The sequence below is a fragment of the Hydractinia symbiolongicarpus genome, chromosome 4 (assembly GCF_029227915.1).
Source record: "Hydractinia symbiolongicarpus strain clone_291-10 chromosome 4, HSymV2.1, whole genome shotgun sequence".
Classification (NCBI taxonomy): Eukaryota; Metazoa; Cnidaria; class Hydrozoa; order Anthoathecata; family Hydractiniidae; genus Hydractinia; species Hydractinia symbiolongicarpus.
In genome coordinates this window covers 28,288,806-28,432,984 of record NC_079878.1, presented here as the reverse complement: position 1 = coordinate 28,432,984, position 144,179 = coordinate 28,288,806, and positions in this window count along the sequence as shown.

Genomic DNA, 144,179 nt, shown 5'->3' with positions numbered 1-144,179 from the left:
TGTAATCGCTGAATTCCAGCAATCATGTCAAATTAAGAAGAATGTTATTCCTTGGAGACCAATTGGCTCATTTATCACATTTATAAGGTCACATTCCAGAATCAGTTCAATTAAGTCCCACAGTCATTCGTTTCACTGTTAAAAGCGATACAAATTAGTTAGATCGAAAGAAAATCACTAAAAACATGTTGGTACGAATGTGTGACCCAACCGTTGTAACTCAAACGGACTGACACCAGTGGAAAGTCAGTGAAATGTAGTATTTGAAACTGTCTCTATTTCTTCAGCGCGAAATAACGGCTGGGATTGGCTCCACAGTAAAAAATGAATTATTTATCTAACTTTTTAATTAAAGCGCTACCACAGAGCCTAGTGTACTTGCTGAATTCCAGCAATCATGTCGAATTTAGAAGAATGTTATTCCTTGGAGTGCAATTCGCTCATTTATCACACTTATAAGGTCACAGTCCAGAAGCAGTTCAATTAAGTTCCACAGTCATTCGTTTCACTGTTAAAAGCGATACTACTTAGTAATATCGGAAAACAATCACTAAATACATGTTGGTACAAATATGTGACGCAACCGTTGTAACACAAACGGATTGACACCGTTAGAGAGTCAATGAAATGTAGTTTTTAAACTGTCTCTATTTCTTCAGCGCGCGCTAACGGCTAGGATTGGTCCCACAGTAAAACTGAATTTTTTATCTTAATTTTTAAATAAAGCGCTACCACAGAGCCTAGTGTACTCGCTGAATTCCAGCTATCATGTCGAATTAAGAAAAATGTTATTCCTTGGAGTCCAATTGGCTCATTTATAACATTTATAAGGTCAAAGTCCAAAATCAGTTCAATTAAGTCCGACAGTCAAACGTTTCACTATTAAAAGCGATGCAACCTAGTAATATCCAAATACTGTCGCTAAATACATGTTGGTACGTATATGTGACGCAACCGTTGTATCTCAAACGGATTTATACCGCTAGAAAGTCAATGAAATATAGTCATTGGAACTGTCTCTATTTCTTCAGCGCGCGCTAACGGCTAGGATTGGTCCCACAGTAAAAACTGAATTTTTTATCTTAATTTTTAAACAAAGCGCTACCACAGAGCCTAGTGTACTCGCTGAATTCCAGCTATCATGTTGAATTAAGAAGAATGTTATTTCTTGGAGTCCAATTGGCTCATTTATAACATATATAAGGTCAAAGTCCAGAATCAGTTCAATTAAGTCCCACAGTCAATCGTTTCACTGTTAAAAGCGATACAACTTAGTAATATCGGAAAACAATTACTAAATACATGCTGGTACGAATATGTGACGCAACCGTTGTAACACAAACGGATTGACACCGTTAGAGAGTCAATGAATTGTAGTTTTTAAACTGTCTCTATTTCTTCAGCGCGCGCTAACGGCTAGGATTGGTCCCACAGTAAAACTGAATTTTTTATCTTAATTTTTAAATAAAGCGCTACCACAGAGCCTAGTGTACTCGCTGAATTCCAGCTATCATGTCGAATTAAGAAAAATGTTATTCCTTGGAGTCCAATTGGCTCATTTATAACATTTATAAGGTCAAAGTCCAAAATCAGTTCAATTAAGTCCGACAGTCAAACGTTTCACTATTAAAAGCGATGCAACCTAGTAATATCCAAATACTGTCGCTAAATACATGTTGGTACGTATATGTGACGCAACCGTTGTATCTCAAACGGATTTATACCGCTAGAAAGTCAATGAAATATAGTCTTTGGAACTGTCTCTATTTCTTCAGCGCGCGCTAACGGCTAGGATTGGTCCCACAGTAAAAACTGAATTTTTTATCTTAATTTTTAAACAAAGCGCTACCACAGAGCCTAGTGTACTCGCTGAATTCCAGCTATCATGTCGAATTAAGAAGAATGTTATTTCTTGGAGTCCAATTGGCTCATTTATAACATATATAAGGTCAAAGTCCAGAATCAGTTCTATTAAGTCCCACAGTCAATCGTTTCACTGTTAAAAGCGATACAACTTAGTAATATCGGAAAACAATTACTAAATACATGCTGGCACGAATATGTGACGCAACCGTTGTAACACAAACGGATTGACACCGTTAGAGAGTCAATGAATTGTAGTTTTTAAACTGTCTCTATTTCTTCAGCGCGCGCTAACGGCTAGGATTGGTCCCACAGTAAAACTGAATTTTTTATCTTAATTTTTAAATAAAGCGCTACCACAGAGCCTAGTGTACTCGCTGAATTCCAGCTATCATGTCGAATTAAGAAAAATGTTATTCCTTGGAGTCCAATTGGCTCATTTATAACATTTGTAAGGTCAAAGTCCAAAATCAGTTCAATTAAGTCCGACAGTCAAACCTTTCACTATTAAAAGCGATGCAACCTAGTAATATCCAAATACTATCGCTAAATACATGTTGGTACGTATATGTGACGCAACCGTTGTATCTCAAACGGATTTATACCACTAGAAAGTCAATGAAATATAGTCTTTGGAACTGTCTCTATTTCTTTAGCGCGCGCTAACGGCTAGGATTGGTCCCACTGTAAAAACTGAATTTTTTATCTTAAATTTTAAATAAAACGCTACCACAGAGCCTAGTGTACTCGCTGAATTCCAGCTAATATGTCGAAATAAGAAGAATGTTATTCCTTGGAGTCCAATTGGCACATTTATAACATTTATAAGGTCAAAGTCCAGAATCAGTTCAATTAATTCCCACAGTCAATCGTTTCACTGTTAAAAGCGACACAACTTAGTAATATCGGAAGAAAATCACTAAATACATGTTGGTACGAATATGTGACCCAACCGTTGTAACTCATACGGACTGACAGCTTTAGAAAGTCAGTGAGATGTAGTATTTGAAACGGTCTCTATTTCTTCAGCGCGCGCTAACGGCTAGGATTGGTCCCACAGCAAAAACTGATTTTTTTATATTAATTTTTAAATAAAGCGCTACCACAGAGCCTAGTGTACTCGCTAAATTCCAGCAATCATGTCGAATTAAGAAGAATGTTATTCCTTGGAGTCCAATTGGCTCATTTATAACATTTATAAGGTCAAAGTCCAGAATCAGATCAATTAAGTCCCACAGTGAATCGTTTTACTGCTAAAAGTGATACAACTTAGTAATATCGGAAGAAAATCACTAAATACATGTTGGTACGATTATGTGACATAACCTTTGTAACTCAAACGGATTGACACCGTTAGAAAGCCAATGAAATGTAGATTTTGAAACTGTCTCTATTTCTTCAGCGCGAACTAACGGCTAGAATTGGTCCCACAGTAAAAAATGGTTATTTATTTAAATTTTTAATAAAGCGCTACCACTGCGCCCAGTGTAATCGCTGAGTTTCAGCAATCATATTAAATTCAGAAGAATGTTATTCCTTGTAGTCAAACTGGCTCATTTATCACATTTATAAGTTCAAAGTCCAAAATCAGTTCAATTTAGTCCGACAGTCAAACGTTTAACTGTTAAAAGCGATGCAACCTAGTAATATCCGAATACTATCGCAAAATACATGTTGGTACGAATATGTGACGCAACCGTTGCATCTCAAACGGATTTATACCGCTAGAAAGCCAAGGAAATGTAGTCTTTGGACCTGTTCCTATTTATACAGCGCGAAATAACGGCTAGAATTGGTTACACAGTAAAAAATGACTTATTTATCTAAATTTTTAATTAAAGCGCTACCACAGAGCCTAGTGTACTCGCTGAATTCCAGCAATCATGTCAAATTAAGAAGAATGTTATTCTTTGGAGTGCAATTCGCTCATTTATCACAATTATAAGGTCACAGTCCAGAATCAGTTCAATTAAGTCCCACAGTCATTCGTTTCACTGTTAAAAGCGATACAACTTAGTTAGATCGGAAGAAAATCACTAAATACATGTTGGTACGAATATGTGACCCAACCGTTGTAACTCAAACGGACTGACACCATTAGAATGTCAGTGAAATGTAGTATTTGAAACGGTCTCTATTTCTTCAGCGCGCGCTAACGGCTAGGATTTGTCCAACAGTAAAAACTGAATTTTTTATCTTAATTTTTAAATAAAGCGCTACCACAGAGCCTAGTGTACTTGCTGAATTCCAGCAATCATGTCGAATTAAGAAGAATGTTATTCCTTGGAGTCCAATTGGCCCATGTATAACATTTATAAGGTCAAAGTCCAGAATCAGTTCAATTAAGTCCCACAGTCATTCGTTTCACTGTTAAAAGCGATACAACTTAGTTAGATCGGAAGAAAATCACTAAATACATGTTGGTACGAATATGTGACCCAACCGTTGTAACTCAAACGGACTGACACCGGTAGAAAGTCAGTGAAATGTAGTATTTGAAACTGTCTCTATTTCTTCAGGGCGAAATAAAGGCTAGGATTGGCTCCACAGTAAAAAATGACTTATTTATCTAAATTTTTAATTAAAGCGCTACGACAGACACTAGTGTACTCGCTGAATTCCAGCACTCATGTCGAATTAAGAAAATGTTATTCCTTGGAGTGCAATTCGCTCATTTATCACACTTATAATGTCACAGTCCAGAATCAGTTCAATTAAGTCCCACAGTCATTCATTTCACTGTTAAAAGCGATACAACTTAGTAATATCGGAAAACAATCACTAAATACATGTTGGTACGAATATGTGACGCAACCGTTGTAACTCAAACGGATTGACACCGTTCGAGAGTCAATGAAATGTAGTTTTTGAAACTGTCTCTATTTCTTCAGCGTGCGCTAACGGCTAGGATTGGTCCTACAGTAAAAACTGAATTTTTTATCTTAATTTTTAAATAAAGCGCTACCACAGAGCCTAGTGTACTCGCTAAATTCCAGCAATCATGTCGAATTAAGAAGAATGTTTTTCCTTGGAGTCCAATTGGCTCATTTATAACATTTATAAGGTCAAAGTCCACAAGCAGATCAATTAAGTCCCACAGTGAATCGTTTTACTGCTAAAAGTGATACAACTTAGTAATATCGGAAGAAAATCACTAAATACATGTTGGTACGATTATGTGACGCAACCTTTGTAACTCAAACGGATTGACACCGTTAGAAAGCCAATGAAATGTAGTTTTTGAAACTGTCTCTATTTCTTCAGCGCGAACTAACGGCTAGAATTGGTCCCACAGTAAAAAATGGCTTATTTATCTTAATTTTTTAATAAAGCGCTACCACTGCGCCCAGTGTAATCGCTGAGTTTCAGCAATCATATTAAACTCAGAAGAATGTTATTCCTTGTAGTCAAACTGGCTCATTTATCACATTTATAAGGTCAAAGTCCAAAATCAGTTCAATTAAGTCCGACAGTCAAACGTTTCACTGTTAAAAGCGATGCAACCTAGTAATATCCGAATACTATCGCAAAATACATGTTGGTACGAATATGTGACGCAACCGTTGCATCTCAAACGGATTTATACCGCTAGAAAGCCAATGAAATGTAGTCTTTGGACCTGTTCCTATTTATACAGCGCGAAATAACGGCTAGAATTGGTCACACAGTAAAAAATGACTTATTTATCTAAATTTTTAATTAAAGCGCTACCACAGAGCCTAGTGTACTCGCTGAATTCCAGCAATCATGTCAAATTAAGAAGAATGTTATTCTTTGGAGTGCAATTCGCTCATTTATCACACTTATAAGGTCACAGTCCAGAATCAGTTCAATTAAGTCCCACAGTCATTCGTTTCACTGTTAAAAGCGATACAACTTAGTTAGATCGGAAGAAAATCACTAAATACATGTTGGTACGAATATGTGACCCAACCGTTGTAACTCAAACGGACTGACACCATTAGAATATCAGTGAAATGTAGTATTTGAAACGGTCTCTATTTCTTCAGCGGGCGCTAACGGCTAGGATTTGTCCAACAGTAAAAACTGAATTTTTTATCTTAATTTTTAAATAAAGCGCTACCACAAAGCCTAGTGTACTTGCTGAATTCCAGCAATCATGTCGAATTAAGAAGAATGTTATTCCTTGGAGTCCAATTGGCCCATGTATAACATTTATAAGGTCAAAGTCCAGAATCAGTTCAATTAAGTCCCACAGTCATTCGTTTCACTGTTAAAAGCGATACAACTTAGTTAGATCGGAAGAAAATCACTAAATACATGTTGGTACGAATATGTGACCCAACCGTTGTAACTCAAACGGACTGACACCGGTAGAAAGTCAGTGAAATGTAGTATTTGAAACTGTCTCTATTTCTTCAGGGCGAAATAAAGGCTAGGATTGGCTCCACAGTAAAAAATGACTTATTTATCTAAATTTTTAATTAAAGCGCTACCACAGAGACTAGTGTACTCGCTGAATTCCAGCACTCATGTCGAATTAAGAAGAATGTTATTCCTTGGAGTGCAATTCGCTCATTTATCACTCTTATAATGTCACAGTCCAGAATCAGTTCAATTAAGTCCCACAGTCATTCATTTCACTGTTAAAAGCGATACAACTTAGTAATATCGGAAGAAAATCACTAAATACATGTTGGTGCGATTATGTGACGCAACCTTTGTAACTCAAACGGATTGACACCGTTAGAAAGCCAATGAAATGTAGTTTTTGAAACTGTCTCTATTTCTTCAGCGCGAACTAACGGCTAGAATTGGTCCCACAGTAAAAAATTGCTTATTTATCTTAATTTTTTAATAAAGCGCTACCACTGCGCCCAGTGTAATCGCTGAGTTTCAGCAATCATATTAAATTCAGAAGAATGTTATTCCTTGTAGTCAAACTGGCTCATTTATCACATTTATAAGGTCAAAGTCCAAAATCAGTTCAATTAAGTCCGACAGTCAAACGTTTCACTGTTAAAAGCGATGCAACCTAGTAATATCCGAATACTATCGCAAAATACATGTTGGTACGAATATGTGACGCAACCGTTGCATCTCAAACGGATTTATACCGCTAGAAAGCCAAGGAAATGTAGTCTTTGGACCTGTTCCAATTTATACAGCGCGAAATAACGGCTAGAATAGGTTACACAGTAAAAAATGACTTATTTATCTAAATTTTTAATTAAAGCGCTACCACAGAGCCTAGTGTACTCGCTGAATTCCAGCAATCATGTCAAATTAAGAAGAATGTTATTCTTTGGAGTGCAATTCGCTCATTTATCACAATTATAAGGTCACAGTCCAGAATCAGTTCAATTAAGTCCCACAGTCATTCGTTTCACTGTTAAAAGCGATACAACTTAGTTAGATCGGAAGAAAATCACTAAATACATGTTGGTACGAATATGTGACCCAACCGTTGTAACTCAAACGGACTGACACCATTAGAATGTCAGTGAAATGTAGTATTTGAAACGGTCTCTATTTCTTCAGCGCGCGCTAACGGCTAGGATTTGTCCAACAGTAAAAACTGAATTTTTTATCTTAATTTTTAAATAAAGCGCTACCACAGAGCCTAGTGTACTTGCTGAATTCCAGCAATCATGTCGAATTAAGAAGAATGTTATTCCTTGGAGTCCAATTGGCCCATGTATAACATTTATAAGGTCAAAGTCCAGAATCAGTTCAATTAAGTCCCACCGTCATTCGTTTCACTGTTAAAAGCGATACAACTTAGTTAGATCGGAAGAAAATCACTAAATACATGTTGGTACGAATATGTGACGCAACCGTTGTAACTCAAACGGATTGACACCGTTCGAGAGTCAATGAAATGTAGTTTTTGAAACTGTCTCTATTTCTTCAGCGCGCGCTAACGGCTAGGATTGGTCCTACAGTAAAAACTGAATTTTTTATCTTAATTTTTAAATAAAGCGCTACCACAGAGCCTAGTGTACTCGCTAAATTCCAGCAATCATGTCAAATTAAGAAGAATGTTTTTCCTTGGAGTCCAATTGGCTCATTTATAACATTTATAAGGTCAAAGTCCACAAGCAGATCAATTAAGTCCCACAGTGAATCGTTTTACTGCTAAAAGTGATACAACTTAGTAATATCGGAAGAAAATCACTAAATACATGTTGGTACGATTATGTGACGCAACCTTTGTAACTCAAACGGATTGACACCGTTAGAAAGCCAATGAAATGTAGTTTTTGAAACTGTCTCTATTTCTTCAGCGCGAACTAACGGCTAGAATTGGTCCCACAGTAAAAAATGGCTTATTTATCTTAATTTTTTAATAAAGCGCTACCACTGCGCCCAGTGTAATCGCTGAGTTTCAGCAATCATATTAAACTCAGAAGAATGTTATTCCTTGTAGTCAAACTGGCTCATTTATCACATTTATAAGGTCAAAGTCCAAAATCAGTTCAATTAAGTCCGACAGTCAAACGTTTCACTGTTAAAAGCGATGCAACCTAGTAATATCCGAATACTATCGCAAAATACATGTTGGTACGAATATGTGACGCAACCGTTGCATCTCAAACGGATTTATACCGCTAGAAAGCCAATGAAATGTAGTCTTTGGACCTGTTCCCATTTATACAGCGCGAAATAACGGCTAGAATTGGTCACACAGTAAAAAATGACTTATTTATCTAAATTTTTAATTAAAGCGCTACCACAGAGCCTAGTGTACTCGCTGAATTCCAGCAATCATGTCAAATTAAGAAGAATGTTATTCTTTGGAGTGCAATTCGCTCATTTATCACACTTATAAGGTCACAGTCCAGAATCAGTTCAATTAAGTCCCACAGTCATTCGTTTCACTGTTAAAAGCGATACAACTTAGTTAGATCGGAAGAAAATCACTAAATACATGTTGGTACGAATATGTGACCCAACCGTTGTAACTCAAACGGACTGACACCATTAGAATGTCAGTGAAATGTAGTATTTGAAACGGTCTCTATTTCTTCAGCGCGCGCTAACGGCTAGGATTTGTCCAACAGTAAAAACTGAATTTTTTATCTTAATTTTTAAATAAAGCGCTACCACAGAGCCTAGTGTACTTGCTGAATTCCAGCAATCATGTCGAATTAAGAAGAATGTTATTCCTTGGAGTCCAATTGGCCCATGTATAACATTTATAAGGTCAAAGTCCAGAATCAGTTCAATTAAGTCCCACAGTCATTCGTTTCACTGTTAAAAGCGATACAACTTAGTTAGATCGGAAGAAAATCACTAAATACATGTTGGTACGAATATGTGACCCAACCGTTGTAACTCAAACGGACTGACACCGGTAGAAAGTCAGTGAAATGTAGTATTTGAAACTGTCTCTATTTCTTCAGGGCGAAATAAAGGCTAGGATTGGCTCCACAGTAAAAAATGACTTATTTATCTAAATTTTTAATTAAAGCGCTATCACAGAGACTAGTGTACTCGCTGAATTCCAGCACTCATGTCGAATTAAGAAGAATGTTATTCCTTGGAGTGCAATTCGCTCATTTATCACTCTTATAATGTCACAGTCCAGAATCAGTTCAATTAAGTCCCACAGTCATTCATTTCACTGTTAAAAGCGATACAACTTAGTAATATCGGAAGAAAATCACTAAATACATGTTGGTGCGATTATGTGACGCAACCTTTGTAACTCAAACGGATTGACACCGTTAGAAAGCCAATGAAATGTAGTTTTTGAAACTGTCTCTATTTCTTCAGCGCGAACTAACGGCTAGAATTGGTCCCACAGTAAAAAATGGCTTATTTATCTTAATTTTTTAATAAAGCGCTACCACTGCGCCCAGTGTAATCGCTGAGTTTCAGCAATCATATTAAATTCAGAAGAATGTTATTCCTTGTAGTCAAACTGGCTCATTTATCACATTTATAAGGTCAAAGTCCAAAATCAGTTCAATTAATTCCGACAGTCAAACGTTTCACTGTTAAAAGCGATGCAACCTAGTAATATCCGAATACTATCGCAAAATACATGTTGGTACGAATATGTGACGCAACCGTTGCATCTCAAACGGATTTATACCGCTAGAAAGCCAATGAAATGTAGTCTTTGGACCTGTTCCTATTTATACAGCGCGAAATAACGGCTAGAATTGGTCACACAGTAAAAAATGACTTATTTATCTAAATTTTTAATTAAAGCGCTACCACAGAGCCTAGTGTACTCGCTGAATTCCAGCAATCATGTCAAATTAAGAAGAATGTTATTCTTTGGAGTGCAATTCTCTCATTTATCACACTTATAAGGTCACAGTCCAGAATCAGTTCAATTAAGTCCCACAGTCATTCGTTTCACTGTTAAAAGCGATACAACTTAGTTAGATCGGAAGAAAATCACTAAATACATGTTGGTACGAATATGTGACGCAACCGTTGTAACTCAAACGGATTGACACCGTTAGAGAGTCAATGAAATGTAGTTTTTGAAACTGTCTCTATTTCTTCAGCGCGCGCTAACAGCTAGGATAGGTCCCACAGTAAAAACTGAATTTTTTATCTTAATTTTTAAATAAAGCGCTACCAAAGAGCCTAGTGTACTCGCTGAATTCCAGCTATCATGTCGAATTAAGAAGAATTTTATTCCTTGGAGTTCAATTGGCTCATTTATAACATTTATAAGGTCAAAGTCCAGAATCAGTTCAGTTAAGTCCCACAGTCAATCGTTTCACTGTTAAAAGCGATACAACTTAGTAATATCGGAAAAATATCACTAAATACATGTTGGTACGAATATGTGACGCAACCGTTGTATCTCAAACGGATTTATACCGCTAGAAAGTCAATGAAATGTAGTCTTTGGAGCTGTCTCTATTTCTTCAGCGCGCGATAACAGCTAGGATTAGTCCCACAGTAAAAACTGAATTTTTTATCTTAATTTTTAAATAAAGCGCTACCGCAGAGCCTAGTGTACTCGCTGAATTCCAGCTATCATGTCGAATTTAGAAGAATGTTATTCCTTGGAGTCCAATTGGCTCATTTATAACATTTATAAGGTCTAAGTCCAGAACCAGTTCAATTAAGTCCCACAGTCAATCGTTTCACTGTTAAAAGCGATGCAACCTAGCAATATCAGAAAAATATCGCTAAATACATGTTGGTACGAATATGTGACGCAACCGTTGTATCTCAAACGGATTTATACCGCTAGAAAGTCAATGAAATGTAGTCTTTGGAACTGTTCCTATTTATACAGCGCAGGCTAACGGCCAGGATTGGTCCCACAGTAAAAAAAGACTTAATAATCTAAATTTTTGTATAAAGCGCTACCATTGAGCTTAATGTAATCGCTGAATTCCAGCAATCATGTCAAATTAAGAAGAATGTTAATCCTTGGAGACCAATTGGCTCATTTATCACATTTATAAGGTCACATTCCAGAATCAGTTCAATTAATTCCCACAGTCAATCGTTTCACTGATAAAAGCAATACAACTTAGTAATATCGGAAGAAGATCACTAAATATATGTTGGTACGAATATGTGACGCAACCGTTGTAACTCAAACGGACTGACACTGTTAGAAAGTCAGTGAAATGTAGTATTTGAAACTGTCCCTATTTCTTCAGAGCGCGCTAACGGCTAGAATTGGTCCAGCAGTAAAAACTGAATTTTTTATCTTAATTTTTAAATAAAGCGCTACCACAGAGACTAGTGTACTCGCTGAATTCCCGCAATCATGTCGAATTAAAAAGAATGTTATTCCTTGAAGTCCAATTGGCTCATTTATCACATCTATAAGGTCAAAGTCCAGAATCAGTTCAATTAAGTCCCACAGTCAATCGTTTCACTGTTAAAAGCGATGCAACCTAGCAATATCAGAAAAATATCGCTAAATACATGTTGGTACGAATATGTGACGCAACCGTTGTATCTCAAACGGATTTATACCGCTAGAAAGTCAATGAAATGTAGTCTTTGGAACTGTTCCTATTTATACAGCGCGTGCTAACGGGCAGGATTGGTCCCACAGTAAAAAAAGACTTAATAATCTAAATTTTTATATAAAGCGCTACCACTGAGCCTAATGTAATCGCTGAATTCCAGCAATCATGTCGAATTAAGAAGAATGTTAATCCTTGGAGACCAATTGGCTCATTTATCACATTTATAAGGTCACATTCCAGAATCAGTTAAATTAATTCCCACAGTCAATCGTTTCACTGATAAAAGCATTACAACTTAGTAATATCGGAAGAAGATCACTAAATATATGTTGGTACGAATATGTGACGCAACCGTTGTAACTCAAACGAATTGACACCGTTAGAAAGTCAATGAAATGTAGTTTTTGAAACTGTCTCTATTTCTTCAGCGCGAAATAAAGGCTAGAATTGGTCCCACAGAAAAAAAATGACTTATTTATCTAAATTTTTAATTAAAGCGCTACCACAGAGCCTAGTGTACTTGCTGAATTCCAGCAAACATGTCGAATTAAGAAGAATGTTATTCCTTGGAGTGCAATTCGCTCATTTATCACACTTATAAGGTCACATTCCAGAATAAGTTCAATTAAGTCCCACAGTCATTCGTTTCACTGTTAAAAGCGATACAACTTAGTAATATCGGAAAAAATCACTAAATACATGTTGGTACGAATATGTGACCCAACCGTTGTAACTCAAACGGACTGACACTGTTAGAAAGTCAGTGAAATGTAGTATTTTAAACTGTCCCTATTTCTTCAGAGCGCGCTAACGGCTAGAATTGGTCCAACAGTAAAAACTGAATTTTTTATCTTAATTTTTAAATAAAGCGCTACCACAGAGACTAGTGTACTCGCTGAATTCCAGCAATCATGTCAAATTAAAAAGAATGTTATTCCTTGAAGTCCAATTGGCTCATTTATCACATTTATAAGGTCAAAGTCCAGAATCAGTTCAATTAAGTCCCACAGTCAATCGTTTCACTGTTAAAAGCGATGCAACCTAGCAATATCAGAAAAATATCGCTAAATACATGTTGGTAGGAATATGTGACGCAACCGTTGTATCTCAAACGGATTTATACCGCTAGAAAGTCAATGAAATGTAGTCTTTGGAACTGTTCCTATTTATACAGCGCAGGCTAACGGCCAGGATTGGTCCCACAGTAAAAAAAGACTTAATAATCTAAATTTTTGTATAAAGCGCTACCACTGAGCCTAATGTAATCGCTGAATTCCAGCAATCATGTCAAATTAAGAAGAATGTTAATCCTTGGAGACCAATTGGCTCATTTATCACATTTATAAGGTCACATTCCAGAATCAGTTCAATTAATTCCCACAGTCAATCGTTTCACTGATAAAAGCAATACAACTTAGTAATATCGGAAGAAGATCACTAAATATATGTTGGTACGAATATGTGACGCAACCGTTGTAACTCAAACGAATTGACACCGTTAGAAAGTCAATGAAATGTAGTTTTTGAAACTGTCTCTATTTCTTCAGCGCGAAATAAAGGCTAGGATTGGTCCCACAGTAAAAAATGACTTATTTATCTAAATTTTTAATTAAAGCGCTACCACAGAGCCTAGTGTACTTGCTGAATTCCAGCAATCATGTCGAATTAAGAAGAATGTTATTCCTTGGAGTGCAATTCGCTCATTTATCACACTTATAAGGTCACATTCCAGAATCAGTTCAATTAAGTCCCACAGTCATTCGTTTCACTGTTAAAAGCGATACAACTTAGTAATATCGGAAAAATATCACTAAATATATGTTGGTACGAATATGTGACACAACCGTTGTAACTCAAACGGACTGACACTGTTAGAAAGTCAGTGAAATGTAGTATTTGAAACTGTCCCTATTTCTTCAGAGCGCGCTAACGGCTAGAATTGGTCCAACAGTAAAAACTGAATTTTTTATCTTAATTTTTAAATAAAGCGCTACCACAGAGACTAGTGTACTCGCTGAATTCCCGCAATCATGTCGAATTAAAAAGAATGTTATTCCTTGAAGTCCAATTGGCTCATTTATCACATCTATAAGGTCAAAGTCCAGAATCAGTTCAATTAAGTCCCACAGTCAATCGTTTCACTGTTAAAAGCGATGCAACCTAGCAATATCAGAAAAATATCGCTAAATACATGTTGGTACGAATATGTGACGCAACCGTTGTATCTCAAACGGATTTATACCGCTAGAAAGTCAATGAAATGTAGTCTTTGGAACTGTTCTTATTTATACAGCGCGTGCTAACGGGCAGGATTGGTCCCACAGTAAAAAAAGACTTAATAATCTAAATTTTTATATAAAGCGCTACCACTGAGCCTAATGTAATCGCTGAATTCAAGCAATCATGTCAAATTAAGAAGAATGTTAATCCTTGGAGACCAATTGGCTCATTTATCACATTTATAAGGTCACATTCCAGAATCAGTTAAATTAATTCCCACAGTCAATCGTTTCACTGATAAAAGCATTACAACTTAGTAATATCGGAAGAAGATCACTAAATATATGTTGGTACGAATATGTGACGCAACCGTTGTAACTCAAACGAATTGACACCGTTAGAAAGTCAATGAAATGTAGTTTTTGAAACTGTCTCTATTTCTTCAGCGCGAAATAAAGGCTAGGATTGGTCCCACAGTAAAATATGACTTATTTATCTAAATTTTTAATTAAAGCGCTACCACAGAGCCTAGTGTACTTGCTGAATTCCAGCAAACATGTCGAATTAAGAAGAATGTTATTCCTTGGAGTGCAATTCGCTCATTTATCACACTTATAAGGTCACATTCCAGAATAAGTTCAATTAAGTCCCACAGTCATTCGTTTCACTGTTAAAAGCGATACAACTTAGTAATATCGGAAAAAATCACTAAATACATGTTGGTACAAATATGTGAACCAACCGTTGTAACTCATACGGACTGACACCGTTAGAAAGTCAGTGAAATGTAGTATTTGAAACGGTCTCTATTTCTTCAGCGCGCGCTAACGGCTAGGATAGGTCCCACAGTAAAAACTGAATTTTTATCCTAATTTTTAAATAAAGCGCTACCACAGAGCCTAGTGTCCTCGCTGAATTCCAGCAATCATGTCGCATTAAGAAGAATGTTATTCCTTGTTGTCCAATTGGCTCAGTTATAACATTTATAAGGTCTAAGTCCAGAATCAGTTCAATTAAGTCCCACAGTCATTCGTTTCACTGTTAAAAGCGATGCAACTTAGTTAGATCGGAAGAAAATCACTAAATACATGTTGGTACGAATATGTGACGCAACCGTTGTAACTCAAACGGATTGACATCGTTAGAAAGTCAATGAAATGTAGTTTTTGAAACTGTCTCTATTTCTTCAGCGCAAAATAACGGCTAGGATTGGTCCCACAGTAAAAAATGACTTATTTATCTTAACTTTTTAATAAAGCGCTACCACAGAGCCTAGTGTACTCGCTGAATTCCAGCAATCATGTCGAATTAAGAAGAATGTAATTTCTTGTAGTCAAACTGGCTCATTTATCACATTTATAAGGTCAAAGTCCAAAATCAGTTTAATTAAGTCCGACAGTCAAACGTTTCACTGTTAAAAGCGATGCAACCTAGTAATATCCGAAAACTATCGCTAAATACATGTTGGTACGAATATGTGACGCAACCGTTGCATCTCAAACGGATTTATACCGCTAGAAAGTCAATGAAATGTAGTCTTTGGACCTGTTCCTATTTATACAGCGCAAAATAACGGCTAGAATTGGTCCCACAGCAAAAAATGACTTATTTATCTAAATTTTTAATTAAAGCGCTACCACAGAGCCTAGTGTACTCGCTGAATTCCAGCAATCATGTCAAATTAAGAAGAATGTTATTCCTTGGAGTGCAATTCGCTCATTTATCACACTAATAAGGTCACAGTCCAGAATCAGTTCAATGAAGTCCCACAGTCATTCGTTTCACTGTTAAAAGCGATACAACTTGGTTAGATCGGAAGAAAATCACTAAATACATGTTGATACGAATATGTGACCCAACCGTTGTAACTCAAACGGACTGACACCGTTAGAATGTCAGTGAAATGTAGTATTTGAAACTGCCTCTATTTCTTCAGCGCGCGCTAACGGCTAGGATTGGTCCAACAGTAAAAACTGAATTTTTTATCTTAATTCTTAAAGAAAGCGCTACCACAGAGCCTAGTGTACTTGCTGAATTCCAGCAATCATGTCGAATTAAGAAGAATGTTATTCCTTGGAGTCCAATTGGCCCATGTATCACATTTATAAGGTCAAAGTCCAGAATCAGTTCAATTAAGTCCCACAGTTATTCGTTTCACTGTTAAAAGCGATACAACTTAGTTAGATCGGAAGAAAATCAGTAAATACATGTTGGTATGAATATGTGACGCAACCGTTGTAACTCAAACGGATTGACACCGTTAGAGAGTCAATGAAATGTAGTTTTTGAAACTGTCTCTATTTCTTCAGCGCGCGCTAACGGCTAGGATTGGTCCCACAGTAAAAAATGACTTATTTATCTAAATTTTTAATTAAAGCGCTACCACAGAGCCTAGTGTACTTGCTGAATCCCAGCAATCATGTCGAATTAAGAAGAATGTTATTCCTTGGAGTGCAATTCGCTCATTTATCACGCTTATAAGGTCACAGTCCAGAATCAGTTCAATTAAGTCCCACAGTCATTCGTTTCACTGTTAAAAGCGATACAACTTAGTAATATCGGAAAAAATCACCAAATACATGTTGGTACGAATATGTGACGCAAACGTTGTAACTCAAACGAATTGACACCGTTAGAAAGTCAATGAAATGTAGTTTTTGAAACTGTCTCTATTTCTTTAGCGCGCGCTAACGGCTAGGATTGGTCCCACAGTAAAAACTGAATTTTTTATCTTAAATTTTAAGTAAAGCGCTACCACAGAGCATAGTGTACTCGCTGAATTCCAGCTATCATGTCGAAATAAGAAGAATGTTATTCCTTGGAGTCCAATTGGCCCATTTATAACATTTATAAGGTCAAAGTCCAGAATCAGTTCAATTAAGTCCCACAGTCAATCGTTTCACTGTTAAAAGCGATACAACTTAGTAATATCGGAAGAAAATCACTAAATACATGTTGGTACGAATATGTGACGCAAACGTTGTAACTCAAACGGATTGACACCGTTAAAAAGTCAATGAAATGTAGTTTTTGAAACTGTCTGTATTTCTTTAGCGCGCGCTAACGGCTAGGATTGGTCCAACAGTAAAAACTGAATTTTTTGTCTTAATTCTTAAATAAAGCGCTACCACAGAGCCTAGTGTACTCGCTGAATTCCAACTATCATGTCGAATTAGGAAGAATGTTATTCCTTGGAGTCCAATTGGCCCATTTATAACATTTATAAGGTCAAAGTCCAGAATCAGTTCAATTAAGTCCCACAGTCAATCGTTTCACTGTTAAAAGCGATACAACTTAGTTAGATCGGAAGAAAATCACTAAATACATGTTGGTAGGAATATGTGACGCAACCGTTGTAACTAAAACGGATTGACACCGTTAGAGAGTCAATGAAATGTAGTTTTTGAAACTGTCTCTATTTCTTCAGCGCGCGCTAACGGCTAGGATTGGACCCACAGTAAAAACTGATATTTTTATCTTAATTTCTAAATAAAGCGCTACCACAGAGCCTAGTGTACTCGCTGAATTCCAGCCATCATGTCGAATTAAGAAGAACTTTATTCCTTGGAGACCAATTGGCTCATTGATAACATTTATAAGGTCAAAGTCCAGAATCAGTTCAATTAAGTCCCACAGTCAATCGTTTCGCTGTTAAAAGCGATACAACTTAGTAATATCGGAAAAATATCACTAAATACATGTTGGTACGAATATGTGACGCAACCGTTGTATCTCAAACAGATTTATACCGCTAGAAAGTCAATGAAATGTAGTCTTTGGAACTGTTCCTTTTTATTCAGCGCGTGCTAACGGCCAGGATTGGTCCCACAGTAAGAAAAGACTTATTTATCTAAATTTATAAATAAAGCGCTACCACAGAGCCTAATGTAATCGCTGAATTCCAGCAATCATGTCAAATTAAGAAGAATGTTATTCCTTGGAGACCAATTGGCTCATTTATCACATTTATAAGGTCACATTCCAGAATCAGTTCAATTAAGTCCCACAGTCATTCGTTTCACTGTTAAAAGCGATACAACTTAGTTAGATCGGAAGAAAACCACTAAATACATGTTGGTACGAATATGTGACCCAACCATTGTAACTCAAACGGACTGACACCGTTAGAATGTCAGTGAAATGTAGTATTTGAAACTGTCTCTATTTCTTCAGCGCGCGCTAACAGCTAGGATTGGTCCCACAGTAAAAACTGAATTTTTTATCTAAATTTTGAAATAAAGCGCTACCACAGAGCCTAGTATACTTGCTGAATTCCAGCAATCATGTCGAATTAAGAAGAATGTTATTCCTTGGAGTGCAATTCGCTCATTTATCACCTTTATAAGGTCACAGTCCAGAAGCAGTTCAATTAAGTTCCACAGTCATTCGTTTCACTGTTAAAAGCGATACTACTTAGTAATATCGGAAAACAATCACTAAATACATGTTGGTACAAATATGTGACGCAACCGTTGTATCTCAAACGGATTTATACCGCTAGAAAGTCAATGAAATATAGTCTTTGGAACTGTCTCTATTTCTTCAGCGCGCGCTAACGGCTAGGATTGGTCCCACAGTAAAAACTGAATTTTTTATCTTAATTTTTAAACAAAGCGCTACCACAGAGCCTAGTGTACTCGCTGAATTCCAGCTATCATGTCGAATTAAGAAGAATGTTATTTCTTGGAGTCCAATTGGCTCATTTATAACATATATAAGGTCAAAGTCCAGAATCAGTTCAATTAAGTCCCACAGTCAATCGTTTCACTGTTAAAAGCGATACAACTTAGTAATATCGGAAAACAATTACTAAATACATGCTGGTACGAATATGTGACGCAACCGTTGTAACACAAACGGATTGACACCGTTAGAGAGTCAATGAATTGTAGTTTTTAAACTGTCTCTATTTGTTCAGCGCGCGCTAACGGCTAGGATTGGTCCCACAGTAAAACTGAATTTTTTATCTTAATTTTTAAATAAAGCGCTACCACAGAGCCTAGTGTACTCGCTGAATTCCAGCTATCATGTCGAATTAAGAAAAATGTTATTCCTTGGAGTCCAATTGGCTCATTTATAACATTTATAAGGTCAAAGTCCAGAATCAGTTCAGTTAAGTACCACAGTCAATCGTTTCACTGTTAAAAGCGATACAACTTAGTAATATCGGAAAAATATCACTAAATACATGTTGGTACGAATATGTGACGCAACCGTTGTATCTCAAACGGATTTATACCGCTAGAAAGTCAATGAAATGTAGTCTTTGGAGCTGTCTCTATTTCTTCAGCGCGCGATAACAGCTAGGATTAGTCCCACAGTAAAAACTGAATTTTTTATCTTAATTTTTAAATAAAGCGCTACCGCAGAGCCTAGTGTACTCGCTGAATTCCAGCTATCATGTCGAATTTAGAAGAATGTAATTTCTTGTAGTCAAACTGGCTCATTTATCACATTTATAAGGTCAAAGTCCAAAATCAGTTTAATTAAGTCCGACAGTCAAACGTTTCACTGTTAAAAGCGATGCAACCTAGTAATATCCGAAAACTATCGCTAAATACATGTTGGTACGAATATGTGACGCAACCGTTGCATCTCAAACGGATTTATACCGCTAGAAAGTCAATGAAATGTAGTCTTTGGACCTGTTCCTATTTATACAGCGCAAAATAACGGCTAGAATTGGTCCCACAGCAAAAAATGACTTATTTATCTAAATTTTTAATTAAAGCGCTACCACAGAGCCTAGTGTACTCGCTGAATTCCAGCAATCATGTCAAATTAAGAAGAATGTTATTCCTTGGAGTGCAATTCGCTCATTTATCACACTAATAAGGTCACAGTCCAGAATCAGTTCAATGAAGTCCCACAGTCATTCGTTTCACTGTTAAAAGCGATACAACTTGGTTAGATCGGAAGAAAATCACTAAATACATGTTGATACGAATATGTGACCCAACCGTTGTAACTCAAACGGACTGACACCGTTAGAATGTCAGTGAAATGTAGTATTTGAAACTGCCTCTATTTCTTCAGCGCGCGCTAACGGCTAGGATTGGTCCAACAGTAAAAACTGAATTTTTTATCTTAATTCTTAAAGAAAGCGCTACCACAGAGCCTAGTGTACTTGCTGAATTCCAGCAATCATGTCGAATTAAGAAGAATGTTATTCCTTGGAGTCCAATTGGCCCATGTATCACATTTATAAGGTCAAAGTCCAGAATCAGTTCAATTAAGTCCCACAGTTATTCGTTTCACTGTTAAAAGCGATACAACTTAGTTAGATCGGAAGAAAATCAGTAAATACATGTTGGTATGAATATGTGACGCAACCGTTGTAACTCAAACGGATTGACACCGTTAGAGAGTCAATGAAATGTAGTTTTTGAAACTGTCTCTATTTCTTCAGCGCGCGCTAACGGCTAGGATTGGTCCCACAGTAAAAAATGACTTATTTATCTAAATTTTTAATTAAAGCGCTACCACAGAGCCTAGTGTACTTGCTGAATCCCAGCAATCATGTCGAATTAAGAAGAATGTTATTCCTTGGAGTGCAATTCGCTCATTTATCACGCTTATAAGGTCACAGTCCAGAATCAGTTCAATTAAGTCCCACAGTCATTCGTTTCACTGTTAAAAGCGATACAACTTAGTAATATCGGAAAAAATCACCAAATACATGTTGGTACGAATATGTGACGCAAACGTTGTAACTCAAACGAATTGACACCGTTAGAAAGTCAATGAAATGTAGTTTTTGAAACTGTCTCTATTTCTTTAGCGCGCGCTAACGGCTAGGATTGGTCCCACAGTAAAAACTGAATTTTTTATCTTAAATTTTAAGTAAAGCGCTACCACAGAGCATAGTGTACTCGCTGAATTCCAGCTATCATGTCGAAATAAGAAGAATGTTATTCCTTGGAGTCCAATTGGCCCATTTATAACATTTATAAGGTCAAAGTCCAGAATCAGTTCAATTAAGTCCCACAGTCAATCGTTTCACTGTTAAAAGCGATACAACTTAGTAATATCGGAAGAAAATCACTAAATACATGTTGGTACGAATATGTGACGCAAACGTTGTAACTCAAACGGATTGACACCGTTAAAAAGTCAATGAAATGTAGTTTTTGAAACTGTCTGTATTTCTTTAGCGCGCGCTAACGGCTAGGATTGGTCCAACAGTAAAAACTGAATTTTTTGTCTTAATTCTTAAATAAAGCGCTACCACAGAGCCTAGTGTACTCGCTGAATTCCAACTATCATGTCGAATTAGGAAGAATGTTATTCCTTGGAGTCCAATTGGCCCATTTATAACATTTATAAGGTCAAAGTCCAGAATCAGTTCAATTAAGTCCCACAGTCAATCGTTTCACTGTTAAAAGCGATACAACTTAGTTAGATCGGAAGAAAATCACTAAATACATGTTGGTAGGAATATGTGACGCAACCGTTGTAACTAAAACGGATTGACACCGTTAGAGAGTCAATGAAATGTAGTTTTTGAAACTGTCTCTATTTCTTCAGCGCGCGCTAACGGCTAGGATTGGACCCACAGTAAAAACTGATATTTTTATCTTAATTTCTAAATAAAGCGCTACCACAGAGCCTAGTGTACTCGCTGAATTCCAGCCATCATGTCGAATTAAGAAGAACTTTATTCCTTGGAGACCAATTGGCTCATTGATAACATTTATAAGGTCAAAGTCCAGAATCAGTTCAATTAAGTCCCACAGTCAATCGTTTCGCTGTTAAAAGCGATACAACTTAGTAATATCGGAAAAATATCACTAAATACATGTTGGTACGAATATGTGACGCAACCGTTGTATCTCAAACAGATTTATACCGCTAGAAAGTCAATGAAATGTAGTCTTTGGAACTGTTCCTTTTTATTCAGCGCGTGCTAACGGCCAGGATTGGTCCCACAGTAAGAAAAGACTTATTTATCTAAATTTATAAATAAAGCGCTACCACAGAGCCTAATGTAATCGCTGAATTCCAGCAATCATGTCAAATTAAGAAGAATGTTATTCCTTGGAGACCAATTGGCTCATTTATCACATTTATAAGGTCACATTCCAGAATCAGTTCAATTAAGTCCCACAGTCATTCGTTTCACTGTTAAAAGCGATACAACTTAGTTAGATCGGAAGAAAACCACTAAATACATGTTGGTACGAATATGTGACCCAACCATTGTAACTCAAACGGACTGACACCGTTAGAATGTCAGTGAAATGTAGTATTTGAAACTGTCTCTATTTCTTCAGCGCGCGCTAACAGCTAGGATTGGTCCCACAGTAAAAACTGAATTTTTTATCTAAATTTTGAAATAAAGCGCTACCACAGAGCCTAGTATACTTGCTGAATTCCAGCAATCATGTCGAATTAAGAAGAATGTTATTCCTTGGAGTGCAATTCGCTCATTTATCACCTTTATAAGGTCACAGTCCAGAAGCAGTTCAATTAAGTTCCACAGTCATTCGTTTCACTGTTAAAAGCGATACTACTTAGTAATATCGGAAAACAATCACTAAATACATGTTGGTACAAATATGTGACGCAACCGTTGTATCTCAAACGGATTTATACCGCTAGAAAGTCAATGAAATATAGTCTTTGGAACTGTCTCTATTTCTTCAGCGCGCGCTAACGGCTAGGATTGGTCCCACAGTAAAAACTGAATTTTTTATCTTAATTTTTAAACAAAGCGCTACCACAGAGCCTAGTGTACTCGCTGAATTCCAGCTATCATGTCGAATTAAGAAGAATGTTATTTCTTGGAGTCCAATTGGCTCATTTATAACATATATAAGGTCAAAGTCCAGAATCAGTTCAATTAAGTCCCACAGTCAATCGTTTCACTGTTAAAAGCGATACAACTTAGTAATATCGGAAAACAATTACTAAATACATGCTGGTACGAATATGTGACGCAACCGTTGTAACACAAACGGATTGACACCGTTAGAGAGTCAATGAATTGTAGTTTTTAAACTGTCTCTATTTGTTCAGCGCGCGCTAACGGCTAGGATTGGTCCCACAGTAAAACTGAATTTTTTATCTTAATTTTTAAATAAAGCGCTACCACAGAGCCTAGTGTACTCGCTGAATTCCAGCTATCATGTCGAATTAAGAAAAATGTTATTCCTTGGAGTCCAATTGGCTCATTTATAACATTTATAAGGTCAAAGTCCAAAATCAGTTCAATTAAGTCCGACAGTCAAACGTTTCACTATTAAAAGCGATGCAACCTAGTAATATCCAAATACTGTCGCTAAATACATGTTGGTACGTATATGTGACGCAACCGTTGTATCTCAAACGGATTTATACCGCTAGAAAGTCAATGAAATATAGTCTTTGGAACTGTCTCTATTTCTTCAGCGCGCGCTAACGGCTAGGATTGGTCCCACAGTAAAAACTGAATTTTTTATCTTAATTTTTAAACAAAGCGCTACCACAGAGCCTAGTGTACTCGCTGAATTCCAGCTATCATGTCGAATTAAGAAGAATGTTATTTCTTGGAGTCCAATTGGCTCATTTATAACATATATAAGGTCAAAGTCCAGAATCAGTTCAATTAAGTCCCACAGTCAATCGTTTCACTGTTAAAAGCGATACAACTTAGTAATATCGGAAAACAATTACTAAATACATGCTGGTACGAATATGTGACGCAACCGTTGTAACACAAACGGATTGACACCGTTCGAGAGTCAATGAATTGTAGTTTTTAAACTGTCTCTATTTGTTCAGCGCGCGCTAACGGCTAGGATTGGTCCCACAGTAAAACTGAATTTTTTATCTTAATTTTTAAATAAAGCGCTACCACAGAGCCTAGTGTACTCGCTGAATTCCAGCTATCATGTCGAATTAAGAAAAATGTTATTCCTTGGAGTCCAATTGGCTCATTTATAACATTTATAAGGTCAAAGTCCAAAATCAGTTCAATTAAGTCCGACAGTCAAACGTTTCACTATTAAAAGCGATGCAACCTAGTAATATCCAAATACTATCGCTAAATACATGTTGGTACGTATATGTGACGCAACCGTTGTATCTCAAACGGATTTATACCACTAGAAAGTCAATGAAATATAGTCTTTGGAACTGTCTCTATTTCTTTAGCGCGCGCTAACGGCTAGGATTGGTCCCACAGTAAAAACTGAATTTTTTATCTTAAATTTTAAATAAAGCGCTACCACAGAGCCTAGTGTACTCGCTGAATTCCAGCTAATATGTCGAAATAAGAAGAATGTTATTCCTTGGAGTCCAATTGGCACACTTATAACATTTATAAGGTCAAAGTCCAGAATCAGTTCAATTAATTCCCACAGTCAATCGTTTCACTGTTAAAAGCGACACAACTTAGTAATATCGGAAGAAAATCACTAAATACATGTTGGTACGAATATGTGACCCAACCGTTGTAACTCATACGGACTGACAGCTTTAGAAAGTCAGTGAGATGTAGTATTTGAAACGGTCTCTATTTCTTCAGCGCGCGCTAACGGCTAGGATTGGTCCCACAGCAAAAACTGATTTTTTTATATTAATTTTTAAATAAAGCGCTACCACACAGCCTAGTGTACTCGCTAAATTCCAGCAATCATGTCGAATTAAGAAGAATGTTATTCCTTGGAGTCCAATTGGCTCATTTATAACATTTATAAGGTCAAAGTCCAGAATCAGATCAATTAAGTCCCACAGTGAATCGTTTTACTGCTAAAAGTGATACAACTTAGTAATATCGGAAGAAAATCACTAAATACATGTTGGTACGATTATGTGACGCAACCTTTGTAACTCAGACGGATTGACACCGTTAGAAAGCCAATGAAATGTAGTTTTTGAAACTGTCTCTATTTCTTCAGCGCGAACTAACGGCTAGAATTGGTCCCACAGTAAGAAATGGTTATTTATCTAAATTTTTAATAAAGCGCTACCACTGCGCCCAGTGTAATCGCTGAGTTTCAGCAATCATATTAAATTCAGAAGAATGTTATTCCTTGTAGTCAAACTGGCTCATTTATCACATTTATAAGGTCAAAGTCCAAAATCAGTTCAATTAAGTCCGACAGTCAAACGTTTCACTGTTAAAAGCGATGCAACCTAGTAATATCCGAATACTATCGCAAAATACATGTTGGTACGAATATGTGACGCAACCGTTGCATCTCAAACGGATTTATACCGCTAGAAAGCCAAGGAAATGTAGTCTTTGGACCTGTTCCTATTTATACAGCGCGAAATAACGGCTAGAATTGGTTACACAGTAAAAAATGACTTATTGATCTAAATTTTTAATTAAAGCGCTACCACAGAGCCTAGTGTACTCGCTGAATTCCAGCAATCATGTCAAATTAAGAAGAATGTTATTCTTTGGAGTGCAATTCGCTCATTTATCACACTTATAAGGTCACAGTACAGAATCAGTTCAATTAAGTCCCACAGTCATTCGTTTCACTGTTGAAAGCGATACAACTTAGTTAGATCGGAAGAAAATCACTAAATACATGTTGGTACGAATATGTGACCCAACCGTTGTAACTCAAACGGACTGACACCATTAGAATGTCAGTGAAATGTAGTATTTGAAACGGTCTCTATTTCTTCAGCGCGCGCTAACGGCTAGGATTTGTCCAACAGTAAAAACTGAATTTTTTATCTTAATTTTTAAATAAAGCGCTACCACAGAGCCTAGTGTACTTGCTGAATTCCAGCAATCATGTCGAATTAAGAAGAATGTTATTCCTTGGAGTCCAATTGGCCCATGTATAACATTTATAAGGTCAAAGTCCAGAATCAGTTCAATTAAGTCCCACAGTCATTCGTTTCACTGTTAAAAGCGATACAACTTAGTTAGATCGGAAGAAAATCACTAAATACATGTTGGTACGAATATGTGACCCAACCGTTGTAACTCAAACGGACTGACACCGGTAGAAAGTCAGTGAAATGTAGTATTTGAAACTGTCTCTATTTCTTCAGGGCGAAATAAAGGCTAGGATTGGCTCCACAGTAAAAAATGACTTATCTAAATTTTTAATTAAAGCGCTACCACAGACACTAGTGTACTCGCTGAATTCCAGCACTCATGTCGAATTAAGAAGAATGTTATTCCTTGGAGTGCAATTCGCTCATTTATCACACTTATAATGTCACAGTCCAGAATCAGTTCAATTAAGTCCCACAGTCATTCATTTCACTGTTAAAAGCGATACAACTTAGTAATATCGGAAAACAATCACTAAATACATGTTGGTACGAATATGTGACGCAACCGTTGTAACTCAAACGGATTGACACCGTTCGAGAGTCAATGAAATGTAGTTTTTGAAACTGTCTCTATTTCTTCAGCGCGCGCTAACGGCTAGGATTGGTCCTACAGTAAAAACTGAATTTTTTATCTTAATTTTTAAATAAAGCGCTACCACAGAGCCTAGTGTACTCGCTAAATTCCAGCAATCATGTCGAATTAAGAAGAATGTTTTTCCTTGGAGTCCAATTGGCTCATTTATAACATTTATAAGGTCAAAGTCCAGAAGCAGATCAATTAAGTCCCACAGTGAATCGTTTTACTGCTAAAAGTGATACAACTTAGTAATATCGGAAGAAAATCACTAAATACATGTTGGTACGATTATGTGACGCAACCTTTGTAACTCAAACGGATTGACACCGTTAGAAAGCCAATGAAATGTAGTTTTTGAAACTGTCTCTATTTCTTCAGCGCGAACTAACGGCTAGAATTGGTCCCACAGTAAAACATGGCTTATTTATCTTAATTTTTTAATAAAGCGCTACCACTGCGCCCAGTGTAATCGCTGAGTTTCAGCAATCATATTAAACTCAGAAGAATGTTATTCCTTGTAGTCAAACTGGCTCATTTATCACATTTATAAGGTCAAAGTCCAAAATCAGTTCAATTAAGTCCGACAGTCAAACAATTCACTGTTAAAAGCGATGCAACCTAGTAATATCCGAATACTATCGCAAAATACATGTTGGTACGAATATGTGACGCAACCGTTGCATCTCAATTGGATTTATACCGCTAGAAAGCCAATGAAATGTAGTCTTTGGACCTGTTCCTATTTATACAGCGCGAAATAACGGCTAGAATTGGTCACACAGTAAAAAATGACTTATTTATCTAAATTTTTAATTAAAGCGCTACCACAGAGCCTAGTGTACTCGCTGAATTCCAGCAATCATGTCAAATTAAGAAGAATGTTATTCTTTGGAGTGCAATTCGCTCATTTATCACACTTATAAGGTCACAGTCCAGAATCAGTTCAATTAAGTCCCACAGTCATTCGTTTCACTGTTAAAAGCGATACAACTTAGTTAGATCGGAAGAAAATCACTAAATACATGTTGGTACGAATATGTGACCCAACCGTTGTAACTCAAACGGACTGACACCATTAGAATGTCAGTGAAATGTAGTATTTGAAACGGTCTCTATTTCTTCAGCGCGCGCTAACGGCTAGGATTTGTCCAACAGTAAAAACTGAATTTTTTATCTTAATTTTTAAATAAAGCGCTACCACAGAGCCTAGTGTACTTGCTGAATTCCAGCAATCATGTCGAATTAAGAAGAATGTTATTCCTTGGAGTCCAATTGGCCCATGTATAACATTTATAAGGTCAAAGTCCAGAATCAGTTCAATTAAGTCCCACAGTCATTCGTTTCACTGTTAAAAGCGATACAACTTAGTTAGATCGGAAGAAAATCACTAAATACATGTTGGTACGAATATGTGACCCAACCGTTGTAACTCAAACGGACTGACACCGGTAGAAAATCAGTGAAATGTAGTATTTGAAACTGTCTCTATTTCTTCAGGGCGAAATAAAGGCTAGGATTGGCTCCACAGTAAAAAATGAATTATTTATCTAAATTTTTAATTAAAGCGCTACCACAGAGACTAGTGTACTCGCTGAATTCCAGCACTCATGTCGAATTAAGAAGAATGTTATTCCTTGGAGTGCAATTCGCTCATTTATCACTCTTATAATGTCACAGTCCAGAATCAGTTCAATTAAGTCCCACAGTCATTCATTTCACTGTTAAAAGCGATACAACTTAGTAATATCGGAAGAAAATCACTAAATACATGTTGGTGCGATTATGTGACGCAACCTTTGTAACTCAAACGGATTGACACCGTTAGAAAGCCAATGAAATGTAGTTTTTGAAACTGTCTCTATTTCTTCAGCGCGCGCTAACGGCTAGGATTGGTCGTACAGTAAAAACTGAATTTTTTATCTTAATTTTTAAAAAAAGCGCTACCACAGAGCCTAGTGTACTCGCTGAATTCCAGCTATCATGTCAAATTAAGAAGAATGTTATTCCTTGGAGTCCAATTGGCTCATTTATAACATTTATAAGGTCAAAGTCCATAATCAGTTCAATTAAATCCCACAGTCAATCGTTTCACTGTTAAAAGCGATACAACTTAGTAATATCGGAAAAATATCACTAAATACATGTTGGTACGAACATGTGACGCAACCGTTGTATCTCAAACGGATTTATACCGCTAGAAAGTCAATGAAATGTAGTCTTTGAAACTGTTCTTATTTATTCAGCGCGTGCTAACGGCCAGGATTGGTCCCACAGTAAGAAAAGACTTATTTATCTAAATTTTTAAATAAAGCGCTACCACAGAGCCTAGTGTTCTCGCTGAATTCCAGCTATCATGTCAAATTAAGAAAAATGTTATTCCTTGGTGTCCAATTGGCTCATTTATAACATTTATAAGTTCAAAGTCCAGAATCAGTTCAATTAAATCCCACAGTCAACCGTTTCACTGTTAAAAGCGATACAACTTAGTAATATCGGAAAAATATCACTAAATACATGTTGGTACGAATATGTGACGCAACCGTTGTATCTCAAACGGATTTATACCGCTAGAAAGTCAATGAAATGTAGTCTTTGGATCTGTTCCTATTGATTCAGCGCGTGCTAACGGCCAGGATTGGTCCCACAGTAAGAAAAGACTTATTTATCTAAATTTTTAAATAAAGCGCTACCACAGAGCCTAATGTAATCGCTGAATTCCAGCAATCATGTCAAATTAAGAAGAATGTTATTCCTTGGAGACCAATTGGCTCATTTATCACATTTATAAGGTCACATTCCAGAATCAGTTCAATTAAGTCCCACAGTCATTCGTTTCACTGTTAAAAGCGATACAACTTAGTTAGATCGGAAGAAAATCACTAAATACATGTTGGTACGAATATGTGACCCAACCGTTGTAACTCAAACGGACTGACACCGTTAGAATGTCAGTGAAATGTAGTATTTGAAACTGTACCTATTTCTTCAGCACGCGCTAAATTCTAGGATTGGTCCAACAGTAAAAACTGAATTCCTTGGAGTCCAATTGGCCCATGTATAATATTTATAAGGTCAAAGTCCAGAATCAGATCAATTAAGTCCCACAGTGAATCGTTTTACTGCTAAAAGTGATACAACTTAGTAATATCGGAAGAAAATCACTAAATACATGTTGGTACGATTATGTGACGCAACCTTTGTAACTCAGACGGATTGACACCGTTAGAAAGCCAATGAAATGTAGTTTTTGAAACTGTCTCTATTTCTTCAGCGCGAACTAACGGCTAGAATTGGTCCCACAGTAAGAAATGGTTATTTATCTAAATTTTTAATAAAGCGCTACCACTGCGCCCAGTGTAATCGCTGAGTTTCAGCAATCATATTAAATTCAGAAGAATGTTATTCCTTGTAGTCAAACTGGCTCATTTATCACATTTATAAGGTCAAAGTCCAAAATCAGTTCAATTAAGTCCGACAGTCAAACGTTTCACTGTTAAAAGCGATGCAACCTAGTAATATCCGAATACTATCGCAAAATACATGTTGGTACGAATATGTGACGCAACCGTTGCATCTCAAACGGATTTATACCGCTAGAAAGCCAAGGAAATGTAGTCTTTGGACCTGTTCCTATTTATACAGCGCGAAATAACGGCTAGAATTGGTTACACAGTAAAAAATGACTTATTGATCTAAATTTTTAATTAAAGCGCTACCACAGAGCCTAGTGTACTCGCTGAATTCCAGCAATCATGTCAAATTAAGAAGAATGTTATTCTTTGGAGTGCAATTCGCTCATTTATCACACTTATAAGGTCACAGTACAGAATCAGTTCAATTAAGTCCCACAGTCATTCGTTTCACTGTTGAAAGCGATACAACTTAGTTAGATCGGAAGAAAATCACTAAATACATGTTGGTACGAATATGTGACCCAACCGTTGTAACTCAAACGGACTGACACCATTAGAATGTCAGTGAAATGTAGTATTTGAAACGGTCTCTATTTCTTCAGCGCGCGCTAACGGCTAGGATTTGTCCAACAGTAAAAACTGAATTTTTTATCTTAATTTTTAAATAAAGCGCTACCACAGAGCCTAGTGTACTTGCTGAATTCCAGCAATCATGTCGAATTAAGAAGAATGTTATTCCTTGGAGTCCAATTGGCCCATGTATAACATTTATAAGGTCAAAGTCCAGAATCAGTTCAATTAAGTCCCACAGTCATTCGTTTCACTGTTAAAAGCGATACAACTTAGTTAGATCGGAAGAAAATCACTAAATACATGTTGGTACGAATATGTGACCCAACCGTTGTAACTCAAACGGACTGACACCGGTAGAAAGTCAGTGAAATGTAGTATTTGAAACTGTCTCTATTTCTTCAGGGCGAAATAAAGGCTAGGATTGGCTCCACAGTAAAAAATGACTTATCTAAATTTTTAATTAAAGCGCTACCACAGACACTAGTGTACTCGCTGAATTCCAGCACTCATGTCGAATTAAGAAGAATGTTATTCCTTGGAGTGCAATTCGCTCATTTATCACACTTATAATGTCACAGTCCAGAATCAGTTCAATTAAGTCCCACAGTCATTCATTTCACTGTTAAAAGCGATACAACTTAGTAATATCGGAAAACAATCACTAAATACATGTTGGTACGAATATGTGACGCAACCGTTGTAACTCAAACGGATTGACACCGTTCGAGAGTCAATGAAATGTAGTTTTTGAAACTGTCTCTATTTCTTCAGCGCGCGCTAACGGCTAGGATTGGTCCTACAGTAAAAACTGAATTTTTTATCTTAATTTTTAAATAAAGCGCTACCACAGAGCCTAGTGTACTCGCTAAATTCCAGCAATCATGTCGAATTAAGAAGAATGTTTTTCCTTGGAGTCCAATTGGCTCATTTATAACATTTATAAGGTCAAAGTCCAGAAGCAGATCAATTAAGTCCCACAGTGAATCGTTTTACTGCTAAAAGTGATACAACTTAGTAATATCGGAAGAAAATCACTAAATACATGTTGGTACGATTATGTGACGCAACCTTTGTAACTCAAACGGATTGACACCGTTAGAAAGCCAATGAAATGTAGTTTTTGAAACTGTCTCTATTTCTTCAGCGCGAACTAACGGCTAGAATTGGTCCCACAGTAAAACATGGCTTATTTATCTTAATTTTTTAATAAAGCGCTACCACTGCGCCCAGTGTAATCGCTGAGTTTCAGCAATCATATTAAACTCAGAAGAATGTTATTCCTTGTAGTCAAACTGGCTCATTTATCACATTTATAAGGTCAAAGTCCAAAATCAGTTCAATTAAGTCCGACAGTCAAACAATTCACTGTTAAAAGCGATGCAACCTAGTAATATCCGAATACTATCGCAAAATACATGTTGGTACGAATATGTGACGCAACCGTTGCATCTCAATTGGATTTATACCACTAGAAAGCCAATGAAATGTAGTCTTTGGACCTGTTCCTATTTATACAGCGCGAAATAACGGCTAGAATTGGTCACACAGTAAAAAATGACTTATTTATCTAAATTTTTAATTAAAGCGCTACCACAGAGCCTAGTGTACTCGCTGAATTCCAGCAATCATGTCAAATTAAGAAGAATGTTATTCTTTGGAGTGCAATTCGCTCATTTATCACACTTATAAGGTCACAGTCCAGAATCAGTTCAATTAAGTCCCACAGTCATTCGTTTCACTGTTAAAAGCGATACAACTTAGTTAGATCGGAAGAAAATCACTAAATACATGTTGGTACGAATATGTGACCCAACCGTTGTAACTCAAACGGACTGACACCATTAGAATGTCAGTGAAATGTAGTATTTGAAACGGTCTCTATTTCTTCAGCGCGCGCTAACGGCTAGGATTTGTCCAACAGTAAAAACTGAATTTTTTATCTTAATTTTTAAATAAAGCGCTACCACAGAGCCTAGTGTACTTGCTGAATTCCAGCAATCATGTCGAATTAAGAAGAATGTTATTCCTTGGAGTCCAATTGGCCCATGTATAACATTTATAAGGTCAAAGTCCAGAATCAGTTCAATTAAGTCCCACAGTCATTCGTTTCACTGTTAAAAGCGATACAACTTAGTTAGATCGGAAGAAAATCACTAAATACATGTTGGTACGAATATGTGACCCAACCGTTGTAACTCAAACGGACTGACACCGGTAGAAAATCAGTGAAATGTAGTATTTGAAACTGTCTCTATTTCTTCAGGGCGAAATAAAGGCTAGGATTGGCTCCACAGTAAAAAATGAATTATTTATCTAAATTTTTAATTAAAGCGCTACCACAGAGACTAGTGTACTCGCTGAATTCCAGCACTCATGTCGAATTAAGAAGAATGTTATTCCTTGGAGTGCAATTCGCTCATTTATCACTCTTATAATGTCACAGTCCAGAATCAGTTCAATTAAGTCCCACAGTCATTCATTTCACTGTTAAAAGCGATACAACTTAGTAATATCGGAAGAAAATCACTAAATACATGTTGGTGCGATTATGTGACGCAACCTTTGTAACTCAAACGGATTGACACCGTTAGAAAGCCAATGAAATGTAGTTTTTGAAACTGTCTCTATTTCTTCAGCGCGCGCTAACGGCTAGGATTGGTCGTACAGTAAAAACTGAATTTTTTATCTTAATTTTTAAAAAAAGCGCTACCACAGAGCCTAGTGTACTCGCTGAATTCCAGCTATCATGTCAAATTAAGAAGAATGTTATTCCTTGGAGTCCAATTGGCTCATTTATAACATTTATAAGGTCAAAGTCCATAATCAGTTCAATTAAATCCCACAGTCAATCGTTTCACTGTTAAAAGCGATACAACTTAGTAATATCGGAAAAATATCACTAAATACATGTTGGTACGAACATGTGACGCAACCGTTGTATCTCAAACGGATTTATACCGCTAGAAAGTCAATGAAATGTAGTCTTTGAAACTGTTCTTATTTATTCAGCGCGTGCTAACGGCCAGGATTGGTCCCACAGTAAGAAAAGACTTATTTATCTAAATTTTTAAATAAAGCGCTACCACAGAGCCTAGTGTTCTCGCTGAATTCCAGCTATCATGTCAAATTAAGAAAAATGTTATTCCTTGGTGTCCAATTGGCTCATTTATAACATTTATAAGTTCAAAGTCCAGAATCAGTTCAATTAAATCCCACAGTCAACCGTTTCACTGTTAAAAGCGATACAACTTAGTAATATCGGAAAAATATCACTAAATACATGTTGGTACGAATATGTGACGCAACCGTTGTATCTCAAACGGATTTATACCGCTAGAAAGTCAATGAAATGTAGTCTTTGGATCTGTTCCTATTGATTCAGCGCGTGCTAACGGCCAGGATTGGTCCCACAGTAAGAAAAGACTTATTTATCTAAATTTTTAAATAAAGCGCTACCACAGAGCCTAATGTAATCGCTGAATTCCAGCAATCATGTCAAATTAAGAAGAATGTTATTCCTTGGAGACCAATTGGCTCATTTATCACATTTATAAGGTCACATTCCAGAATCAGTTCAATTAAGTCCCACAGTCATTCGTTTCACTGTTAAAAGCGATACAACTTAGTTAGATCGGAAGAAAATCACTAAATACATGTTGGTACGAATATGTGACCCAACCGTTGTAACTCAAACGGACTGACACCGTTAGAATGTCAGTGAAATGTAGTATTTGAAACTGTACCTATTTCTTCAGCACGCGCTAAATTCTAGGATTGGTCCAACAGTAAAAACTGAATTCCTTGGAGTCCAATTGGCCCATGTATAATATTTATAAGGTCAAAGTCCAGAATCAGTTCAATTTAGTCCCACAGTCATTCGTTTCACTGTTAAAACCGATACAACTTAGTTAGATCGGAAGAAAATCACTAAATACATGTTGGCACGAATATGTGACCCAACCGTTGTAACTCAAACAGACTAACACCGGTAGAAAGTCAGTGAAATGTAGTATTTGAAACTGTCTCTATTTCTTCAGGGCGAAATAAGGGCTAGGATTGGCTCCACAGTAAAAAATGACTTATTTATCTAAATTTTTAATTAAAGCGCTACCACAGAGACTAGTGTACTCGCTGAATTCCAGCACTCATGTCGAATTAAGAAGAATGTTATTCCTTGGAGTGCAATTCGCTCATTTATCACACTTATAATGCCACAGTCCAGAATCAGTTCAATTAAGTCCCACAGTCATTCATTTCACTGTTAAAAGCGATACAACTTAGTAATATCGGAAAACAATCACTAAATACATGTTGGTACGAATATGTGACGCAACCGTTGTAACTCAAACGGATTGACACCGTTCGAGAGTCAATGAAATGTAGTTTTTGAAACTGTCTCTATTTCTTCAGGGCGAAATAAAGGCTAGGATTGGCTCCACAGTAAAAAATGACTTATTTATCTAAATTTTTAATTAAAGCGCTACCACAGAGACTAGTGTACTCGCTGAATTCCAGCACTCATGTCGAATTAAGAAGAATGTTATTCCTTGGAGTGCAATTCGCTCATTTATCACACTTATAATGTCACAGTCCAGAATCAGTTCAATTAAGTCCCACAGTCATTCGTTTCACTGTTAAAAGCGATACAACTTAGTTAGATCGGAAGAAAATCACTAAATACATGTTGGTACGAATATGTGACCCAACCGTTGTAACTCAAACGGACTGACACCGTTAGAATGTCAGTGAAATGTAGTATTTGAAACTGTACCTATTTCTTCAGCGCGCGCTAAGTTCTAGGATTGGTCCAACAGTAAAAACTGAATTTTTTATCTTAATTTTTAAATAAAGCGCTACCACAGAGCTTAGTGTACTTGCTGAATTCCAGCAATCATGTCGAATTAAGAAGAATGTTATTCCTTGGAGTCCAATTGGCCCATGTATAATATTTATAAGGTCAAAGTCCAGAATCAGTTCAATTAAGTCCCACAGTCATTCGTTTCACTGTTAAAAGCGATACAACTTAGTTAGATCGGAAGAAAATCACTAAATACATGTTGGTACGAATATGTGACCCAACCGTTGAAACTCAAACGGACTGACACCGTTAGAATGTCAGTGAAATGTAGTATTTAAAACTGTCCCTATTTCTTCAGCGCGCGCTAACTTCTAGGATTGGTCCAACAGTAAAAACTGAATTTTTTATCTTAATTTTTAAATAAAGCGCTACCACAGAGCCTAGTGTACTCGCTGAATTCCAGCTATCATGTCAAATTAAGAAGAATGTTATTCCTTGGAGTCCAATTGACTCATTTATAACATTTATAAGTTCAAAGTCCAGAATCAGTTCAATTAAATCCCACAGTCAACCGTTTCACTGTTAAAAGCGATACAACTTAGTAATATGGGAAAAATATCACTAAATACATGTTGGTACGAATATGTGACGCAACCGTTGTATCTCAAACGGATTTATACCGCTAGAAAGTCAATGAAATGTAGTCTTTGGATCTGTTCTTATTTATTCAGCGCGTGCTAACGGCCAGGATTGGTCCCACATTAAGAAATGACTTATTTATCTAAATTTTTAAATAAAGCGCTACCACAGAGCCTAATGAAATCGCTGAATTCCAGCAATCATGTCAAATTAAGAAGAATGTTATTCATTGGAGACCAATTGGCTCATTTATCACATTTATAAGGTCACATTCCAGAATCAGTTCAATTAAGTCCCACAGTCATTCGTTTCACTGTTAAAAGCGATACAACTTAGTTAGATCGGAAGAAAATCACTAAATACATGTTGGTACGAATATGTGACCCAACCGTTGTAACTCAAACGGACTGACACCGTTAGAATGTCAGTGAAATGTAGTATTTGAAACTGTACCTATTTCTTCAGCCCGTGCTAAGTTCTAGGATTGGTCCAACAGTAAAAACTGAATTTTTTATCTTAATTTTTAAATAAAGCGCTACCACAGAGCTTAGTGTACTTGCTGAATTCCAGCAATCATGTCGAATTAAGAAGAATGTTATTCCTTGGAGTCCAATTGGCCCATGTATAATATTTATAAGGTCAAAGTCCAGAATCAGTTCAATTAAGTCCCACAGTCATTCGTTTCACTGTTAAAAGCGATACAACTTAGTTAGATCGGAAGAAAATCACTAAATACATGTTGGTACGAATATGTGACCCAACCGTTGTAACTCAAACGGACTGACACCGTTAGAATGTCAGTGAAATGTAGTATTTGAAACTGTACCTATTTCTTCAGCCCGTGCTAAGTTCTAGGATTGGTCCAACAGTAAAAACTGAATTTTTTATCTTAATTTTTAAATAAAGCGCTACCACAGAGCTTAGTGTACTTGCTGAATTCCAGCAATCATGTCGAATTAAGAAGAATGTTATTCCTTGGAGTCCAATTGGCCCATGTATAATATTTATAAGGTCAAAGTCCAGAATCAGTTCAATTAAGTCCCACAGTCATTCGTTTCACTGTTAAAAGCGATACAACTTAGTTAGATCGGAAGAAAATCACTAAATACATGTTGGTACGAATATGTGACCCAACCGTTGAAACTCAAACGGACTGACACCGTTAGAATGTCAGTGAAATGTAGTATTTAAAACTGTCCCTATTTCTTCAGCGCGCGCTAACTTCTAGGATTGGTCCAACAGTAAAAACTGAATTTTTTATCTTAATTTTTAAATAAAGCGCTACCACAGAGCCTAGTGTACTCGCTGAATTCCAGCTATCATGTCAAATTAAGAAGAATGTTATTCCTTGGAGTCCAATTGACTCATTTATAACATTTATAAGTTCAAAGTCCAGAATCAGTTCAATTAAATCCCACAGTCAACCGTTTCACTGTTAAAAGCGATAAAACTTAGTAATATGGGAAAAATATCACTAAATACATGTTGGTACGAATATGTGACGCAACCGTTGTATCTCAAACGGATTTATACCGCTAGAAAGTCAATGAAATGTAGTCTTTGGATCTGTTCCTATTTATTCAGCGCGTGCTAACGGCCAGGATTGGTCCCACATTAAGAAATGACTTATTTATCTAAATTTTTAAATAAAGCGCTACCACAGAGCCTAATGTAATCGCTGAATTCCAGCAATCATGTCAAATTAAGAAGAATGTTATTCATTGGAGACCAATTGGCTCATTTATCACATTTATAAGGTCACATTCCAGAATCAGTTCAATTAAGTCCCACAGTCATTCGTTTCACTGTTAAAAGCGATACAACTTAGTTAGATCGGAAGAAAATCACTAAATACATGTTGGTACGAATATGTGACCCAACCGTTGTAACTCAAACGGACTGACACCGTTAGAATGTCAGTGAAATGTAGTATTTGAAACTGTACCTATTTCTTCAGCGCGCGCTAACTTCTAGGATTGGTCCAACAGTAAAAACTGAATTTTTTATCTTAATTTTTAAATAAAGCGCTACCACAGAGCCTAGTGTACTTGCTGAATTCCAGCAATCATGTCGAATTAAGAAGAATGTTATTCCTTGGAGTCCAATTGGCCCATGTATAACATTTATAAGGTCAAAGTCCAGAAACATTTCAATTAAGTCCCACAGTCAATCGTTTCACTGTTAAAAGCGATACAACTTACTTAGATCGGAAGAAAATCACTAAATACATGTTGGCACGAATATGTGACCCAACCGTTGTAACTCAAACAGACTAACACCAGTAGAAAGTCAGTGAAATGTAGTATTTGAAACTGCCTCTATTTCTTCAGCGTGAAATAACGGCTAGGATTGGCTCCACAGTAAAAAATGACTTATTTATCTAAATTTTTAATTAAAGCGCTACCACAGAGACTAGTGTACTCGCTGAATTCCAGCACTCATGTCGAATTAAGAAGAATGTTATTCCTTGGAGTGCAATTCGCTCATTTATCACACTTATAATGTCACAGTCCAGAATCAGTTCAATTAAGTCCCACAGTCATTCGTTTCACTGTTAAAAGCGATACAACTTAGTTAGATCGGAAGAAAATCACTAAATACATGTTGGTACGAATATGTGACCCAACCGTTGTAACTCAAACGCACTGACACCGTTAGAATGTCAGTGAAATGTAGTATTTGAAACTGTACCTATTTCTTCAGCGCGCGCTAACTTCTAGGATTGGTCCAACAGTAAAAACTGAATTTTTTATCTTAATTTTTAAATAAAGCGCTACCACAGAGCTTAGTGTACTTGCTGAATTCCAGCAATCATGTCGAATTAAGAAGAATGTTATTCCTTGGAGTCCAATTGGCCCATGTATAATATTTATAAGGTCAAAGTCCAGAATCAGTTCAATTAAGTCCCACAGTCATTCGTTTCACTGTTAAAAGCGATACAACTTAGTTAGATCGGAAGAAAATCACTAAATACATGTTGGTACGAATATGTGACCCAACCGTTGAAACTCAAACGGACTGACACCGTTAGAATGTCAGTGAAATGTAGTATTTGAAACTGTCCCTATTTCTTCAGCGCGCGCTAACTTCTAGGATTGGTCCAACAGTAAAAACTGAATTTTTTATCTTAATTTTTAAATAAAGCGCTACCACAGAGCCTACTGTACTCGCTGAATTCCAGCTATCATGTCAATATAAGAAGAATGTTATTCCTTGGAGTCCAATTGACTCATTTATAACATTTATAAGTTCAAAGTCCAGAATCAGTTCAATTAAATCCCACAGTCAACCGTTTCACTGTTAAAAGCGATACAACTTAGTAATATGGGAAAAATATCACTAAATACATGTTGGTACGAATATGTGACGCAACCGTTGTATCTCAAACGGATTTATACCGCTAGAAAGTCAATGAAATGTAGTCTTTGGATCTGTTCCTATTTATTCAGCGCGTGCTAACGGCCAGGATTGGTCCCACAGTAAGAAAAGACTTATTTATCTAAATTTTTAAATAAAGCGCTACCACAGAGCCTAGCGTACTTGCTGAATTCCAGCAATCATGTCGAATTAAGAAGAATGTTATTCCTTGGAGTCCAATTGGCCCATGTATAACATTTATAAGGTCAAAGTCCAGAATCAGTTCAATTAAGTCCCACAGTCAATCGTTTCACTGTTAAAAGCGATACAACTTACTTAGATCGGAAGAAAATCACTAAATACATGTTGGCACGAATATGTGACCCAACCGTTGTAACTCAAACAGACTAACACCGGTAGAAAGTCAGTGAAATGTAGTATTGAAACTGTCTCTATTTCTTCAGCGTGAAATAACGGCTAGGATTGGCTCCACAGTAAAAAATGACTTATTTATCTAAATTTTTAATTAAAGCGCTACCACAGAGACTAGTGTACTCGCTGAATTCCAGCAATCATGTCGAATTAAGAAGAATGTTATACCTTGGAGTGCAATTCGCTCATTTATCACACTTATAATGTCACAGTCCAGAATCAGTTCAATTAAGTCCCACAGTCATTCATTTCACTGTTAAAAGCGATACAACTTAGTAATATCGGAAAACAATCACTAAATACATGTTGGTACGAATATGTGACGCAACCGTTGTAAATCAAACGGATTGACACCGTTCGAGAGTCAATGAAATTTAGTTTTTGAAACTGTCTCTATTTCTTCAGCGCGCGCTAACGGCTAGGATTGGTCCCACAGTAAAAACTGAATTTTTTATCTTAATTTTTAAATAAAGCGCTACCACAGAGCCTAGTGAACTCGCTGAATTCCAGCTATCATGTCGAATTAAAAAGAATGTTATTCCTTGGAGACCAATTGGCTCATTTATAGCATTTATAAGTTCAAAGTCCAAAATCAGTTCAATTAAGTCCCACAGTCAATCGTTTCACTGTTAAAAGCGATGCAACCTAGTAATATCAGAAAAATATCGCTAAATACATGTTGGTACGAATATGTGACGCAACCGTTGTATCTCAAACGGATTGATACCGCCAGAAAGTCAATGAAATGTAGTCTTTGGAACTGTTCCTATTTATACAGCGCGTGCTAACGGCCAGGATTGGCCCCACAGTAAGAAAAGACTTATTTATCTAAATTTTTAAATAAAACGCTACCACTGAGCCTAATGTAATCGCTGAATTCCAGCAATCATGTCAAATTAAGAAGAATGTTATTCCTTGGAGACCAATTGGCTCATTTATCACATTTATAAGGTCACATTCCAGAATCAGTTCAATTAATTCCCACAGTCAATCGTTTCACTGTTAAAAGCAATACAACTTAGTAATATCGGAAAAAGATCACTAAATACATGTTGGTACGAATATGTGACGCAACCGTTGTAACTCAAACGGATTGACACCGTTAGAAAGTCAATGAAATGTAGTTTTTGAAACTGTCTCTATTTCTTCAGCGCGAAATAACGGCTAGGATTGGTCCCACAGTAAAAACTGAATTTTTTATCTTAAATTTTAAATAAAGCGCTACCACAGAGCCTAGTGTACTCGCTGAATTCCAGCTATCATGTCGAATTAAGAAGAATGTTATTCCTTGGAGTCCAATTGGCTCATTTATCACATTTATAAGGTCACAGTCCAGAATCAGTTCAATTAAATGCCACAGTCAATCGTTTCACTGTTGAAAGCGATACAACTTTGTAATATCGGAAAAATATCAGTAAATACATGTTGGTACGAATATGTGACACAACCGTTGTATCTCAAACGGATTTATGCCGCTAGAAAGTCAATGAGATGTAGTCTTTGGAACTGTTCCTATTTATTCAGCGCGTGCTAACGGCCAGGATTGGGCCCACAGTAAGGAAAGACTTATTTATCTAAATTTTTAAATAAAGCGCTACCACAGAGACTAATGCAATCGCTGAATTCCAGCAATCATGTCAAATTAAGAAGAATGTTATTCCTTGGAGACCAATTGGCTCATTTATGACATAGATAAGTTCACATTCCAGAATCAGTTCAATTAAGTCCCACAGTCATTCGATTCACTGTTAAAAGCGATACAACTTAGTTAAATCGGAAGAAAGTCACTAAATACATGTTGGTACGAATATGTGACACAACCGTTGTAACTCAAACGGAATGACACCGTTAGAATGTCAGTGAAATGTAGTATTTGAAACTGTCTCTATTTCTTCAGCGCGCGATAACGGCTAGGATTGGTCCCACAGTAAAAACTGAGTTTTTTATCTTACTTTTTAAATAAAGCGCTACCCCAGAGCCTAGTGTACTCGCTGAATTCCAGCAATCATGTCGAATTAAGAAGAATGTTATTCCTTGGAGACCAATTGGCTCATTTATCACATTGATAAGTTCACATTCCAGAATCAGTTCAATTAAGTCCCACAGTCATTCGTTTCACTGTTAAAAGCGATACAACTTAGTTAGATCGGAAGAAAATCACTAAATAAATGTTGGTACGAATATGTGACACAACCGTTGTAATTCAAACGGAATGACACCGTTAGAATGTCAGTGAAATGTAGTATTTGAAACTGTCTCTATTTCTTCAGCGCGCGATAACGGCTAGGATTGGTCCCACAGTAAAAACTGAATTTTTTATCTTTCTTTTTTAAATAAAGCGCTACCCCAGAGCCTAGTGTACTCGCTGAATTCCAGCAATCATGTCGAATTAAGAAGAATGTAATTCCTTGCAGTCCAATTGTCTCATTTATAGCATTTATAATTTCAAAGTCCAGAATCAGTTCAATTAAGTCCCACAGTCAATCGTTTCACTGTTAAAAGCAATACAACTTAGTAATATCGGAAGAAGATCACTAAATACATGTTGGTACGAATATGTGACGCAACCTTTGTAACTCAAACGGATTGACACCGTTAGAAAGTCAATGAAATGTAGTTTTTGAAACTGTCTCTATTTCTTCAGCGCAAAATAACGGCTAGGATTGGTCCCACAGTAAAAACTGAATTTTTTATCTTAAATTTTAAATAAAGCGCTACCACAGAGCCTAATGTAATCGCTGAATTCCAGCAATCATGTCAAATTAAGAAGAATGTTATTCCTTGGAGAACAATTGGCTCATTTATTACATTTATAAGGTCACATTCCAGAATCATTTCAATTAAGTCCCACAGTCAATCGTTTCTCTGTTAAAAGCGATGCAACCTAGTAGTATCAGAAAAATATCGCTAAATACATGTTGGTACGAATACGTGACGCAACCGTTGTATCTCAAACGGATTTATACCGCTAGAAAGTCAATGAAATGTAGTCTTTGGAACTGTTTTTATTTATACAGCGCGTGCTAACGGCCAGGATTGGCCCCACAGTAAGAAAAGACTTATTTATCTAAATTTTTAAATAAAGCGCTACCACTGAGGCTAATATAATCGTTGAATTCCAGCAATCATGTCAAATTAAGAAGAATGTTATTCCTTGGAGACCATCTGGCTCATTTATCACATTTATAAAGTCACATTCCAGAATCAGTTCAATTAATTCCCACAGTCAATCGTTTCACTGTTAAAAACTTAGTAATATCGGAAGAAGATCACTAAATACATGTTGGTACGAATATGTGACGCAACCGTTGTAACTCAAACGGATTGACACCGTTATAAAGTCAATGAAATGTAGTTTTTGAAACTGTCTCTATTTCTTCAGCGCGAAATAACGGCTAGGATTGGTCCCACAGTAAAAACTGAATTTTTTAATCTTAAATTTTAATAAAAGCGCTACCACAGAGCCTAATGTAATCGCTGAATTCCAGCAATCATGTCAAATTAAGAAGAATGTTATTCCTTAGAGACCAATTGGCTCATTTCTCACATTTATAAGGTCACAATCCAGAATCAGTTCAAAAAACTCCCACAGTCAATCGTTTCACTGTTAAAAGCGATACAACTTAGTTAGATCGGAAGAAAATCACTAAATAAATGTTGGTACGAATATGTGACACAACCGTTGTAATTCAAACGGAATGACACCGTTAGAATGTCAGTGAAATGTAGTATTTGAAACTGTCTCTATTTCTTCAGCGCGCGATAACGGCTAGGATTGGTCCCACAGTAAAAACTGAATTTTTTATCTTTCTTTTCTAAATAAAGCGCTACCCCAGAGCCTAGTGTACTCGCTGAATTCCAGCAATCATGTCGAATTAAGAAGAATGTAATTCCTTGCAGTCCAATTGTCTCATTTATAGCATTTATAATTTCAAAGTCCAGAATCAGTTCAATTAAGTCCCACAGTCAATCGTTTCACTGTTAAAAGCAATACAACTTAGTAATATCGGAAGAAGATCACTAAATACATGTTGGTACGAATATGTGACGCAACCTTTGTAACTCAAACGGATTGACACCGTTAGAAAGTCAATGAAATGTAGTTTTTGAAACTGTCTCTATTTCTTCAGCGCAAAATAACGGCTAGGATTGGTCCCACAGTAAAAACTGAATTTTTTATCTTAAATTTTAAATAAAGCGCTACCACAGAGCCTAATGTAATCGCTGAATTCCAGCAATCATGTCAAATTAAGAAGAATGTTATTCCTTGGAGAACAATTGGCTCATTTATTACATTTATAAGGTCACATTCCAGAATCATTTCAATTAAGTCCCACAGTCAATCGTTTCTCTGTTAAAAGCGATGCAACCTAGTAGTATCAGAAAAATATCGCTAAATACATGTTGGTACGAATACGTGACGCAACCGTTGTATCTCAAACGGATTTATACCGCTAGAAAGTCAATGAAATGTAGTCTTTGGAACTGTTTTTATTTATACAGCGCGTGCTAACGGCCAGGATTGGCCCCACAGTAAGAAAAGACTTATTTATCTAAATTTTTAAATAAAGCGCTACCACTGAGCCTAATATAATCGTTGAATTCCAGCAATCATGTCAAATTAAGAAGAATGTTATTCCTTGGAGACCATCTGGCTCATTTATCACATTTATAAAGTCACATTCCAGAATCAGTTCAATTAATTCCCACAGTCAATCGTTTCACTGTTAAAAACTTAGTAATATCGGAAGAAGATCACTAAATACATGTTGGTACGAATATGTGACGCAACCGTTGTAACTCAAACGGATTGACACCGTTATAAAGTCAATGAAATGTAGTTTTTGAAACTGTCTCTATTTCTTCAGCGCGAAATAACGGCTAGGATTGGTCCCACAGTAAAAACTGAATTTTTTAATCTTAAATTTTAATAAAAGCGCTACCACAGAGCCTAATGTAATCGCTGAATTCCAGCAATCATGTCAAATTAAGAAGAATGTTATTCCTTAGAGACCAATTGGCTCATTTCTCACATTTATAAGGTCACAATCCAGAATCAGTTCAAAAAACTCCCACAGTCAATCGTTTCACTGTTAAAAGCGATACAACTTAGTTAGATCGGAAGAAAATCACTAAATAAATGTTGGTACGAATATGTGACACAACCGTTGTAATTCAAACGGAATGACACCGTTAGAATGTCAGTGAAATGTAGTATTTGAAACTGTCTCTATTTCTTCAGCGCGCGATAACGGCTAGGATTGGTCCCACAGTAAAAACTGAATTTTTTATCTTTCTTTTCTAAATAAAGCGCTACCCCAGAGCCTAGTGTACTCGCTGAATTCCAGCAATCATGTCGAATTAAGAAGAATGTAATTCCTTGCAGTCCAATTGTCTCATTTATAGCATTTATAATTTCAAAGTCCAGAATCAGTTCAATTAAGTCCCACAGTCAATCGTTTCACTGTTAAAAGCAATACAACTTAGTAATATCGGAAGAAGATCACTAAATACATGTTGGTACGAATATGTGACGCAACCTTTGTAACTCAAACGGATTGACACCGTTAGAAAGTCAATGAAATGTAGTTTTTGAAACTGTCTCTATTTCTTCAGCGCAAAATAACGGCTAGGATTGGTCCCACAGTAAAAACTGAATTTTTTATCTTAAATTTTAAATAAAGCGCTACCACAGAGCCTAATGTAATCGCTGAATTCCAGCAATCATGTCAAATTAAGAAGAATGTTATTCCTTGGAGAACAATTGGCTCATTTATTACATTTATAAGGTCACATTCCAGAATCATTTCAATTAAGTCATACAGTCAATCGTTTCTCTGTTAAAAGCGATGCAACCTAGTAGTATCAGAAAAATATCGCTAAATACATGTTGGTACGAATACGTGACGCAACCGTTGTATCTCAAACGGATTTATACCGCTAGAAAGTCAATGAAATGTAGTCTTTGGAACTGTTTTTATTTATACAGCGCGTGCTAACGGCCAGGATTGGCCCCACAGTAAGAAAAGACTTATTTATCTAAATTTTTAAATAAAGCGCTACCACTGAGCCTAATATAATCGTTGAATTCCAGCAATCATGTCAAATTAAGAAGAATGTTATTCCTTGGAGACCATCTGGCTCATTTATCACATTTATAAAGTCACATTCCAGAATCAGTTCAATTAATTCCCACAGTCAATCGTTTCACTGTTAAAAACTTAGTAATATCGGAAGAAGATCACTAAATACATGTTGGTACGAATATCTGACGCAACCGTTGTAACTCAAACGGATTGACACCGTTATAAAGTCAATGAAATGTAGTTTTTGAAACTGTCTCTATTTCTTCAGCGCGAAATAACGGCTAGGATTGGTCCCACAGTAAAAACTGAATTTTTTAATCTTAAATTTTAATAAAAGCGCTACCACAGAGCCTAATGTAATCGCTGAATTCCAGCAATCATGTCAAATTAAGAAGAATGTTATTCCTTAGAGACCAATTGGCTCATTTCTCACATTTATAAGGTCACAATCCAGAATCAGTTCAAAAAACTCCCACAGTCAATCGTTTCACTGTTAAAAGCGATACAACTTAGTTAGATCGGAAGAAAATCACTAAATAAATGTTGGTACGAATATGTGACACAACCGTTGTAATTCAAACGGAATGACACCGTTAGAATGTCAGTGAAATGTAGTATTTGAAACTGTCTCTATTTCTTCAGCGCGCGATAACGGCTAGGATTGGTCCCACAGTAAAAACTGAATTTTTTATCTTTCTTTTCTAAATAAAGCGCTACCCCAGAGCCTAGTGTACTCGCTGAATTCCAGCAATCATGTCGAATTAAGAAGAATGTAATTCCTTGCAGTCCAATTGTCTCATTTATAGCATTTATAATTTCAAAGTCCAGAATCAGTTCAATTAAGTCCCACAGTCAATCGTTTCACTGTTAAAAGCAATACAACTTAGTAATATCGGAAGAAGATCACTAAATACATGTTGGTACGAATATGTGACGCAACCTTTGTAACTCAAACGGATTGACACCGTTAGAAAGTCAATGAAATGTAGTTTTTGAAACTGTCTCTATTTCTTCAGCGCAAAATAACGGCTAGGATTGGTCCCACAGTAAAAACTGAATTTTTTATCTTAAATTTTAAATAAAGCGCTACCACAGAGCCTAATGTAATCGCTGAATTCCAGCAATCATGTCAAATTAAGAAGAATGTTATTCCTTGGAGAACAATTGGCTCATTTATTACATTTATAAGGTCACATTCCAGAATCATTTCAATTAAGTCCCACAGTCAATCGTTTCTCTGTTAAAAGCGATGCAACCTAGTAGTATCAGAAAAATATCGCTAAATACATGTTGGTACGAATACGTGACGCAACCGTTGTATCTCAAACGGATTTATACCGCTAGAAAGTCAATGAAATGTAGTCTTTGGAACTGTTTTTATTTATACAGCGCGTGCTAACGGCCAGGATTGGCCCCACAGTAAGAAAAGACTTATTTATCTAAATTTTTAAATAAAGCGCTACCACTGAGCCTAATATAATCGTTGAATTCCAGCAATCATGTCAAATTAAGAAGAATGTTATTCCTTGGAGACCATCTGGCTCATTTATCACATTTATAAAGTCACATTCCAGAATCAGTTCAATTAATTCCCACAGTCAATCGTTTCACTGTTAAAAACTTAGTAATATCGGAAGAAGATCACTAAATACATGTTGGTACGAATATGTGACGCAACCGTTGTAACTCAAACGGATTGACACCGTTATAAAGTCAATGAAATGTAGTTTTTGAAACTATCTCTATTTCTTCAGCGCGAAATAACGGCTAGGATTGGTCCCACAGTAAAAACTGAATTTTTTAATCTTAAATTTTAATAAAAGCGCTACCACAGAGCCTAATGTAATCGCTGAATTCCAGCAATCATGTCAAATTAAGAAGAATGTTATTCCTTGGAGACCAATTGGCTCATTTCTCACATTTATAAGGTCACAATCCAGAATCAGTTCAAAAAACTCCCACAGTCAATCGTTTCACTGTTAAAAGCGATACAACTTAGTTAGATCGGAAGAAAATCACTAAATACATGTTGGTACGAATATGTGACACAACCATTGTAACTCAAACGGACTGACACCGTTAGAATGTCACTGAAATGTAGTATTTAAAACTGTCTCTATTTCTTCAGCGCGCGCTAACGGCTAGGATTGGTCCCACAGTAAAAACTGAATTTTCTATCTTACTTTTCAAATAAAGCGCTACCCCAGAGCCTAGTGTACTCGTTGAATTCCAGCAATCATGTCGAATTAAGAAGAATGTTATTCCTTGGAGTCCAATTGGCTCATTTATAGCATTTATAAGTTCAAAGTCCAGAATCAGTTCAATTAAGTCCCACAGTCAATCGTTTCTCTGTTAAAAGCGATGCAACCTAGTAATATCAGAAAAATATCGCTAAATACATGTTGGTACGAATATGTGACGCAACCGTTGTATCTCAAACGGATTTATACCGATAGAAAGTCAATGAAATGTAGCCTTTGGAACTGTTTCTATTTATACAGCGCGTGCTAACGGCCAGGATTGGCCCCACAGTAAGAAAAGACTTATTTATCTAAATTTTTAAATAAAGCGCTACCACTGAGCCTAATGTAATCGCTGAATTCCAGCAATCATGTCAAATTAAGAAGAATGTTATTCCTTGGAGACCAATTGGCTCATTTATCACATTTATAAGGTCACATTCCAGAATCAGTTCAATTAATTCCCACAGTCAATCGTTTCACTGTTAAAAGCAATACAACTTAGTAATATCGGAAGAAGATCACTAAATACATGTTGGTACGAATATGTGACGCAACCGTTGTAACTCAAACGGTTTGACGCCGTTAGAAAGTCAATGAAATGTAGTTTTTGAAACTGTCTCTATTTCTTCAGCGCGAAATAACGGCTAGGATTGGTCCCACAGTAAAAACTGAATTTTTTATCTTAAATTTTAAATAAAGCGCTACTACAGAGACTAGTGTACTCGCTGAATTCCAGCTATCATATCGAATTAAGAAGAATGTTATTCCTTGGAGTCCAATTGGCTCATTTATCACATTTATAAGGTCAAATCCAAAATCAGTTCAATTAAGTCCGACAGTCAAAAGTTTCACTGTTAAAAGCGATGCAACCTAGTAATATCCGAATACTATCGCTAAATACATGTTGGTACGAATATGTGACGCAACCGTTGCATCTCAAACGGATTTATACCGCCAGAAAGTCAATGAAATGTAGTCTTTCGACCTGTTCCTATTTATACAGCGCGAAATAAATGCTAGGATTGGTCCCACAGTAAAGAATGACTTATTTATCTAAATTTTTAAATAAAGCGCTACCACAGAGCCTAATGTAATCGCTGAATTGCAGCAATCATGTCGAATTAAGAAGAATGTTCTTCCTTGGAGTCCAATTGGCTCATTTATAGCATTTATAAGTTCAAAGTCCAGAAGCAGTTCAATTAAGTCCCACAGTCAATTGTTTCTCTGTTAAAAGCGATGCAACCTAGTAATATCAGAAAAATATCGCTAAATACATGTTGGTACGAATATATGACGCAACCGTTGTATCTCAAACGGATTTATGCCGCTAGAAAGTCAATGAAATGCAGTCTTTGGAACTGTTCCTATTTATACAGCGCGTGCTAACGGCCAGGATTGGACCCACAGTAAGAAAAGACTTATTTATCTAAATTTTTAAATAAAGCGCTACCACTGAGCCTAATGTAATCGCTGAATTCGAGCAATCATGACAAATTAAGAAGAATGTTATTCCTTGGAGACCAATTGGCTCATTTATCACATTTATAAGGTCACATTCCAGAATCAGTTCAATTAATTCCCACAGTCAATCGTTTCACTGTTAAAAGCAATACAACTTAGTAATATCGGAAGAAGATCACTAAATACATGTTGGTACGAATATGTGACGCAACCGTTGTAACTCAAACGGATTGACACCGTTAGAAAGTCAATGAAATGTAGTTTTTGAAACTGTCTCTATTTCTTCAGCGCAAAATAATGTCTAGGATTGGTCCCACAGTAAAAAATGGCTTATTTATCTTAAATTTTTATTAAAGCGCTACCACAGAGCCTAGTGTACTCGCTGAATTCCAGCAATCATGTCGAATTAAGAAGAATGTTATTTCTTGTAATCAAACTGGCTCATTTATCACATTTTGAAGGTCACATTCCAGAATCAGTTCAATTAAGTCCCACAGTCAATCGTTTCACTGTTAAAAGCGAGGCAACCTAGTAATATCAGAAATATATCGCTAAATACATGTTGGTACGAATATGTGACCCAACCGTTGTAACTCAAACAGTTTGACACCGTTAGAAAATCAATGAATTGTAGTTTTTGAAACTGTCTCTATTTCTTCAGCGCGAACTAACGGCTAGGATTGGTCCCACAGTAAAAACTGAATTTTTTATCTTAATTTTTAATTAAAGCGCTACCACAGAGCCTAATGTCATCGCTGAATTCCAGCAATCATGTCGAATTAAGAAGAATGTTAATTCTTGTAGTCCAATTGGATCATTTATAGCATTTATAAGTTCAAAGTCCAGAATCAGTTCAATTAAGTCCCACAGTCAATCGTTTCACTGTTAAAGGCGATACAACTTAGTAATATCGGAAATATCACTAAGTATATGTTGGTACGAATATGTGACGCAACCGTTGTAACTCAAACGGATTGACACCGTTAGAAAGTCAATGAAATGTAGTTTTTGAAACTGTCTCTATTTCTTCAGCGCGAACTAACGGCTAGAATTGGTCCCACAGTAAAAAATGGCTTATTTATCTTAATTTTTTAATAAAGCGCTACCACAGCGCCCAGTGTAATCTCTGAGTTTCAAAAATCATATTAAATTCAGAAGAATGTTATTTTTTGTGGTCAAACTGGCTCATTTATCACATTTATAAGGTCAAAGTCCAAAATCAGTTCAATTAAGTCCGACAATCAAACGTTTTACTGTTAAAAGAGATGCAACCTAGTAATATCCAAATACTATCGCTAAATACATGTTGGTACGAATATGTGAGGCAACCGTTGCATCTCAAACTGATTTATACCGCTAGAAAGACAATGAAATGTAGGATTTGGAACTGTTCCTATTTATAAAGCGCAAAATAACGGCTAGGATTGGTCCCACAGTAAAAAATGGCTTATTAATCTTAATTTTTTATTAACGCGCTACGACAGAGCCTAGTGTACTCGCTGAATTCCAGCAATCATGTCGAATTAAGAAGAATGTTATTTTTTGTAGTCAAACTGGCTCATTTATCACATTTATAAGGTCAAAAGTCAGTTCAATTAAGTCCCACAGTCAATCGTTTCACTGTTAAAAGCGATGCAACCTAGTAATATCCGAATACTATCGCTAAATACATGTTGGTACGAATATGTGACGCAACCGTTGCATCTCAAACGGACTTATACCGCTAGAAAGTCAATGAAATGTAGTCTTTGGACCTGTTCCTATTTATACAGAGCGAAATAAATGCTAGGATTGGTCCCACAGTAAAAAATGACTTATTTATCTAAATTTTTAAATAAAGCGCTACCACAGAGCCTAATGTAATCGCTGAATTCCAGCAATCATGTCAAATTAAGAAGAATGTTATTCCTTGGAGACCAATTGGCTCATTTATCACATTTATAAGGTCACCTTCCGGAGTCATCAATTAATTCCCACAGTCAATCGTTTCACTGTTAAAAGCAATACAACTTAGTAATATCGGAAGAAGATCACTAAATACATGTTGGTACGAATATGTGACGCAACCGTTTTAACTCAAACGGATTGACACCGTTAGAAAGTCAATAAAATGTAGTTTTTGAAACTGTCTCTATTTCTTCAGCACGAAATAACGGCTAGGATTGGTCCCACAGTAAAAACTGAATTTTTTATCTCAAATTTTAAATAAAGCGCTACCACAGAGCCTAGTGTACTCGCTAAATTCCCGCTATCATGTCGAATTAAGAAGAATGTTATTCCTTGGAGTCCAATTGGCCCATTTATAACATTTATAAGGTCAAAGTCCAGAATCAGTTCAATTAAGTCCCACAGTCAATCGTTTCACTGTTAAAGGCGATACAACTTAGTAATATCGGAAAAATATCACTAAATATATGTTGGTACGAATATGTGACGCAACCGTTGTAACTCAAACGGATTGACACCGTTAGAAAGTCAATGAAATGTAGTTTTTGAAACTGTCTCTATTTCTTCAGCGCGAACTAACGGCTAGAATTGGTCCCACAGTAAAAAATGGCTTATTTATCTTAATTTTTTATTAACGCGCTACGACAGAGCCAAGTGTACTCGCTGAATTCCAGCAATCATGTCGAATTAAGAAGAATGTTATTTCTTGTAGTCAAACTGGCTCATTTATCACATTTATAAGGTCAAAAGTCAGTTCAATTAAGTCCGACAGTCAAACGTTTCACTGTTAAAAGCGATGCAACCTAGTAATATCCGAATACTATCGCTAAATACATGTTGGTACGAATATGTGACGCAACCGTTGCATCTCAAACGGATTTATACCGCTAGAAAGTCAATGAAATGTAGTCTTTGGACCTGTTCCTATTTATACAGAGCGAAATAAATGCTAGGATTGGTCCCACAGTAAAAATGACTTATTTATCTAAATTTTTAAATAAAGCGCTACCACAGAGCCTAATGTAATCGCTGAATTCCAGCAATCATGTCAAATTAAGAAGAATGTTATTCCTTGGAGACCAATTGGCTCATTTATCACATTTACAAGGTCACATTCCAGAGTCAGTTCAATTAATTCCCACAGTCAATCGTTTCACTGTTAAAAGCAATACAACTTAGTAATATCGGAAGAAGATCACTAAATACATGTTGGTACGAATATGTGACGCAAACGTTGTAACTCAAACGGATTGACACTGTTAGAAAGTCAATAAAATGTAGTTTTTGAAACTGTCTCTATTTCTTCAGCGCGAAATAACGGCTAGACTTGGTCCCACAGTAAAAAATGGCTTATTTATCTTAATTTTTTAATAAAGCGCTACCACAGCGCCCAGTGTAATCGCTGAGTTTCAAAAATCATATTAAATTCAGAAGAATGTTATTTTTTGTGGTCAAACTGGCTCATTTATCACATTTATAAGGTCAAAGTCCAAAATCAGTTCAATTAAGTCCGACAGTCAAACGTTTTACTGTTAAAAGAGATGCAACCTAGTAATATCCGAATACTATCGCTAAATACATGTTGGTACGAATATGTGAGGCAACCGTTGCATCTCAAACTGATTTATACCGCTAGAAAGACAATGAAATGTAGGATTTGGAACTGTTCCTATTTATAAAGCGCAAAATAACGGCTACGATTGGTCCCACAGTAAAAAATGGCTTATTTATCTTAATTTTTTATTAACGCGCTACCACAGAGCCTAGTGTACTCGCTGAATTCCAGCAATCATGTCGAATTAAGAAGAATGTTATTTCTTGTAGTCAAACTGGCTCATTTATCACATTTATAAGGTCAAAAGTCAGTTCAATTAAGTCCGACAGTCAAACGTTTCACTGTTAAAAGCGATGCAACCTAGTAATATCCGAATACTATCGCTAAATACATGTTGGTACGAATATGTGACGCAACCGTTGCATCTCAAACGGATTTATACCGCTAGAAAGTCAATGAAATGTAGTCTTTGGACCTGTTCCTATTTATACAGAGCGAAATAAATGCTAGGATTGGTCCCACAGTAAAAAATGACTTATTTATCTAAATTTTTAAATAAAGCGCTACCACAGAGCCTAATGTACTCGCTGAATTCCAGCAATCATGTCAAATTAAGAAGAATGTTATTCCTTGGAGATCAATTGGCTCATTTATCACATTTATAAGGTCACATTCCAGAGTCAGTTCAATTAATTCCCACAGTCAATCGTTTCACTGTTAAAAGCAATACAACTTAGTAATATCGGAAGAAGATCACTAAATACATGTTGGTACGAATATGTGACGCTACCGTTGTAACTCAAACGGATTGACACCGTTAGAAAGTCAATAAAATGTAGTTTTTGAAACTGTCTCTATTTCTTCAGCGCGAAATAACGGCTAGGATTGGTCCCACAGTAAAAACTGAATTTTTTATCTTAAATTTTAAATAAAGCGCTACCACAGAGCCTAGTGTACTCGCTGAATTCCAGCTATCTAGTCGAATTAAGAAGAATGTTATTCCTTGGAGTCCAATTGGCTCATTTATCACACTTATAAGGTCACAGTCCAGAATCAGTTCAATTAAGTCCCACAGTCATTCGTTTCACTGTTAAAAGCGATACAACTTAGTAATATCGGAAAAAATCACTAAATACATGTTGGTACGAATATGTGACGCAACCGTTGTAACTCAAACGGATCGACACCGTTAGAAAGTCAATGAAATGTAGTTTTTGAAACTGTCTCTATTTCTTCAGCGCGCGCTAAAGGCTAGGATTGGTCCCACAGTAAAAACTGAATTTTTTATCTCAAATTTTAAATAAAGCGCTACCACAGAGCCTAGTGTACTCGCTGAATTCCACCTATCATGTCGAATTAAGAAGAATGTTATTCCTTGGAGTCCAATTGGCCTATTTATAACATTTATAAGGTCAAAGTCCAGAATCAGTTCAATTAAGTCCCACAGTCAATCGTTTCACTGTTAAAAGCGATACAACTTGGTAATATCGGAAGAAGATCACTAAATACATGTTGGTACGAATATGTGACGCAACCGTTGTAAATCAAACGGATTGACACCATTAGAAAGTCAATGAAATGTAGTTTTTGAAACTGTCTCTATTTCTTCAGCGCGCGCTAAAGGCTAGGATTGGTCCCACAGTAAAAACTGAATTTTTCATCTCAAATTTTAAATAAAGCGCTACCACAGAGCCTAGTGTACTCGCTGAATTCCAGCTATCATGTCGAATTAAGAAGAATGTTATTCGTTGGAGTCCAATTGGCTCATTTATAACATTTATAAAGTCAAAGTCCAGAATCAGATCAATTAAGTCCCACAGTCAATCGTTCCACTGTTAAAAGTTATACAACGTAGTAATATCGGAAGAAAATCACTAAATACATGTTGGTACGATTATGTGACGCAAAGGTTGTAACTCAAACGGATTGACACCGTTAGAAAGTCAATGAAATGTAGTTTTTGAAACTGTCTCTATTTCTTCAGCGCGAACTAACGGCTAGAATTGGTCCCACAGTAAAAAATGGCTTATTTGTCTTATTTTTGTAATAAAGCGCTACCACAGCGCCCAGTGTAATCGCTGAGTTTCAGCAATCATATTAAATTCAGAAGAATGTTATTTCTTGTAGTCAAACTGGCTCATTTATCACATTTATAAGGTCAAAGTCCAAAATCAGTTCAATTAAGTCCGACAGTCAAACGTTTCACTGTTAAAAGCGATGCAACCTATAAGATCCGAATACTATCGCTAAATACATGTTGGTATGAAAATGTGACGCAACCGTTGCATCTCAAACTGATGTATACCGCTAGAAAGTCAATGAAATGTAGTCTTTGGAAGTGTTCCTATTTAGTCAGCGCGTGCTAACGGCCTGGATTGGTCCCACAGTAAGCAAAGACTTATTTATCTCAAATTTTAAATAAAGCGCTACCACAGAGCCTAGTGTACTCGCTGAATTCCACCTATCATGTCGAATTAAGAAGAATGTTATTCCTTGGAGTCCAATTGGCCTATTTATAACATTTATAAGGTCAAAGTCCAGAATCAGTTCAATTAAGTCCCACAGTCAATCGTTTCACTGTTAAAAGCGATACAACTTGGTAATATCGGAAGAAGATCACTAAATACATGTTGGTACGAATATGTGACGCAACCGTTGTAAATCAAACGGATTGACACCATTAGAAAGTCAATGAAATGTAGTTTTTGAAACTGTCTCTATTTCTTCAGCGCGCGCTAAAGGCTAGGATTGGTCCCACAGTAAAAACTGAATTTTTCATCTCAAATTTTAAATAAAGCGCTACCACAGAGCCTAGTGTACTCGCTGAATTCCAGCTATCATGTCGAATTAAGAAGAATGTTATTCGTTGGAGTCCAATTGGCTCATTTATAACATTTATAAAGTCAAAGTCCAGAATCAGATCAATTAAGTCCCACAGTCAATCGTTCCACTGTTAAAAGTTATACAACGTAGTAATATCGGAAGAAAATCACTAAATACATGTTGGTACGATTATGTGACGCAAAGGTTGTAACTCAAACGGATTGACACCGTTAGAAAGTCAATGAAATGTAGTTTTTGAAACTGTCTCTATTTCTTCAGCGCGAACTAACGGCTAGAATTGGTCCCACAGTAAAAAATGGCTTATTTGTCTTATTTTTGTAATAAAGCGCTACCACAGCGCCCAGTGTAATCGCTGAGTTTCAGCAATCATATTAAATTCAGAAGAATGTTATTTCTTGTAGTCAAACTGGCTCATTTATCACATTTATAAGGTCAAAGTCCAAAATCAGTTCAATTAAGTCCGACAGTCAAACGTTTCACTGTTAAAAGCGATGCAACCTAGTAAGATCCGAATACTATCGCTAAATACATGTTGGTATGAAAATGTGACGCAACCGTTGCATCTCAAACTGATGTATACCGCTAGAAAGTCAATGAAATGTAGTCTTTGGAAGTGTTCCTATTTAGTCAGCGCGTGCTAACGGCCTGGATTGGTCCCACAGTAAGCAAAGACTTATTTATCTAAATTTTTAAAAAAAGCGCTACCACAGAGCCTAATGTAATCGCTGAATTCCAGCAATCATGTCAAATTAAGAAGAATGTTATTCCTTGGAGACCAATTGGCTCATTTATCATATTTATAAGGTCACATTCCAGAAACAGTTCATTTAATTCCCACAGTCAATCGTTTCACTGTTAAAAGCAATACAACTTAGTAATATCGGAAAAAATCACTAAATACATGTTGGTACGATTATGTGACGCCACCGTTGAATCTCAAACGGATTGACACCGTTAGAAAGTCAATGAAATGCAGTTTTTGAAACTGTCTCTATTTCTTCAGCGCAAACTAACGGCTGGAATTGGTCCCACAGCAAAAAATGGCTTATCCATCTTAATTTTTTAACAAAGAGCTACTACAGCGCCCACTGTAATCGCTGAGTTCCAGCAATCATATTAAATTAAGAAGAATGTTATTTCTTGTAGTCAAAATGGCTCATTTATCACATTTATAAGGTCAAAGTCCAAAATCAGTTCAATTAAGTCCGACAGTCAAACGTTTCACTGTTAAAAGCGATACAACTTAGTAATGTCGGAAGAAAATCACTAAATACATGTTGGTACGAATATGTGACCCAACCGTTGTAACTGAAATCGACTGACACCGTTAGAAAGTCAGTGAAATGTAGTATTTGAAACTGTCTCTATTTCTTCAGCGTGCGCTAACTGCTAGGATTGGTCCCACAGTAAAAATTGAATTTTTTATCTTAATTTTTAAATAAAGCGCTACCGCAGAGCCTATTGTACTCGCTGAATTCCAGCAATCATGTCGAATTAAGTAGAATGTTTTTCCTTGGAGTCCAATTGGCTCATTTATAACATTTATATGGTCAAAGTCCAGAATTAGTTCAATTAAGTCCCACGGTCAATCGTTTCACTGTTAAAAGCGATACAACTTAGTAATATCGGAAAAAAATCACTAAATACATGTTGGTGCGAATATGTGACGCAACCGTTGTAACTCAAACGGATTGACACCGTTAGAAAGTCAATGAAATGTGGTTTTTGAATTTGTCTCTATTTCTTCAGCGCGAACTAACGGCTAGGATTGGTCCCACAGTAAATAATGGCTAATTTATCTTAAATTATTAATAAAGCGCTACTACAGCGCCCAGTGTAATCGCTGAGTTCCAGCAATCATATTAAATTAAGAGGAATGATATTTCTTATAGTCAAACTGGCTCATGTATCACATTTACCAGGTCACAGTCCAAAGTTAGTTCAATTAAGTCCCACAGTCAATCGTTTCACTGTTAAAAGCGATGCAAACTAATAATATCAGAAAAATATTGCTAAATACATGTTGGTACGAATATGTGACCCAACCGTTGTAACTCAAACGGACTGACACCGTTAGAAAGTCAGTGAAATCTAGTACTTGAAACTGTCTCTATTTCTTCAGCGCTAGCTAACGGCTAGCATTGGTCCCACAGTAAAAATTGAATTTTTTATCTTAATTTTTAAATAAAGCGCTACCACAGAGCCTAGTGTAATCGCTGAATTCCAGCAATCATGTCGAATTAAGTAGAATGTTTTTCCTTGGAGTCCAATTCGCTCATTTATAACACTTACAAGGTCAAAGTCCAGAATCAGTTCAATTAAGACACACAGTCAATCGTTTCCCCATTAAAAGCGATACAACTTAGTAATATCGGAACGAAATCACTAAATACATGTTGGTACGAATATGTGACGCAACCATTGTAACACAAACGGATTTATACCGCTGGAAAGTCAATGAAATGTAGTCTTTGGAACTGTTCCTATTTATTCAGCGTGTGCTAACGGCTAGGATTCGTCCCACAATAGATGTGACTTATTTATCTAAATTTTTAAATAAAGCGCTACCACAGGGTCCACTGTAATCGCTGAGTTCCCACAATCACGTCAAATTAAGAAGAAAGTTATTCCTTGGAGACCAATTGGCTCATTTATCACATTTATAAGATTACAGTCCAAAATCAGATAAATTAATTCCCACAGTCAATCGTTTCACTGTTAAAAGCAATACAACTTAGTAATATTGGAAGAAAATCACTAATTACATGTTGCTACGGATATATGACGCAAACGTTGTAACTCAAACGGATTGACACCATTAGGAAGTCAATGAAATGTTATTTTTGAAACTGTCTCTATTTCTTCAGCGCGAACTAACGGCTAGGATTAGTCCCACTGTAAAAAATGACTTATTTATCTTAATTTTTTAATAAAGCGCTACTACAGCGCCCAGTGTAATCGCTGAGTTCCAGTAATCATATTAAATTAAGAGGAATGATATTTCTTGTAGTCAAACTGGCTCATGTATCACATTTACCAGGTCACAGTCCAAAGTTAGTTCAATTAAGTCCCACAGTCAATCGTTTCACTGTTAAAAGCGATGCAAACTAATAATATCAGAAAAATATTGCTAAATACATGTTGGTACGAATATGTGACCCAACCGTTGTAACTCAAACGGACTGACACCGTTAGAAAGTCAGTGAAATCTAGTACTTGAAACTGTCTCTATTTCTTCAGCGCACGCTAACGACTAGGATTCGTCCCACAATAAGAATTGACCTATTAATCTAAATTTTTAAATAAACGCTACAAGAGAGCCTAATGTAATCGCTGAATTCCAGCAATCATGTCAAATTAAGAAGAATGTTATTCCTTGGAGACCAATTGGCTCATTTATCACATTTATAAGGTCACACTCCTGAATCAGTTCAATTAAGTCCCACGGTCAATCGTTTCACTGTTAAAAGCGATACAACTTAGTAATATCGGAAAAAAATCACTAAATACATGTTGGTACGAATATGTGACGCAACCGTTGTAACTCAAACGGATTGACACTGTTAGAAAGTCAATGAAATGTGGTTTTTGAATTTGTCTCTATTTCTTCAGCGCGAACTAACGGCTAGGATTGGTCCCACAGTAAATAATGGCTAATTTATCTTAATTTTTTAATAAAGCGCTACTACAGCGCCCAGTGTAATCGCTGAGTTCCAGCAATCATATTAAATTAAGAGGAATGATATTTCTTGTAGTCAAACTGGCTCATGTATCACATTTACCAGGTCACAGTCCAAAGTTAGTTCAATTAAGTCCCACAGTCAATCGTTTCACTGTTAAAAGCGATGCAAACTAATAATATCAGAAAAATATTGCTAAATACATGTTGGTACGAATATGTGACCCAACCGTTGTAACTCAAACGGACTGACACCGTTAGAAAGTCAGTGAAATCTAGTACTTGAAACTGTCTCTATTTCTTCAGCGCTAGCTAACGGCTAGCATTGGTCCCACAGTAAAAATTGAATTTTTTATCTTAATTTTTAAATAAAGCGCTACCACAGAGCCTAGTGTAATCGCTGAATTCCAGCAATCATGTCGAATTAAGTAGAATGTTTTTCCTTGGAGTCCAATTCGCTCATTTATAACACTTACAAGGTCAAAGTCCAGAATCAGTTCAATTAAGACACACAGTCAATCGTTTCCCCATTAAAAGCGATACAACTTAGTAATATCGGAACGAAATCACTAAATACATGTTGGTACGAATATGTGACGCAACCATTGTAACACAAACGGATTTATACCGCTGGAAAGTCAATGAAATGTAGTCTTTGGAACTGTTCCTATTTATTCAGCGTGTGCTAACGGCTAGGATTCGTCCCACAATAGATATGACTTATTTATCTAAATTTTTAAATAAAGCGCTACCACAGGGTCCACTGTAATCGCTGAGTTCCCACAATCACGTCAAATTAAGAAGAAAGTTATTCCTTGGAGACCAATTGGCTCATTTATCACATTTATAAGATTACAGTCCAAAATCAGATAAATTAATTCCCACAGTCAATCGTTTCACTGTTAAAAGCAATACAACTTAGTAATATTGGAAGAAAATCACTAATTACATGTTGCTACGGATATATGACGCAAACGTTGTAACTCAAACGGATTGACACCATTAGGAAGTCAATGAAATGTTATTTTTGAAACTGTCTCTATTTCTTCAGCGCGAACTAACGGCTAGGATTAGTCCCACCGTAACAAATGACCTATTTATCTTAATTTTTTAATAAAGCGCTACTACAGCGCCCAGTGTAATCGCTGAGTTCCAGCAATCATATTAAATTAAGAAGAATGTTATTTCTTGTAGTCAAACTGGCTCATTTATCACATTTATAAGGTCAGAGTCCAAAATCAGTTTAATTAAGTCCGACAGTCAAACGTTTCACTGTTAAAAGCGATGCAACATAGTAATATCCGAATACTATCGCTAAATACATGTTGGTACGAATATGTGACGCAACCGTTGTAACTCAAACGGATTCACACTGCTAGAAAGTCAATGAATTGTAGTTTTTAAAACTGTCTCTATTTCTTCAGCGCGAACTAACGGCTAGGATTGGTCCCACAGTAAAAAATGACTTATTTATCTTAATTTTCTAATAAAGCGCTACTACAGCGGCCCGTGTAATCGCTGAGTTCCAGCAATCACATCAAATTAAGAAGAATGTTATTTCGTATAGTAAAACTGGCTCATTTATCACATTTATAAGGTCAAAGTCCAAAATCAGTTCAATTAAGTCCGACAGTCAAACGTTTCACTGTTAAAAGCGATGCAACCTAGTAATATCCGAATACTATCGCTAAATACATGTTGGTACGAAAATGTGACGCAACCGTTGTATCTCAAACGGATTTATACCACTAGAAAGTCAATGAAATGTAGTCTTTGGAACTGCTCCTATTTATTCAGCGCGTGCTAACGACCAGGATTGGTGCCACAGTAAGAAAAACTTATTCATCTAAATTTTTAAATAACGCGCTACAACAGAGCCTAATGTAATCGCTAAATTCCAGCAATCATGTCAAATAAAGAAGAATGTTTTTCCTTGGAGACCAATTGCCTCATTTATCACATTTATAAGGTCACATTCCAGAATCAGTTCAATTAATTCCCACAGTCAATCGTTTCACTGTTAAACTCAATACAACTTAGTAATATCGGAAGAAGATCACTAAGTACATGTTGGTACGAATATGTGACGCAACCATTGTAACTCAAACGGATTGACACCGTTAGAAAATCTATTAAAAAGTAGTTTTTGAAACTGTCTCTATTTCCTCAATCCGAACTAACGGCTAGGATTGGTGCCACAGTAAAAAATGACTTATTTATCTTAATTTTTTAATAAAGCGCTACCACAGCGCCCAGTGTAATCGCTGAGTTCCAGCAATCATGTCAAATTAAGAAAAATGTTATTCCTTGGAGACCAATTGACTCATTTATCACATTTATAAGGTCACATTCCAGAATTAGTTCAATTTGATTCCCACAGTCAATCGTTTCACTGTTAAAAGCAATACAACTTAGTAATATCGAAAAAAAATCACTAAATACATGTTGGTACGAATATGTGACGCAACCGTTGTAACTCAAACGGATTGAGACCGTTAGAAAGTCAATGAATAGTAGTTTTTGAAAATGTCTCTATTTCTTCAGTGTGAACTAACAGCTAGGATTGGTATCACAGTAGAAATGACTTATTTGTCTAAATTTTTAAATGAAGCGCTACCACAGAGCCTAATGTAATCGCTAAATTCCAGCAATCATGTCAAATTAAGAAGAATGTTATTCCTTGGAGACCAATTGACTCATTTATCACATTTATAAGGTCACATTCCAGAATCAGTTCAATTAATTCCCACAGTCAATCATTTCACTGTTAAAAGCAATACAACTTAGTAATATCGGAAAAAAATCACTAAATACATGTTGGTACGAACATGTGACGCAACCGTTGTAACTCAAACGGATTCACACTGTTAGAAAGTTAATGAAATGTAGTTTTTAAAACTGTCTCTATTTCTTCAGCGCGAACTAACGGCTAGGATTGGTCCCACAGTAAAAAATGACTTATTTATCCAAAATTTTAATTAAAGCGCTACCACAGCGCCCAGTGTAATCGCTGAGTGCCAGCAATCATGCCAAATTAAGAAGAATGTTATTTCTTGTAGTCAAACTGGCTCATTTATCACATTTATAAGGTCATAGTCCAAAATCAGTTCAATTAAGTCCCACAGTGAAACGTTTCACTGTTAAAAGCGATGCAACCTAGGAATCTCCAAATACTATCGCTAAATTCATGTTGGTACGAATATGTGCCGCAACCGGTGTAACACAAACGGATATATACCGCTGGAAAGTCAATGAAATGAAGTCTTTGGAACTGTTCCTATTTATTCAGCGTGTGCTAACGGCAAGGATTCGTCCCACAATAAGAAATGACTTATTTATCTAAATTTTTAAATAAAGCGCTACAAGAGAGCCTAATGTAACCGCTAAATTGCAGCAATCATGTCAAATTAAGAAGAATGTTATTCCTTGGAGACCAATTGGCTCATTTATCACATTTATAAGGTCACACTCCTGAATCAGTTCAATTAATTCCCACGGTCAATCGTTTCACTGTTTAAAGCAATACAACTTAGTAATATCGGAAGAAAATCACTAAATACATGTTGGTATAAATATGTGACGCAACCGTTGTAACTTAAACGGATTGACACCGTTAGAAAGTCAATGAAATGTAGTTTTTGAAACTGTCTCCATTTCTTCAGCGCGAACTAACGGCTAGGATTTGTTTCACAGTAAAAAATGACTTATGTATCTTAATTTTTTAATAAAGCGCTACTACAGCGCCCAGTGTAATCGCTGAGTTCCAGCAATCATGTCGAATTAAGAAGAATGTTATTCCTCGGAGTCCAATTGGCTCATTTTTAACATATATAAGGTCAAAGTCCAAAATCAGTTCAATTAAGTCCCACAGCCAATTGTTTCACTGTTAAAAGCGATACAACTTAGTAATATCGGAGAAAAATCACTAAATACATGTTGGTACGAATATGTGACGCAAACGTTGTAACTCAAACGGATTCACACTGCTAGAATGTCAATGAAATGTAGTTTTTAAAACTGTCTCTATTTCTTCAGCGCGAACTACCGGCTAGGATTGTTCCCACAGTAAAAAATGACTTATTTATCTTAATTTTTTAATAAAGCGCTACTACAGCGCCCAGTGTAATCGCTGAGTTCCAGCAATCATATTAAATTAAGAAGAATGTTATTTCTTGTAGTCAAACTGGCTCATTTATCACATTTATAAGGTCAAAGTCCAAAATCAGTTCAATTAAGTCTGACAGTCAAACGTTTCACTGTTGAAAGCGATGCAACCTAGTAATATCCGAATGCTATCACTAAATACATGTTGGTACGAATATGTGACGCAACCGTTGTAACTCAAACGGATTCACACTGCTAGAAAGTCAATGAATTGTAGTTTTTAAAACTGTCTCTATTTCTTCAGCGCGAACTAACGGCTAGGATTGGTCCCACAGTAAAAAATGACTTATTTATCTTAATTTTCTAATAAAGCGCTACTACAGCGGCCAGTGTAATCGCTGAGTTCCAGCAATCACATCAAATTAAGAAGAATGTTATTTCGTATAATAAAACTGGCTCATTTATCACATTTATAAGGTCAAAGTCCAAAATCAGTTCAATTAAGTCCGACAGTCAAACGTTTCACTGTTAAAAGCGATGCAACCTAGTAATATCCGAATACTATCGCTAAATACATGTTGGTACGAAAATGTGACGCAACCGTTGTATCTCAAACGGATTTATACCACTAGAAAGTCAATGAAATGTAGTCTTTGGAACTGCTCCTATTTATTCAGCGCGTGCTAACGACCAGGATTGGTGCCACAGTAAGAAAAACTTATTCATCTAAATTTTTAAATAACGCGCTACAACAGAGCCTAATGTAATCGCTAAATTCCAGCAATCATGTCAAATAAAGAAGAATGTTTTTCCTTGGAGACCAATTGCCTCATTTATCACATTTATAAGGTCACATTCCAGAATCAGTTCAATTAATTCCCACAGTCAATCGTTTCACTGTTAAACTCAATACAACTTAGTAATATCGGAAGAAGATCACTAAGTACATGTTGGTACGAATATGTGACGCAACCATTGTAACTCAAACGGATTGACACCGTTAGAAAATCTATTAAAAAGTAGTTTTTGAAACTGTCTCTATTTCCTCAATCCGAACTAACGGCTAGGATTGGTGCCACAGTAAAAAATGACTTATTTATCTTAATTTTTTAATAAAGCGCTACCACAGCGCCCAGTGTAATCGCTGAGTTCCAGCAATCATGTCAAATTAAGAAAAATGTTATTCCTTGGAGACCAATTGACTCATTTATCACATTTATAAGGTCACATTCCAGAATTAGTTCAATTTGATTCCCACAGTCAATCGTTTCACTGGTAAAAGCAATACAACTTAGTAATATCGAAAAAAAATCACTAAATACATGTTGGTACGAATATGTGACGCAACCGTTGTAACTCAAACGGATTGAGACCGTTAGAAAGTCAATGAATAGTAGTTTTTGAAAATGTCTCTATTTCTTCAGTGTGAACTAACAGCTAGGATTGGTATCACAGTAGAAATGACTTATTTGTCTAAATTTTTAAATGAAGCGCTACCACAGAGCCTAATGTAATCGCTAAATTCCAGCAATCATGTCAAATTAAGAAGAATGTTATTCCTTGGAGACCAATTGACTCATTTATCACATTTATAAGGTCACATTCCAGAATCAGTTCAATTAATTCCCACAGTCAATCATTTCACTGTTAAAAGCAATACAACTTAGTAATATCGGAAAAAAATCACTAAATACATGTTGGTACGAACATGTGACGCAACCGTTGTAACTCAAACGGATTCACACTGTTAGAAAGTTAATGAAATGTAGTTTTTAAAACTGTCTCTATTTCTTCAGCGCGAACTAACGGCTAGGATTGGTCCCACAGTAAAAAATGACTTATTTATCCAAAATTTTAATTAAAGCGCTACCACAGCGCCCAGTGTAATCGCTGAGTGCCAGCAATCATGCCAAATTAAGAAGAATGTTATTTCTTGTAGTCAAACTGGCTCATTTATCACATTTATAAGGTCATAGTCCAAAATCAGTTCAATTAAGTCCCACAGTGAAACGTTTCACTGTTAAAAGCGATGCAACCTAGGAATCTCCAAATACTATCGCTAAATTCATGTTGGTACGAATATGTGCCGCAACCGGTGTAACACAAACGGATATATACCGCTGGAAAGTCAATGAAATGAAGTCTTTGGAACTGTTCCTATTTATTCAGCGTGTGCTAACGGCAAGGATTCGTCCCACAATAAGAAATGACTTATTTATCTAAATTTTTAAATAAAGCGCTACAAGAGAGCCTAATGTAACCGCTAAATTGCAGCAATCATGTCAAATTAAGAAGAATGTTATTCCTTGGAGACCAATTGGCTCATTTATCACATTTATAAGGTCACACTCCTGAATCAGTTCAATTAATTCCCACGGTCAATCGTTTCACTGTTTAAAGCAATACAACTTAGTAATATCGGAAGAAAATCACTAAATACATGTTGGTATAAATATGTGACGCAACCGTTGTAACTTAAACGGATTGACACCGTTAGAAAGTCAATGAAATGTAGTTTTTGAAACTGTCTCCATTTCTTCAGCGCGAACTAACGGCTAGGATTTGTTTCACAGTAAAAAATGACTTATGTATCTTAATTTTTTAATAAAGCGCTACTACAGCGCCCAGTGTAATCGCTGAGTTCCAGCAATCATGTCGAATTAAGAAGAATGTTATTCCTCGGAGTCCAATTGGCTCATTTTTAACATATATAAGGTCAAAGTCCAAAATCAGTTCAATTAAGTCCCACAGCCAATTGTTTCACTGTTAAAAGCGATACAACTTAGTAATATCGGAGAAAAATCACTAAATACATGTTGGTACGAATATGTGACGCAAACGTTGTAACTCAAACGGATTCACACTGCTAGAATGTCAATGAAATGTAGTTTTTAAAACTGTCTCTATTTCTTCAGCGCGAACTACCGGCTAGGATTGTTCCCACAGTAAAAAATGACTTATTTATCTTAATTTTTTAATAAAGCGCTACTACAGCGCCCAGTGTAATCGCTGAGTTCCAGCAATCATATTAAATTAAGAAGAATGTTATTTCTTGTAGTCAAACTGGCTCATTTATCACATTTATAAGGTCAAAGTCCAAAATCAGTTCAATTAAGTCTGACAGTCAAACGTTTCACTGTTGAAAGCGATGCAACCTAGTAATATCCGAATGCTATCACTAAATACATGTTGGTACGAATATGTGACGCAACCGTTGTATCTCAAACGGAATTATACCGCTAGAAAGTCAATGAAATGTAGTCTTTGGAACTGTTCCTATTCATTCAGCGCGTGCTATCGACCAGGACTGGTCCCACAGTAAGAAAAGACTTATTCATCTAAATTTTTAAATAAAGCGCTACCACAGAGCCTAATGTAATGGCTGAATTCCAGCAATCACGTCAAATTAAGAAGAAAGTTACTTCTTGGAGACCAATTGGCTCATTCAACACATTTATAAGGTCACAGTCTAAAATCAGTTAAATTAATTCCCACATTCAATCGTTTCACTGTTAAAAGCAATACAACTTAGTAATATTGGAAGAAAATCACTAAATACATGTTGGTACGAATATGTGACGCAACCGTTGTAACTCAAATGGATTGACACCGTTAGAAAGTCAATGAAATGTAGTTTTTGAAACTGTCTCTATTTCTTCAGCGCGAACTAACGGCTAGGATTGGTATCACAGTAGAAATGACATATTAATCTAAATTTTTAAATGAAGCGCTACCACAGAGCCTAGTGTACTCGCTGAATTCCAGCAATCATGTCGAATTAAGAAGAATGTTATTCCTTGGAGTCCTATTGGCTCATTTTTAACATTTATAAGGTCAAATCCAGAATCAGTTCAATTAAGTCCCACAGTAAATTGTTTCACTGTTAAAAGTGAGGCAACCTAGTAATATTCGAATGCTATCGCTAAATACATGTTGGTACGAAAATGTGACGCAACCGTTGTATCTCAAACGGATTTATACCGCTAGAAATTCAATGAAATGTAGTCTTTGGAACTGTTCCTATTTATTCAGCGCGTGCTAACTGCTAGGATTGGTCCCACAGTAAGAAAAGACTTATTTATCGAAATTTTTTAATAAAGCGCTACCACAGAGCCTAATGTAATCGCTGAATTACAGCAATCATGTCACAATAAGAAGAATGTTATTCCTGGGAGACCAATTGGCTCATTTATCACATTTATAAGGTCACAGTCCTGAATCAGTTCAATTAATTCCCACGGTCAATCGTTTCACTGTTTAAAGCAATACAACTTAGTAATATCGGAAGAAAATCACTAAATACATGTTGGTACGAATATGTGACGCAACCGTTGTAACTTAAACGGATTGACACCGTTAATATGTCAATGAAATGTAGTTTTTGAAACTGTCTCTATTTCTTCAGCGCGAACTAACGGCTAGGATTGGTCCCACAGTAAAAAATGACTTATTTATCTTAATTTGTTAATAAAGCGCTACTACAGCGCCCAGTGTAATCGCTGAGTTCCAGCAATCATGTCGAATTAAGAAGAATGTTATTCCTTGGAGTCCAATTGGCTCATTTTTAACATTTATAAGGTCAAATCCAGAATCAGTTCAATTAAGTCCCACAGTCAATTGTTTCACTGTTAAGAGCGACACAACTGAGTAATATCGGAAAAAAATCACTAAATACATGTTGGTACGAATATGTGACGCAACCGTTGTAGCTCAAACGGATTCACACTGTTAGAAATTCAATGAAATGTTATTTTTAAATCTGTCCTTATTTCTTCAGCGCGAACTACCGGCTAGGATTGGTCCCACAGTAAAAAATGACTTATTTATCCTAATTTTTTTAATAAAGCGCTACTACAGCGCCCAGTGTAATCGCTGAGATCCAGCAATCATATTAAATTAAGAAGAATGTTATTTCTTGTAGTCAAACTGGCTCATTTATCACATTTATAAGGTCAAAGTCCAAAATCAGTTCAATTAAGTCCGACAGTCAAACGTTTCACTGTTAAAAGCGATGCAACCTAGTAATATCCGAATACTATCGCTAAATACATGTTGGTACAAATATGTGACGCAACCGTTGTATCTCAAACAGATTTATACCGCTAGAAAGTCAATTAAATGTAGTCTTTGGAACTGTTCCTATTTATTCAGCGCGTGCTAACGGCCGGGATTGGTCCCAGAGTAAGAAAATACTTATTTATCTAAATTTTTAAATAAAGCGCTACCACAGAGCCTAATGTATTCGCTGAATTCCAGCAATCATGTCGAATTAAGAAGAATGTTATTCCTTGGAGACCAATTGCCTCATTTATCACATTTATAAGGTCACATTCCAGAATCAGTTCAATTATTTCCCACAGTCAATCGTTTCACTGTTAAAAGCAATACAACTTAGTACTATCGGAAGAATATCACTAAATACATGTTGATACGAATATGTGACGCAACCGTTGTAACTCAAACGGATTGACAGCGTTAGAAAATCTATCAAATGTAGTTTTTGAAACCGTCTCTATTTCTTCAGCCCGAACTAACGGCTAGGATTGGTCCCACAGTAAAAAATGACTTTTTTTTCTTAATTTTTTAATAAAGCGCTACTACAGCGCCCAGTGTAATCGCTGAGTTCCAGCAATCATATCAAATTAAGAAGAATGTTATTCCTTGGAGACCAATTGCCTCATTTATCACATTTATAAGGTCACATTCCAGAATCAGTTCAATTAATTCCCACAGTCAATCGTTTCACTGTTAAAACCAATACAACTTAGTAATATCGGAAGAATATCACTAAATACATGTTGCTACGAATATGTGACGCAACCGTTGTAACTCAAATGGATTGACACCGTTAGAAAGTCAATGAAATGTAGTTTTTGAAACTGTCTCTATTTCTTCAGCGCGAACTAACGGCTAGGATTGGTATCACAGTAGAAATGACTTATTAATCTAAATTTTTAAATGAAACGGTACCACAGAGCCTAGTGTACTCGCTGAATTCCAGCAATCATGTCGAATTAAGAAGAATGTTATTCCTTGGAGTCCAATTGGCTCATTTTTAACATTTATAAGGTCAAATCCAGAATCAGTTCAATTAAGTCACACAGTCAATTGTTTCACTGTTAAAAGTGAGGCAACCTAGTAATATCCGAATGCTATCACTAAATACATGTTGGTACGAATATGTGACGCAACCGTTGTATCTCAAACGGATTTATACCGCTAGAAATTCAATGAAATGTAGTCTTTGGAACTGTTCCTATTTATTCAGCGCGTGCTAACTGCCAGGATTTGTCCCACAGTAAGAAAAGACTTATTTATCGAAATTTTTAAATAAAGCGCTACCACAGAGCCTAATGTAATCGCTGAATTACAGCAATCATGTCAAATTAAGAAGAATGTTATTCCTGGGAGACCAATTGGCTCATTTATCACATTTATAAGGTCACAGTCTTGAATCAGTTCAATTAATTCCCACGGTCAATCGTTTCACTGTTTAAAGCAATACAACTTAGTAATATCGGAAGAAAATCAGTAAATACATGTTGGTACAAATATGTGACGCAACCGTTGTAACTCAAACGGATTGACACCGTTAGTAAGTCAATGAAATGTAGTTTTTGAAACTGTCTCTATTTCTTCAGCCCGAACTAACGGCTAGGATTGGTCCCACAGTAAAAAATAACTTATTTATCTAAATTTTTAATTAAAGCACTACCACAGAGCCTAGTGTACTCGCTGAATTCCAGCAATCATGTCGGATTAAGAAGAATGTTATTCCTTGGAGTGCAATTATCTCATTTAGCACATTTATAAGGTCACAGTCTAATATCAGTTAAATTAATTCCCACAGTCAAACGTTTCACTGTTAAAAGCGATGCAACCTAGTAATATCCGAATACTATCGCTAAATACATGTTGGTACAAATATGTGACGCAACCGTTGTATCTCAAACAGATTTATACCGCTAGAAAGTCAATTAAATGTAGTCTTTGGAACTGTTCCTATTTATTCAGCGCGTGCTAACGGCCGGGATTGGTCCCACAGTAAGAAAATACTTATTTATCTAAATTTTTAAATAAAGCGCTACCACAGAGTCTAATGTAATCGCTGAATTCCAGCAATCATGTCGAATTAAGAAGAATGTTATTCCTTGGAGACCAATTGCCTCATTTATCACATTTATAAGGTCACATTCCAGAATCAGTTCAATTATTTCCCACAGTCAATCGTTTCACTGTTAAAAGCAATACAACTTAGTACTATCGGAAGAATATCACTAAATACATGTTGATACGAATATGTGACGCAACCGTTGTAACTCAAACGGATTGACAGCGTTAGAAAATCTATCAAATGTAGTTTTTGAAACCGTCTCTATTTCTTCAGCCCGAACTAACGGCTAGGATTGGTCCCACAGTAAAAAATGACTTTTTTTTCTTAATTTTTTAATAAAGCGCTACTACAGCGCCCAGTGTAATCGCTGAGTTCCAGCAATCATATCAAATTAAGAAGAATGTTATTCCTTGGAGACCAATTGCCTCATTTATCACATTTATAAGGTCACATTCCAGAATCAGTTCAATTAATTCCCACAGTCAATCGTTTCACTGTTAAAACCAATACAACTTAGTAATATCGGAAGAATATCACTAAATACATGTTGGTACGAATATGTGACACAACCGTTGTAACTCAAACGGATTGACACCGTTAGAAAATCTATCAAATGTAGTTTTTGAAACAGTCTCTATTTCTTCAGCCCGAACTAACGGCTAGGATTGGTCCCACAGTAAGAAATAACTTATTTATCTTAGTTTTTTAATAAAGCGCTACCACAGGGCCCAGTGTAATCGCTGAGTTCTAGCAATCATGTCAAATTAAGAAGGATGTTATTTCTTGTAGTCAAACTGGCTCATTTATCACATTTATAAGGTCAAAGTCCAGAATCAGCTCAATTAAGTCCCGCAGTCATTCATTTCACTGTTAAAAGCGATACAACTTAGTAATATCGGAAAAAAATCACTAAATACATGTTGGTACGAATATGTGAAGCAACCGTTGTAACTCAAACGGATTGACACCGTTAGAAAGTCAATGAAATGTAGTTTTTGAAACTGTCTCTATTTCTTCAGCGCGAACTAACGGCTAGGATTGGTCCCACAGTAAAAAATGGCTTATTTATCTTAATTTTTTAATAAAGCGCTACTACAGCGCCCAGTGTAATTGCTGAGTTCCAGCAATCATATTGAAGTAAGAAGAATGTTATTTCTTGTAGTCAAACTGGCTCATTTATCACATTTATAAGGTCAAAGTCCAAAATCAGTTCAATTAAGTCCGACAGTCAAACGTTTTACTGTTAAAAGCAATGCAACATAGTAATATCCAAATACTATCGCTAAATACATGTTGGTACGAATATGTGACGCAACCGTTGTAACTCAAACGGATTGACACCGTTAATAAGTCATTGAAATTTAGTTTTTGAAACTGTCGCTACTTCTTCAGCGCGCGCTAATGGCTAGGATTGGTCCCACAGTAGATATGACTTATTTATCTAAATTTTTAATTGAAGCGCTACCACAGGGTCCACTGTACTCGCCGAGTTCCCACAATCACGTCAAATTAAGAAGAAAGTTATTCCTTGGAGACCAATTGGCTCATTTATCACATTTATAAGGTCACAGTCTAAAATCAGTTAAATTAATTCCCACATTCAATCGTTTCACTGTTAAAAGCAATACAACTTAGTAATATTGGAAGAAAATCACTAAATACATGTTCGTACGAATACGTGACGCAACCGTTGTAACTCAAACGAATTCACACTGTTAAAAAGTCAATGAAATGTAGTTTTTAAAACTGTCTCTCTCTCTTCAGCGCAAACTAACGGCTAGGATTTGTCCCACAGTAAAAAATGACTCATTTATCTTAATTTTTTAATAAAGCGCTACTACAGCGCCCAGTGTAATCGCTGAGATCCAGCAAAGATATTAAATTAAGAAGAATGTTATTTCTTGTAGTCAAACTGGCTCATTCATCACATTTATAAAGTCAAAGTCCAAAATCAGTTCAATTTAGTCCGACAGTCAAACGTTTCACTGTTAAAAGCGATGCAACCTAGTAATATCCGAATACTATCGCTAAATACATGTTGGTACAAATATGTGACGCAACCGTTGTATCTCAAACGGATTTTTACCGCTAGAAAGTCAATGAAATGTAGTTTTTGGAACTGTTCCTATTTATTCAGCGCGTGCTAACGGCCAGGATTGGTCCCACAGTAAGAAAATACTTATTTATCTAAATTTTTAAATAAAGCGCTACCACAGAGCCTAATGTAATCGCTGAATTCCAGCAATCATGTCAAATTAAGAAGAATGTTATTCCTTGGCTCATTTATCACATTTATAAGGTCACATTCCAGAATCAGTTCAATCAAGTCCCACAGTCATTCGTTTCACTGTTAAAAGCGATACAACTTAGTTAGATCGGAAGAAAATCACTAAATACATGTTGGTACGAATATGTGACCCAACCGTTGTAACTCAATTGGACTGACACCGTTAGAATGTCAGTGAAATGTAGTATTTAAAACTGTCTCCAATTCTTCGGCGCGCGCTAACGGCTAGGATTGGTCCCACAGTAAAAACCGAATTTTTTATCTTAATTTTTAAATAAAGCTCTACCACAGAGGCTAGTGTACTCGCTGAATTCCAGCAATTATGTCGAATTAAGAAGAATGTTATTCCTTGGGATTCAATTGGCTCATTTATAACATTTATAAGGTCACAGTCCAGAATTAGTTCAATTAAGTCCCACAGTCATTCGTTTCACTGTTAAAAGCGATACAACTTAGTTAGATCGGAAGAAAATCACTAAATACATGTTGGTACAAATATGTGACCCAACCGTTGTAACTCAAACGGACTGACACCGTTAGAAAGTCAGTGAAATGTAGTTTTTGATACTGTCTCTATTTCTTCAGCGCGAAATAACGGCTAGGATTGGTCCCACAGTAAAAAATGACTTATTTATCTAAATTTTTAATTAAAGCGCTACCACAGAGCCTAGTGTACTTGCTGAATTCCAGCAATCATGTCGCATTAAGAAGAATGTTATTCCTTCGAGTGCAATTCGCTCATTTATCACACTTATAAGGTCACAGTCCCGAATCAGTTCAATTAAGTCCCACAGTCATTTGTTTCACTGTTAAAAGCGATACAACTTAGTAATATCGGAAAACAATCACTAAATACATGTTGGTACGAATATGTGACGCAACCGTTGTAACTCAAACGGATTGACACTGTTAGAGAGTCAATGAAATGTAGTTTTTGAAACTGTCTCTATTTCTTCAGCGCGCGCTAACGGCTAGGATTGGTCCCACAGTAAAAAATGACTTATTTATCTAAATTTTTAATTAAAGCGCTACCACAGAGCCTAGTGTACTTGCTGAATTCCAGCTATCATGTCGAATTAAGAAGAATGTTATTCCTTGGAGTCCAATTGTCTCATTTATCACATTTATGAGGTCAAAGTCAAGAATCAGTTCAATTAAGTCCCACAGTCAATGGTTTTACTGTTAACAGCGATGCAACCTAGTAATGTGAGAAACATATCGCTAAATACATGCTGGTACGAATATGTGACGCAAACGTTGTAACTGCGGCGGACTGATAACGCCAGGAAATCAATGAAATGTAGTTTTTGAGAATGTCTCTATTTTTTCGGCGCGTGCTAAGGGCCAGGATTGGTCCCACACTAAAAAAACACATATTTATCTAAATTTTTAAATGAAGCGCTACCACAGGGTCCAGTGTAATCGCTGAGTTCCGGCAATCATGTCGAGTTAAGAAGAATGTTAATTCTTGGGTCTAATTGTCTCATTTATCACATTTATGAGGTCAATGTCCAAAATAAGGTCAATCACGTCCCACAGTCAATCGTTTCACTTTTAAAAGCGATGCAACCTAGTAATCTCAGAAAAATATCGCTAAATACATGTTGGTACGAATATGTGATCCAACAGTTTTAACTCAAACGGACTGACACCGTTAGAAAGTCTGTGAAATGTAGTTTTTGAACCTGTCTCTATTTCTTCAGCGCGCGCTAACGGCTAGGATTGGTCCCACAGTCAAAAATGACTTTTTTTTCTTAATTTTTAAATGAAGCGCTACCGCAGCGCCCAGTGTAATCGCTGAGTTTCGGCAATCATGTCAATTTAAGAAGAATGTTACTTCTTGGAGTCCAATTCTCTCATTTAAAACATTTATAAGGCCACAGTCAAAAATCAGTTCAATTTAGTCCCACAGTCATTGGTTTCACTGTTAACAGCGATGCAACCTAGTAATGTGAGAAACATATCGCTAAATACATGCTGGCACGAATATCTGATGCAACCGTTGTAACTCAAACGGATTTATACCGTTAGAAAGTCCATGAAGTGTAGTATTTGAAACTGTCTCTATTTCTTCAGCGTGCGCTAACGGCTAGGATTGGTCCCATAGTACAAAATGACTTATTTATCTAAACGTTTAATTGAAGCGCTACAACAGCGCCCAGTGTAAGTAGTAAATTCCAGCAATCATGTCAAATTAAGAAGAGTGTTATTTCCTGGGTCCAATTGTCTCATTTATCACATTTATCAGATCAAAGTCAAAAATCAGTTCAATTAAGTCCCACAGTCAATCGTTTTACTGTTAAAATCGATGCAACCTGGCAATATCCGAAAAATATCGCTAAATACATTTGGTACGAATATATGACCCAACCGTTTTAACTCAAACGGACTGACACCATAAGAAAGTCAGTGAAATGTAATTTCTGAAACTGTCACTATTTCTTCAGCGCGCGCTAACGGCTAGGATTGGTCCCACAGTCAAAAATGACTTTTTTTTCTTAATTTTTAAATGAAGCGCTACCACAGCGGCTAGTGTAATCTCTGAGTTTCGGCAATCATGTCAAATTAAGAAGAATTTTATTTCTTAGAGTCCAATTGTCTCACTTAAAACATTTATAAGGCCACAGTCAAAGATCAGTTCAATTTAGTCCCACTGTCAATGGCTTCACTGGTAAAAGCGATGCAACCTAGTAATTCGAGAAAAATATTGTTAAATACATGTTGGTACGAATATGTGACGCAACCGTTGTAACTGAGGCGGACTGATACCGCCAAGAGATCAATGTAATGTAGTTTTTGAAAATGTCTCAATTTTTTCAGCGCGTGCTAAGGCCTAGGATTTGTCCCACACTAAAAAAGACTTATTTATCTAAATTTTTAAATGAAGCGCTGCCACAGGGTCCAGTGTAATCGCTGAAATCCGGCAATCATGTCGAGTTAAGAAGAATGTTATTTCTTGGGTCCAATTGTCTCATTTATCACATTTATGAGGTCAAAGTCCAAAATCAGTTCAATTTAGTCCCACTGTCAATGGTTTCACTGTTAAAAGGGATGCAACCTAGTAATATCAGGAAAATATCGCTAAATACATGTTGGTACGAATATGTGACCCAACCGTTGTAACTGAGGCGGACTGATACCGCCAACAAATCAATGTAATGTAGTTTTTGAAAATGTCTTTATTTTTTCGGCGCGTGCTAAGGGCCAGGATTTGTCCCACACTAAAAAAAGACTTATTCATCTAAATTTTTAAATGAAGCGCTGCCACAGGGTCCAGTGTAATCGCTGAGTTCCGGCAATCATGTCGAGTTAAGAAGAATGTTATTTCTTGGGTCCAATTGTCTCATTTATCACATTTATGAGGTCAAAGTCCAAAATCAGTTCAATTTAGTCCCACTGTCAATGGTTTCACTGTTAAAAGGGATGCAACCTAGTAATATCAGGAAAATATCGCTAAATACATGTTGGTACGAATATGTGACCCAACCGTTGTAACTGAGGCGGACTGATACCGCCAACAAATCAATGTAATGTAGTTTTTGAAAATGTCTTTATTTTTTCGGCGCGTGCTAAGGGCCAGGATTTGTCCCACACTAAAAAAAGACTTATTTATCTAAATTTTTAAATGAAGCGCTGCCACAGGGTCCTGTGTAATTGCTGAGTTCCGGCAATCATGTCGAGTTAAGAAGAATGTTATTTCTTGGGTCCAATTGTCTCATTTATCACATTTATGAGGTCAAAGTCCAAAATAACGTCAATTACGTCCCACAGTCAATCGTTTCACTGTTAAAAGCGATGCAACCTAGTAATATCAGAAAAATATCGCTAAATACATGTTGCTACGAATATGTGATCCAACCGTTTTAACTCAAACGAACTGACACCGTTAGAAAGTCTGTGAAATGTAGTTTTTGAAACTGTCTCTATTTCTTCAGCGCGCGCTAACGGCTAGGGTTGGTCCCACAGTCAAAAATGACTTTTTTTTCTTAATTTTCAAATGAAGCGCAACCACAGCGCCCAGTGTAATCGCTGAGTTTCGGCAATCATGTCAAATTAAGAAGAATGTTACTTCTTGGAGTCCAATTGTGTCACTTAAAACATTTATAAGGCCACAGTCAAAAATCAGTTCAATTTTGTCCCACAGTCAATGGTTTCACTGTTAACAGCGATGCAACCTAGTAATGTGAGAAACAAATCGCTAAATACATGCTGGTACGAATATGTGACTACCGCTACCACAGCGCTCAGTGTAATCGCTGAATTCCAGCAATCATGTCAAGTTAAGAAGAATGTTATTCCTTGTAGTCCATTTGGCCTTTTTATCACATTTATAAGGTCACAGTCCAGAATCAGTTCAAGTAAGTCCCACAGTCAATCGTTTCACTGTTAACAGCGACACAACTTAGTATTATCTGAAAAAAGGCACTAAGTACATGTTGGTTCGAATGTGTGACGCAACCGTTGTAATTCAAGCGGATTGACACCGTTAGAAAGTCCATGAAGTGTAGTATTTGAAACTGTCTCTATTTCTTTAGCGCGCGCTTACGGCTAGGATTGGTCCCACAGTCAAAAATGACTTATTTATCTAAACGTTTAATTGAAGCGCTACAACAGCGCCCAGTGTAAGTAGTAAATTCCAGCAATCATGTCAAATTAAGAAGAGTGTTATTTCCTGGGTCCAATTGTCTCATTTATCACATTTATCAGATCAAAGTCAAAAATCAGTTCAATTAAGTCCCACAGTCAATCGTTTTACTGTTAAAATCGATGCAACCTGGCAATATCCGAAAAATATCGCTAAATACATTTGGTACGAATATATGACCCAACCGTTTTAACTCAAACGGACTGACACCATAAGAAAGTCAGTGAAATGTAATTTCTGAAACTGTCACTATTTCTTCAGCGCGCGCTAACGGCTAGGATTGGTCCCACAGTCAAAAATGACTTTTTTTTCTTAATTTTTAAATGAAGCGCTACCACAGCGGCTAGTGTAATCTCTGAGTTTCGGCAATCATGTCAAATTAAGAAGAATTTTATTTCTTAGAGTCCAATTGTCTCACTTAAAACATTTATAAGGCCACAGTCAAAGATCAGTTCAATTTAGTCCCACTGTCAATGGCTTCACTGGTAAAAGCGATGCAACCTAGTAATTCGAGAAAAATATTGTTAAATACATGTTGGTACGAATATGTGACGCAACCGTTGTAACTGAGGCGGACTGATACCGCCAAGAGATCAATGTAATGTAGTTTTTGAAAATGTCTCAATTTTTTCAGCGCGTGCTAAGGCCTAGGATTTGTCCCACACTAAAAAAGACTTATTTATCTAAATTTTTAAATGAAGCGCTGCCACAGGGTCCAGTGTAATCGCTGAGTTCCGGCAATCATGTCGAGTTAAGAAGAATGTTATTTCTTGGGTCCAATTGTCTCATTTATCACATTTATGAGGTCAAAGTCCAAAATCAGTTCAATTTAGTCCCACTGTCAATGGTTTCACTGTTAAAAGGGATGCAACCTAGTAATATCAGGAAAATATCGCTAAATACATGTTGGTACGAATATGTGACCCAACCGTTGTAACTGAGGCGGACTGATACCGCCAACAAATCAATGTAATGTAGTTTTTGAAAATGTCTTTATTTTTTCGGCGCGTGCTAAGGGCCAGGATTTGTCCCACACTAAAAAAAGACTTATTTATCTAAATTTTTAAATGAAGCGCTGCCACAGGGTCCTGTGTAATTGCTGAGTTCCGGCAATCATGTCGAGTTAAGAAGAATGTTATTTCTTGGGTCCAATTGTCTCATTTATCACATTTATCAGATCAAAGTCAAAAATCAGTTCAATTAAGTCCCACAGTCAATCGTTTTACTGTTAAAATCGATGCAACCTGGCAATATCCGAAAAATATCGCTAAATACATTTGGTACGAATATATGACCCAACCGTTTTAACTCAAACGGACTGACACCATAAGAAAGTCAGTGAAATGTAATTTCTGAAACTGTCACTATTTCTTCAGCGCGCGCTAACGGCTAGGATTGGTCCCACAGTCAAAAATGACTTTTTTTTCTTAATTTTTAAATGAAGCGCTACCACAGCGGCTAGTGTAATCTCTGAGTTTCGGCAATCATGTCAAATTAAGAAGAATTTTATTTCTTAGAGTCCAATTGTCTCACTTAAAACATTTATAAGGCCACAGTCAAAGATCAGTTCAATTTAGTCCCACTGTCAATGGCTTCACTGGTAAAAGCGATGCAACCTAGTAATTCGAGAAAAATATTGTTAAATACATGTTGGTACGAATATGTGACGCAACCGTTGTAACTGAGGCGGACTGATACCGCCAAGAGATCAATGTAATGTAGTTTTTGAAAATGTCTCAATTTTTTCAGCGCGTGCTAAGGCCTAGGATTTGTCCCACACTAAAAAAGACTTATTTATCTAAATTTTTAAATGAAGCGCTGCCACAGGGTCCAGTGTAATCGCTGAGTTCCGGCAATCATGTCGAGTTAAGAAGAATGTTATTTCTTGGGTCCAATTGTCTCATTTATCACATTTATGAGGTCAAAGTCCAAAATCAGTTCAATTTAGTCCCACTGTCAATGGTTTCACTGTTAAAAGGGATGCAACCTAGTAATATCAGGAAAATATCGCTAAATACATGTTGGTACGAATATGTGACCCAACCGTTGTAACTGAGGCGGACTGATACCGCCAACAAATCAATGTAATGTAGTTTTTGAAAATGTCTTTATTTTTTCGGCGCGTGCTAAGGGCCAGGATTTGTCCCACACTAAAAAAAGACTTATTTATCTAAATTTTTAAATGAAGCGCTGCCACAGGGTCCTGTGTAATTGCTGAGTTCCGGCAATCATGTCGAGTTAAGAAGAATGTTATTTCTTGGGTCCAATTGTCTCATTTATCACATTTATGAGGTCAAAGTCCAAAATCACGTCAATTACGTCCCACAGTCAATCGTTCCACTGTTAAAAGCGATGCAACCTAGTAATATCAGAAAAATATCGCTAAATACATGTTGCTACGAATATGTGATCCAACCGTTTTAACTCAAACGAACTGACACCGTTAGAAAGTCTGTGAAATGTAGTTTTTGAAACTGTCTCTATTTCTTCAGCGCGCGCTAACGGCTAGGGTTGGTCCCACAGTCAAAAATGACTTTTTTTTCTTAATTTTCAAATGAAGCGCAACCACAGCGCCCAGTGTAATCGCTGAGTTTCGGCAATCATGTCAAATTAAGAAGAATGTTACTTCTTGGAGTCCAATTGTGTCACTTAAAACATTTATAAGGCCACAGTCAAAAATCAGTTCAATTTTGTCCCACAGTCAATGGTTTCACTGTTAACAGCGATGCAACCTAGTAATGTGAGAAACAAATCGCTAAATACATGCTGGTACGAATATGTGACTACCGCTACCACAGCGCTCAGTGTAATCGCTGAATTCCAGCAATCATGTCAAGTTAAGAAGAATGTTATTCCTTGTAGTCCATTTGGCTTTTTTATCACATTTATAAGGTCACAGTCCAGGATCAGTTCAAGTAAGTCCCACAGTCAATCGTTTCACTGTTAACAGCGACACAACTTAGTATTATCTGAAAAAAGGCACTAAATACATGTTGGTTCGAATGTGTGACGCAACCGTTGTAATTCAAGCGGATTGACACCGTTAGAAAGTCCATGAAGTGTAGTATTTGAAACTGTCTCTATTTCTTTAGCGCGCGCTTACGGCTAGGATTGGTCCCACAGTCAAAAATGACTTATTTATCTAAACGTTTAAATGAAGCGCTACCAATGGCTTCACTGGTAAAAGCGATGCAACCTAGTAATTCGAGAAAAATATTGTTAAATACATGTTGGTACGAATATGTGACGCAACCGTTGTAACTGAGGCGGACTGATACCGCCAAGAGATCAATGTAATGTAGTTTTTGAAAATGTCTCAATTTTTTCAGCGCGTGCTAAGGCCTAGGATTTGTCCCACACTAAAAAAGACTTATTTATCTAAATCTTTAAATGAAGCGCTGCCACAGGGTCCAGTGTAATCGCTGAGTTCCGGCAATCATGTCGAGTTAAGAAGAATGTTATTTCTTGGGTCCAATTGTCTCAGTTATCACATTTATGAGGTCAAAGTCCAAAATCAGTTCAATTTAGTCCCACTGTCAATGGTTTCACTGTTAAAAGGGATGCAACCTAGTAATATCAGGAAAATATCGCTAAATACATGTTGGTACGAATATGTGACCCAACCGTTGTAACTGAGGCGGACTGATACCGCCAACAAATCAATGTAATGTAGTTTTTGAAAATGTCTTTATTTTTTCGGCGCGTGCTAAGGGCCAGGATTTGTCCCACACTAAAAAAAGACTTATTTATCTAAATTTTTAAATGAAGCGCTGCCACAGGGTCCTGTGTAATTGCTGAGTTCCGGCAATCATGTCGAGTTAAGAAGAATGTTATTTCTTGGGTCCAATTGTCTCATTTATCACATTTATCAGATCAAAGTCAAAAATCAGTTCAATTAAGTCCCACAGTCAATCGTTTTACTGTTAAAATCGATGCAACCTGGCAATATCCGAAAAATATCGCTAAATACATTTGGTACGAATATATGACCCAACCGTTTTAACTCAAACGGACTGACACCATAAGAAAGTCAGTGAAATGTAATTTCTGAAACTGTCACTATTTCTTCAGCGCGCGCTAACGGCTAGGATTGGTCCCACAGTCAAAAATGACTTTTTTTTCTTAATTTTTAAATGAAGCGCTACCACAGCGGCTAGTGTAATCTCTGAGTTTCGGCAATCATGTCAAATTAAGAAGAATTTTATTTCTTAGAGTCCAATTGTCTCACTTAAAACATTTATAAGGCCACAGTCAAAGATCAGTTCAATTTAGTCCCACTGTCAATGGCTTCACTGGTAAAAGCGATGCAACCTACTAATTCGAGAAAAATATTGTTAAATACATGTTGGTACGAATATGTGACGCAACCGTTGTAACTGAGGCGGACTGATACCGCCAAGAGATCAATGTAATGTAGTTTTTGAAAATGTCTCAATTTTTTCAGCACGTGCTAAGGCCTAGGATTTGTCCCACACTAAAAAAGACTTATTTATCTAAATTTTTAAATGAAGCGCTACCACAGGGTCCAGTGTAATCGCTGAGTTCCGGCAATCATGTCGAGTTAATAAGAATGTTATTTCTTGCAGTCCAGCTGTCTCATTTATCACATTTATAAGATCAAAGTCAAAAATCAGTTCAATTAAGTCGCACAGTCAATCGCTTTACTGTTAAAAGCGATGCAACCTAGTAATATCCGAATAATATCGCTTAATACATGTTGGTACAAATATGTGATACAACCGTTGTAACTCAAACGTATTTATACCGTTAGAAAGTCAGTGAAATGTAGTTTTTGAAACTGTCCCTAATTATTCAGCGCGTGCTAACGGCCAGGATTGGTACCACAGTAAAAAATCACTTATTTATCTAAATTTTTAAATAAAGCGCTACCACAGCGCTCAGTGTAATCGCTGAATTCCAGCAATCATGTCAAGTTAAGAAGAATGTTATTCCTTGTAGTCCATTTGGCTTTTTTATCACATTTATAAGGTCACAGTCCAGAATCAGTTCAAGTAAGTCCCACAGTCAATCGTTTCACTGTTAACAGCGACACTCCTTAGTATTATCTGAAAAAAGGCACTAAATACATGTTGGCTCGAATGTGTGACGCAACCGTTGTAATTCAAGCGGATTGACACCGTTAGAAAGTCCATGAAGTGTAGTATTTGAAACTGTCTCTATTTCTTTAGCGCGCGCTTACGGCTAGGATTGGTCCCACAGTCAAAAATGACTTATTTATCTAAACGTTTAAATGAAGCGCTACCACAGCGCCCAGTGTAATCAGTAAATTCCAGCAATCATGTCAAATTAAAAAGAGTGTTATTTGTTGGGTCCAATTTTCTCATTTATCACATTTATCAAATCAAAGTCAAAAATCAGTTCAATTAAGTCTCACAGTCAATGGTTTCACTGTTAACAGGGATGCAACCTAGTAATGTGAGAAAAATACATGCTGGTACGAATATGTGACGCAAACGTTGTAACTGAGGCGGACTGATACCACCAGGAAATCAATGAAATGTAGTTTTTGAGAATGTCTCTATATTTTTGACGCGTGCTAAGGGCCAGGATTGGTCCCATACTAAAAAAAGACTTATTTACCTAATTTTTAAATGAAGCGCTGCCACAGGGTCCAGTGTAATCGCTGAGTTCCGGCAATCATGTCGAGTTAAGAAGAATGTTATTTCTTGGGTCCAATTGTCTCATTTATCACATTTATGAGGTCAAAGTCCAAAATCAGTTCAATTAAGTCCCACAGTCAATTGTTTCCCTGTTAAAAGCGATGCAACCTAGTAATATCAGAAAAATATCGCTAAATACATGTTGGTACAAATATGTGACCCAACCGTTTTAAGTCAAACGGACTGACACCGTTAGAAAGTCTGTGAAATGTAGTTTTTGAAACTGTCGCTATTTCTTCAGCGCGCGCTAACGGCTAGGATTGGTCCCACAGTTAAAAATGACTTTTTTTTCTTAATTTTCAAATGAAGCGCTACCACTGCGCCCAGTGTAATCGCTGAGTTTCGGCAATCGTGTCAAATTATAAAGAATGTTACTTCTTGGAGTCCAATTGTCTCACTTAAAACATTTATAACGCCACAGTCAAAAATCAGTTCAATTTAGTCCCACAGTCAATGGTTTCACTGTTAAAAGTGATGCAACCTAGTAATGTGAGAAACATATCGCTAAATACATGCTGGTACGAATATGTGACGCAAACGTTGTAACTGAGGCGGACTGATACCACCAGGAAATCAATGAAATGTAGTTTTTGAGAATGTCTCTATATTTTTGACGCGTGCTAAGGGCCAGGATTGGTCCCATACTAAAAAAAGACTTATTTATCTAAATTTTTAAATGAAGCGCTGCCACAGGGTCCAGTGTAATCGCTGAGTTCCGGCAATCATGTCGAGTTAAGAAGAATGTTATTTCTTGGGTCCAATTGTCTCATTTATCACATTTATGAGGTCAAAGTCCAAAATCAGTTCAATTAAGTCCCACAGTCAATTGTTTCCCTGTTAAAAGCGATGCAACCTAGTAATATCAGAAAAATATCGCTAAATACATGTTGGTACAAATATGTGACCCAACCGTTTTAACTCAAACGGACTGACACCGTTAGAAAGTCTGTGAAATGTAGTTTTTGAAACTGTCGCTATTTCTTCAGCGCGCGCTAACGGCTAGGATTGGTCCCACAGTTAAAAATGACTTTTTTTTCTTAATTTTCAAATGAAGCGCTACCACTGCGCCCAGTGTAATCTCTGAGTTTCGGCAATCATGTCAAATTAAGAAGAATTTTATTTCTTAGAGTCCAATTGTCTCACTTAAAACATTTATAAGGCCACAGTCAAAGATCAGTTCAATTTAGTCCCACTGTCAATGGCTTCACTGGTAAAAGCGATGCAACCTACTAATTCGAGAAAAATATTGTTAAATACATGTTGGTACGAATATGTGACGCAACCGTTGTAACTGAGGCGGACTGATACCGCCAAGAGATCAATGTAATGTAGTTTTTGAAAATGTCTCAATTTTTTCAGCACGTGCTAAGGCCTAGGATTTGTCCCACACTAAAAAAGACTTATTTATCTAAATTTTTAAATGAAGCGCTACCACAGGGTCCAGTGTAATCGCTGAGTTCCGGCAATCATGTCGAGTTAATAAGAATGTTATTTCTTGCAGTCCAGCTGTCTCATTTATCACATTTATAAGATCAAAGTCAAAAATCAGTTCAATTAAGTCGCACAGTCAATCGCTTTACTGTTAAAAGCGATGCAACCTAGTAATATCCGAATAATATCGCTTAATACATGTTGGTACAAATATGTGATACAACCGTTGTAACTCAAACGTATTTATACCGTTAGAAAGTCAGTGAAATGTAGTTTTTGAAACTGTCCCTAATTATTCAGCGCGTGCTAACGGCCAGGATTGGTACCACAGTAAAAAATCACTTATTTATCTAAATTTTTAAATAAAGCGCTACCACAGCGCTCAGTGTAATCGCTGAATTCCAGCAATCATGTCAAGTTAAGAAGAATGTTATTCCTTGTAGTCCATTTGGCTTTTTTATCACATTTATAAGGTCACAGTCCAGAATCAGTTCAAGTAAGTCCCACAGTCAATCGTTTCACTGTTAACAGCGACACTCCTTAGTATTATCTGAAAAAAGGCACTAAATACATGTTGGTTCGAATGTGTGACGCAACCGTTGTAATTCAAGCGGATTGACACCGTTAGAAAGTCCATGAAGTGTAGTATTTGAAACTGTCTCTATTTCTTTAGCGCGCGCTTACGGCTAGGATTGGTCCCACAGTCAAAAATGACTTATTTATCTAAACGTTTAAATGAAGCGCTACCACAGCGCCCAGTGTAATCAGTAAATTCCAGCAATCATGTCAAATTAAAAAGAGTGTTATTTGTTGGGTCCAATTTTCTCATTTATCACATTTATCAAATCAAAGTCAAAAATCAGTTCAATTAAGTCTCACAGTCAATGGTTTCACTGTTAACAGGGATGCAACCTAGTAATGTGAGAAAAATACATGCTGGTACGAATATGTGACGCAAACGTTGTAACTGAGGCGGACTGATACCACCAGGAAATCAATGAAATGTAGTTTTTGAGAATGTCTCTATATTTTTGACGCGTGCTAAGGGCCAGGATTGGTCCCATACTAAAAAAAGACTTATTTACCTAATTTTTAAATGAAGCGCTGCCACAGGGTCCAGTGTAATCGCTGAGTTCCGGCAATCATGTCGAGTTAAGAAGAATGTTATTTCTTGGGTCCAATTGTCTCATTTATCACATTTATGAGGTCAAAGTCCAAAATCAGTTCAATTAAGTCCCACAGTCAATTGTTTCCCTGTTAAAAGCGATGCAACCTAGTAATATCAGAAAAATATCGCTAAATACATGTTGGTACAAATATGTGACCCAACCGTTTTAAGTCAAACGGACTGACACCGTTAGAAAGTCTGTGAAATGTAGTTTTTGAAACTGTCGCTATTTCTTCAGCGCGCGCTAACGGCTAGGATTGGTCCCACAGTTAAAAATGACTTTTTTTTCTTAATTTTCAAATGAAGCGCTACCACTGCGCCCAGTGTAATCGCTGAGTTTCGGCAATCGTGTCAAATTATAAAGAATGTTACTTCTTGGAGTCCAATTGTCTCACTTAAAACATTTATAACGCCACAGTCAAAAATCAGTTCAATTTAGTCCCACAGTCAATGGTTTCACTGTTAAAAGTGATGCAACCTAGTAATGTGAGAAACATATCGCTAAATACATGCTGGTACGAATATGTGACGCAAACGTTGTAACTGAGGCGGACTGATACCACCAGGAAATCAATGAAATGTAGTTTTTGAGAATGTCTCTATATTTTTGACGCGTGCTAAGGGCCAGGATTGGTCCCATACTAAAAAAAGACTTATTTATCTAAATTTTTAAATGAAGCGCTGCCACAGGGTCCAGTGTAATCGCTGAGTTCCGGCAATCATGTCGAGTTAAGAAGAATGTTATTTCTTGGGTCCAATTGTCTCATTTATCACATTTATGAGGTCAAAGTCCAAAATCAGTTCAATTAAGTCCCACAGTCAATTGTTTCCCTGTTAAAAGCGATGCAACCTAGTAATATCAGAAAAATATCGCTAAATACATGTTGGTACAAATATGTGACCCAACCGTTTTAACTCAAACGGACTGACACCGTTAGAAAGTCTGTGAAATGTAGTTTTTGAAACTGTCGCTATTTCTTCAGCGCGCGCTAACGGCTAGGATTGGTCCCACAGTTAAAAATGACTTTTTTTTCTTAATTTTCAAATGAAGCGCTACCACTGCGCCCAGTGTAATCGCTGAGTTTCGGCAATCGTGTCAAATTATAAAGAATGTTACTTCTTGGAGTCCAATTGTCTCACTTAAAACATTTATAACGCCACAGTCAAAAATCAGTTCAATTTAGTCCCACAGTCAATGGTTTCACTGTTAAAAGTGATGCAACCTAGTAATGTGAGAAACATATCGCTAAATACATGCTGGTACGAATATGTGACGCAAACGTTGTAACTGAGGCGGACTGATACCACCAGGAAATCAATGAAATGTAGTTTTTGAGAATGTCTCTATATTTTTGACGCGTGCTAAGGGCCAGGATTGGTCCCATACTAAAAAAAGACTTATTTATCTAAATTTTTAAATGAAGCGCTGCCACAGGGTCCAGTGTAATCGCTGAGTTCCGGCAATCATGTCGAGTTAAGAAGAATGTTATTTCTTGGGTCCAATTGTCTCATTTATCACATTTATGAGGTCAAAGTCCAAAATCAGTTCAATTAAGTCCCACAGTCAATCGTTTCCCTGTTAAAAGCGATGCAACCTAGTAATATCAGAAAAATATCGCTAAATACATGTTGGTACAAATATGTGACCCAACCGTTTTAACTCAAACGGACTGACACCGTTAGAAAGTCTGTGAAATGTAGTTTTTGAAACTGTCGCTATTTTTTCAGCGCGCGCTAACGGCTAGGATTGGTCCCACAGTTAAAAATGACTTTTTTTTTCTTAATTTTCAAATGAAGCGCTACCACTGCGCCCAGTGTAATCGCTGAGTTTCGGCAATCGTGTCAAATTATAAAGAATGTTACTTCTTGGAGTCCAATTGTCTCACTTAAAACATTTATAACGCCACAGTCAAAAATCAGTTCAATTTAGTCCCACAGTCAATGGTTTCACTGTTAAAAGCGATGCAACCTAGTAATGCGAGAAACATATCGCTAAATACATGCTGGTACGAATATGTGACGCAAACGTTGTAACTGAGGCGGACTGATACCGCCTGGAAATGAATGAAATGTAGTTTGTGAGAATGTCTCTATTTTATCGGCGCGTGCTAAGGGCCAGGATTGGTCCCACACTAAAAAAACACTTATTTATCTAAATTTTTAAATGAAGCGCTACCACAGGGTCCAGTGTAATGGCTGAGTTCCGGCAATCATGTCGAGTTAAGAAGAATGTTATTTCTTGGGTCCAATTGTCTTATGTATCACATTTATGAGGTCAAAGTCCAAAATCAGTTCAATTACGTCCCACAGTCAATTGTTTCACTGTTAAAAGCGATGCAACCTAGTAATATCAGAAAAATATCGCTAAATACATGTTGGTACGAATATGTGATCCAACCGTTTTAACTCAAACGGACTGACACCGTTAGAAAGTCTGTGAAATGTAGTTTTTGAAACTGTCGCTATTCCTTCAGCGCGCGCTAACGGCTAGGATTGCTCCCACAGTCAAAAATTACTTTTTTTTCTTAATTTTCAAATGAAGCGCTACCACTGCGCCCAGTGTAATCGCTGAGTTTCGGCAATCATGTCAAATTAAGAAGAATGTTACTTCTTGGAGTCCAATTGTCTCACTTAAAACATTTATAACGCCACAGTCAAAAACCAGTTCAATTTAGTCCCACAGTCAATGGTTTCACTGATAAAAGCGATGCAACCTAGTAATGTGAGAAACATATCGCTAAATACATGCTGGTACGAATATGTGACGCAAACGTTGTAACTGAGGCGGACTGATACCGCCAGGAAATCAATGAAATGTAGTTTTTGAGAATGTCTCTATTTTTTTGACGCGTGCTAAGGGCCAGGATTGGTCCCATACTAAAAAAAGACTTATTTATCTATATTTTTAAATGAAGCGCTGCCACAGGGTCCAGTGTAATCGCTGAGTTCCGGCAATCATGTCGAGTTAAGAAGAATGTTATTTCTTGGGTCCAATTGTCTCATTTATCACATTTATGAGGTCAAAGTCCAAAATCAGTTCAATTAAGTCCCACAGTCAATCGTTTCCTTGTTAAAAGCGATGCAACCTAGTAATATCAGAAAAATATCGCTAAATACATGTTGGTACGAATATGTTACCCAACCGTTTTAACTCAAAGGGACTGACACCGTTAGAAAGTCTGTGAAATGTAGTTTTTGAAACTGTCGCTATTTCTTCAGCGCGCGCTAACGGCTAGGATTGGCCCCACAGTTAAAAATGACTTTTTTTTCTTAATTTTTAAATGAAGCGCTACCACTGCGCCCAGTGTAATCGCTGAGTTTCGGCAATCATGTCAAATTAAGAAGAATGTTACTTCTTGGAGTCCAATTGTCTCACTTAAAACATTTATAACACCACAGTCAAAAGTCAGTTCAATTTAGTCCCACAGTCAATGGTTTCACTGTTAAAAGCGATGCAACCTAGTAATGTGAGAAACATATCGCTAAATACATGCTGGTACGAATATGTGACGCAAACGTTGTAACTGAGGCGGACTGATACCGCCTGAAAATCAATGAAATGTAGTTTTTGAGAATGTCTCTATTTTATCGGCGCGTGCTGTGGCGCGTGCTGTGTAATCGCTGAGTTCCGGCAATCATGTCGAGTTAAGAAGAATGTTATTTCTTGGGTCCAATTGTCTTATGTATCACATTTATGAGGTCAAAGTCCAAAATCAGTTCAATTGCGTGCCACAGTCAATCGTTTCACCGTTAAAAGCGATGCAACCTAGTAATATCAGAAAAATATCGCTAAATACATGTTGGTACGAATATGTGACCCAATCCTTTTAACTCAAACGGACTGACACCGTTAGAAAGTCTGTGAAATGTAGTTTTTGAAACTGTCGCTATTCCTTCAGCGCGCGCTAACGGCTAGGATTGGTCCCACAGTCAAAAATGAAAAAATTTTTTCTTAATTTTCAAATGAAGCGCTACCACTGCGCCCAGTGTAATAGCTGAGTTTCGGCAATCATGTCAAATTAAGAAGAATGTTACTTCTTGGAGTCCAATTGTCTCACTTAAAACATTTATAACGCCACAGTCAAAAATCAGTTCAATTTAGTCCCACAGTCAATGGTTTCACTGTTAAAAGCGATGCAACCTAGTAATGTGAGAAACATATCGCTAAATACATGCTGGTACGAATATGTGACGCAAACGTTGTAACTGAGGCGGACTGATACCGCCTGAAAATCAATGAAATGTAGTTTTTGAGAATGTCTCTATTATATCGGCGCGTGCTGTGGCGCCGATAATCAATCATGTCGAGTTAAGAAGAATGTTATTTCTTGGGTCCAATTGTCTTATGTATCACATTTATGAGGTCAAAGTCCAAAATCAGTTCAATTACGTCCCACAGTCAATCGTTTCACCGTTAAAAGCGATGCAACCTAGTAATATCAGAAAAATATCGCTAAATACATGTTGGTACGAATATGTGACCCAATCCTTTTAACTCAAACGGACTGACACCGTTAGAAAGTCTGTGAAATGTAGTTTTTGAAACTGTCGCTATTCCTTCAGCGCGCGATAACGGCTAGGATTGGTCCCACAGTCAAAATAGACTTTTTTTCTTAATTTTCAAATGAAGCGCTACCACTGCGCCCAGTGTAATCGCTGATTTTCGGCAATCATGTCAAATTAAGAAGAATGTTACTTCTTGGAGTCCAATTGTCTTACTTAAAACATTTATAACGCCACAGTCAAAAATCAGTTCAATTTAGTCCCACAGTCAATGGTTTCACTGTTAACAGCGATGCAACCTAGTAATGTGAGAAAAATACATGCTGGTACGAATATGTGACGCAAACGTTGTAACTGAGGCGGACTGATACCGCCAGGAAATCAATGAAATGTAGTTTTTGAGAATGTCTCTATATTTTTGACGCGTGCTAAGGGCCAGGATTGGTCCCATACTAAAAAAAGACTTATCTATCTAAATTTTAAATAAAGCGCTGCCACAGGGTCCAGTGTAATCGCTGAGATCCGGCAATCATGTCGAGTTAAGAAGAATGTTATTTCTTGGGTCCAATTGTCTTATGTATCACATTTATGAGGTGAAAGTCCAAAATCAGTTCAATTAAGTCCCACAGTCAATCGTTTCACTGTTAAAAGCGATGCAACCTAGTAATATCAGAAAAATATCGCTAAATACATGTTGGTACGAATATGTGATCCAACCGTTTTAACTCAAACGGACTGACACCGTTAGAAAGTCTGTGAAATTTAGTTTTTGAAACTGTCGCTATTTCTTCAGCGCGCGCTAACAGCTAGGATTGGTCCCACAGTTAAAAATGACTTTTTTTTCTTAATTTTCAAATGAAGCGCTACCACTGCGCCCAGTGTAATCGCTGAGTTTCAGCAATCGTGTCAAATTAAGAAGAATGTTACTTCTTGGAGTCCAATTGTCTCACTTAAAACATTTATAACGCCACAGTCAAAAATCAGTTCAATTTAGTCCCACAGTCAATGGTTTCACTGTTAACAGAGATGCAACCTAGTAATGTGAGAAAAATACATGCTGGTACGAATATGTGACGCAAACGTTGTAACTGAGGCGGACTGATACCGCCAGGAAATCAATGAAATGTAGTTTTTGAGAATGCCTCTATTTTTTTGACGCGTGCTAAGGGCCAGGATTGGTCCCATACTAAAAAAAGACTTATTTATCTAAATTTTTAAATGAAGCGCTGCCACAGGGTCCAGTGTAATCGCTGAGTTCCGGCAATCATGTCGAGTTAAGAAGAATGTTATTTCTTGGGTCCAATTGTCTCATTTATGACATTTATGAGGTCAAAGTCCAAATCAGTTCAATTAAGTCCCACAGTCAATCGTTTCCTTGTTAAAAGCGATGAAACCTAGTAATATCAGAAAAATATTGCTAAATACATGTTGGTACGAATATGCGACCCAACCGTTTTAACTCAAACGGACTGACACCGTTAGAAAGTCTGTGAAATGTAGTTTTTGAAACTGTCGCTATTTCTTCAACGCGAGCTAACGGCTAGGATTGGTCCCACAGTCAAAAATGACTTTTTTTTCTTAATTTTCAAATGAAGCGCTACCACTGCGCCCAGTGTAATCGCTGAGTTTCGGCAATCATGTCAAATTAAGAAGAATGTTACTTCTTGGAGTCCAATTGTCTCACTTAAAACATTTATAACGCCACAGTCAAAAATCAGTTCAATTTAATCCCACAGTCGATGGTTTCACTGTTAAAAGCGATGCAACCTAGTAATGTGAGAAACATATCGCTAAATACATGCTGGTACGAATATGGGACGCAAACGTTGTAACTGAGGCGGACTGATACCGCCAGGAAATCAATGAAATGTAGTTTTTGAGAATGTCTCTATTTTTTTGACGCGTGCTAAGGGCCAGGATTGGTCCCATACTAAAAAAATACTTATTTATCTAAATTTTTAAATGAAGCGCTGCCACAGGGTCCAGTGTAATCGCTGAGTTCCGGCAATCATGTCGAGTTAAGAAGAATGTTATTTCTTGGGTCGAATTGTCTCATTTATCACATTTATGAGGTCAAAGTCCAAAATCAGTTCAATTAAGTTCCACGGTCAATCGTTTCCTTGTTAAAAGCGATGAAACCTAGTAATATCAGAAAAATATCGCTAAATACATGTTGGTACGAATATGTGACACAACCGTTTTAACTCAAACGGACTGAAACCGTTAGAAAGTCTGTGAAATGTAGTTTTTGAAACTGTCGCTATTTCTTCAGCGCGCGCTAACGGCTAGGATCGGTCCCACAGTCAAAAATGAATTTTTTTCTTAATTTTCAAATGAAGCGCTACCACTGCGCCCAGTGTAATCGCTGAGTTTCGGCAATCATGTCAAATTAAGAAGAATGTTACTTCTTGGAGTCCAATTGTCTCACTTAAAACATTTATAACGCCACAGTCAAAAATCAGTTCAATTTAGTCCCACAGTCAATGGTTTCACTGTTAAAAGCGATGCAACCTAGTAATGTGAGAAACATATCGCTAAATACATGCTGGTACGAATATGTGACGCAAACGTTGTAACTGAGGCGGATTGATACCGCCAGGAAATCAATGAAATGTAGTTTTTGAGAATGTCTCTATATTTTTGACGCGTGCTAAGGGCCAGGATTGGTCCCATACTAAAAAAAGACTTATTTATCTAAATTTTTAAATGAAGCGCTGCCACAGGGCCCAGTGTAATCGCTGAGTTCCGGCAATCATGTCGAGTTAAGAAGAATGTTATTTCTTGGGTCCAATTGTCTCATTTATCACATTTAGGAGATCAAAGTCCAAAATCAGTTCAATTAAGTCCCACAGTCAATCGTTTCACTGTTAAAAGCGATGCAACCTAGTAATATCAGAAAAATATCGCTAAATACATGTTGGTACGAATATGTGATCCAACCGTTTTAACTCAAACGGACTGACACCGTTAGAAAGTCTGTGAAATGTAGTTTTTGAAACAGTCGCTATTTCTTCAGCGCGCGCTAACGGCTAGGATTGGTCCCACAGTCAAAAATGACTTTTTTTTCTTAATTTTCAAATGAAGCGCTACCACTGCGCCCAGTGTAATCGCTGAGTTTCGGCAATCATGTCAAATTAAGAAGAATGTTACTTCTTGGAGTCCAATTGTCTCACTTAAAACATTTATAACGCCACAGTCAAAAATCAGTTCAATTTAGTCCCACAGTCAATGGTTTCACTGTTAAAAGCGATGCAACCTAGTAATGTGAGAAACATATCGCTAAATACATGCTGGTACGAATATGTGACGCAAACGTTGTAACTGAGGCGGACTGATACCGCCAGGAAATCAATGAAATGTAGTTTTTGAGAATGTCTCTATTTTATCGGCGCGTGCTAAGGGCCAGGATTGGTCCCACACTAAAAAAACACTTATTTATCTAAATTTTTAAATAAAGCGCTACCACAGGGTCCAGTGTAATCGCTGAGTTCCGGCAATCATGTCGAGTTAAGAAGAATGTTATTTCTTGGGCCCAATTGTCTCATTTATCACATTTATGAGGTCAAAGTCCAAAATCAGTTCAATTAAGTCCCACAGTCAATCGTTTCCTTGTTAAAAGCGATGAAACCTAGTAATATCAGAAAAATATCGCTAAATACATGTTGGTACGAATATGTGACCCAACCGTTTTAACTCAAACGGACTGACACCGTTAGAAAGTCTGTGAAATGTAGTTTTTGAAACTGTCGCTATTTCTTCAGCGCGCGCTAACGGCTAGGATTGGTCCCACAGTTAAAAATGACTTTTTTTTCTTAATTTTCAAATGAAGCGCTACCACTGCGCCCAGTGTAATCGCTGAGTTTCGGCAATCATGTCAAATTAAGAAGAATGTTACTTCTTGGAGTCCAATTGTCTCACTTAAAACATTTATAACGCCACAGTCAAAAATCAGTTCAATTTAGTCCCACAGTCAATGGTTTCACTGTTAACAGCGATGCAACCTAGTAATGTGAGAAAAATACATGCTGGTACGAATATGTGACGCAAACGTTGTAACTGAGGCGGACTGCTACCGCCAGGAAATCAATGAAATGTAGTTTTTGAGAATGTCTCTATATTTTTGACGCGTGTTAAAGGCCAGGAATGGTCCCATACTAAAAAAAGACTTATTTATCTAAATTTTTAAATGAAGCGCTGCCACAGGGTCCAGTGTAATCGCTGAGTTCCGGCAATCATGTCGAGTTAAGAAGAATGTTATTTCTTGGGTCCAATTGTCTCATTTATCCCATTTATGAGGTCAAAGTCCAAAATCAGTTCAATTAAGTCCCACAGTCAATCGTTTCACTGTTAAAAGCGATGCAACCTAGTAATATCAGAAAAATATCGCTAAATACATGTTGGTACGAATATGTGATCCAACCGTTTTAACTCAAACGGACTGACACCGTTAGAAAGTCTGTGAAATGTAGTTTTTGAAACTGTCGCTATTTCTTCAGCGCGAGCTAACGGCTAGGATTGGTCCCACAGTCAAAAATGACTTTTTTTTCTTAATTCTCAAATGAAGCGCTACCACTGCGCCCAGTGTAATCGCTGAGTTTCGGCAATCATGTCAAATTAAGAAGAATGTTACTTCTTGGAGTCCAATTGTCTCACTTAAAACATTTATAACGCCACAGTCAAAAATCAGTTCAATTTAGTCCCACAGTCAATGGTTTCACTGTTAAAAGCGATGCAACCTAGTAATGTGAGAAACATATCGCTAAATACATGCTGGTACGAATATGTGACGCAAACGTTGTAACTGAGGCGGACTGATACCGCCAGGAAATCAATGAAATGTAGTTTTTGAGAATGTCTCTATTTTATCGGCGCGTGCTAAGGGCCAGGATTGGTCCCACACTAAAAAACACTTATTTATCTAAATTTTTAAATAAAGCGCTACCACAGGGTCCAGTGTAATCGCTGAGTTCCGGCAATCATGTCGAGTTAAGAAGAATGTTATTTCTTGGGTCCAATTGTCTTATGTCTCACATTTATGAGGTCAAAGTCCAAAATCAGTTCAATTACGTCCCACAGTCAATCGTTACACCGTTAAAAGCGATGCAGCCTAGTAATATCAGAAAAATATCGCTAAATACATGTTGGTACGACTATGTGACCCAATCCTTTTAACTCAAACGGACTGACACCGTTAGAAAGTCTGTGAAATGTAGTTTTTGAAACTGTCGCTATTTCTTCAGCGCGTGCTAACGGCTAGGATTGGTCCCACAGTCAAAAATGACGTTTTTTTCTTAATTTTCAAATGAAGCGCTACCACTGCACCCAGTGTAATCGCTGAGTTTAGGCAATCATGTCAAATTAAGAAGAATGTTACTTCTTGGAGTCTAATTGTCTCACTTAAAACATTTATAAGGCCACAGTCAAAAATCAGTTCAATTTAGTCCCACAGTCAATGGTTTCACTGGTAACAGCGATGCAACCTAGTAATGTGAGAAAAATATATGCTGGTACGAATATGTGACGCAAACGTTGTAATTGAGGCGGACTGATACCGCCAGGAAATCAATGAAATGTAGTTTTTGAGAATGTCTCTATATATTTGACGCATGTTAAAGGCCAGGAATGGTCCCATACTAAAAAAATACTTATTTATCTAAATTTTTGAATGAAGCGCTGCCACAGGGTCCAGTGTAATCGCTGAGTTCCGGCAATCATGTCGAGTTAAGAAGAATGTTATTTCTTGGGTCCAATTGTCTCATTTATCACATTCATGAGGTCAAAGTCCAAAATCAGTTCAATTAAGTCCCACAGTCAATCGTTTCACTGTTAAAAGCGATGCAACCTAGTAATATCAGAAAAATATCGCTAAATACATGTTGGTACGAATATGTGATCCAACCGTTTTAACTCAAACGGACTGACACCGTTAGAAAGTCTGTGAAATGTAGTTTTTGAAACTGTCGCTATTCCTTCAGCGCGCACTAACGGCTAGGATTGGTCCCACAGTCAAAAATGACTTTTTTTTTCTTAATTTTCAAATGAAGCGCTACCACTGCGCCCAGTGTAATCGCTGAGTTTCGGCAATCATGTCAAATTAAGAAGAATGTTACTTCTTGGAGTCTAATTGTCTCACTTAAAACATTTATAAGGCCACAGTCAAAAATCAGTTCAATTTAGTCCCACAGTCAATGGTTTCACTGTTAAAAGCGATGCAACCTAGTAATGTGAGAAACATATCGCTAAATACATGCTGGTACGAATATGTGACGCAAACGTTGTAACTGAGGCGGACTGATACCGCCAGGAAATCAATGAAATGTAGTTTTTGAGAATGTCTCTATATTTTTGACGTGTGTTAAAGGCCAGGAATGGTCCCATACTAAAAAAAGACTTATTTATCTAAATTTTTAAATGAAGCGCTACCACAGGGTCCAGTGTAATCGCTGAGTTCCGGCAATCATGTCGAGTTAAGAAGAATGTTATTTCTTGGGTCCAATTGTCTCATTTATCACATTTATGAGGTCAAAGTCCAAAATCAGTTCAATTAAGTCCCACAGTCAATCGTTTCACTGTTAAAAGCGATGCAACCTAATAATATCAGAAAAATATCGCTAAATACATGTTGGTACGAATATGTGATCCAACCGTTTTAACTCAAACGGACTGACACCGTTAGAAAGTCTGTGAAATGTAGTTTTTGAAACTGTCGCTATTTCTTCAGCGCGAGCTAACGGCTAGGATTGGTCCCACAGTCAAAAATGACTTTTTTTTCTTAATTTTCAAATGAAGCGCTACCACTGCGCCCAGTGTAATCGCTGAGTGTCGGCAATCATGTCAAATTAAGAAGAATGTTACTTCTTGGAGTCCAATTGTCTCACTTAAAACATTTATAACGCCACAGTCAAAAATCAGTTCAATTTAGTCCCACAGTCAATGGTTTCACTGTTAAAAGCGATGCAACCTAGTAATATCAGAAAAATATCGCTAAATACATGTTGGTACGACTATGTGACCCAATCCTTTTAACTCAAACGGACTGACACCGTTAGAAAGTCTGTGAAATGTAGTTTTTGAAACTGTCGCTATTTATTCAGCGCGCGCTAACGGCTAGGATTGGTCCCACAGTCAAAAATGACTTTTTTTTCTTAATTTTCAAATGAAGCGCTACCACTGCGCTCAGTGTAATCGCTGAGTTTAGGCAATCATGTCAAATTAAGAAGAATGTTACTTCTTGGAGTCTAATTGTCTCACTTAAAACATTTATAAGGTCACAGTCAAAAATCAGTTCAATTTAGTCCCACAGTCAATGGTTTCACTGTTAACAGCGATGCAACCTAGTAATGTGAGAAAAATATATGCTGGTACGAATATGTGACGCAAACGTTGTAACTGAGGCGGACTGATACCGCCAGGAAATCAATGAAATGTAGTTTTTGAGAATGTCTCTATATATTTGACGCGTGTTAAAGGCCAGGAATGGTCCCATACTAAAAAAAGACTTATTTATCTAAATTTTCAAATGAAGCGCTACCACTGCGCCCAGTGTAATCGCTGAGTTTCGGCAATCATGTCAAATTAAGAAGAATGTTACTTCTTGGAGTCTAATTGTCTCACTTAAAACATTTATAAGACCACAGTCAAAAATCAGTTCAATTTAGTCCCACAGTCAATGGTTTCACTGTTAAAAGCGATGCAACCTAGTAATGTGAGAAACATATCGCTAAATACATGCTGGTACGAATATGTGACGCAAACGTTGTAACTGAGGCGGACTGATACCGCCAGGAAATCAATGAAATGTAGTTTTTGAGAATGTCTCTATTTTATCGGCGCGTGCTAAGGGCCAGGATTGGTCCCACACTAAAAAAACACTTATTTATCTAAATTGTTAAATAAAGCGCTACCACAGGGTCCAGTGTAATCGCTGAGTTCCGGCAATCATGTCGAGTTAAGAAGAATGTTATTTCTTGGGTCCAATTGTCTTATGTCTCACATTTATGAGGTCAAAGTCCAAAATCAGTTCAATTACGTCCCACAGTCAATCGTTTCACCGTTAAAAGCGATGCAACCTAGTAATATCAGAAAAATATCGCTAAATACATGTTGGTACGAATATGTGACCCAATCCTTTTAACTCAAACGGACTGACACCGTTAGAAATTCTGTGAAATGTAGTTTTTGAAACTGTCGCTATTCCTTCAGCGCGCGCTAACAGCTAGGATTGGTCCCATAGTCAAAAATGACTTTTTTTCTTAATTTTCAAATGAAGCGCTACCACTGCGCCCAGTGTAATCGCTGAGTTTCGGCAATCATGTCAAATTAAGAAGAATGTTACTTCTTGGAGTCCAATTGTCTCACTTAAAACATTTATAGGGTCACAGTCAAAAATCAGTTCAATTTAGTCCCACAGTCAATTGTTTCACTGTTAACAGCGATGCAACCTAGTAATGTGAGAAAAATACATGCTGGTACGAATATGTGACGCAAACGTTGTAACTGAGACGGACTGATACCGCCAGGAAATCAATGAAATGTAGTTTTTGAGAATGTCTCTATATTTTTGACGCGTGTTAAAGGCCAGGAATGGTTCCATACTAAAAAAAGACTTATTTATCTAAATTTTTAAATGAAGCGCTGCCACAGGGTCCAGTGTAATCGCTGAGTTCCGGCAATCATGACGAGTTAAGAAGAATGTTATTTGTTGGGTCCAATTATCTCATTTATCACATTTATGAGGTCAAAGTCCAAAATCAGTTCAATTAAGTCCCACAGTCAATCGTTTCACTGTTAAAAGCGATGCAACCTAGTAATATCAGAAAAATATCGCTAAATACATGTTGGTACGAATATGTGATCCAACCGTTTTAACTCAAACGGACTGACACCGTTAGAAAGTCTGTGAAATGTAGTTTTTGAAACTGTCGCTATTCCTTCAGCGCGCGCTAACGGCTAGGATTGGTCCCACAGTCAAAAATGTCTTTTTTTTCTTAATTTTTAAATGAAGCGCTACCACTGCGCCCAGTGTAATCGCTGAGTTTCGGCAATCATGTCAAATTAAGAAGAATGTTACTTCTTGGAGTCCAATTGTCTCACTTAAAACATTTATAACGCCACAGTCAAAAATCAATTCAATTTAGTCCCACAGTCAATGGTTTCACTGTTAAAAGCGATGCAACCTAGTAATGTGAGAAACATATCGCTAAATACATGCTGGTACGAATATGTGACGCAAACGTTGTAACTGAGGCGGACTGATACCGCCAGGAAATCAATGAAATGTAGTTTTTGAGAATGTCTCTATTTTATCGGCGCGTGGTAAGGGCCAGGATTTGTCCCACACTAGAAAAACACTTATTTATCTAAATTGTTAAGTAAAGCGCTACCACAGGGTCCAGTGTAATCGCTGAGTTCCAGCAATCATGTCGAGTTAAGAAGAATGTTATTTCTTGGGTCCAATTGTCTTATGTCTCACATTTATGAGGTCAAAATCCAAAATCAGTTCAATTACATCCCACAGTCAATCGTTTCACCGTTAAAAGCGATGCAACCTAGTAATATCAGAAAAATATCGCTAAATACATGTTGGTACGAATATGTGACCCAATCTTTTTAACTCAAACGGACTGACACCGTTAGAAAGTCTGTGAAATGTAGTTTTTGAAACTGTCGCTATTCCTTCAGCGCGCGCTAACGGCTAGGATTGGTCCCACAGTCAAAAATGACTTTTTTTTCTTAATTTTCAAATGAAGCGCTACCACTGCGCCCAGTGTAATCGCTGAGTTTCGGCAATCATGTCAAATTAAGAAGAATGTTACTTCTTGGAGTCCAATTGTCTCACGTAAAACATTTATAAGGCCACAGTCAAAAATCAGTTCAATTTAGTCCCACAGTCAATGGTTTCACTGTTAACAGCGATGCAACCTAGTAATGTGAGAAAAATACATGCTGATACGAATATGTGACGCAAATGTTGTAACTGAGGCGGACTGATACCGCCAGGAAATCAATGAAATGTAGTTTTTGAGAGTGTCTCTATATTTTTGCGCGTGCTAAGGGCCAGGATTGGTCCCATACTAAAAAAAGACTTATTTAACTAAATTTTTAAATGAAGCGCTGCCACAGGGTCCAGTGTAATCGCTGAGTTCCGGCAATCATGTCGAGTTAAGAAGAATGTTATTTCTTGGGTCCAATTGTCCCATTTATCACATTTATGAGATCAAAGTCCAAAATCAGTTCAATTAAGTCCCACAGTCGATCGTTTCACTGTTAAAAGCGATGCAACCTAGTAATATCAGGAAAATATCGCTAAACACATGTTGGTACGAATATGTGATCCAACCGTTTTAACTCAAACGGACTGACACCGTTAGAAAGTCTGTGAAATGTAGTTTTTGAAACTGTCGCTATTTCTTCAGCGCGCGCTAACGGCTAGGATTGGTCCTACAGTCAAAAATGACTTTTTTTTCTTAATTTTCAAATGAAGCGCTACCACTGCGCCCAGTGTAATCGCTGAGTTTCGGCAATCATGTCAAATTAAAAAGAATGTTACTTCTTGGAGTCCAATTGTCTCACTTAAAACATTTATAACGCCACAGTCAAAAATCAGTTCAATTTAGTCCCACAGTCAATGGTTTCACTGTTAAAAGCGATGCAACCTAGTAATGTGAGAAACATATCGCTAAATACATGCTGGTACGAATATGTGACGCAAACGTTGTAACTGATGCGGACTGATACCGCCAGGAAATCAATGAAATGTAGTTTTTAAGAATGTCTCTATTTTTTTGACGCGTGCTAAGGGCCAGGATTGGTCCCATACTAAAAAAATACTTATTTATCTAAATTTTTAAATGAAGCGCTGCCACAGGGTCCAGTGTAATCGCTGACTTCCGGCAATCATGTCGAGTTAAGAAGAATGTTATTTCTTTGGTCGAATTGTCTCATTTATCACATTTATGAGGTCAAAGTCCAAAATCAGTTCAATTAAGTTCCACAGTCAATCGTTTCCTTGTTAAAAGCGATGAAACCTAGTAATATCAGAAAAATATCGCTAAATACATGTTGGTACGAATATGTGACACAACCGTTTTAACTCAAATGGACTGAAACCGTTAGAAAGTCTGTGAAATGTAGTTTTTGAAACTGTCGCTATTCCTTCAGCGCGCGCTAACGGCTAGGATTGGTCCCACAGTCAAAAATGACGTTTTTTTCTTAATTTTCAAATGAAGCGCTACCACTGCACCCAGTGTAATCGCTGAGTTTAGGCAATCATGTCAAATTAAGAAGAATGTTACTTCTTGGAGTCTAATTGTCTCACTTAAAACATTTATAAGGCCACAGTCAAAAATCAGTTCAATTTAGTCCCACAGTCAATGGTTTCACTGGTAACAGCGATGCAACCTAGTAATGTGAGAAAAATATATGCTGGTACGAATATGTGACGCAAACGTTGTAATTGAGGCGGACTGATACCGCCAGGAAATCAATGAAATGTAGTTTTTGAGAATGTCTCTATATATTTGACGCATGTTAAAGGCCAGGAATGGTCCCATACTAAAAAAATACTTATTTATCTAAATTTTTGAATGAAGCGCTGCCACAGGGTCCAGTGTAATCGCTGAGTTCCGGCAATCATGTCGAGTTAAGAAGAATGTTATTTCTTGGGTCCAATTGTCTCATTTATCACATTCATGAGGTCAAAGTCCAAAATCAGTTCAATTAAGTCCCACAGTCAATCGTTTCACTGTTAAAAGCGATGCAACCTAGTAATATCAGAAAAATATTGCTAAATACATGTTGGTACGAATATGTGATCCAACCGTTTTAACTCAAACGGACTGACACCGTTAGAAAGTCTGTGAAATGTAGTTTTTGAAACTGTCGCTATTCCTTCAGCGCGCACTAACGGCTAGGATTGGTCCCACAGTCAAAAATGACTTTTTTTTTTCTTAATTTTCAAATGAAGCGCTACCACTGCGCCCAGTGTAATCGCTGAGTTTCGGCAATCATGTCAAATTAAGAAGAATGTTACTTCTTGGAGTCTAATTGTCTCACTTAAAACATTTATAAGGCCACAGTCAAAAATCAGTTCAATTTAGTCCCACAGTCAATGGTTTCACTGTTAAAAGCGATGCAACCTAGTAATGTGAGAAACATATCGCTAAATACATGCTGGTACGAATATGTGACGCAAACGTTGTAACTGAGGCGGACTGATACCGCCAGGAAATCAATGAAATGTAGTTTTTGAGAATGTCTCTATATTTTTGACGTGTGTTAAAGGCCAGGAATGGTCCCATACTAAAAAAAGACTTATTTATCTAAATTTTTAAATGAAGCGCTACCACAGGGTCCAGTGTAATCGCTGAGTTCCGGCAATCATGTCGAGTTAAGAAGAATGTTATTTCTTGGGTCCAATTGTCTCATTTATCACATTTATGAGGTCAAAGTCCAAAATCAGTTCAATTAAGTCCCACAGTCAATCGTTTCACTGTTAAAAGCGATGCAACCTAATAATATCAGAAAAATATCGCTAAATACATGTTGGTACGAATATGTGATCCAACCGTTTTAACTCAAACGGACTGACACCGTTAGAAAGTCTGTGAAATGTAGTTTTTGAAACTGTCGCTATTTCTTCAGCGCGAGCTAACGGCTAGGATTGGTCCCACAGTCAAAAATGACTTTTTTTTCTTAATTTTCAAATGAAGCGCTACCACTGCGCCCAGTGTAATCGCTGAGTGTCGGCAATCATGTCAAATTAAGAAGAATGTTACTTCTTGGAGTCCAATTGTCTCACTTAAAACATTTATAACGCCACAGTCAAAAATCAGTTCAATTTAGTCCCACAGTCAATGGTTTCACTGTTAAAAGCGATGCAACCTAGTAATATCAGAAAAATATCGCTAAATACATGTTGGTACGACTATGTGACCCAATCCTTTTAACTCAAACGGACTGACACCGTTAGAAAGTCTGTGAAATGTAGTTTTTGAAACTGTCGCTATTTATTCAGCGCGCGCTAACGGCTAGGATTGGTCCCACAGTCAAAAATGACTTTTTTTTCTTAATTTTCAAATGAAGCGCTACCACTGCGCTCAGTGTAATCGCTGAGTTTAGGCAATCATGTCAAATTAAGAAGAATGTTACTTCTTGGAGTCTAATTGTCTCACTTAAAACATTTATAAGGTCACAGTCAAAAATCAGTTCAATTTAGTCCCACAGTCAATGGTTTCACTGTTAACAGCGATGCAACCTAGTAATGTGAGAAAAATATATGCTGGTACGAATATGTGACGCAAACGTTGTAACTGAGGCGGACTGATACCGCCAGGAAATCAATGAAATGTAGTTTTTGAGAATGTCTCTATATATTTGACGCGTGTTAAAGGCCAGGAATGGTCCCATACTAAAAAAAGACTTATTTATCTAAATTTTCAAATGAAGCGCTACCACTGCGCCCAGTGTAATCGCTGAGTTTCGGCAATCATGTCAAATTAAGAAGAATGTTACTTCTTGGAGTCTAATTGTCTCACTTAAAACATTTATAAGACCACAGTCAAAAATCAGTTCAATTTAGTCCCACAGTCAATGGTTTCACTGTTAAAAGCGATGCAACCTAGTAATGTGAGAAACATATCGCTAAATACATGCTGGTACGAATATGTGACGCAAACGTTGTAACTGAGGCGGACTGATACCGCCAGGAAATCAATGAAATGTAGTTTTTGAGAATGTCTCTATTTTATCGGCGCGTGCTAAGGGCCAGGATTGGTCCCACACTAAAAAAACACTTATTTATCTAAATTGTTAAATAAAGCGCTACCACAGGGTCCAGTGTAATCGCTGAGTTCCGGCAATCATGTCGAGTTAAGAAGAATGTTATTTCTTGGGTCCAATTGTCTTATGTCTCACATTTATGAGGTCAAAGTCCAAAATCAGTTCAATTACGTCCCACAGTCAATCGTTTCACCGTTAAAAGCGATGCAACCTAGTAATATCAGAAAAATATCGCTAAATACATGTTGGTACGAATATGTGACCCAATCCTTTTAACTCAAACGGACTGACACCGTTAGAAAGTCTGTGAAATGTAGTTTTTGAAACTGTCGCTATTCCTTCAGCGCGCGCTAACAGCTAGGATTGGTCCCATAGTCAAAAATGACTTTTTTTCTTAATTTTCAAATGAAGCGCTACCACTGCGCCCAGTGTAATCGCTGAGTTTCGGCAATCATGTCAAATTAAGAAGAATGTTACTTCTTGGAGTCCAATTGTCTCACTTAAAACATTTATAGCGTCACAGTCAAAAATCAGTTCAATTTAGTCCCACAGTCAATGGTTTCACTGTTAACAGCGATGCAACCTAGTAATGTGAGAAAAATACATGCTGGTACGAATATGTGACGCAAACGTTGTAACTGAGACGGACTGATACCGCCAGGAAATCAATGAAATGTAGTTTTTGAGAATGTCTCTATATTTTTGACGCGTGTTAAAGGCCAGGAATGGTTCCATACTAAAAAAAGACTTATTTATCTAAATTTTTAAATGAAGCGCTGCCACAGGGTCCAGTGTAATCGCTGAGTTCCGGCAATCATGACGAGTTAAGAAGAATGTTATTTGTTGGGTCCAATTATCTCATTTATCACATTTATGAGGTCAAAGTCCAAAATCAGTTCAATTAAGTCCCACAGTCAATCGTTTCACTGTTAAAAGCGATGCAACCTAGTAATATCAGAAAAATATCGCTAAATACATGTTGGTACGAATATGTGATCCAACCGTTTTAACTCAAACGGACTGACACCGTTAGAAAGTCTGTGAAATGTAGTTTTTGAAACTGTCGCTATTCCTTCAGCGCGCGCTAACGGCTAGGATTGGTCCCACAGTCAAAAATGTCTTTTTTTTCTTAATTTTTAAATGAAGCGCTACCACTGCGCCCAGTGTAATCGCTGAGTTTCGGCAATCATGTCAAATTAAGAAGAATGTTACTTCTTGGAGTCCAATTGTCTCACTTAAAACATTTATAACGCCACAGTCAAAAATCAATTCAATTTAGTCCCACAGTCAATGGTTTCACTGTTAAAAGCGATGCAACCTAGTAATGTGAGAAACATATCGCTAAATACATGCTGGTACGAATATGTGACGCAAACGTTGTAACTGAGGCGGACTGATACCGCCAGGAAATCAATGAAATGTAGTTTTTGAGAATGTCTCTATTTTATCGGCGCGTGGTAAGGGCCAGGATTTGTCCCACACTAGAAAAACACTTATTTATCTAAATTGTTAAGTAAAGCGCTACCACAGGGTCCAGTGTAATCGCTGAGTTCCGGCAATCATGTCGAGTTAAGAAGAATGTTATTTCTTGGGTCCAATTGTCTTATGTCTCACATTTATGAGGTCAAAATCCAAAATCAGTTCAATTACATCCCACAGTCAATCGTTTCACCGTTAAAAGCGATGCAACCGAGTAATATCAGAAAAATATCGCTAAATACATGTTGGTACGAATATGTGACCCAATCTTTTTAACTCAAACGGACTGACACCGTTAGAAAGTCTGTGAAATGTAGTTTTTGAAACTGTCGCTATTCCTTCAGCGCGCGCTAACGGCTAGGATTGGTCCCACAGTCAAAAATGACTTTTTTTTCTTAATTTTCAAATGAAGCGCTACCACTGCGCCCAGTGTAATCGCTGAGTTTCGGCAATCATGTCAAATTAAGAAGAATGTTACTTCTTGGAGTCCAATTGTCTCACGTAAAACATTTATAAGGCCACAGTCAAAAATCAGTTCAATTTAGTCCCATAGTCAATGGTTTCACTGTTAAAAGCGATGCAACCTAGTAATGTGAGAAACATATCGCTAAATACATGCTGGTACGAATATGTGACGCAAACGTTGTAACTGATGCGGACTGATACCGCCAGGAAATCAATGAAATGTAGTTTTTAAGAATGTCTCTATTTTTTTGACGCGTGCTAAGGGCCAGGATTGGTCCCATACTAAAAAAATACTTATTTATCTAAATTTTTAAATGAAGCGCTGCCACAGGGTCCAGTGTAATCGCTGACTTCCGGCAATCATGTCGAGTTAAGAAGAATGTTATTTCTTGGGTCGAATTGTCTCATTTATCACATTTATGAGGTCAAAGTCCAAAATCAGTTCAATTAAGTTCCACAGTCAATCGTTTCCTTGTTAAAAGCGATGAAACCTAGTAATATCAGAAAAATATCGCTAAATACATGTTGGTACGAATATGTGACACAACCGTTTTAACTCAAATGGACTGAAACCGTTAGAAAGTCTGTGAAATGTAGTTTTTGAAACTGTCGCTATTCCTTCAGCGCGCGCTAACGGCTAGGATTGGTCCCACAGTCAAAAATGTCTTTTTTTTCTTATATTTTAAATGAAGCGCTACCACTGCGCCCAGTGTAATCGCTGAGTTTCGGCAATCATGTCAAATTAAGAAGAATGTTACTTCTTGGAGTCCAATTGTCTCACTTAAAACATTTATAACGCCACAGTCAAAAATCAATTCAATTTAGTCCCACAGTCAATGGTTTCACTGTTAAAAGCGATGCAACCTAGTAATGTGAGAAACATATCGCTAAATACATGCTGGTACGAATATGTGACGCAAACGTTGTAACTGAGGCGGACTGATACCGCCAGGAAATCAATGAAATGTAGTTTTTGAGAATGTCTCTATTTTATCGGCGCGTGCTAAGGGCCAGGATTTGTCCCACACTAGAAAAACACTTATTTATCTAAATTGTTAAATAAAGCGCTACCACAGGGTCCAGTGTAATCGCTGAGTTCCGGCAATCATGTCGAGTTAAGAAGAATGTTATTTCTTGGGTCCAATTGTCTTATGTCTCACATTTATGAGGTCAAAATCCAAAATCAGTTCAATTACATCCCACAGTCAATCGTTTCACCGTTAAAAGCGATGCAACCTAGTAATATCAGAAAAATATCGCTAAATACATGTTGGTACGAATATGTGACCCAATCTTTTTAACTCAAACGGACTGACACCGTTAGAAAGTCTGTGAAATGTAGTTTTTGAAACTGTCGCTATTCCTTCAGCGCGCGCTAACGGCTAGGATTGGTCCCACAGTCAAAAATGACTTTTTTTTCTTAATTTTCAAATGAAGCGCTACCACTGCGCCCAGTGTAATCGCTGAGTTTCGGCAATCACGTCAAATTAAGAAGAATGTTACTTCTTGGAGTCCAATTGTCTCACGTAAAACATTTATAAGGCCACAGTCAAAAATCAGTTCAATTTAGTCCCACAGTCAATGGTTTCACTGTTAACAGCGATGCAACCTAGTAATGTGAGAAAAATACATGCTGGTACGAATATGTGACGCAAATGTTGTAACTGAGGCGGACTGATACCGCCAGGAAATCAATGAAATGTAGTTTTTGAGAGTGTCTCTATATTTTTGCGCGTGCTAAGGGCCAGGATTGGTCCCATACTAAAAAAAGACTTATTTAACTAAATTTTTAAATGAAGCGCTGCCACAGGGTCCAGTGTAATCGCTGAGTTCCGGCAATCATGTCGAGTTAAGAAGAATGTTATTTCTTGGGTCGAATTGTCTCATTTATCACATTTATGAGGTCAAAGTCCAAAATCAGTTCAATTAAGTTCCACAGTCAATCGTTTCCTTGTTAAAAGCGATGAAACCTAGTAATATCAGAAAAATATCGCTAAATACATGTTGGTACGAATATGTGACACAACCGTTTTAACTCAAATGGACTGAAACCGTTAGAAAGTCTGTGAAATGTAGTTTTTGAAACTGTCGCTATTTCTTCAGCGCGCGCTAACGGCTAGGATTGGTCCCACCGTCAAAAATGACTTTTTTTCTTAATTTTCAAATGAAGCGCTACCACTGCGCCCAGTGTAATCGCTGAGTTTCGGCAATCATGTCAAATTAAGAAGAATGTTACTTCTTGGAGTCCAATTGTCTCACTTAAAACATTTATAACGCCACAGTCAAAAATCAGTTCAATTTAGTCCCACAGTCAATGGTTTCACTGTTAAAAGCGATGCAACATAGTAATGTGAGAAACATATCGCTAAATACATGCTGGTACGAATATGTGACGCAAACGTTGTAACTGAGGCGGACTGATACCGCCAGGAAATCAATGAAATGTAGTTTTTGAGAATGTCTCTATTTTATCGGCGCGTGCTAAGGGCCAGGATTGGTCCCACACTAAAAAAACACTTATTTATCTAAATTTTTAAATAAAGCGCTACCACAGGGTCCAGTGTAATCGCTGAGTTCCGGCAATCATGTCGAGTTAAGAAGAATGTTATTTCTTGGGCCCAATTGTCTCATTTATCACATTTATGAGGTCAAAGTCCAAAATCAGTTCAATTAAGTCCCACAGTCAATCGTTTCCTTGTTAAAAGCGATGAAACCTAGTAATATCAGAAAAATATCGCTAAATACATGTTGGTACGAATATGTGACCCAACCGTTTTAACTCAAACGGACTGACACCGTTAGAAAGTCTGTGAAATGTAGTTTTTGAAACTGTCGCTATTTCTTCAGCGCGCGCTAACGGCTAGGATTGGTCCCACAGTTAAAAATGACTTTTTTTTCTTAATTTTTAAATGAAGCGCTACCACTGCGCCCAGTGTAATCGCTGAGTTTCGGCAATCATGTCAAATTAAGAAGAATGTTACTTCTTGGAGTCCAATTGTCTCACTTAAAACATTTATAACGCCACAGTCAAAAATCAGTTCAATTTAGTCCCACAGTCAATGGTTTCACTGTTAAAAGCGATGCAACCTAGTAATGTGAGAAACATATCGCTAAATACATGCTGGCACGAATATGTGACGCAAACGTTGTAACTGAGGCGGACTGATACCGCCAAGAAATCAATGAAATGTAGTTTTTGAGAATGTCTCTATTTTATCGGCGCGTGCTAAGGGCCAGGATTGGTTCCACACTAAAAAAACACTAATTTATCTAAATTTTTAAATGAAGCGCTACCACAGGGTCCAGTGTAATCGCTGAGTTCCGGCAATCATGTCGAGTTAAGAAGAATGTTATTTCTGGGGTCCAATTGTCTTATGTCTCACATTTAGGAGGTCAAAGTCCAAAATCAGTTCAATTACGTGCCACAGTCAATCGTTTCACCGTTAGAAGCGATGCAACCTAGTAATATCAGAAAAATATCGCTAAATACATGTTGGTACGAATATGTGACCCAATCCTTTTACCTCAAACGGACTGACACCGTTAGAAAGTCTGTGAAATGTAGTTTTTGAAACTGTCGCTATTCCTTCAGCGCGCGCTAACGGCTAGGATTGGTCCCACAGTTAAAAATGACTTTTTTTTCTTAATTTTTAAATGAAGCGCTACCACTGCGCCCAGTGTAATCGCTGAGTTTCGGCAATCATGTCAAATTAAGAAGAATGTTACTTCTTGGAGTCCAATTGTCTCACTTAAAACATTTATAACGCCACAGTCAAAAATCAGTTCAATTTAGTCCCACAGTCAATGGTTTCACTGTTAAAAGCGATGCAACCTAGTAATGTGAGAAACATATCGCTAAATACATGCTGGCACGAATATGTGACGCAAACGTTGTAACTGAGGCGGACTGATACCGCCAAGAAATCAATGAAATGTAGTTTTTGAGAATGTCTCTATTTTATCGGCGCGTGCTAAGGGCCAGGATTGGTTCCACACTAAAAAAACACTAATTTATCTAAATTTTTAAATGAAGCGCTACCACAGGGTCCAGTGTAATCGCTGAGTTCCGGCAATCATGTCGAGTTAAGAAGAATGTTATTTCTTGGGTCCAATTGTCTTATGTCTCACATTTATGAGGTCAAAGTCCAAAATCAGTTCAATTACGTGCCACAGTCAATCGTTTCACCGTTAGAAGCGATGCAACCTAGTAGTATCAGAAAAATATCGCTAAATACATGTTGGTACGAATATGTGACCCAATCCTTTTACCTCAAACGGACTGACACCGTTAGAAAGTCTGTGAAATGTAGTTTTTGAAACTGTCGCTATTCCTTCAGCGCGCGCTAACGGCTAGGATTGGTCCCACAGTCAAAAATGACTTTTTTTTCTTAATTTTCAAATGAAGCGCTACCACTGCGCCCAGTGTAATCGCTGAGTTTCGGCAATCATGTCAAATTAAGAAGAATGTTACTTCTTGGAGTCTAATTGTCTCACTTAAAACATTTATAAGGCCACAGTCAAAAATCAGTTCAATTTAGTCCCACAGTCAATGGTTTCACTGTTAACAGCGATGCAACCTAGTAATGTGAGAAAAATACATGCTGGTACGAATATGTGACGCAAACGTTGTAACTGAGGCGGACTGATACCGCCAGGAAATCAATGAAATGTAGTTTTTGAGAATGTCTCTATATTTTTGACGCGTGTTAAAGGCCAGGAATGGTCCCATACTAAAAAAAGACTTATTTATCTATATTTTTGAATGAAGCGCTGCCACAGGGTCCAGTGTAATCGCTGAGTTCCGGCAATCATGTCGAGTTAAGAAGAATGTTATATGACCCAAGCGTTTTAACTCAAACAGACTGACACCTTTAGAAAGTCTGTGAAATGTAGTTTTTGAAACTGTCGCTATTTCTTCAGCGCGCGCTAACGGCTAGGATTGGTCCCACAGTCAAAAATGACTTTTTTTTCTTAATTTTGAAATGAAGCGCTACCACTGCGCCCAGTGTAATCGCTGAGTTTCGGCAATCATGTCAAATTAAGAAGAATGTTACTTCTTGGAGTCCAATTGTCTCACTTAAAACATTTATAACGCCACAGTCAAAAATCAGTTCAATTTAGTCCCACAGTCAATGGTTTCACTGTTAAAAGCGATGCATGCTAGTAATGTGAGAAAAATACATGCTGGTACGAATATGTGACGCAAACGTTGTAACTGAGGCGGACTGATACCGCCAGGAAATCAATGAAATGTAGTTTTTGAGAATGTCTCTATATTTTTGACGCGTGTTAAAGGCCAGGAATGGTCCCATACTAAAAAAAGACTTATTTATCTAAATTTTTAAATAAAGCGCTGCCACAGAGTCCAGTGTAATCGCTGAGTTCCGGCAATCATGTCGACTTAAGAAGAATGTTATTTGTTGGGTCCAATTGTCTCATTTATCACATTTATGAGGTCAAAGTCCAAAATCAGTTCAATTAAGTCCCACAGTCAATCGTTTCACTGTTAAAAGCGATGCAACCTAGTAATATCAGGAAAATATCGCTAAATACATGTTGGTACGAATATGTGACCCAACCGTTTTAACTCAAACAGACTGACACCTTTAGAAAGTCTGTGAAATGTAGTTTTTGAAACTGTCGCTATTTCTTCAGCGCGCGCTAACGGCTAGGATTGGTCCCACAGTCAAAAATGACTTTTTTTTCTTAATTTTGAAATGAAGCGCTACCACTGCGCCCAGTGTAATCGCTGAGTTTCGGCAATCATGTCAAATTAAGAAGAATGTTACTTCTTGGAGTCCAATTGTCTCACTTAAAACATTTATAACGCCACAGTCAAAAATCAGTTCAATTTAGACCCACAGTCAATGGTTTCACTGTTAAAAGCAATGCAACCTAGTAATATGAGAAACGTATCGCTAAATACATGCTGGTACGAATATGTGACGCAAACGTTGTAACTGAGGCGGACTGATACCGCCGGGAAATCAATGAAATGTAGTTTTTGAGAATGTCTCTATTTTTTTGACGCGTGCTAAGGGCCAGGATTGGTCCCACACTAAAAAAAGACTTATTTATCTAAATTGTTAAATAAAGCGCTACCACAGGGTCCAGTGTAATCGCTGAGTTCCGGCAATCATGTCGAGTTAAGAAGAATGTTATTTCTTGGGTCCAATTGTCTTATGTCTCACATTTATGAGGTCAAAGTCCAAAATCAGTTCAATTACGTCCCACAGTCAATCGTTTCACCGTTAAAAGCGATGCAACCTAGTAATATCAGAAAAATATCGCTAAATACATGTTGGTACGAATATGTGACCCAATCCTTTTAACTCAAACGGACTGACACCGTTAGAAAGTCTGTGAAATGTAGTTTTTGAAACTGTCGCTATTCCTTCAGCGCGCGCTAACGGCTAGGATTGGTCCCACAGTCAAAAATGACTTTTTTTCTTAATTTTCAAATGAAGCGCTACCACTGCGCCCAGTGTAATCGCTGAGTTTCGGCAATCATGTCAAATTAAGAAGAATGTTACTTCTTGGAGTCCAATTGTCTCACTTAAAACATTTATAACGCCACAGTCAAAAATCAGTTCAATTTAGTCCCACAGTCAATGGTTTCACTGTTAACAGCGATGCAACCTAGTAATGTGAGAAAAATACATGCTGGTACGAATATGTGACGCAAACGTTGTAACTGAGGCGGACTGATACCGCCAGGAAATCAATGAAATGTAGTTTTTGAGAATGTCTCTATATTTTTGACGCGTGTTAAAGGCCAGGAATGGTTCCATACTAAAAAAAGACTTATTTATCTAAATTTTTAAATGAAGCGCTGCCACAGGGTCCAGTGTAATCGCTGAGTTCCGGCAATCATGACGAGTTAAGAAGAATGTTATTTGTTGGGTCCAATTATCTCATTTATCACATTTATGAGGTCAAAGTCCAAAATCAGTTCAATTAAGTGCCACAGTCAATCGTTTCACTGTTAAAAGCGATGCAACCTAGTAATATCAGAAAAATATCGCTAAATACATGTTGGTACGAATATGTGATCCAACCGTTTTAACTCAAACGGACTGACACTGTTAGAAAGTCTGTGAAATGTAGTTTTTGAAACTGTCGCTATTTCTTCAGTGCGCGCTAACGGCTAGGATTGGTCCCACAGTCAAAAATGTCTTTTTTTTCTTAATTTTCAAATGAAGCGCTACCACTGCGCCCAGTGTAATCGCTGAGTTTCGGCAATCATGTCAAATTAAGAAGAATGTTACTTCTTGGAGTCCAATTGTCTCACTTAAAACATTTATAACGCCACAGTCAAAAATCAGTTCAATTTAGTCCCACAGTCAATGGTTTCACTGTTAAAAGCGATGCAACCTAGTAATGTGAGAAACATATCGCTAAATACATGCTGGTACGAATATGTGACGCAAACGTTGTAACTGAGGCGGACTGATACCGCCAGGAAATCAATGAAATGTAGTTTTTGAGAATGTCTCTATTTTATCGGCGCGTGCTAAGGGCCAGGATTGGTCCCACACTAAAAAAACACTTATTTATCTAAATTGTTAAATAAAGCGCTACCACAGGGTCCAGTGTAATCGCTGAGTTCCGGCAGTCATGTCGAGTTAAGAAGAATGTTATTTCTTGGGTCCAATTGTCTTATGTCTCACATTTATGAGGTCAAAGTCCAAAATCAGTTCAATTACGTCCCACAGTCAATCGTTTCACCGTTAAAAGCGATGCAACCTAGTAATATCAGAAAAATATCGCTAAATACATGTTGGTACGAATATGTGACCCAATCCTTTTAACTCAAACGGACTGACACCGTTAGAAAGTCTGTGAAATGTAGTTTTTGAAACTGTCGCTATTCCTTCAGCGCGCGCTAACGGCTAGGATTGGTCCCACAGTCAAAAATGACTTTTTTTTCTTAATTTTGAAATGAAGCGCTACCACTGCGCCCAGTGTAATCGCTGAGTTTCGGCAATCATGTCAAATTAAGAAGAATGTTACTTCTTGGAGTCCAATTGTCTCACTTAAATCATTTATAACGCCACAGTCAAAAATCAGTTCAATTTAGACCCACAGTCAATGGTTTCACTGTTAAAAGCAATGCAACCTAGTAATATGAGAAACGTATCGCTAAATACATGCTGGTACGAATATGTGACGCAAACGTTGTAACTGAGGCGGACTGATACCGCCGGGAAATCAATGAAATGTAGTTTTTGAGAATGTCTCTATTTTTTTGACGCGTGCTAAGGGCCAGGATTGGTCCCACACTAAAAAAAGACTTATTTATCTAAATTGTTAAATAAAGCGCTACCACAGGGTCCAGTGTAATCGCTGAGTTCCGGCAATCATGTCGAGTTAAGAAGAATGTTATTTCTTGGGTCCAATTGTCTTATGTCTCACATTTATGAGGTCAAAGTCCAAAATCAGTTCAATTACGTCCCACAGTCAATCGTTTCACCGTTAAAAGCGATGCAACCTAGTAATATCAGAAAAATATCGCTAAATACATGTTGGTACGAATATGTGACCCAATCCTTTTAACTCAAACGGACTGACACCGTTAGAAAGTCTGTGAAATGTAGTTTTTGAAACTGTCGCTATTCCTTCAGCGCGCGCTAACGGCTAGGATTGGTCCCACAGTCAAAAATGACTTTTTTTCTTAATTTTCAAATGAAGCGCTACCACTGCGCCCAGTGTAATCGCTGAGTTTCGGCAATCATGTCAAATTAAGAAGAATGTTACTTCTTGGAGTCCAATTGTCTCACTTAAAACATTTATAAGGTCACAGTCAAAAATCAGTTCAATTTAGTCCCACAGTCAATGGTTTCACTGTTAACAGCGATGCAACCTAGTAATGTGAGAAAAATACATGCTGGTACGAATATGTGACGCAAACGTTGTAACTGAGGCGGACTGATACCGCCAGGAAATCAATGAAATGTAGTTTTTGAGAATGTCTCTATATTTTTGACGCGTGTTAAAGGCCAGGAATGGTTCCATACTAAAAAAAGACTTATTTATCTAAATTTTTAAATGAAGCGCTGCCACAGGGTCCAGTGTAATCGCTGAGTTCCGGCAATCATGTCGAGTTAAGAAGAATGTTATTTGTTGGGTCCAATTGTCTCATTTATCACATTTATGAGGTCAAAGTCCAAAATCAGTTCAATTAAGTCCCACAGTCAATCGTTTCACTGTTAAAAGCGATGCAACCTAGTAATATCAGGAAAATATCGCTAAATACATGTTGGTACGAATATGTGACCCAACCGTTTTAACTCAAACAGACTGACACCTTTAGAAAGTCTGTGAAATGTAGTTTTTGAAACTGTCGCTATTTCTTCAGCGCGCGCTAACGGCTAGGATTGGTCCCACAGTCAAAAATGACTTTTTTTTCTTAATTTTCAAATGAAGCGCTACCACTGCGCCCAGTGTAATCGCTGAGTTTCGGCAATCCTGTCAAATTAAGAGGAATGTTACTTCTTGGAGTCCAATTGTCTCACTTAAAACATTTTTAACGCCACAGTCAAAAATCAGTTGAATTTAGTCCCACAGTCAATGGTTTCACTGTTAAAAGCAATGCAACCTAGTAATGTGAGAAACATATCGCTAAATACATGCTGGTACGAATATGTGACGCAACCGTTGTAACTCAAACGGATTGACACCGTTAGAAAGTCGATGAAGTGTAGTATTTGAAACTGTCTCTATTTCTTCAGCGCGCGCTAACGGCTAGGATTGGTCCCACATTACAAAATGACTTATGTATCTACACGTTTAAATGAAGCGCTACCACAGCGCCCAGTGTAATCAGTAAATTCCAGCAATCATGTCAAATTAAGAAGAGTGTTATTTCTTGGGTCCAATTGTCTCATTTATCACATTTATCAGATCAAAGTCAAAAATCAGTTCAATTAAGTCCCATAGTCAATCGTTTTACTGTTAAAATCGATGCAACCTGGCAATATCAGAAAAATATCGCTAAATACATTTGGTACGAATATATGACCCAACCGTTTTAACTCAAACGGACTGACACCATTAGAAAGTCAGTGAAATGTAGTTTCTAAAACTGTCGCTATTTCTTCAGCGCGCACTAACGGCTAGGATTGGTCCCACAGTCAAAAATGACTTTTTTGTCTTAATTTTCAAATGAAGCGCTACCACAGCGGCTAGTGTAATCTCTGAGTTTCGTCAATCATGTCAAATTAAGAAGAATGTTACTTCTTAGAGTCCAATTGTCTCACTTAAAACATTTATAAGGCCACAGTCAAAAATCAGTTCAATTTAGTCCCACTGTCAATGGTTTCACTGTTAAAAGCGATGCAACCTAGTAATGTGAGAAAAATATCGCTAAATACATGTTGGTACGTATATGTGACGCAACCGTTGTAACTGAGGCGGACTGATACTGCCAAGAAATCAATGTAATGTAGTTCTTGAGAATGTCTCTATTTTTTCGGCGCGTGCTAAGGGCCAGGATTTGTCCCATATCAAAAAAAGACTTATTTATCTAAATATTTAAATGAAGCGCTACCACAGGGTCCAGTGTAATCGCTGAGTTCCGGCAATCATTTCGAGTTAAGAAGAATGTTAATTCTTGCAGTCCAATTGTCTAATTTATCACATTTATAAGATCAAAGTCAAAAATCAGTTCATTTAAGTCCCACAGTCAGTCGTTTCACTGTTAAAAGCGATGCAACCTAGTAACATCCGAATAATATGGCTAAATACATTTTGGTACGAATATATGACCCAACCGTTTTAACTCAAACGGATTGACGCCGTTAGAAAGTCAGTGAAATGTAGTTTTTGAAACTGTCGCTATTTCCTCAGGGCGTCCTAACGTCTACGATTGGTCCCACAGTACAAAATGACTTATTTATCTACATTTTTAAATGAAGCGCTACCACAGCGCTCAGTGTAATCGCTGAATTCCAGCAATTATGTCAAGTTAAGAAGAATGTTATTCCTTGGAGTCTAATTGGTTTCTCTATCACATTTATAAGGTCACAGTCCATAATCAGTTCAAGTAAGTCCCACAGTCAATCGTTTCACTGTTAAAAGCGATACAACTTAGTAATATCGGAAAAAAGTCACTAAATACATGTTAGTACGAATGTGTGAGGCAACCGTTGTAACTCAAACGGATTGACACCGTTAGAAAGTCAATGAAGTGTAGTATTTGAAACTGTCTCTATTTCTTCAGCGCGCTCTAACGGCTAGGATTGGTCCCACAGTACAAAATGTCTTATTTATCTAAACGTTTAAATGAAGCGCTACCACAGCGCCCAGTGTAATCGGTAAATTCCAGCAATCATATCAAATCAGGAAGAGTGTTATTTCTTGTGTCCAATTGTCTTATTTATCACATTTATGAGGTCACAGTCAAAAATCAGTTCAATTAGGTGCCACAGTCAGTCGTTTCACTTTTAAAATCGATGCAACCTGGCAATATCAGAAAAATATCGCTAAATACATTTTGCTACGAATATGTGACCCAACTGTTTTAACTCAAACGGACTGACACCGTTAGAAAGTCAGTGAAATCTAGTTTTTGAAACTGTCGCTATTTCTTCAGCGTGCGCTAACGGCTAGGATTGGTCCCACAGTCAAAAATGACTTTTTTTTTTTTAATTTTTAAATAAAGCGCTACCACAGCGCGCAGTGTAATCGCTGAGTTCCAGCAATCACATTAAATTAAGAAGAATATTATTTCTTGTAGTCAAACTGGCTCATTTATCACATTTATAAGGTCACATTCCAGAAACAGTTCATTTAATTCCCACAGTCAATCGTTTCACTGTTAAAAGCAATACAACTTAGTAATATCGGAAAAAATCACTAAATACATGTTGGTACGATTATGTGACGCCACCGTTGAATCTCAAACGGATTGACACCGTTAGAAAGTCAATGAAATGCAGTTTTTGAAACTGTCTCTATTTCTTCAGCGCAAACTAACGGCTGGAATTGGTCCCACAGCAAAAAATGGCTTATCCATCTTAATTTTTTAACAAAGAGCTACTACAGCGCCCAGTGTAATCGCTGAGTTCCAGCAATCATATTAAATTAAGAAGAATGTTATTTCTTGTAGTCAAACTGGCTCATTTATTACATTTATTAGGTCAAAGTCCAAAATCAGTTCAATTAAGTCCGACAGTCAAACGTTTCACTGTTAAAAGCGATACAACTTAGTAATGTCGGAAGAAAATCACTAAATACATGTTGGTACGAATATGTGACCCAACCGTTGTAACTGAAATCGACTGACACCGTTAGAAAGTCAGTGAAATGTAGTATTTGAAACTGTCTCTATTTCTTCAGCGTGCGCTAACTGCTAGGATTGGTCCCACAGTAAAAATTGAATTTTTTATCTTAATTTTTAAATAAAGCGCTACCGCAGTGCCTATTGTACTCGCTGAATTCCAGCAATCATGTCGAATTAAGTAGAATGTTTTTCCTTGGAGTCCAATTGGCTCATTTATAACATTTATATGGTCAAAGTCCAGAATTAGTTCAATTAAGTCCCACAGTCAATCGTTTCACTGTTAAAAGCGATACAACTTAGTAATATCGGAAAAAAATCACTAAATACATGTTGGTACGAATATGTGACGCAACCGTTGTAACTCAAACGGATTGACACCGTTAGAAAGTCAATGAAATGTGGTTTTTGAATTTGTCTCTATTTCTTCAGCGCGAACTAACGGCTAGGATTGGTCCCACAGTAAATAATGGCTAATATATCTTAATTTTTTAATAAAGCGCTACTACAGCGCCCAGTGTAATCGCTGAGTTCCAGCAATCATATTAAATTAAGAGGAATGATATTTCTTGTAGTCAAACTGGCTCATGTATCACATTTACCAGGTCACAGTCCAAAGTTAGTTCAATTATGTCCCACAGTCAAACGTTTCACTGTTAAAAGCGATACAACTTAGTAATGTCGGAAGAAAATCACTAAATACATGTTGGTACGAATATGTGACCCAACCGTTGTAACTGAAATCGACTGACACCGTTAGAAAGTCAGTGAAATGTAGTATTTGAAACTGTCTCTATTTCTTCAGCGTGCGCTAACTGCTAGGATTGGTCCCACAGTAAAAATTGAATTTTTTATCTTAATTTTTAAATAAAGCGCTACCGCAGAGCCTATTGTACTCGCTGAATTCCAGCAATCATGTCGAATTAAGTAGAATGTTTTTCCTTGGAGTCCAATTGGCTCATTTATCACATTTATAAGGTCACACTCCTGAATCAGTTCAATTAATTCCCACGGTCAATCGTTTCACTGTTTAAAGCAATACAACTTAGTAATATCGGAAGAAAATCACTAAATAGATGTTGGTACGAATATGTGACGCAACCGTTGTAACTCAAACGGATTGACACCCTAAGTAAGTCAATGAAATGTAGTTTTTGAAACTGTCGCTACTTCTTCAGCGCGCGCTAATGGCTAGGATTGGTCCCACAGTAGATATGACTTATTTATCTAAATTTTTAAATAAAGCGCTACCACAGGGTCCACTGTAATCGCTGAGTTCCCACAATCTTGTCAAATTAAGAAGAAAGTTATTCCTTGGAGACCAATTGGCTCATTTATCACATTTATAAGATTACAGTCCCAACTCAGATAAATTAATTCCCACAGTCAATCGTTTCACTGTTAAAAGCAATACAACTTAGTAATAATGGAAGAAAATCACTAAATACATGTTGCTACGGATATATGACGCAAACGTTGTAACTCAAACGGATTGACACCATTTGGAAGTCAATGAAATGTTATTTTTGAAACTGTCTCTATTTCTTCAGCGCGAACTAACGGCTAGGATTAGTCCCACCGTAAAAAATGACCTATTTATCTTAATTTTTTAATAAAGCGCTACTACAGCGCGCAGTGTAATCGCTGAGTTCCAGCAATCATATTAAATTAAGAAGAATGTTATTTCTTGTAGTCAAACTGGCTCATTTATCACATTTATAAGGTCAGAGTCCAAAATCAGTTTAATTAAGTCCGACAGTCAAACGTTCCACTGTTAAAAGCGATGCAACATAGTAATATCCGAATACTATCGCTAAATACATGTTGGTACGAATATGTGACGCAACCGTTGTAACTCAAACGGATTCACACTGCTAGAAAGTCAATGAAATGTAGTTTTTAAAACTGTCTCTATTTCTTCAGCGCGAACTAACGGCTAGGATTGGTCCCACAGTAAAAAATGACTTATTTATCTTAATTTTCTAATAAAGCGCTACTACAGCGGCCAGTGTAATCGCTGAGTTCCAGCAATCACATCAAATTAAGAAGAATGTTATTTCTTATAGTAAAACTGGCTCATTTATCACATTTATAAGGTCAAAGTCCAAAATCAGTTCAATTAAGTCCGACAGTCAAACGTTTCACTGTTAAAAGCGATGCAACCTAGTAATATCCGAATACTATCGCTAAATACATGTTGGTACGAAAATGTGACGCAACCGTTGTATCTCAAACGGATTTATACCACTATAAAGTCAATGAAATGTAGTCTTTGGAACTGCTCCTATTTATTCAGCGCGTGCTAACGACCAGGATTGGTGCCACAGTAAGAAAAACTTATTCATCTAAATTTTTAAATAACGCGCTACAACAGAGCCTAATGTAATCGCTAAATTCCAGCAATCATGTCAAATAAAGAAGAATGTTTTTCCTTGGAGACCAATTGGCTCATTTATCACATTTATAAGGTCACATTCCAGAATCAGTTCAATTAATTCCCACAGTCAATCGTTTCACTGTTAAACTCAATACAACTTAGTAATATCGGAAGAAGATCACTAAATACATGTTGGTACGAATATGTGACGCAACCATTGTAACTCAAACGGATTGACACCGTTAGAAAATCTATTAAAAAGTAGTTTTTGAAACTGTCTCTATTTCCTCAATCCGAACTAACGGCTAGGATTGGTGCCACAGTAAAAAATGACTTATTTATCTTAATTTTTTAATAAAGCGCTACCACAGCGCCCAGTGTAATCGCTGAGTTCCAGCAATCATGTCAAATTAAGAAAAATGTTATTCCTTGGAGACCAATTGACTCATTTATCACATTTATAAGGTCACATTCCAGAATTAGTTCAATTTGATTTCCACAGTCAATCGTTTCACTGTTAAAAGCAATACAACTTAGTAATATCGAAAAAAAATCACTAAATACATGTTGGTACGAATATGCGACGCAACCGTTGTAACTCAAACGGATTGAGACCGTTAGAAAGTCAATGAAATGTAGTTTTTGAAAATGTCTCTATTTCTTCAGTGTGAACTAACAGCTAGGATTGGTCCCACAGTAAAAAATGACTTATTTATCCAAAATTTTAATTAAAGCGCTACCACAGCGCCCAGTGTAATCGCTGAGTGCCAGCAATCATGCCAAATTAAGAAGAATGTTATTTCTTGTAGTCAAACTGGCTCATTTATCACATTTATAAGGTCATAGTCCAAAATCAATTCAATTAAGTCCCACAGTGAAACGTTTTACTGTTAAAAGCGATGCAACCTAGTAATCTCCAAATACTATCGCTAAATTCATGTTAGTACGAATATGTGCCGCAACCGGTGTAACACAAACGGATATATACCGCTGGAAAGTCAATGAAATGTAGTCTTTGGAACTGTTTTTATTTATTCAGCGTGTACTAACGGCAAAGATTCGTCCCACAATAAGAAATGACTTATTTATCTAAATTTTTAAATAAAGCGCTACAAGAGAGCCTAATGTAACCGCTAAATTGCAGCAATCATGTCAAATTAAGAAGAATGTTATTCCTTGGAGACCAATTGGCTCATTTATCACATTTATAAGGTCACACTCCTGAATCAGTTCAATTAATTCCCACGGTCAATCGTTTCACTGTTTAAAGCAATACAACTTAGTAATATCGGAAGAAAATCACTAAATACATGTTGGTATAAATATGTGACGCAACCGTTGTAACTTAAACGGATTGACACCGTTAGAAAGTCAATGAAATGTAGTTTTTGAAAATGTCTCTATTTCTTCAGTGTGAACTAACAGCTAGGATTGGTCCCACAGTAAAAAATGACTTATTTATCCAAAATTTTAATTAAAGCGCTACCACAGCGCCCAGTGTAATCGCTGAGTGCCAGCAATCATGCCAAATTAAGAAGAATGTTATTTCTTGTAGTCAAACTGGCTCATTTATCACATTTATAAGGTCATAGTCCAAAATCAATTCAATTAAGTCCCACAGTGAAACGTTTTACTGTTAAAAGCGATGCAACCTAGTAATCTCCAAATACTATCGCTAAATTCATGTTAGTACGAATATGTGCCGCAACCGGTGTAACACAAACGGATATATACCGCTGGAAAGTCAATGAAATGTAGTCTTTGGAACTGTTTTTATTTATTCAGCGTGTACTAACGGCAAAGATTCGTCCCACAATAAGAAATGACTTATTTATCTAAATTTTTAAATAAAGCGCTACAAGAGAGCCTAATGTAACCGCTAAATTGCAGCAATCATGTCAAATTAAGAAGAATGTTATTCCTTGGAGACCAATTGGCTCATTTATCACATTTATAAGGTCACACTCCTGAATCAGTTCAATTAATTCCCACGGTCAATCGTTTCACTGTTTAAAGCAATACAACTTAGTAATATCGGAAGAAAATCACTAAATACATGTTGGTATAAATATGTGACGCAACCGTTGTAACTTAAACGGATTGACACCGTTAGAAAGTCAATGAAATGTAGTTTTTGAAACTGTCTCTATTTCTTCAGCGCGAACTAACGGCTAGGATTTGTTTCACAGTAAAAAATGACTTATGTATCTTAATTTTTTAATAAAGCGCTACTACAGCGCCCAGTGTAATCGCTGAGTTCCAGCAATCATGTCGAATTAAGAAGAATGTTATTCCTCGGAGTCCAATTGGCTCATTTTTAACATATATAAGGTCAAATCCAGAATCAGTTCAATTAAGTCCCACAGCCAATTGTTTCACTGTTAAAAGCGATACAACTTAGTAATATCGGAAAAAATCACTAAATACATGTTGGTACGAAAATGTGACGCAAACGTTGTAACTCAAACGGATTCACACTGCTAGAATGTCAATGAAATGTAGTTTTTAAAACTGTCTCTATTTCTTCAGCGCGAACTAACGGCTAGGATTGGTCCCACAGTAAAAAATGACTTATTTATCTTAATTTTTTAATAAAGCGCTACTACAGCGGACAGTGTAATCGCTGAGTTCCAGCAATCATGTCGAATTAAGAAGAATGTTATTCCTTGGAGTCCAATTGGCTCATTTTTAACATTTATAAGGTCAAAGTCCAAAATCAGTTCAATTAAGTCTGACAGTCAAACGTTTCACTGTTAAGAGCGACACAACTGAGTAATATCGGAAAAAAATCACTAAATACATGTTGGTACGAATATGTGACGCAACCGTTGTAGCTCAAACGGATTCAGACTGTTAGAAATTCAATGAAATGTTATTTTTAAATCTGTCCTTATTTCTTCAGCGCGAACTACCGGCTAGGATTGTTCCCACAGTAAAAAATGACTTATTTATCTTAATTTTTTAATAAAGCGCTACTATAGCGCCCAGTGTAATCGCTGAGTTCCAGCAATCATATTAAATTAAGAAGAATGTTATTTCTTGTAGTCAAACTGGCTCATTTATCACATTTATAAGGTCAAAGTCCAAAATCAGTTCAATTAAGTCTGACAGTCAAACGTTTCACTGTTGAAAGCGATGCAACCTAGTAATATCCGAATGCTATCGCTAAATACATGTTGGTACGAATATGTGACGCAACGGTTGTATCTCAAACGGATTTATACCGCTAGAAAGTCAATGAAATGTAGTCTTTGGAACTGTTCCTATTCATTCAGTGCGTGCTATCGACCAGGACTGGTCCCACAGTAAGAAAAGACTTATTCATCTAAATTTTTAAATAAAGCGCTACCACAGAGCCTAATGTAATGGCTGAATTCCAGCAATCACGTCAAATTAAGAAGAAAGTTACTTCTTGGAGACCAATTGGCTCATTCAACACATTTATAAGGTCACAGTCTAAAATCAGTTAAATTAATTCCCACATTCAATCGTTTCACTGTTAAAAGCAATACAACTTAGTAATATTGGAAGAAAATCACTAAATACATGTTGGTACGAATATGTGACGCAAGCGTTGTAACTCAAATGGATTGACACCGTTAGAAAGTCAATGAAATGTAGTTTTTGAAACTGTCTCTATTTCTTCAGCGCGAACTAACGGCTAGGATTGGTATCACAGTAGAAATGACATATTAATCTAAATTTTTAAATGAAGCGCTACCACAGAGCCTAGTGTACTCGCTGAATTCCAGCAATCATGTCGAATTAAGAAGAATGTTATTCCTTGGAGTCCAATTGGCTCATTTTTAACATTTATAAGGTCAAATCCAGAATCAGTTCAATTAAGTCCCACAGTCAATTGTTTCACTGTTAAGAGCGACACAACTTAGTAATATCGGAAAAATATCACTAAATATATGTTGGTACGAATATGTGACGCAACCGTTGTAACTCAAACGGATTGACACCGTTAGAAAGTCAATGAAATGTAGTTGTTGGAACTGTCTCTATATCTTAAAAGCGATGCAACCTGGTAATATCCGAATACTATCATGTTGGTACGAATATGTGACGCAACGGTTGTTACTCAAACGGATTCACACTGTTAGAAAGTCAATGAAATGTAGTTTTTAAAACTGTCTCTATTTCTTCAGCGCGAACTAACGGCTAGGATTGGTCCCACAGTAAAAAACGACTTATTTATCTTAATTTTTTAATAAAGCGCTACTACAGCGTCCAGTGTAATCGCTGAGTTCCAGCAATCATATTAAATTAAGAAGAATGTTATTTCTTGTAGTCAAACTGGCTCATTTATCACATTTATAAGGTCAAAGTCCAAAATCAGTTCAATTAAGTCCGACAGTCAAACGTGTCACTGTTAAAAGCGGTGCAACCTAGTAATATCCGAATACTATCGCTAAATACATGTTGGTACGAATATGTGACGCAACCGTTGTAACTCAAAGGGATTGACGCCGTTAGAAAATCTATTAAATGTAGTATTTGAAACTGTCTCTATTTATTCAGCCCGAACTAACGGCCAGGATTGGTCCCACAGTAAAAAAGGACTTATTTATCTTAATTTTTTAATAAAGCGCTACCACAGCGCCCAGTGTAATCGCTGAGTTCCAGCAATCATGTCAAATTAAGAAGAATGTTATTTCTTGTAGTCACACTGGCTCATTTATCACATTTATAAGGTCGAGGTCCAAAATCAGCCCAATTAAGTGCCGCAGTCATTCATTTCACTATTAAAAGCGATACAACTTAATAATCTCAGAAGAAAATCACTAAATACATGTTGGTACGAATATCTGACGCAACGGTTGTATCTCAAACGGATTTATACCGCTAGAAAGTCAATGAAATGTAGTCTTTGGAACTGTTCCTATTTATTCAGCGCGTGCTAACGGCCAGGATTGGTCCCACAGTAAGAAAAGACTTATTTATTTAAATTTTTAAATAAAGCGCTTCCACAGAGACTAATGTAATCTCTGAATTCCAGCAATCATGTCAAATTAAGAAGAATGTTATTCCTTGGAGACCAATTGGCTCATTTATCACATTTATAAGGTCAAAGTCCAAAATCAGTTCAATTAAGTCCGACAGTCAAACGTTTCACTATTAAAAGCGATGCAACCTAGTACTATCCAAATACTATCGCTAAATACATGTTGGTACGTATATGTGACGCAACCGTTGTATCTCAAACGGAATTATACCGCTAGAAAGTCAATGAAATGTAGTCTTTGGAACTGTTCCTATTTATTCAGCGCGTGCTAACGGCCAGGATTGGTCCCACAGTAAGAAAAGACTTATTTATTTAAATTTTTAAATAAAGCGCTTCCACAGAGACTAATATAATCGCTGAATTCCAGCAATCATGTCAAATTAAGAAGAATGTTATTCCTTGGCTCATTTATCACATTTATAAGGTCACATTCCAGAATCAGTTCAATCAAGTCCCACAGTCATTCGTTTCACTGTTAAAAGCGATACAACTTAGTTAGATCGGAAGAAAATCACTAAATACATGTTGGTACGAATATGTGACCCAACCGTTGTAACTCAATTGGACTGACACCGTTAGAATGTCAGTGAAATGTAGTATTTAAAACTGTCTCCAATTCTTCGGCGCGCGCTAACGGCTAGGATTGGTCCCACAGTAAAAACCAAATTTTTTATCTTAATTTTTAAATAAAGCTCTACCACAGAGGCTAGTGTACTCGCTGAATTCCAGCAATTATGTCGAATTAAGAAGAATGTTATTCCTTGGGATTCAATTGGCTCATTTATAACATTTATAAGGTCACAGTCCAGAATTAGTTCAATTAAGTCCCACAGTCATTCGTTTCACTGTTAAAAGCGATACAACTTAGTTAGATCGGAAGAAAATCACTAAATACATGTTGGTACGAATATGTGACCCAACCGTTGTAACTCAAACGGACTGACACCGTTAGAAAGTCAGTGAAATGTAGTTTTTGAAACTGTCTCTATTTCTTCAGCGCGAAATAACGGCTAGGATTGGTCCCACAGTAAAAAATGACTTATTTATCTAAATTTTTAATTAAAGCGCTACCACAGAGCCTAGTGTACTTGCTGAATTCCAGCAATCATGTCGCATTAAGAAGAATGTTATTCCTTCGAGTGCAATTCGCTCATTTATCACACTTATAAGGTCACAGTCCAGAATCAGTTCAATTAAGTCCCACAGTCATTCGTTTCACTGTTAAAAGCGATACAACTTAGTAATATCGGAAAACAATCACTAAATACATGTTGGTACGAATATGTGACGCAACCGTTGTAACTCAAACGGATTGACACTGTTAGAGAGTCAATGAAAGGTAGTTTTTGAAACTGTCTCTATTTCTTCAGCGCGCGCTAACGGCTAGGATTGGTCCCACAGTAAAAACTGAATTTTTTATCTTAATTTTTAAATAAAGCGCTAGCACAGAGACTTATAAGGCCACTGTCAAAAATCAGTTCAATTTAGTCCCACAGTCATTGGTTTCACTGTTAACAGCGATGCAACCTAGTAATGTGAGAAACATATCGCTAAATACATGCTGGCACGAATATCTGATGCAACCGTTGTAACTCAAACGGATTTATACCGTTAGAAAGTCCATGAAGTGTAGTATTTGAAACTGTCTCTATTTCTTCAGCGTGCGCTAACGGCTAGGATTGGTCCCATAGTACAAAATGACTTATTTATCTAAACGTTTAATTGAAGCGCTACAACAGCGGCTAGTGTAATCTCTGAGTTTCGGCAATCATGTCAAATTAAGAAGAATGTTATTTCTTAGAGTCCAATTGTCTCACTTAAAACATTTATAAGGCCACAGTCAAAGATCAGTTCAATTTAGTCCCACTGTCAATGGCTTCACTGTTAAAAGCGATGCAACCTAGTAATTCGAGAAAAATATTGTTAAATACATGTTGGTACGAATATGTGACGCAACCGTTGTAACTGAGGCGGACTGATACCGCCAAGAGATCAATGTAATGTAGTTTTTGAAAATGTCTCAATTTTTTCAGCGCGTGCTAAGGCCTAGGATTTGTCCCACACTAAAAAAGACTTATTTATCTAAATTTTTAAATGAAGCGCTGCCACAGGGTCCAGTGTAATCGCTGAGTTCCGGCAATCATGTCGAGTTAAGAAGAATGTTATTTCTTGGGTCCAATTGTCTCATTTATCACATTTATGACGTCAAAGTCCAAATTCAGTTCAATTTAGTCCCACTGTCAATGGTTTCACTGTTAAAAGGGATGCAACCTAGTAATATCAGGAAAATATCGCTAAATACATGTTGGTACGAATATGTGACCCAACCGTTGTAACTGAGGCGGACTGATACCGCCAACAAATCAATGTAATGTAGTTTTTGAAAATGTCTTTATTTTTTCGGCGCGTGCTAAGGGCCAGGATTTGTCCCACACTAAAAAAAGACTTATTTATCTAAATTTTTAAATGAAGCGCTGCCACAGGGTCCTGTGTAATCGCTGAGTTCCGGCAATCATGTCGAGTTAAGAAGAATGTTATTTCTTGGGTCCAATTGTCTCATTTATCACATTTATGAGGTCAAAGTCCAAAATCACGTCAATTACGTCCCACAGTCAATCGTTTCACTGTTAAAAGCGATGCAACCTAGTAATATCAGAAAAATATCGCTAAATACATGTTGCTACGAATATGTGATCCAACCGTTTTAACTCAAACGAACTGACACCGTTAGAAAGTCTGTGAAATGTAGTTTTTGAAACTGTCTCTATTTCTTCAGCGCGTGCTAACGGCTAGGGTTGGTCCCACAGTCAAAAATGACTTTTTTTTCTTAATTTTCAAATGAAGCGCAACCACAGCGCCCAGTGTAATCGCTGAGTTTCGGCAATCATGTCAAGTTAAGAAGAATGTTACTCCTTGTAGTCCAATTGGCTTTTTTATCACATTTATAAGGTCACAGTCCAGAATCAGTTCAAGTAAGTCCCACAGTCAATCGTTTCACTGTTAACAGCGACACAACTTAGTATTATCTGAAAAAAGGCACTAAATACATGTTGGTTCGAATGTGTGACGCAACCGTTGTAACTCAAGCGGATTGACACCGTTAGAAAGTCCATGAAGTGTAGTATTTGAAACTGTCTCTATTTCTTCAGCGCGCGCTTACGGCTAGGATTGGTCCAACAGTCAAAAATGACTTATTTATCTAAACGTTTAAATGAAGCGCTACCACAGCGCCCAGTGTAATCAGTAAATTCCAGCAATCATGTCAAATTAAGAAGAGTGTTATTTGTTGGGTCCAATTGTCTCATTTATCACATTTATCAAATCAAAGTCAAAAATCAGTTCAATTAAGTCCCACAGTCAATGGTTTCACTGTTAACAGGGATGCAACCTAGTAATGTGAGAAAAACACATGCTGGTACGAATATGTGACGCAAACGTTGTAACTGAGGCGGACTGATACCACCAGGAAATCAATGAAATGTAGTTTTTGAGAATGTCTCTATATTTTTGACGCGTGCTAAGGGCCAGGAATGGTCCCATACTAAAAAAAGACTTATTTATCTAAATTTTTAAATGAAGCGCTGCCACAGGGTCCAGTGTAATCGCTGAGTTCCGGCAATCATGTCGAGTTAAGAAGAATGTTATTTCTTGGGTCCAATTGTCTCATTTATCACATTTATGAGGTCAAAGTCCAAAATCAGTTCAATTAAGTCCCACAGTCAATCGTTTCCCTGTTAAAAGCGATGCAACCTAGTAATATCAGAAAAATATCGCTAAATACATGTTGGTACAAATATGTGACCCAACCGTTTTAACTCAAACGGACTGACACCGTTAGAAAGTCTGTGAAATGTAGTTTTTGAAACTGTCGCTATTTCTTCAGCGCGCTAACGGCTAGGATTGGTCCCACAGTTAAAAATGACTTTTTTTCTTAATTTTCAAATGAAGCGCTACCACTGCGCCCAGTGTAATCGCTGAGTTTCGGCAATCGTGTCAAATTAAGAAGAATGTTACTTCTTGGAGTCCAATTGTCTCACTTAAAACATTTATAACGCCGCAGTCAAAAATCAGTTCAATTTAGTCCCACAGTCAATGGTTTCACTGTTAAAAGCAATGCAACCTAGTAATGTGAGAAACATATCGCTAAATACATGCTGGTACGAATATGTGACGCAAACGTTGTAACTGAGGCGGACTGATACCGCCTGGAAATGAATGAAATGTAGTTTTTGAGAATGTCTCTATTTTATCGGCGCGTGCTAAGGGCCAGGATTGGTCCCACACTAAAAAAACACTTATTTATCTAAATTTTTAAATGAAGCGCTACCACAGGGTCCAGTGTAATCGCTGAGTTCCGGCAATCATGTCGAGTTAAGAAGAATGTTATTTCTTGGGTCCAATTGTCTCATTTATCACATTTATGAGGTCAAAGTCCAAAATCACGTCAATTACGTCCCACAGTCAATCGTTTCACTGTTAAAAGCGATGCAACCTAGTAATATCAGAAAAATATCGCTAAATACATGTTGCTACGAATATGTGATCCAACCGTTTTAACTCAAACGAACTGACACCGTTAGAAAGTCTGTGAAATGTAGTTTTTGAAACTGTCTCTATTTCTTCAGCGCGTGCTAACGGCTAGGGTTGGTCCCACAGTCAAAAATGACTTTTTTTTCTTAATTTTCAAATGAAGCGCAACCACAGCGCCCAGTGTAATCGCTGAGTTTCGGCAATCATGTCAAGTTAAGAAGAATGTTACTCCTTGTAGTCCAATTGGCTTTTTTATCACATTTATAAGGTCACAGTCCAGAATCAGTTCAAGTAAGTCCCACAGTCAATCGTTTCACTGTTAACAGCGACACAACTTAGTATTATCTGAAAAAAGGCACTAAATACATGTTGGTTCGAATGTGTGACGCAACCGTTGTAACTCAAGCGGATTGACACCGTTAGAAAGTCCATGAAGTGTAGTATTTGAAACTGTCTCTATTTCTTCAGCGCGCGCTTACGGCTAGGATTGGTCCAACAGTCAAAAATGACTTATTTATCTAAACGTTTAAATGAAGCGCTACCACAGCGCCCAGTGTAATCAGTAAATTCCAGCAATCATGTCAAATTAAGAAGAGTGTTATTTGTTGGGTCCAATTGTCTCATTTATCACATTTATCAAATCAAAGTCAAAAATCAGTTCAATTAAGTCCCACAGTCAATGGTTTCACTGTTAACAGGGATGCAACCTAGTAATGTGAGAAAAACACATGCTGGTACGAATATGTGACGCAAACGTTGTAACTGAGGCGGACTGATACCACCAGGAAATCAATGAAATGTAGTTTTTGAGAATGTCTCTATATTTTTGACGCGTGCTAAGGGCCAGGATTGGTCCCATACTAAAAAAAGACTTATTTATCTAAATTTTTAAATGAAGCGCTGCCACAGGGTCCAGTGTAATCGCTGAGTTCCGGCAATCATGTCGAGTTAAGAAGAATGTTATTTCTTGGGTCCAATTGTCTCATTTATCACATTTATGAGGTCAAAGTCCAAAATCAGTTCAATTAAGTCCCACAGTCAATCGTTTCCCTGTTAAAAGCGATGCAACCTAGTAATATCAGAAAAATATCGCTAAATACATGTTGGTACAAATATGTGACCCAACCGTTTTAACTCAAACGGACTGACACCGTTAGAAAGTCTGTGAAATTTAGTTTTTGAAACTGTCGCTATTTCTTCAGCGCGCTAACGGCTAGGATTGGTCCCACAGTTAAAAATGACTTTTTTTCTTAATTTTCAAATGAAGCGCTACCACTGCGCCCAGTGTAATCGCTGAGTTTCGGCAATCGTGTCAAATTAAGAAGAATGTTACTTCTTGGAGTCCAATTGTCTCACTTAAAACATTTATAACGCCGCAGTCAAAAATCAGTTCAATTTAGTCCCACAGTCAATGGTTTCACTGTTAAAAGCAATGCAACCTAGTAATGTGAGAAACATATCGCTAAATACATGCTGGTACGAATATGTGACGCAAACGTTGTAACTGAGGCGGACTGATACCGCCTGGAAATGAATGAAATGTAGTTTTTGAGAATGTCTCTATTTTATCGGCGCGTGCTAAGGGCCAGGATTGGTCCCACACTAAAAAAACACTTATTTATCTAAATTTTTAAATGAAGCGCTACCACAGGGTCCAGTGTAATCGCTGAGTTCCGGCAATCATGTCGAGTTAAGAAGAATGTTATTTCTTGGGTCCAATTGTCTTATGTATCACATTTATGAGGTCAAAGTCCAAAATCAGTTCAATTACGTCCCACAGTCAATCGTTTCACTGTTAAAAGCGATGCAATCTAGTAATATCAGAAAAATATCGCTAAATACATGTTGGTACGAATATGTGATCCAACCGTTTTAACTCAAACGGACTGACACCGTTAGAAAGTCTGTGAAATGTAGTTTTTGAAACTGTCGCTATTCCTTCAGCGCGCGCTAACGGCTAGGATAGGTCCCACAGTCAAAAATGTCTTTTTTTTCTTAATTTTTAAATAAAGCGCTACCACTGCGCCCAGTGTAATCGCTGAGTTTCGGCAATCATGTCAAATTAAGAAGAATGTTACTTCTTGGAGTCCAATTGTCTCACTTAAAACATTTATAACGCCACAGTCAAAAACCAGTTCAATTTAGTCCCACAGTCAATGGTTTCACTGATAAAAGCGATGCAACCTAGTAATGTGAGAAACATATCGCTAAATACATGCTGGTACGAATATGTGACGCAAACGTTGTAACTAAGGCGGACTGATACCGCCAGGAAATCAATGAAATGTAGTTTTTGAGAATGTCTCTATTTTTTTGACGCGTGCTAAGGGCCAGGATTGGTCCCATACTAAAAAAAGACTTATTTATCTATATTTTTAAATGAAGCGCTGCCACAGGGTCCAGTGTAATCGCTGAGTTCCGGCAATCATGTCGAGTTAAGAAGAATGTTATTTCTTGGGTCCAATTGTCTCATTTATCACATTTATGAGGTCAAAGTCCAAAATCAGTTCAATTAAGTCCCACAGTCAATCGCTTCCTTGTTAAAAGCGATGCAACCTAGTAATATCAGAAAAATATCGCTAAATACATGTTGGTACGAATATGTTACCCAACCGTTTTAACTCAAACGGACTGACACCGTTAGAAAGTCTGTGAAATGTAGTTTTTGAAACTGTCGCTATTTCTTCAGCGCGCGCTAAGGGCTAGGATTGGTCCCACAGTTAAAAATGACTTTTTTTTCTTAATTTTTAAGTGAAGCGCTACCACTGCGCCCAGTGTAATCGCTGAGTTTTGGCAATCATGTCAAATTAAGAAGAATGGTACTTCTTGGAGTCCAATTGTCTCACTTAAAACATTTATAACACCACAGTCAAAAATCAGTTCAATTTAGTCCCACAGTCAATGGTTTCACTGTTAAAAGCGATGCAACCTAGTAATGTGAGAAACATATCGCTAAATACATGCTGGTACGAATATGTGACGCAAACGTTGTAACTGAAGCGGACTGATACCGCCTGAAAATCAATGAAATGTAGTTTTTGAGAATGTCTCTATTTTATCGGCGCGTGCTGTGGCGCGTGCTGTGTAATCGCTGAGTTCCGGCAATCATGTCGAGTTAAGAAGAATGTTATTTCTTGGGTCCAATTGTCTTATGTATCACATTTATGAGGTCAAAGTCCAAAATCAGTTCAATTGCGTGCCACAGTCAATCGTTTCACCGTTAAAAGCGATGCAACCTAGTAATATCAGAAAAATATCGCTAAATACATGTTGGTTCGAATATGTGACCCAATCCTTTTAACTCAAACGGACTGACACCGTTAGAAAGTCTGTGAAATGTAGTTTTTGAAACTGTCGCTATTCCTTCAGCGCGCGCTAACGGCTAGGATTGGTCCCACAGTCAAAAATGACTTTTTTTTCTTAATTTTCAAATGAAGCGCTACCACTGCGCCCAGTGTAATAGCTGAGTTTCGGCAATCATGTCAAATTAAGAAGAATGTTACTTCTTGGAGTCCAATTGTCTCACTTAAAACAATTATAACGCCACAGTCAAAAATCAGTTCAATTTAGTCCCACAGTCAATGGTTTCACTGTTAAAAGCGATGCAACCTAGTAATGTGAGAAACATATCGCTAAATACATGCTGGTACGAATATGTGACGCAAACGTTGTAACTGAGGCGGACTGATACCGCCTGAAAATCAATGAAATGTAGTTTTTGAGAATGTCTCTATTATATCGGCGCGTGCTGTGGCGCGTGCTGTGTAATCGCTGAGTTCCGGCAATCATGTCGAGTTAAGAAGAATGTTATTTCTTGGGTCCAATTGTCTTATGTATCACATTTATGAGGTCAAAGTCCAAAATCAGTTCAATTACGTCCCACAGTCAATCGTTTCACCGTTAAAAGCGATGCAACCTAGTAATATCAGAAAAATATCGCTAAATACATGTTGGTACGAATATGTGACCCAATCCTTTTAACTCAAACGGACTGACACCGTTAGAAAGTCTGTGAAATGTAGTTTTTGAAACTGTCGCTATTCCTTCAGCGCTCGATAACGGCTAGGATTGGTCCCACAGTCAAAAATGACTTTTTTTTCTTAATTTTCAAATGAAGCGCTACCACTGCGCCCAGTGTAATCGCTGAGTTTCGGCAATCATGTCAAATTAAGAAGAATGTTACTTCTTGGAGTCCAATTGTCTTACTTAAAACATTTATAAGGCCACAGTCAAAAATCAGTTCAATTTAGTCCCACAGTCAATGGTTTCACTGTTAACAGCGATGCAACCTAGTAATGTGAGAAAAATACATGCTGGTACGAATATGTGACGCAAACGTTGTAACTGAGGCGGACTGATACCGCCAGGAAATCAATGAAATGTAGTTTTTGAGAATGTCTCTATATTTTTGACGCGTGCTAAGGGCCAGGATTGGTCCCATACTAAAAAAAGACTTATCTATCTAAATTTTAAATGAAGCGCTGCCACAGGGTCCAGTGTAATCGCTGAGATCCGGCAATCATGTCGAGTTAAGAAGAATGTTATTTCTTGGGTCCAATTGTCTTATGTATCACATTTATGAGGTGAAAGTCCAAAATCAGTTCAATTAAGTCCCACAGTCAATCGTTTCACTGTTAAAAGCGATGGAACCTAGTAATATCAGAAAAATATCGCTAAATACATGTTGGTACGAATATGTGATTCGACCGTTTTAACTCAAACGGACTGACACAGTTAGAAAGTCTGTGAAATTTAGTTTTTGAAACTGTCGCTATTTCTTCAGCGCGCGCTAACAGCTAGGATTGGTCCCACAGTTAAAAATGACTTTTTTTTCTTAATTTTCAAATGAAGCGCTACCACTGCGCCCAGTGTAATCGCTGAGTTTCGGCAATCGTGTCAAATTAAGAAGAATGTTACTTCTTGGAGTCCAATTGTCTCACTTAAAACATTTATAACGCCACAGTCAAAAATCGGTTCAATTTAGTCCCACAGTCAATGGTTTCACTGTTAACAGCGATGCAACCTAGTAATGTGAGAAAAATACATGCTGGTACGAATATGTGACGCAAACGTTGTAACTGAGGCGGACTGATACCGCCAGGAAATCAATGAAATGTAGTTTTTGAGAATGCCTCTATTTTTTTGACGCGTGCTAAGGGCCAGGATTGGTCCCATACTAAAAAAAGACTTATTTATCTAAATTTTTAAATGAAGCGCTGCCACATGGTCCAGTGTAATCGCTGAGTTCCGGCAATCATGTCGAGTTAAGAAGAATGTTATTTCTTGGGTCCAATTGTCTCATTTATGACATTTATGAGGTCAAAGTTTAAATCAGTTCAATTAAGTCCCACAGTCAATCGTTTCCTTGTTAAAAGCGATGAAACCTAGTAATATCAGAAAAATATCGCTAAATACATGTTGGTACGAATATGTGACCCAACCGTTTTAACTCAAACGGACTGAAACCGTTAGAAAGTCTGTGAAATGTAGTTTTTGAAACTGTCGCTATTTTTTCAGCGCGCGCTAACGACTAGGATTGGTCCCACAGTCAAAAATGACTTTTTTTCTTAATTTTCAAATGAAGCGCTACCACTGCGCCCAGTGTAATCGCTGAGTTTCGGCAATCATGTCAAATTAAGAAGAATGTTACTTCTTGGAGTCCAATTGTCTCACTTAAAACATTTATAACGCCACAGTCAAAAATCAGTTCAATTTAGTCCCACAGTCAATGGTTTCACTGTTAAAAGCGATGCAACCTAGTAATGTGAGAAACATATCGCTAAATACATGCTGGTACGAATATGTGACGCAAACGTTGTAACTGAGGCGGATTGATACCCCCAGGAAATCAATGAAATGTAGTTTTTGAGAATGTCTCTATATTTTTGACGCGTGCTAAGGGCCAGGATTGGTCCCATACTAAAAAAAGACTTATTTATCTAAATTTTTAAATGAAGCGCTGCCACAGGGCCCAGTGTAATCGCTGAGTTCCGGCAATCATGTCGAGTTAAGAAGAATGTTATTTCTTGGGTCCAATTGTCTCATTTATCACATTTATGAGGTCAAAGTCCACAATCAGTTCAATTAAGTCCCACAGTCAATCGTTTCACTGTTAAAAGCGATGCAACCTAGTAATATCAGAAAAATATCGCTAAATACATGTTGGTACGAGTATGTGATCCAACCGTTTTAACTCAAACGGACTGACACCGTTAGAAAGTCTGTGAAATGTAGTTTTTGAAACTGTCGCTATTTCTTCAGCGCGAGCTAACGGCTAGGATTGGTCCCACAGTCAAAAATGACTTTTTTTTCTTAATTTTCAAATGAAGCGCTACCACTGCGCCCAGTGTAATCGCTGAGTTTCGGCAATCATGTCAAATTAAGAAGAATGTTACTTCTTGGAGTCCAATTGTCTCACTTAAAACATTTATAACGCCACAGTCAAAAATCAGTTCAATTTAGTCCCACAGTCAATGGTTTCACTGTTAAAAGCGATGCAACCTAGTAATGTGAGAAACATATCGCTAAATACATGCTGGTACGAATATGTGACGCAAACGTTGTAACTGAGGCGGACTGATACCGCCAGGAAATCAATGAAATGTAGTTTTTGAGAATGTCTCTATTTTATCGGCGCGTGCTAAGGGCTAGGATTGGTCCCACACTAAAAAAACACTTATTTATCTAAATTTTTAAATAAAGCGCTACCACAGGGTCCAGTGTAATCGCTGAGTTCCGGCAATCATGTCGAGTTAAGAAGAATGTTATTTCTTGGGTCCAATTGTCTTATGTCTCACATTTATGAGGTCAAAGTCCAAAATCAGTTCAATTACGTCCCACAGTCAATCGTTACAACGTTAAAAGCGATGCAACCTAGTAATATCAGAAAAATATCGCTAAATACATGTTGGTACGAATATGTGACCCAATCCTTTTACCTCAAACGGACTGACACCGTTAGAATGTCTGTGAAATGTAGTTTTTGAAACTGTCGCTATTTCTTCAGCGCGCGCTAACGGCTAGGATTGGTCCCACAGTCAAAAATGACTTTTTTTTCTTAATTTTCAAATGAAGCGCTACCACTGCGCCCAGTGTAATCGCTGAGTTTAGGCAATCATGTCAAATTAAGAAGAATGTTACTTCTTGGAGTCCAATTGTCTCACTTAAAACATTTATAAGGCCACAGTCAAAAATCAGTTCAATTTAGTCCCACAGTCAATGGTTTTACTGTTAACAGCGATGCAACCTAGTAATGTGAGAAAAATACATGCTGGTACGAATATGTGACGCAAACGTTGTAACTGAGGCGGACTGATACCGCCAGGAAATCAATGAAATGTAGTTTTTGAGAATGTCTCTATATTTTTGACGCGTGTTAAAGGCCAGGAATGGTCCCATACTAAAAAAAGACTTATTTATCTAAATTTTTAAATGAAGCGCTGCCACAGGGTCCAGTGTAATCGCTGAGTTCCGGCAATCATGTCGAGTTAAGAAGAATGTTATTTCTTGGGTCCAATTGTCTCATTTATCACATTTATGAGGTCAAAGTCCAAAATCAGTTCAATTAAGTCCCACAGTCAATCGTTTCACTGTTAAAAGCGATGCAACCTAGTAATATCAGAAAAATATCGCTAAATACATGTTGGTACGAATATGTGACCCAATCCTTTTAACTCAAACAGACTGACACCGTTAGAAAGTCTGTGAAATGTAGTTTTTGAAACTGTCGCTATTTCTTCAGCGCGCGCTAACGGCTAGGATTGGTCCCACAGTCAAAAATGACTTTTTTTTCTTAATTTTCAAATGAAGCGCTACCACTGCGCCCAGTGTAATCGCTGAGTTTAGGCAATCATGTCAAATTAAGAAGAATGTTACTTCTTGGAGTCCAATTGTCTCACTTAAAACATTTATAAGGCCACAGTCAAAAATCAGTTCAATTTAGTCCCACAGTCAATGGTTTTACTGTTAACAGCGATGCAACCTAGTAATGTGAGAAAAATACATGCTGGTACGAATATGTGACGCAAACGTTGTAACTGAGGCGGACTGATACCGCCAGGAAATCAATGAAATGTAGTTTTTGAGAATGTCTCTATATTTTTGACGCGTGTTAAAGGCCAGGAATGGTCCCATACTAAAAAAAGACTTATTTATCTAAATTTTTAAATGAAGCGCTGCCACAGGGTCCAGTGTAATCGCTGAGTTCCGGCAATCATGCCGAGTTAAGAAGAATGTTATTTCTTGGGTCCAATTGTCTCATTTATCACATTTATGAGGTCAAAGTCCAAAATCAGTTCAATTAAGTCCCACAGTCAATCGTTTCACTGTTAAAAGCGATGCAACCTAGTAATATCAGAAAAATATCGCTAAATACATGTTGGTACGAATATGTGATCCAACCGTTTTAACTCAAACGGACTGACACCGTTAGAAAGTCTGTGAAATGTAGTTTTTGAAACTGTCGCTATTTCTTCAGCGCGAGCTAACGGCTAGGATTGGTCCCACAGTCAAAAATGACTTTTTTTTCTTAGTTTTCAAATGAAGCGCTACCACTGCGCCCAGTGTAATCGCTGAGTTTCGGCAATCATGTCAAATTAAGAAGAATGTTACTTCTTGGAGTCCAATTGTCTCACTTAAAACATTTATAACGCCACAGTCAAAAATCAGTTCAATTTAGTCCCACAGTCAATGGTTTCACTGTTAAAAGCGATGCAACCTAGTAATGTGAGAAACATATCGCTAAATACATGCTGGTACGAATATGTGACGCAAACGTTGTAACTGAGGCGGACTGATACCGCCCGGAAATCAATGAAATGTAGTTTTTGAGAATGTCTCTATTTTATCGGCGCGTGCTAAGGGCCAGGATTGGTCCCACACTAAAAAAACACTTATTTATCTAAATTTTTAAATAAAGCGCTACCACAGGGTCCAGTGTAATCGCTGAGTTCCGGCAATCATGTCGAGTTAAGAAGAATGTTATTTCTTGGGTCCAATTGTCTTATGTCTCACATTTATGAGGTCAAAGTCCAAAATCAGTTCAATTACGTCCCACAGTCAATCGTTACACCGTTAAAAGCGATGCAACCTAGTAATATCAGAAAAATATCGCTAAATACATGTTGGTACGACTATGTGACCCAATCCTTTTAACTCAAACGGACTGACACCGTTAGAAAGTCTGTGAAATGTAGTTTTTGAAACTGTCGCTATTTCTTCAGCGCGCGCTAACGGCTAGGATTGGTCCCACAGTCAAAAATGACTTTTTTTTCTTAATTTTCAAATGAAGCGCTACCACTGCGCCCAGTGTAATCGCTGAGTTTAGGCAATCATGTCAAATTAAGAAGAATGTTACTTCTTGGAGTCTAATTGTCTCACTTAAAACATTTATAAGGCCACAATTAAAAAATCAGTTCAATTTAGTCCCACAGTCAATGGTTTCACTGTTAACAGCGATGCAACCTAGTAATGTGAGAAAAATATATGCTGGTACGAATATGTGACGCAAACGTTGTAATTGAGGCGGACTGATACCGCCAGGAAATCAATGAAATGTAGTTTTTGAGAATGTCTCTATATATTTGACGCGTGTTAAAGGCCAGGAATGGTCCCATACTAAAAAAAGACTTATTTATCTAAATTTTTGAATGAAGCGCTGCCACAGGGTCCAGTGTAATCGCTGAGTTCCGGCAATCATGTCGAGTTAAGAAGAATGTTATTTCTTTGGTCCAATTGTCTCATTTATCACATTCATGAGGTCAAAGTCCAAAATCAGTTCAATTAAGTCCCACAGTCAATCGTTTCACTGTTAAAAGCGATGCAACCTAGTAATATCAGAAAAATATCGCTAAATACATGTTGGTACGAATATGTGATCCAACCGTTTTAACTCAAACGGACTGACACCGTTAGAAAGTCTGTGAAATGTAGTTTTTGAAACTGTCGCTATTCCTTCAGCGCGCGCTAACGGCTAGGATTGGTCCCACAGTCAAAAATGACTTTTTTTCTTAATTTTCAAATGAAGCGCTACCACTGCGCCCAGTGTAATCGCTGAGTTTCGGCAATCATGTCAAATTAAGAAGAATGTTACTTCTTGGAGTCTAATTGTCTCACTTAAAACATTCATAAGGCCACAGTCAAAAATCAGTTCAATTTAGTCCCACAGTCAATGGTTTCACTGTTAAAAGCGATGCAACCTAGTAATGTGAGAAACATATCGCTAAATACATGCTGGTACGAATATGTGACGCAAACGTTGTAACTGAGGCGGACTGATACCGCCAGGAAATCAATGAAATGTAGTTTTTGAGAATGTCTCTATATTTTTGACGCGTGTTAAAGGCCAGGAATGGTCCCATACTAAAAAAAGACTTATTTATCTAAATTTTTAAATGAAGCGCTGCCACAGGGTCCAGTGTAATCGCTGAGTTCCGGCAATCATGTCGAGTTAAGAAGAATGTTATTTCTTGGGTCCAATTGTCTCATTTATCACATTTATGAGGTCAAAGTCCAAAATCAGTTCAATTAAGTCCCACAGTCAATCGTTTCACTGTTAAAAGCGATGCAACCTAGTAATATCAGAAAAATATCGCTAAATACATGTTGGTACGAATACGTGATCCAATCGTTTTAACTCAAACGGACTGACACCGTTAGAAAGTCTGTGAAATATAGTTTTTGAAACTGTCGCTATTTCTTCAGCGCGAGCTAACGGCTAGGATTGGTCCCACAGTCAAAAATGACTTTTTTTTCTTAATTTTCAAATGAAGCGCTACCACTGCGCCCAGTGTAATCGCTGAGTTTCGGCAATCATGTCAAATTAAGAAGAATGTTACTTCTTGGAGTCCAATTGTCTCACTTAAAACATTTATAACGCCACAGTCAAAAATCAGTTCAATTTAGTCCCACAGTCAATGGTTTCACTGTTAAAAGCGATGCAACCTAGTAATGTGAGAAACATATCGCTAAATACATGCTGGTACGAATATGTGACGCAAACGTTGTAACTGAGGCGGACTGATACCGCCAGGAAATCAATGAAATGTAGTTTTTGAGAATGTCTCTATTTTATCGGCGCGTGCTAAGGGCCAGGATTGGTCCCACACTAAAAAAACACTTATTTATCTAAATTTTTAAATAAAGCGCTACCACAGGGTCCAGTGTAATCGCTGAGTTCCGGCAATCATGTCGAGTTAAGAAGAATGTCATTTCTTGGTTCCAATTGTCTTATGTCTCACATTTATGAGGTCAAAGTCCGAAATCAGTTCAATTACGTCCCACAGTCAATCGTTACACCGTTAAAAGCGATGCAACCTAGTAATATCAGAAAAATATCGCTAAATACATGTTGGTACGACTATGTGACCCAATCCTTTTAACTCAAACGGACTGACACCGTTAGAAAGTCTGTGAAATGTAGTTTTTGAAACTGTCGCTATTTCTTCAGCGCGCGCTAATGGATAGGATTGGTCCCACAGTCAAAAATGACTTTTTTTTCTTAATTTTCAAATGAAGCGCTACCACTGCGCCCAGTGTAATCGCTGAGTTTAGGCAATCATGTCAAATTAAGAAGAATGTTACTTCTTGGAGTCCAATTGTCTCACTTAAAACATTTATAAGGCCACAGTCAAAAATCAGTTCAATTTAGTCCCACAGTCAATGGTTTCACTGTTAACAGCGATGCAACCTAGTAATGTGAGAAAAATATATGCTGGTACGAATATGTGACACAAACGTTGTAACTGAGGCGGACTGATACCGCCAGGAAATCAATGAAATGTAGTTTTTGAGAATGTCTCTATTTTATCGGCGCGTGCTAAGGGCCAGGATTGGTCCCACACTAAAAAAACACTTATTTATCTAAATTTTTAAATAAAGCGCTACCACAGGGTCCAGTGTAATCGCTGAGTTCCGGCAATCATGTCGAGTTAAGAAGAATGTTATTTCTTGGTTCCAATTGTCTTATGTCTCACATTTATGAGGTCAAAGTCCGAAATCAGTTCAATTACGTCCCACAGTCAATCGTTACACCGTTAAAAGCGATGCAACCTAGTAATATCAGAAAAATATCGCTAAATACATGTTGGTACGACTATGTGACCCAATCCTTTTAACTCAAACGGACTGACACCGTTAGAAAGTCTGTGAAATGTAGTTTTTGAAACTGTCGCTATTTCTTCAGCGCGCGCTAATGGATAGGATTGGTCCCACAATCAAAAATGACTTTTTTTTCTTAATTTTCAAATGAAGCGCTACCACTGCGCCCAGTGTAATCGCTGAGTTTAGGCAATCATGTCATATTAAGAAGAATGTTACTTCGTGGAGTCTAATTGTCTCACTTAAAACATTTATAAGGCCACAGTCAAAAATCAGTTCAATTTAGTCCCACAGTCAATGGTTTCACTGTTAACAGCGATGCAACCTAGTAATGTGAGAAAAATATATGCTGGTACGAATATGTGACGCAAACGTTGTAACTGAGGCGGACTGATACCGCCAGGAAATCAATGAAATGTAGTTTTTGAGAATGTCTCTATATATTTGACGCGTGTTAAAGGCCAGGAATGGTCCCATACTAAAAAAAGACTTATTTATCTAAATTTTTGAATGAAGCGCTGCCACAGGGTCCAGTGTAATCGCTGAGTTCCGGCAATCATGTCGAGTTAAGAAGAATGTTATTTCTTGGGTCCAATTGTCTCATTTATCACATTCATGAGGTCAAAGTCCAAAATCAGTTCAATTAAGTCCCACAGTCAATCGTTTCACTGTTAAAAGCGATGCAACCTAGTAATATCAGAAAAATATCGCTAAATACATGTTGGTACGAATATGTGATCCAACCGTTTTAACTCAAACGGACTGACACCGTTAGAAAGTCTGTGAAATGTAGTTTTTGAAACTGTCGCTATTCCTTCAGCGCGCGCTAACGGCTAGGATTGGTCCCACAGTCAAAAATGACTTTTTTTTCTTAATTTTCAAATGAAGCGCTACCACTGCGCCCAGTGTAATCGCTGAGTTTAGGCAATCATGTCAAATTAAGAAGAATGTTACTTCGTGGAGTCTAATTGTCTCACTTAAAACATTTATAAGGCCACAGTCAAAAATCAGTTCAATTTAGTCCCACAGTCAATGGCTTCACTGTTAACAGCGATGCAACCTAGTAATGTGAGAAAAATATATGCTGGTACGAATATGTGACGCAAACGTTGTAACTGAGGCGGACTGTTACCGCCAGGAAATCAATGAAATGTAGTTTTTGAGAATGTCTCTATATATTTGACGCGTGTTAAAGGCCAGGAATGGTCCCATACTAAAAAAAGACTTATTTATCTAAATTTTTGAATGAAGCGCTGCCACAGGGTCCAGTGTAATCGCTGAGTTCCGGCAATCATGTCCAGTTAAGAAGAATGTTATTTCTTGGGTCCAATTGTCTCATTTATCACATTCATGAGGTCAAAGTCCAAAATCAGTTCAATTAAGTCCCACAGTCAATCGTTTCACTGTTAAAAGCGATGCAACCTAGTAATATCAGAAAAATATCGCTAAATACATGTTGGTACGAATATGTGATCCAACCGTTTTAACTCAAACGGACTGACACCGTTAGAAAGTCTGTGAAATGTAGTTTTTGAAACTGTCGCTATTCCTTCAGCGCGCGCTAACGGCTAGGATTGGTCCCACTGTCAAAAATGACTTTTTTTTCTTAATTTTCAAATGAAGCGCTACCACTGCGCCCAGTGTAATCGCTGAGTTTCGGCAATCATGTCAAATTAAGAAGAATGTTACTTCTTGGAGTCTAATTGTCTCACTTAAAACATTTATAAGGCCACAGTCAAAAATCAGTTCAATTTAGTCCCACAGTCAATGGTTTCACTGTTAAAAGCGATGCAACCTAGTAATGTGAGAAACATATCGCTAAATACATGCTGGTA